We start from the raw sequence: 144,179 nt of genomic DNA, 5'->3' as shown, positions 1-144,179 counted from the left end.
CAAGAGCCAGCATTTTGTCCAGGTTTCTCTGGTAGAGGCTCCAGTCAGCCTTCTCGAAGTTGTCCTTGATGCCCTATTGTTCATTTTCGATTACATCTCCAATGGTGATCAATTCAGGGCTGTGGTCGGATGTCAGTGCTGTTAAAGTCTCCTGCTCCATAGACTAGGAAAGGTTCTTCATGATGATGATATCCAGGATGTCCTGGTTCTGCTGTGTGGTGCCTGGATTGTGTGTTGGATGAGTTGGGCCACCAACTACAAAGTCCTTCTTTCTTGAGTGGGTGAGAACAGTATGCCCTGTGCTGTTTGCAGTCTAAGAGTTCCAGCACTGGTGCTTGGCATTAAGGTCATCGCCAATTAATGTCAGGATGCTTGAGTCCAGTAAACCATCTATGTCACTTGGGCATAGCTGGCTTGATGATGAGTAGAGAAAACAAATGAAGTGTGCCTGCAGATGCCTGCATCTGTATGCTAGTTACTTCAATGCTACCCACTGGTGGTAGTGCAATCTTGTGTTGCTTCACTTTTATGCTGATAAGCACGGCAGTTCCTCCGCCCTTGGCTACAGTCAAGCGGTCTGTGCAGTATACTCTATAATTTGCTAGATTGAGCTTCTGGCTTCCTTGGAGATGGGTCTCAGAGACAAGTGCTACACTCATATCCTTAGATTCTATTGGTGCAGGAGTTTGGCAGTTATCTTTTGCATGCTGTTGGCATTCCACACAAAGAAGACAGAGTTTTTCTCAGTCTTGTCTGCAACTACGGTGGATTTCTTCACAATGGAAAAGTCTGGTGATGAGGTTCTGCAATGTTTCCATCACAGGGTGGATATGTATGTCTTCAACTACCTTTGCGATCTTAACGAGGAGTTCCTGACAGTTGACGACACTGCTTATTTTGCAATACAAAACTGGGGTGGTTGATGTTGGTGGATTGCCTTACTTGGGTCTTGTAATATCTGTGTAAATCCTTCAATCCATGTGTGCATCACTATGGTTGTTTGTTCATGTGTGGCTTGGGATCTGTATGATGTTCCAGATTTCTGAGTGTATGTTTTCCTCTGGCCTTGGTCTGTAGCCAGTGAGTGGCGAGATAGCTTTTGTAGTGGAGGTAGTTTCTTCTGTGGTTCATCCTTCTTTGCCTACTGCAGTTAAGGACAGTCTTGATAGCTTGCAGGGTGATTTCCTTTGCAGTTTGCACATATCGCTGGTTCTGTTTCTCTATTCCTGGTGCATTGATTGGATGTATGTTCTCCTCCACAGCTTACACACCTTGGTTTCTTTTTTTTTAATTAACTTTATACTTTATTGCATATACAATTGTCACACAGCTCTTATAGCCTACAACCTTGGGGCCGGCAGCAGTCCACATCATCATATCACGTTAATTTAAATGTATCTTACACAGCCTATATGCCAGCATCCCTGAGGCCTGGCGGCAAATTGAGTAGTAGAAGGATAAACAGGAATGCAAAGCATGAAGTAGGATCCCATCAAACACTTACTACTGCTTAACTGTGCGCCCAGGAGGAGCAAACTGCCCCCTACCATACTGCTGTTGGAGTTATAGTACGTCGGAGCTCCCAGGATTACAGGCCAAAAATAGTATCCTTTTAGAAACTGTTCGAAATGCCTACCCCTTAAACTACCCTCCCCTTCCCAACAACCACCCCTCAACCCAAAGTGTGCCTGCCATACTATCATGTGCTACAGTTGTATGTGCTGCCCGTGTGCCGTGGTGTCAGTACCCGCTGTCCACCCACCCATAGATATTCAGAGTTGAAACCCGGTCCCCGAGTGCCACCGCCCCCCTCCCGCTATTTATATCTCATGTCACTACAAGGAATAGCCCCCCCTGCGTACCGCCAGGCTCCTGTGCCCAAGACCTACGCCTTTCGCCTGGAGCATCCTTAAGTGCCTGAGTTATCGCACCCCTGATGTCCCGTGGCCTCATCCTGTGCTTCTCCTCCCCCTGCATCCTCCAGGTCAGACCCTGAGTCTGCGCTATCTCTAGCATCCAGATAAGCCCTGTACAGAGCCCAGAAATTCTTGGGACGATTCTTGGGAGGAAGTAATTCGCTGTATGCCTCCGACTGTGTACAGCAATATAGCAGATCCGCCTCCCACCTTTTTTTTGTCGGTAGTGGCCCCCTCATCCAGCACATTGCTACCGTTCGTTTGGCAGTTAGCAGGGCGATGTCTGCCAATCGCCGCAGCGCTACCGGTAGAGGTTTGGAATAACCCAGCAGTGCCAGGGCTGGGTCGGGTAGTACGTCCACTCCTAGAATAAGCCCCAGCTCGGAGAATATCTCCGTCCAAAATCTGTAAATTCCGGGGCAGGACCAAGCCATGTGTATGAAGTCTGCTCTTGGGAGATGGCAGCGTTCACATTCCGGGGATCCTCTCAGGCCATACCTATGGAGCCTCTCCGGGGTGTAATAGACACGCTGCAAGTACTTGAAATGAATCAGCCTATGTCTATTATTCAGAGATATTTTTCTAGTACTGGTGCAACAATAACTCCACATCTCATCGGTGATCTGCGTCCGGAGATCAATCTGGCAAGCCGCCCTTGCCGTAGATTGCGCACCAGCCTTATGACGGTCCCCCATTTTTTAAGTTTGGACACCAGTTTACCAGATGCAGGGTTCTTAATAACATAGGTGAGTTCCGGCACCTCCGGAGGTTGTCAGCTCCGGACCAAGAAGTTCCAGCAGGGCACTGCGGACCCTATGCTAATGGAAGCTATGAAGCAGTGACTTCCCTGTCTGCGACTGCAGGACCTGGTGGAGAGTTTTCATAGTGCCGTCAAGGAACAGATCCCCCATCTTGGTGATACCTAATTCCTGAAGCGCCTTCGTCACTCCTTTCTCTACAAGAGGAGGGATCCACACGGCCCATTCCACCCACATAATTGGAGAGTACAGTCTATCACCGTCTTGCATACTCAACAACTCATGCCACGCATGATTTGTGGCTTTAATGGAATCTAGTATCCCCGTCCTACAGTCAACCGGGTGACATATCGTGGCCGGGAGTGGGACCGGATCCGCAAACAGTCGTTCCAACTTGACATGCGGTATATCAGGATTTCCATGGATCCACGTGTGCAGGTGTGACGCCTGCGAAATTCGATAATACTGTTCGAGATCCGGCGCTCCCAGACCTCCCTGTTTGTAGGGAAGCGTCAAAATCTTCCATTGGACTCTGGGTTGTTTACCTCCCCATGCCAACCTAACAAGGATTTTTTGGAGTCGCCGAAAGAAGGATTTAGACAGGACCACCGGTATGTTATTAAAGAGAAACAGGAACCGAGGAAGGACCACCATTTTCATAATCGCTATCTGCCCCATTAGCGACAGTGGTAGTCTACACCAGACCTCCACATCGTCCATCAGTTTACTGTATGCCCTCCCGTAGTTCTCACGAACCAATAACTCAGGATCAGTATGCAGACGTTTCCCAGATATCTTATGGAGTCCGAGGTTCACTGCAGCGGGTACTCCGCTGTAAACGGGACAGTCACCGGCGTCAGCGGAAAAGCTACCGATTTGTCCCAGTTCATGCGTAGACCAGACAGTGCCCCAAATCTCACCACCTCCCGCAGCACCGATGCAAGATTGACTTCCGGTTCTCTGACGTATAGCAAGGTATCATCCGCATACGCGGATATACCGATCTTATACGCAGGAAAGTTGATCCCTTCGTGTTCGTGATATTCCCGTATCGCACACACCAGGGGTTCTGCCACAAGTGCATACAACAGAGGAGACAAGGGGCAACCCTGCCTAGTGCCTCTGCTTATTTCAATTGGGTCGGTGACCGTGTCACCTATTTTCAGGCGAGCTGAGGGTTTGTAATAAAGTGCACCTAGCATCTGTAGGAAAGGCTCTCCCAGCCCATACTTCCGCAGTACCCGTAGCATGAAGGGCCACTCCACTGAGTCGAAGGTCTTCTCCATGTCTAGAAATATCGCAACTGCCTTATTATCTTGTTTCACGTGTTGCATAGTGCCTAGGACAGTGCGGAGGTTATAAGTCAAGGTCCTTACAGGAACAAACCCTGCCTGTTCCGGAGCAACCATCTCCGGGACGATTATAGCCAACCTCGCAGGCAGAACTTTCGCGTATAACTTGGCATCAACATTCAATAGAGAAAGAGGCCTGTAGGAGCCGCATTCCCTGGGGGATTTCCCTGGTTTAGGGATCATGATAAGAAGGGCTTCTCTCATAGATTTCGACATACTGCCCTGTTGGCATATGTCATCAAAAAGGGACATCAAGTGTGGTATGAGGGTATCTTTGAAGGCCTTATAGAAGGCTACAGTAAGTCCATCTGCACCCGGAGCACTGCCCGATTTCATTCCCTCCAGCGCCTCTAGAATCTCGTCTCGCTGTATAGGCATCATCAGAAATTCTCTCTGGAAATTTTCCAGGAAGGGCATTCTAATGTAACTAAGGTAGTCATCAATTTCCTCCTCTAAATGCTCAGACCTAGACCTATAAAGTTTAGAGTAGTAATCCTTAAATTCTGCGAGGATGTCAGCCTCCTCTGTAACCACCTCTCCCATGGATGTAACTAATTCCTCTACAACGAGTCGGGGCCTGTTATTACGCATCAGTCTGGCCAGCAATGAACCTGGGCGATCCCTCTCCCCATATGTTCGCGCCGTGGCATACTTCCCCATATGTTTGACCTCTTTGTCAGCTTCCTCATTAAATTCTATGATCAGTTGTTTAATCCACTCTTCCGTGTCTTTGTCTGATGTGCGCCTGTGGTGCCTTTCTAAGTCTGCCAATTGTGTTTCAAGGCTTTTGAGTCTTTGTCTTATAGATTTGAGCACCCCAGAATGTTTCGCCATCGACATTCCCCGGATGTACACCTTAAAGGTATCCCACACTGTCTGAAAGCTTTCTACAGACCCCAAGTTAGTGTCAAAGAATGTTTCTATGTCTTCCGCTATCTCCCCCCTGAAAGCCTCATCTAGGAGAGAATATGGCGGGAACCTCCAAGTAAACGGGGGGATTTTCCTAGCAGGAGCAGTGAGGGACAGAAGCAGTGGTGAGTGGTCCGAAAGTGTACGAGGTAGTATTGCACAACCTTTCACCGAGTTCAGGAGAGTGGAAGATATGAACCAATAATCAATCCTCGTATGTATATTATGGTAGGCCGAGTAATGCGTAAACCCTCCCTTCCCAGGCTGTCTGTGCCTCCATATATCCACCATGTCTAACTTGATTAGTTCCGTGTGCATAAGAATGGCAGCAGCTGCGGGGCTTCGGGCCGTCCCAGCTGACCGGTCCAGGTCCGGGTGCATTACAAAGTTAAAATCCCCTCCCCACACCATCCTAGAACCCACATACCCCCATGTGTCTGCTAGGGCGGAGTAAAAAGCAGGGTTATCGTAGTTGGGACCATAAACATTTACCACAATCAAGTCATGGCCTTTACCTATACATCGTGAAATGGCGTATCGACCCTCCGGGTCAACAGACAGGGGCGTCAACATTAGTTGCGAGCGGGGATTTACCCATGTCACCACCCCCCTAGAGTGGGTAGTGAATCCAGCTGCCACACAGTTACCTCCCAAACCTCTCGCAGACAACATCTTACTCATAAGTGGGAGGTGTGATTCTTGCAAGAGGGCTACATCAATACGGTGTCTGTGAAGATAGCTCATTACTTTTCTAAGCTTGCGGTAGTCATTAAGCCCCCGTACATTCCAGGTCAACACCCGTACAAGACCGGGACCATCGTCCATTCTCAGATCTTCATGGTCCTCCATCTAGAATAAATACGTGTGGGCAGTCTCCTGCGGGATTTCTTGAATCTACAAAAGTTATAGATAGGACCACAGTTGCAGCAACAACGTGCACAATACTAGGCATAATACTCCACTCAAACCAGACCTCCCAAATTCCCCAGGCAACAAACCCCAACTTGATCAGAGAGGAATCGCCCTCCACCCACCCACAGCCGACCACCCCCAACCTGGTCAGGCAGAACCCAGTACCACCCCCATCTCCCCTGAGAAACAAACTCAAACAGTCCCTTAACTGGCTCTCACCGGAGCCTGAAGGCTGAAAGCGCAGGGGCAGACGTTGCCAGCCAAAAGCAGTTATCTACCAGTCCGCAACTGCAATGCTGATGCGCCCCAAGGCCATGCGCCTGTCGAGCATTCGGTGCCCACATGAGTCCCATTCCAAGAAGTGCATAGTTATACATTCCCCCCCTTCTTGTAGCCCAGCTCCTCCTCGAGGACCACCCGCGACCCGCTCCACAAACCCAACTAACTAATCTTTGGCGTGTAGCAACAGCCCTGGTTGAGGAGCCCCCCTGGCCCTCCAATGTATAGAGACAAATCAGAAAGATCTCACCCAGCAGGGCATCTTCAGAGTTCTTCCAGGGCTCAATCTATTGGGAGCAGACCTTGCGGAGCGACCTTGCAGCTTACAACACAACATGCAGCTTGAGCAATCCAGGGGGGGGAGCACCAACCACAGCAAAATTATGTCTGAGACAAACAATCACTGAGTGTTCATTCCTGTTCATCCAGTTGCGAGGAGGCATTGATGTCATCTCGGTCGCTCCTCGGGCTATTCCTGCGCTCTCTGGACCATTCCTTCAGAGATTTTTGCAGCTCCCTAGGGTCAGTAAAGAAATGTGAATGCCCTTGTTTGTTTATCCGGAGCTTCGCTGGGTACATCATGGTGTAGTCCAACCCAAGTTCGCGCAGTTGTTTTTTGTATGGAGCAAATTGCCTCCTTTCCTCTTGCACTTTGACGGTGAAGTCCGGATAGAGTGAGACATCCATTCCTTCATATTGTAGCTTGCCTTTGTCCCTGGCTAAACGTAGCGCTGTGTCCCTATCCCGGTAATTCAGCAGTTTCGCTATTATGGGACGCGGGTTCACACCAGGCTTGGGTCTGGGTTCTAGCGTGCGATGGGCCCTCTCCACTATACACATAGGTGAAATAACCTAATCTCCAAGTAACACTTTCAGGAGTTTCTCCACAAAGAGCTCCATCTTGCCAGTTTGTGTAGTCTCCGCCACACCCGTTATGCGAATGTTGGATCTCCGCGATCTCGCCTCCAAATCCTCCGACTTGTCCTGGATCACCTGCAACAGTCTGCCGAACTGCTTACGGTCTTTGTCCCACTCCGACTGTGCCTCCTCCGCTTCAGTCAGTCGTCTTTCCGCCATGTCAAGACGTTCATCGTGCTTGTCAACTCGTTCCGACATGCGATCCATACGATATGTCAGGGCATCGATTTTAGTTCCAATTGACGCTATACTGTCTTGTAGCCCTTTTTCCATCGATACCAGCAGTTCGTGGATGTCGGCACCCACGGATCCATCAGAGGTGGCTCCCCGCTGGGACGCCTCCATAGCCGGCACCTCAGACCCCTTGGTCCGTCGCTGCTCAAAGGTGAGTTTGGATTGCGTTCTGTCATTTTTGCCCATGGCTATCCTGCTGGACATCAAAGCGTTCTATGCCGCAGGCACCTGCACCCAGTCGGAGTAGACCAGAGCCCTATCGCGTTCTCTCGTGTACTTCGAGCTCCAACCACCTGAGCCCAATCCACACGTGTGTGCTTTCAAGCGTGCGCACAGCCGCTCCGATGATCCAGTGAACCACTCGCCTCAATAGCACCAAATAGCAGCAAACTGTGAGTCCCCCCAGCCGGACGTACAGCGCCCAATATATGACACAGCCCTTCTGCGCCAAACGCCTCCTGCAAGGGACCCAGTCCGGCTCCGGGGCAAGCTGATCCCAGGGCCCCCACAGCACCTCGCAACCCAAGGAACAGGGCGTCCTCGTCGAGGCGTATTGTCTCACTCTCTGCAGTCGCCCCTGCGGCTCAGGACCATCCGACCACGTGCATTGGCGCTCCAGGCGCTACACCCAGCTACAACCACAGGCCGCGATCACTGCAGCAAATGGCCGCCACCGAGGGAGACCGGTCTCCAAAATGGCGGCAACCGTGAGGTCCGGAGCGCTGCAACAGGCCACTGCCAGATGCCACCCCTGCACACTCTATTTAGCGTTCCCACCCGTTTTCTCCTGGCAGTGTGGAGGGCTCAATTGCGGCGTCTGCAACAGACGCGATTTCGTTCTTCTACGCCGCGGTGCAGCCGGGCCCCCACAGGTACTCACTAATGTTGCTCCGGTCCACAGTGAAGTCCGCGCCAGGCCCCCCACGATCCGCGTGTGCGCCGCTGTGTCCTAGGTCCCACTCTATCAGCGGGCCCCCGCCGGCAGCGTAGGGCCCCTCACAGCCAGAACAAGTGCTAATGGCGGATCGGGTAGGGGAGATCCGTCAGGGCCAGCCGCCCGGAGTGCTCCAAGGCCCCCAGCGCCACCTTCCCTCAAAGCGTCCAGCAAAGGCTCGCTGAGCCGCAGTGCAACATGTCCGAGTCACAGCCCGCCTCGGAGGGAGATATGAAGGCTGCAGCTCCGGGTCGTCTCTGGTCCACCGTTAGGTCCGCACTGCCGGTTCACTCAGCACCTCTCTGGCCGCACGTCGAGTGACGTCGCTCGGACGGCGATTCAGGCCAGGCCGTGGATGCAGGCCTAGTCCGCAACCGGCAGAGTCTGCCCTCCGGGATGTCCCGTGATTCAGTCGGTCGGAACGCCGAGTCTTCACCACTCACTCCTGGGGGCTGCTGGGGAGTGAACAGCAGCCGTTAGGACCGGTTTAGGCACGTCTTAGGATAATATTGCCGGATTTTAATGGGGCTAAGGCGAGGAGCTCAGCGATCACACATCTACCATGGACGCCAGCAAGCTCTGCCCCCCACACACTTTGGTTTCTGATGGCTCAAGGCAGAAGTGTGCCCCAAGCGCTGACCATTGTAGCATGTGATGGGACCCGTCTTCCCTTAGGTGCGTCTGTGATGATGGGTAGACCGCAAAGTCTTGTGGCTACTGAAAGATCAGTAGGTTTTCTATCTTGGTTTGCAGAGAGAGTTACAATGAACTGGGGAAACCTCTTGTCCGTAGGTGAGGCAATCTGGGTTATGTTCTTTACAGGAATTCCAAGTTCTGATAAATCGTGAGTGATGTGTGCAATAGATTCATATACCAGTAGGCCCTGTATTACAAAGCGTTGGGCTTTTACTGTGGTCAATAAGAAAGTATGGTATTCCAGTTTCTGCTCCGTAAGTATGCTGGTCACACTCCTATACTCTTCAGCTGTTGCAAGCATAATTTTGGCATGGTATTGGCTAAGGGCGGCATAGTAAAAGTGGAGGCGCAGTGTTTCTCCAGTAGTTCCACAAGATTGTTGTGAGTGAACATATTCATCAAAATTATGGGTGGGATCCAGAGTTAATTTTTAGGGCATCAAAGGGTTTCAGTTCTGGTCATTCCATTGTTTTGAAGATCAGTGTCACAATCCTTTGCATTTTGTACGGCTTGAAAGCGATTTGCAGTTTCAATACTTCTGGGTGACACACAGCCAAGCTTCAGTGCCTTTTCTGGTGAGACTGGGCATGAGTTGCGTCCTCTTTGTTTTTCGTGTGCCATTCCATGTCATCCACAACGTCGGTAGAGTATGCATTGGCTTCTCCATTCACCTCCGTTATGTAGCAGTGGTGAGATAATTTGCTGAGATGCTTAGCAGGCTAAGCAATTGTTGTCAATCCTTTGTTGGATCTGGAGTGTGCTCAGAAGAAAAAAGCGAGATAGGAGAGAGGGAAAAAAGTATTTGAGCTCTTAACATATCTTTTAATGTAGATATAATAGCTCATTTGCACTCTCTTCCAGCATCTCTTCAGGTGAGGTGCAAATACGAAATAGCCTTTAACTGCTCGGTTGAGCTAAGCATCTCCGCTCCACCCTAATCATGGAGCCAGCGCAGACTTGTCTGGTTTAGGCATTCTCTGCAGTGAGCACTCGATCTGACTTGAATACACTCTCTTCTCTCAAAATAAGCAGGAAGTGCTTAACATATGTGTCCTCTTAAACAACCTGCCACCAAATTACAGTGGTGCTTGGATATAAAAAATGTAAATCTAAGCAAGGAACCAAGATACCAGACAAGAGGTCAAGCCAATTAAGCAGGAAGCGAACAAGTTAACTGGTGCTGCAAAAGGCAAGTGGATTTGTGCTAACATGTTAACCTATTAGCACATTAAAGCACAAGACATGAAAGACATGAGATGGAGGCAAATTCCTTGGTCTATGAGGTATCAGGAGCAACGCCACTATGACAGAACACAAACAGGACTTAGAGAGCTGTGTGTTTTCTTGCTTTTAATAGTGTCCCTGCTAAACTTTGTGATGGGTGGGGGCATAGTATGTGCTTTCTCTGAAAATGGTCTTGAGCTTGTGCATATCTCCAGTGTTAACATGGGTGTTTTGTAAAATGTGTGTTTAATGCTGTGCACTAATTACCTAATTAGAGACATTTACCCAAGAAATGTAGGTTAATTTAGAAAACCAAAATGTAGATTATATTTAGGAGAATTGATTAACCCTGGGCGGAGAACTACGCTCCGTTCGCGGAGTTTGCGAATTTTCGGCAACTTTGCACTTCGCGGAGAGCGCGAAGCTGTCGACTACTTTTCAATCTACAGCGTAGCGTAGTAGTTTTTCTTCCTCGCGCGCTCAATAGCATTCTTGCGTGCGCGGTAATGACTTACCGTGGTTCTGCGTTCGCTTTCTCGCTTTTCTCTCCTGGTCACGTTCGCTACGATGTTTGGAATCCGGCCGCACAATCCCATGTGACTTTGAGAACGCGATTACGTCATTCGGACGCGCGAACATGTCATGGGACGCGCGATCCTCCTTGCAGCGCCATGTTGGTAAGATCGCGTTTCCGAACACGCAGAAATTGCAATCTGACACAGAATATCTCTTGAGCATGTTAAAATGTTCTGAAAAATGTTCATTTAACCCCTCAGATTGTGATTTGGCTGTATTTTTTTGGGCTAGGAGTCCTCTTTTTGTTTCTACTCTTTTTTTTCAAGAGAAAGGAAGTGCCCCTGAGTCTCCAACTTCCTGTTCCTGTCCACCAGGCTCCTCCCATTGCTTTGTCCATGTGGTGTTCACTTTCATTTGGAATTGGAGCTGGAAGGATCACTCTTTGTGTTTGTCTGCTGCATCATAGCATTTAATTGGATTTATTGAGGAATTTTGAATTTGAACTTTTCTTTCACAAGTAAGTTTGAGAATTGAGAATAGGTGTACTGTAAATGATTTTTTATTTTTTTTAACTACAGTTTTCTGTGCTTCTCAATCTTTCTTAAAAATTATTATTGAGGGAGGCCTGTACTGTTTTGGTAACTTTGCACAGTGCTACAACGCGACCTTACAGTTTTTGTCTTCTTCGCGCGCTCAATGTGCGTGCTCGGGCGCGCGATCACGACGTTTTGTACAGTCCGCGCTGCCGAACACGCCGAATTTGCATTCTCGCGAGCAATATCTCTCGAGTTGCCTAAAACGTTCCCGAAAATGTAGATGCTGTTCATTTTGCTAAAAGAAACTCCTCAGGTTGTCATTTGCTTGTACTTTTTGGAGCATGGACCACTTACTGTTTCTGTCCTCTATGTACTTTGTTGTTTGAGGGTGGCCTGACCATGTGGGCGGCTTGGCGGCCATTTTGTCAAGCCAAGCATTGTCCTTTTGCCATAGGAATGTATTGTCTGGCTTCTCTTTCTTTTCATGTTTTTGGGGGTGGCCAGACCATGTGGGGGCGGCCATTTTAATTCCTGGTACTAGTAGTAGCCTCTGTGTTTTTGCCATAGGCCTCCAAGCTTGTGGCCTACTGTGCCAGTAGGTAGGCCCAAGGGTACTACTAGAGTCCTCATCATGGGTGCATGAAAGTTGTTCAACTGTTATAGGGGTGTTTAAGTTGTAAGTGTAACATCATGTAAGTCATGGATGGCTTTGGATTAATTAGCAAAATGTGTTTTTGGTGTTGAATTGCAGGTTTTGGGTGTGTGTTGAATAATATGGCTTTTTCCTGAGCACCAGGTAACCCTAGAATTCAGCTCGCATAGTTTTGGTAACTTTGCACAGTGCTACAACGCGACCTTACAGTTTTTGTCTTCTTCGCGTGCTCAATGTGCGTGCTCGGGCGCGCGATCACGACGTTTTGTACAGTTCACGCTGCCGAACACGCCGAATTTGCATTCTCGCGAGCAATATCTCTCGAGTTGCCTAAAACGTTCTCGAAAATGTAGATGCTGTTCATTTTGCTAAAAGAAACTCCTCAGGTTGTCATTTGCTTGTACTTTTTGGAGCATGGACCACTTACTGTTTCTGTCCTCTATGTACTTTGTTGTTTGAGGGTGGCCTGACCATGTGGGCGGCTTGGCAGCCATTTTGTCAAGCCAAGCATTGTCCTTTTGCCATAGGAATGTATTGTCTGTCTTTTCTTTCTTTTCATGTTTTTGTGGGTGGCACTGGCCAGGCCATGTGGGGGCGGCCATTTTGTGTGACCTTCCATCCTGGTTTAGTTTTTTTACGCAGGCCTACAAAGTTGTGTGATTTTTTCTGCCAGTAGGCCTAGAGTCCCAGAGATAGTCAGCGGGGATGCTTGATGTAGTGGTTTCCATTTTGTCTGTTGAATTTAACATCATTTAGGGCATGGGTGGCAATGCATTGAATTTTCAAATGTGGTGTTTGGGGTGTAGTTAACTGTTTGGATGAAAACTCCAAATGCCTCTGTTGTTTGTGTTGTTGTGTAACTTTCAAACCTTATAGCCATGGGGATTTTCTTTTTTTCATTAAGCTGTGATGCAGGCATCCTCCTTTTTCTGGCCATATAGGGAGGGATATAGGCCTGCTTGAGTTTATTTTTTTCTGGCCTTTACCCATGTACCTGTGATGAGAGTGCCCATGTGGAGCTGTGGTGGTAGTAGTAGTGTGCTGTTTTGTTTTTGACAAATTGGCCTGTGTCTTGCCATTGTTCCTGTTGGCTTACTACTGTTCACATCCCCATTGCTATCTGCTGCAGGTCACTGATGCTGCATCCATCCAAAATGATGCACAAATTAAGGATAAACAAGTTCCACTTCCACTACATTTGCATTTTAATTCTTTGCTATTCTTACTCTTACTGGTTGTACTAATATTTCTAGTAGTAATTAAAATTAAAGCTAAAAAAAATCCATATTCGACTGATGTTGTTCTGCCTTCTTTGCTTGTAGGTGCACAAAAGACTGAAGAGGAGGTGTCTGTCATCATTTATTGCCTGTTCTACTGCCAGACGGACGTCCTTCTGTACTACGTCACGTGTGGTGTGACTAACCTGACCAGACATCATTCTCAGCAACTTGTGCAACTGAGTGCTGCTGCTGACATCTGAAGAAGATGGGCCCAAAGAAAGCAGGTACCAAGTCCTCCAAGACCAAGAAAGTTGCTGAGAAGAAGGAAGAACAGAAGAAGGAAGTGACACTTAAGTCTGGTGTTGACCCGAAAACCTTTTTTGGGAAAAAAAAGTACGCCTGCAGCAGCAGTGACCGGGGTCCAAGCTGGGGCCAGCACCTCCGCATCAGTGGGCCCAAGCCACCACCCCAGGCCCAAGTAGATGAGTGGGGAAGAGGTAGCCAGCCTAATGGTGGAAAGCAGTGATACTGAGCCTGACCTGAACTTATCGCTATCTCAAAGTAGTACCCATTCCAGCAAGAGGGAACACAGCAGAAAAGTGTTGAACGACAACCAGCGCCCGCAATAGTAGATGTTCAACAACCACCGCCCGCAATAGTAGATGCTCAACGAAAAGAACAACCACCGCCTGTAATAGTAGTTGTTCCACAACCACCGCCCGCAATAGTAGATGTTCAACGAAAACAACTACCACAACCACCGCCTGCAATAGTTGTTGTTCAAGAACCACCACCGGCAATAGTAGTTGTTGTTCCTCCCGAAGTCGGGGCAGTTCAGGAAATTGAGCCTGATGCAGAGCAAGAAGAGGCAGCACCTCATGCAGGAGATCTATTGTTTTCCAAATCCCCACCAAGGAAAAGGAGGGTTAGTCCATCGAGTTCTTCGCCAAGCATCCCTTCTGATGATCTTGACCTCAATTGGGAGCCACAACAATCTGAGCATGAGAGGGAGAGACATCCCAAGAAGACCAGGCTAGGGAAAAGGAAGGTTCCAGGAAGCCTACCACTTATGGAGTGCGATGTTCAGCAGCCGGATAATGATGGTGATGATGAGTCAGACCCAGTCATCACAAGCATTACTCCTGGCCCTGAGGACATGGAGACCAACATTTTAACCCTATCAAGAATGGCTGAGACTAGGGATGTAGCACGCATACCACCAACACAGGCCACACCAAAACTACCTCCAGCTTCCATTTTTACATTTGCACAAAGCCGGCAGCGTCCTACATCCAGCACAAGTTCCACCTCAGCAGAAGTAGGTAGTGGTACTACTGCACAGTCACATAGTGAAGTTCACCAAACAACCTCCAGTTCATCCGGCATTGGAAGTGGCACCTCTAGCAGGAGACAAAAGTTAAGCTCCCCAGTGTGGGACTTCTTTACAGTTAGCGCAAATAAGGAGAACATTGCTATATGCTCCATTTGTCATTCCTCTGTTAGTCGTGGTAAGCTTGGTACAAACTATGGTACCGGAGGCCAAATGATCCATATGAAAAAACACCACGCAATCAAGTGGGAGGACCACCTACGTATCATAAAAGCAGGAACCATTAATGTTGGTGGGGAAGCAGTAGAAGGTCCACGGGTCGGACAGGAAGAAGAGGGAGACATTCTATCTGGTAGTGGTACACTAAGTACCCCTGTCCCACTCCCCAGCACTGCAGTGGTAGATCCCACATCTTCCGCATCAGCAACATCTCTGTGGCACCAGAGTAAGAGTAGTAACCCGGAAACACCAAGGAGTACGGGTGCGAAATCTGTGACACGAAGTACTGCATCGGGCATATCTGAAAGAAATACCAAGCAGCGTACCATTGTTAGCATGTTTAGGCAGGAGGGAAAGTATGAGCGCAACCACCCAATAGCACGTTTGTACAATGCTAAGCTTGCTAAAATGTTAGCTCTGGACCTTCTCCCTTTTTCTTTTGTTGAAGGGATGGGTTTCCTGGAATTTGTGACAACCCTCTGCCCAAAATGGAATGTTCCCAGCCGCTACTATTTTGCCAGAGTTGCTGTTCCAGCACTACACCACGACGTGCTGGAATTGCTTGGAAAAGCCTTGCAGCCGAGTGCTGTGCATAGTATCTACCTGACAACAGACATGTGGAGCAGTTGCCAAGCCAGTGATTACATGTGCATCACTGCACACTGGATCTCATTTTCAGGTGTTAGAGACAAGATATCTACAGGCATTGACACTACTGAGATTTTTAATGATACTCACGGACATGCTACTGTAGCCATGTTTGCTATGGAGAAATTGCATACTGCTGCAAACATTTTGGATGAGTTCAACAGCAAGGTCTTTGAATGGCTGCGACCAAGAGGCCTCAATATTGGTTTTGTTGCCACCGACAATGGCAGTAATGTAGTTAAGGCCATGGAAGATGGTCGCTATTTCAGGTTCCCGTGTTTGGCACACTGCATTAACATTGTGGTTCAAGACTTTCTGAAAAATGAAAGCAAAGTCAGCAACTTACTGACCATTTGCAGAAGAATCTGCACACATTTCAATCATTCTTTTAAAGCCCGGAAGCAGCTACGGGTCATTCAACGTGAGTGTAACATGCCAGTCAAAGCACTCATCCAGGAGGTACCAACACATTGGAACTCTACTTATTACATGCTCGAACGGCTGTTTGAGCAGTACATACCACTTAATGCTTATGTCATGACAAGAAGATCAGGGGATCCTACTGTTAAAGCCATGAACGTTGAGATGTGGCAATGGGACCTCATTAAATGCCTGACGGAGATGCTACTTCCTTTTGAGGTCTTCACACGTGCAGTCAGCAGGGAGGACTGTACTGTGAGCCAAGCTATCCCATTGTTGTACATGCTTGAGCAAGAGCTGAAGGAGGTGTCTGAAACATACGAAGGTGTGGAAGGAAAACGTGAAGCATGTAATTTTGCAAAGTCCTTAGCCGGCCGCTTATCTGAGAATACAAGGATTCAAAATAAGATTGTGTCACATCAACATTACATTACTGCCACAATTTTGGATCCACGGTACAAATTATTTGTGAACAGTAATGCAGTAATTCCTTTTTCAGAAGGGGATGTTTCCAAGTACAAAACTGTAATAGCCAAGGAAGCCACTGATTTAGAAAACGAACCGCTCTCAATTAGAGGCCTGCCAGTGCCAGCCCAGGACAGTGCAAGTACTACTGAGCATCCTACAGAGTAAAGTTCTTCTTCACAGCATGCGAGCAGTGCGTTTGCTTCCCAGCAGTCACCAACACAAACAATAACAACAACCGCACCAACAGGATCTGATTCATCAGACACAAGCAAAAAAATAGCTGCTTGGTTTCTACAGAAAGGGATGGGGAAGTCCGTTGCAGTCGCAAAGCAAAAAGAGGACGAGCAAACCTGAGCACCAATGAACATTGAGCGGATGGTCCAGGCCTATCTGGATGACACAACAGAGGTGTTCATGGAGCAAAGCCCATTGGTGTATTGGTATAGGACAAGAAGCCAATGGCCAGTGCTCAGCAGGCTGGCGATAAAGTATCTAGCTTGCCCTGTTGCAAGTGACTCTTCTGAGCGTGTGTTCAGTGCTGCTGGTGCCATTGTGACTGTGAGAAGGACCAGTCTCTCGCCCAAAAGCGTGGAGAGGTTAACCATGATAAAAATGAATCAGCACTTGATACCACCAGACTACAAAGTCTGTGAATCAGAGCTGGAAGAGGAGAGCGAGTCGGAAGAAATAAGTAGTGGGTTACAGGACCTACATCTGTCAGAAGAACCACCAGGGTTTGAGGACGAGCTCCTCTTCCCTGACAACTAGGCTTGGAAATTGTTACATTCTCCCTTCCTTTATTTCTCCCTTCCTTATTTGTGTGTATCTGTCTTTCTGACTCAAACTTCAAAACCAACACCATCTACCTTTCTCTTTTAATTATCTATTGGAGTTGCACATCTGAGCATTTACTGTGCACTCCACTCATCAGAGCACTGCTCCATCTTCCTGACTCACCCTAAATACATTTCCATCTTGCCATACTTTGGATGGAGATGGACAATAGTGCAATAATGTAGCCTCTAACAGTCCCTCCATAACAAGTGAAACGTACGTGACTACAGCCATCTTCTGTTTTGTTTCCAATCTGAAATGCATTACTGTCTTTAGGCTACACCTCTGTCTGCAGGCATACACAACTCTTCAATGTCAGAACTTGAGCAGGGCTCCAAAATTAAAGTAAACTCATCATCACTTTCAGAAGGCTCTGCTGCATCTGTGATCTGACAGCCACAAAGAAGAGAAAGACAGGTATATGAAATGAATGATGCCATACATTGCATTGGCTGCTTGCTGATTTAGAGCAAATGTGCATGAAGTAGAAGTATACTAGTAGTTTAATATAATTAATAACAAAGTGCTTGTGTCTCAAGTGATGGTCAATGTTTCCATGTTGTTTAATAATATGTATACAATTGTACTCCTACTACTGCAGGTGCAGTCTGGACTTAATCGTAGTCACTCACTACAGACTTAGTTGCTGTTTTTGGTCTGTTGGAGAACACGTACATGTGCCACACCGGATGATGATGATGATGACCACCATACCATCTTTGCACGCTGTCAGTCAGTTTGATCAGAGATGATTGATGGAATATGTTCAGGAAGTGGAATACAAGGTAAACACACAACCAATCAACAAGAAGCACAGCAGACCTAGGCTACATGTGTCGTGTGTACAGTGGTGGAATGGAATAGTGGTATGATTGACTGACATTGGCGCATTGATTTACATTAATCACTTGTTTTGGAAAATGCTAGGTTGATGTATATGCCTTTTGTCTGAAACTCTGAAAAATGTAGGTAAATGGAGTTTGGGCCACAGACTCACGTCCCGGTGTTGTGGTGTGGCCCTGTAACTGTTCTGTGCTGGCTCCTATCTTGTTGTTCTTTTCGATGACTGCTGTGCAACTGGAAGAGTAGAGTTAATCAATGTATCCAAGCAGCCTCAGTCTGAAAATCTTCTCGCTCACGAGTCTTGTCTTTTTTGCACTACACCGTAATTGATTTTTATGTTTTCATTCTGTTAACTTATTTTGTAATACCCCATTTCTTCTTTCATCAACACTTACAGGCCGGCCTTTCACCCAGCGCTATTATACGTGGAGCAACAACTCACACTTACCTTACCAATCCTCCTCATCATCATCCTGCCAGAGACGCCCAAGAATGATATAATCAATCAATCAGTCACAACAGTGTCCATGGAAGGGAGGAAAAAATGAATGACGAGATACAACTACACATTTGGCCCTGGATAATACATTAACTTTAGTATCATTTTCATATTTTTCTTTGATTCCTTTTTCCTCTTCATTTATTTTACGCTTGTGTTTGGTAATTGATTGTTCACTTAAACTATCTCAATTTTCTTTGCTAGCTTTCAGCCCGCTACATCAGGTATTACGGTTTCTCAGAGGGCATACAGCCTAGGCAAAAGTCATATCATATCCTATATAAGAAGTACTTCCTTTGAATTGTGTAGTAGTAGTTAAGTAATTACCACTTATTATTAACCATCAAGTTAATAATAAACCTTCATCATGCATCCATTTCGTTGTTCTTAATTGACTTTACATTTATTGGGGAATTGTGGATCAGCAATCATCGTCTTCATTGTTTTGCTTTTGTTGTCTCCATGCGTACTGTTTTTCTTTGTCAAACCTTTCCCCAAACCCCCGTTCCCATCCATTCATCAAGCCCTAACCCTCTTACCCCGGGCTGTGTGGTTTTATATTGAGGTGTGATGTTACTACATTAAATCTACACCAACAATTGATCACACGCTTGCTGGGGCAGATGTGGTGAAACCAACACTAATGAAATCAAATGTCAACGAGGCAGGGTGAGGATCTTCTTCTGCTTGCCCACCCAAGCTCACTTAATGTAATAGTGTACAAGGCAATTAATTTCCCAAAGTGACCCAACGAATAAATGTAATTCATTGCTGGCATTATTTGAATTTAATTTTAGAGCATTTAAGTTTATGATTTGTATTGTGTTTTAATGACTCCAACGCAACTACAGTTATCTTCTTCTACTTGGCACAGTCCCCGACACCATTGATTTCTTTGAGTTTGTTTAGCAGTTGCAATATTGTTTGTATTTTTTGTCCATATTATGTACTGTAATTTTCTTCTTCTCTCACATTCTTTCTCAGGCAAATGACTGTCTCTTTGTTTTTGTTTGCCAATGCTAGTGCCAGTGTCTAGGAGTCGAGTCTACTACTACTATCACACAACCACGGCATATTCTCCGTTGTCTTGGGAAACCATGCAGCCCTTGTGGTGCCAAACGTAATCATCATCAATCACAGGTAAGAAGAGAAGTTTGCTGGGAGGTATAATGGAGGAAAGGCTGGTAGTACTAATAGGACAAATATAACTGAGTGAGGGGTACAGCATCTATCTGTTTGCATGTTACACATGTGGTCAATTAATAAAGTATTTCAATCAAACACTGGCCGCTGCCCTGCTTCTAGAGTAAACCTTGTGACGTACACAGTAACCCCACCACAAAACAACATCATATCATATGTGTAAGTTGAAAATAAATAACATTTATTCATGTATAAAAAATATCGTCCTATCCCACCCCTATCCCCACCCTAACCCCAACCAATGTACAAGTCCAAAGAATGTCCCACAAAAATAACCCCAACACCCAATTCCCACCCACCAACAAAAGTATTAAAAAAAAGGGCAAATCAACAGGGTCCATTACAATTGGCGGGCTTTGAGGTGTTTGTCCACAATGATCTTTACGTGCTCCTCTAATTGGTCCTCCAGCTTGGCCACCCGGAGGAGAAGTTGTTGCCGAAATGCACGGCACCTACATTTGCATTTGCATCCATGCTGTGTGGGGGTGGCAGATGTTAATTGCCGGCGGTGAGCGGCTGCCTGGCTGCGGCGCCGTACTCCTGCAGGTGGGGCCTTGCTGGGGCCAGACGCATTGGAAGAGGCAGCAGCTGCTGCCGCCGCCTCTTCCTCCTCCTCCTCAGCCTCAGCCACCAGCTTGCGGTACTCCTCCACAATGGCCTGCAGTTTCCTTTGCCGGGCCCTGGCTGCCAACTCCTTCCGCGATGGTTTTGGGGAAGGAGTATGAGTATCTATAAAAAAAGATACAGAATTGTAACTGAAACTCTTCATAATTAATTCAACAGTACATTGTGGCATAGTAGCACTACCAAGCGCAGTACATACAATTGGTGTCAACTTTTAGTATCTATCTAATCTGACCTCCTGCTTCCCCTGCCTGTAGCATTTGTTGAAGTTTTTTCCGGCATTATACTTGCCCTAGTACTGGGTGGCCTTGAGTACACATAAGAACAAAAGTCTTTTTTGTATCTCCTTTTATTTTTTCAAAGTAAGACTCTGCTTCCAGTGGCAGTCTTCACCTATGATAAATACAAATACATTTAGGGGGCATCCACCCATTAAAAGTAAATGTCTATCATTCTTTATTACCGGCTTAGCTGGTTTCACTTTCACCAGCAACCACCCATGCGTCCACTCCTTCCCTGCCTTGGGTTTCATTGACACAAACTCCGCTCATGATTCTTGTTATCCACTGTATCCATGCACCCATATTCTTTAGCCCAACCAGGCCTGCATTTTCTTTGACCTTCCAGTTCTACCCATCCTTCAACAACCCATGCATCCGATTCATATCAGCCATGTGAATGAACCTTCCAAAGTATCCTTCTATGGTAGTTAGTCTTATTATTACATCTCTTTAGTCCTTCCTCCTTCCACCCTAGTTCACTTCTTTCCCTTTTTGTTCAACAGATCCCTCAAGGTCATCTAATTTGACTTTTAGTCTTCTCCATAAGTTTCACAGCTGAGTTGGAGTCTGATGGAAGAGGCCTTGTTTACTCAACTCAAACTGGTAATGCTACAAAGGGTGTCTTCTTCAACCATTGTATATTGTCCAGTACAACTTCAAATTCATACTTTCTTAATAAGTCTCATAGCACAGTGAGGAAAAAAATGTCCCCCTTCTACCTAGTAATGCAAATAAGTAATGAATATAACTTACCACCGCCCACCGCTGAAGTTTCCTCCCCCACTGATGCTCCTGCAGGTGCCGCAGCCTCTGTCCCCTCCTGGATGGCAATCGTATCGCCGCTGGCCTCGTCGGCACTGGTGGTTGGTAGTGATTGTGCACCTATAAAAGCAAGTACACCTTTTTAGATGCCTGCACACCTCCCCCTATTTTACTAGTTGTGCTTTTTTCACCAGGAAGGAAGATTGAAAAAACAGTTACGTACAACATGAATCGTTGTGACAGTGTAACTAGTCCAAATTGCATCCCAATGTACAGCAGTCACATTAGACAGAGTTTAGTTTTAATTTATTAGATGGTCCCTAGGGTCATCTAATCTCTACTCCTACTCTAGTCTTTGGAAAGTTAGCCTGAGCCATATAACCATTTTTAGATCCGGGTCTACTGCTTTTCCCATGTTACCTCGCAGCTTGTTGCACAGTAAGAAAGACACCATTGAGGCCACATGAGTGTTGCATACAATTGACAAACCAGTATTGTTAGTCCCTTTTGCTTATCCATAATGTTGCACTTTTTGCCATGACTGCTAAAAACTGGCATAGTTGTATTCACTGTCTAACATGCAACATTTTTCTCATAGGCAGATGAGAAGAGAAGATTGCCTTCTACGAAACGAGGGATTTGCAGAGCTTTCGAAAGATGCATGTGTAACCACTAACAGTATACGTTCAACGGTGAGAGGTCTCCCACAATTCACACATTTCTCTATCGTGCCATAGATGTACAAAATGTACAGTATTTAATCTTCTTCATTTTGCATGGTGGAGCAGGATGCTTTTCATGGAAATACTTACAAGTTACAACAATACAAAGCTTGTTATTAAAAAAATAACGTTTTTGAACTTGCACATAGACTCTGTGGTATATTTTCAGTGTCTGGGGTGTTGTGGACTGAAACGAGTGAGTGAGCGAAAGGGTCTTCTGTTCTGGCCTGGGTTGCGTAATAAAATCATTGGGTATATATATATCTAACTATCTTCGTGTGGGGGTCGGGAGTGGGACAAATGACTATGACCGAGACACTTAGGTAGGTAGACGAGACGGTCATTGGATTATGGGTTCTTCTGACTGAATTCTGTGACTAGGATGTAAGGTCTAACCTCCCTATCACCAACATCAACATCCTATTTTCTTGTGCATAGTTCTGTATGTGTATGTGCAGAGAATAATAACCACAACAGTAGTAGAAGTATACTAACTGAACAAAAATTAGTAGGCAAACATCTGGTTGTGCATTTTTATTGGTGGGAATTCACAAAGACTAGAGATTACAGAGGACAACGCAAAAGACAGGAGTGGACCCAGTGGCTACAGCTATTTTATCACAGCTTTATTCAAAAGAATACCTTAACTAAAGAGTGGCAACAGGGCAAGCTTAGCTACACACAGTCTAATAGTAGTAGCACAGAGAGTCTTGGGGCAGAGGCAGTTTGAAGGAACTGAAAGTCAGGGATGGCATTGGATAGTTACCCAAAATATGGAAAACAAATTTAAGACCAAAGAAGGTTTTGCTAACATTGAATTAGGAAGGAGGATTAATAGGTTGGAAAAAATAAGGTGCGTTAAAAAGTTAGGGAAATATAATTGTTAATAATATAAGCACTGTAGGACTTACTGGGGCCAGCAGCAGGATCCTCGGTAGAGGAGCTCTCCTCTTGTGGTTGTCCCGCCAACTCGGACACGGTCTTCTTGCCCTTGGGTGGTGCTGATCATGTAAAAAATAATAAAGAAAGAGAAACATTAAGTGCTGTGAAACAAAGACCTCATTCAAAAATCCTCTCAAACATTTTAGGGAACAACAATTCCAATAAAATTGACTTCGAAGTATAAATGACTACTGGCTTGCAAGATCCACAGACCATCTACTTATAGAACACTAATCAAATGCGCCATAAACATTCTGATTGCAGAATATACTAACGAAGCCAGTACCACCTGACCTACACCACCTATTCAAGAATCCAGACGGGCCAATTGTTCAGTAAGTCGGCATTTCAATTTTATTTTTGGCCGCAAACATGCATAGATGATGAGATGGAGGACACATGCATAAATTTGTGCATACACGGAATTGTTGGATGCTTGCGTCAGAACTGCTACTGACTCACCTGACCATGCTATTGCTGTGCTAAGCCTACCACTCAGTAAGCAAACTTCAAACCGGTTCTATGGAGGGGTGGGGTAAATAAGAACTAACTAAGCATTCAGTGACAGAGGAGGCGTCATGCAGACCGTTAAAAAAATATGAACTAATACTATCCATCCACCACTATTTCACTAAAGGACAATGTAAGGACTAGACTCTAGCAATAGCATTAACTAACTTCAGTTCTCTAAAAACTCTAACATCAATAATCAGCAGCCCAAGCTAGCGCTAAGTTACAAACCAGTAAGAGAAGTGGCGAGCAGCCCCTGTGTCATACAATAACAGACGATTTTGAGACGGAATTGATCTGCAATGTAACTAAGCGCACCAGTAACCGTGTTACTTATTCGTCCAAGAATTATACACAATACTTATACTACTATAATATATATTAAATTATTAATATTACTAGCTACTCACCAAGCCCCACGACTTCGACACCTAGCAGGTCCAACAGGTCCTGCTCCCTGTCCAGAATGTCTGCCCACCAGTGGGCCAGCTGCTGGTGGGTGCGCCGGATTTCCGAGCGACGGTAGACTGCCCGGCGCTCCTTCGCCCACCGGCGGTGACGCTCCTCTGGGAGGTAACCGGACCCTGGCCTGCCGCCTGCTGCCAAGGTCAAGGGGAGGTGGCGCTGGATGAAAAAAACCAGGCCGGCCACCTCCGCCTCCCCGAAAAGATTCCGGACCTGCACCCCTGCAGGTCGCATTCTGCCGCAAGGCAGCCGGGCGCAGGCGCCTTGCCCTTCGAGCCGGTTCTGCTGCTCCCCTTTGCCATGGTTCTGGGGTGGAGGTGGAGGTGGAAAAGAAAAATTAGAACAAAAGGAAAAAAAGTTAGGGGGACGAAGTAGGAGCTTAAATAAAGAAGTAAAATAAAACAGTAGAAAAGCTAAAAAAAAAAGGTGGAAAAGTAGAAATAAAATGCAAAATATAAACTTAGGGACAGAGAGAGATAGATGAGAAGTAAAAAAAGTAAGAAAAACTGTGAAAATAGGTAAAGATTGCACAGATATAAGGTGGATAGAAAACTAGGCCCAGAAGCATAGCATAGAGTGTGAAAAACAAGATGGCCGCGCCCATCTCGACCACGTGGGTAAGTTCGCACGAGATTTCACGCGAACACGGACTTTGTCAGCGTGAACAAGTAGTTGTGTTCCTAAACAAGACGTGCACCGCACGAACACGTTATACGCGACCCGGAAGAGGAAATAGGGGACGCGGGCGGGCGGGACAATTGAAAAAACAAGATGGCCGCGCCCATAGCCCACCACATGGGTAAGGTCGCACGCTACAATCCCCCGAACACGCAGACAGCGCCCCGGACACGCACAACGCGCTCCCGAGCAAGAAAAACGGCTCGCGAACGGGACCAGCAAGCTACTACGCAAGCTCACAAAGCTATGCGAAGCTCGCGTAGTGCGAGAACGTCTTCGCGTAGCTTCGCGTAGCGCGACTACGCGTACTACGCCCACCCTTAGAATTGATGTTCTTTTTTAATATTGGGGAATTGGAAATACATGATTACTGTCCAACAAGAGCTTAACCAGCACTGTGTGGGTAGAAAGAGAAAAATTATTTTCACTTTATTAAAACAACCAAATATTGCTTTGGGTTTTACAAATTAATTAAACACCGATAAACTGATATTGTCATAGGTGCATCTTAAGAAACAATTATTATTGAGGGCTCTGCTCGAGATGTCTGAATTATATACATTTGTCACTTATCTCTAAACTGTGTCCTAAAATAATGATACAATTCACATCTGTTAAGTGACTGCAGAGACTACAAAACACCAGAAGCCTGACCATGCAAGATAGTGTTGTGTAGTTCCTACAAATCTATATAGGATCTGTGTGTTCAGACAACATAAACTACGGGATTGGTGTCCAGACTGATTCCAGACACCCCCAACCAATATGTTAGTCTGTAGATCAGCTAGCTCACAGTGCCACTATAAGCTCCACAGTCTTACCAAGGAGCGAATAGTTTCTGGAAACTATCGAACATGACAACCCTGACTTATCAGGGATCGTGGAAACAGTACAATACTTTTCCCTCAGTCACTCGTGCTCACTCGGTCTCCAAGAGATATACAGAATAAACAGAGATGTTTTCAATAGGCATTTATTGAACCAGTGGCATTCTAGTATAAAATACATATGCTGCAACAACCATTAGACAGAAACAGATGTATACGGTTATAAGCACCAACAGAGTAAATAAAAGGTAGAATTCTACCATGGTGCTAATACATGGGTACTCACAAACTTTTTCTCGGGGGCCAAATTTACAGAGTGGTTTGTGGCCGAGGGCCACACCGGTGGGGAGGGGGCGGGGCTAAAGCAAAAAACAATTGACCATAAGGTTGAACACAGGTCCCTGCAGCAGACGCCTTCGTCCACTGAGCCACCAGACCCGGCATACACACATCTCTCTCTCTCTCTCTCTCTCTCTCTCTCTCTCTCGCTCTCTCTCTCGCTCTCTCTCTCTCTCTCTCTCTCTCCCCTCCTCTCTCTCTCCCTCTCTCTCCCTGTCTCTCTCCCTCTCCCTGTCTCCCTCTGTCTGTCTCCCTCCATTGCCCTCCCTCTGTCGCCCTCCTCCCTCTGTCTCCCTCTCCCTTTCTGCCTCCCTCTTTGTCTCCCTCTTTGTCTCCCTCTCTCTGTCTCCCTGTCTCTGTCCCTCTGTCTCCTTCTCTCTGTCTCTGTCCCTCTGTCCCCATCCCTCTGTGTCTCCCTCCCTCTGTGTCTCCCTCCCTTCTGTGTCTCCCTCCCTCTGTGTTACCCTCCCTATGTGTCTCCCTCCCTCTGTGTCTCCCACTATGTGTCCCTCCCTCTATCTCCCTCTCTCTGCCTCCCTCTCTCTGTCTCGCTCTCTCTGTCTCCAACCCTCTGTCTCCATCCCTCTGTCTCCGTCCTTCTGTCTCCCTCCCTCTCTGTCTCCCTCCCTCTCTGTCTCCCTCTCTCTGCCTCCCTCTCTCTGTCTCCTTCTGTCTCTGTCCCCCTCTCCCTCCCTCCCTCTCTGCCTCCCTCTCTGCCTCTCTCTCTGCCACTCTCTGTCTCCCTCACTGTCTCCCTTCCTCTCCCTCCCTCTGTCTCCCTTTCTCTCCCTCCCTCGGTCACCCTCTGTCTCCCTCCCTCCCTCTGTCACCCTCTGTCTCCCCCTGACTGCCTCCCCCTGACTGCCTCCCCCTGACTGCCTCTCTCTGTCTCCCTCTGTCTCGGTCACCCTCTGTCTCGCTCCCCCTGTCTCCCTCCCTCTGTCTCCCTCCCTCCCCCTCCCTCTCTCTTCCTCCCTCTCTCTCTCTCACTCCCTCCCTCTCTGTCTCCCTCCCTCTCTGTCTACCACTCCCTCTGTCTCCCATTCCTTCTGTCTCTCACTCTCTCTGTCTCCCTCTCTGCCTCCCACTCTCTCTCCCTCCCTCTCTCACCATCCCTCTCTCTCTCCCTCCCTCTGTCTCCCATGCTCTCTGCCTCCCTCCCTCTCTCTCCCATGCTCTGTCTCCCTCCCTCTCTGTCTCCCTCCCACTCTCTCTCCCACTCTCCCTCCCTCTCTCTCTGTCTCCCACCCTCTTTGTCTCCCACCTTATCTGTCTCCCACTCTCTGTCTCCCTCCCTCTTTGTCTCCCACTCTCTCTTCCTCCCTGTCTCTCTCCCTGTCTCTCTCTCTCTCCCTCTGTCTCCCTCGTCTTCCTCCCTGTCTCCCTCCCTGTCTCCCTCTCCCTCCCTCCCTCTCTGCCTCTCTCTCTGCCACTCTGTCTCCCTCTCTGTCTCCCTTCCTCTCCCTCCCTCTGTCTCACTTTCTCTCCCTCCCTCTGTCACCCTCTGTCTCCCTCCCTCCCTCTGTCACCCTCTGTCTCCCTCTGACTGCCTCCCCCTGACTGCCTCCCCCTGACTGCCTCTCTCTGTCTCCCTCGCTCTATCTCCCTCTCTCTATCACCCTCCCTCTGTCAACCTCTGTCTCCCTCCCTCTGTCACCTCTGTCATCTCACCCCGTGGGAGTGTCAGCCCTCAGACCGGGCTGAGACAGCTTCCCGGTGCACACACACAGCTGCACCCCAGTACTTCACAGATCTTTAAAAGACCATTTACATGTTAATAAAGCTGTGTTGCTCGTATTTCACCTCTTAACGCCCCTGCATCTCCACTCAGACAATCACTGGAATCTCCGGCCCCCACAGAGCAGAGTCTCTCAGAGACGGGCTACTGCAACCCGCAGTGTTTGCTAACACTATTTAATTTTTTTTTTTAAACACAGGTAGGATGTCTGCGGGCATCCAAAGAAGGCTTGCCGGGCCTCTGGCAGCCCGCGGGCCGTACTACGAGTACCCATGTGCTAAAACAATAAATATATGAAGGCATCGGCCAGGGTGCCTGACTCCAGACCACAGGGTTCACGGTTCGATCCCTGGTGCTGGCGGCAGATTAGCCCAGCACCATGTGACTCTGGGCAATAGCTTGCTTAATCTTCCCGAGGGCCCCCAGCACTAGAACACCTCTCCGGAGGTAGCTGTGCGCTTTACAAATGCTGGTATTTAATTTCATAGATACATGGCAATAATTATGAGTACTCCTAAAATGCAAACCCTTACTAGATGTACCTAGCATGTATGTAGCTGTAAAGCCAAGAATCCCCCTAGGAAAGAGCCAACCCCATTACCTGAAAGGAGAGAATGAAGGACCCTGTCTTGGTTGGACACTCGCGAGGGATGTCAGACCACTGCATGCTGGAGTGTCTGCGTGCAGGTACTTCAGTGTCTCATGCCAGCATGGAAGCTTCTCCTCTGGTTTGCCCAGCAAAGACGTGATACTTATATACCCGAAAGGTACCCTCAGGGGTTCTACCTAGATGTGTCATGGTACTGTGGGCCTTTCAGCCAAGGATGACGATAGTGGTGTCTTTTGTACAGAGTTATTATGCAGAAGATGTCAATCCTGCTGTGATACTAAGAATCCTCATGCACAATAAATGAGGCTAGTTTTCAAAGAAAACTGCACCATGTTTATTCAGCACCTAACTAGGTAAAAGTTCTGCACCACAGCCGTTATATAGAGCAAGGAAGGACAGATGTAGGTAAAAGGTCCTGCAAATATCTAGGCCTAAATGGGGTACATTGGGGCTCATAACACCCTCATCCGACTGGACGACAAAGTTAACAAGTGCTAAAATATGCCTGTTTAAAATAATAAAACACATTGCTAAAATATGAGTATAAAAACATCTAAAAACATAGTATGTGTTAAAAATGATGCAAATGTTAAAAAGGCTCTATAAGTCCTCTAAATAGTCAATATACTGTTAGACCAACTGAGCATGCTGAAAGCCATAGTGCTCAGTGAGAGCAAGAGAGAAAAATAAAACAAAAATGATGTCTAATTCCAATTTGGGTTGTTTTGGAAAAATGCTGAATTGTTACCATAACACGGAGAGCCAAATGTTTATGTGACCTGTGTGGGAGACGCAACATCCCTGCTGCTTTTTTCTCAGATGATGGTCCCTGTAACATCTCTTGGATCAGGTCAATAGAGCAAAGTTTATCTTCTCTATTTCCTCTCGGTCTGAGGTTAAGGCCACATCCTTCTGTAAAAGTATGCCTTTCATTCTGCTCAGAGAATCAAACCGTATAAGGGAAACATTCAATGAAGGCCACAGTGGCACCTCCCTGACTGAGTGGGTTGGTGGAAACAATACTTGCATACAAGTATCCCTGGAACTTACTGTTACTAGATATGTGATGCCTGGCAGCATCCCACAACAATCTCGATCATTCAGTATCAAGTAACTCCCAATCGAGAGCAGTTTGAACACGGGATGAATCATGACAGCTGGTGATCCTTTCAAGTGACATGATAGGATTACAAGCTCCGCAAAGCATAGTATCTTGACAAATTAGAATCCCACTCAACGAATTCTCACAGTCTGAACCTCTGAGAAAGACTTCAGTGTCTCCATTCCTGCATCTTAATCAGTATGGTAATTGCCAAGATTCATGTATGTATTCCTTACCCAACGCTTCATACCTGCCTACTTGGTGATACTGTTGACAATATTGAAATTGGATTGTGTGTGGAGGGTGACTCAGCCATGCTGAAAGGTAATTGGTTACATTTTTCAATGTACGGCATTGTATACTTCACATCTCTTCATGCCATTGTTGTCTGTCTTTCTGTTGGATTATATGCAGAATACACAGACGTACTGTTGATGTACCCCCCAGGGCACGTGACCAGAGTGCAATGAGTGTAGCGTCCAGCTTAATAATAAAATGAACAGCAATTGTGATTGCCCATGCTGAAGAATAGACAAGTCCTGTTCTATTATATCTATTGCTGAAGACACAATGTTGCCCTGTGAATAAATCCTGGATGTTAGTGTGGTCATACCATTGTCGACCACTGCCAAAGCCTTTGCTAGAAGAATTCTGTCAATCTAACGCAATCTCTCGGCAGCTTCCTGTTGAGAGATTTTCTATATTTCTTTATAAATAGCGTTTCTGACGTGGTTTCTGGGGACCGAACAAAAAATCCCTAAGATCCATGTCATCCGATAGTAAGGACAAGTGTTGTTTCACCTGGGACAGTGTTGAGGTTTTTAGCCACTCTAGGCATAACTTCCCAACACTGTAAGATGTCACCACCCTGAGTGTTCTCATTGTACGTAGCGCTGGTCAGGCCTATGGATACTAAACCCTTCGGTGGTACCCTTGAATCTTGCCAGACACCTATTTGTGTCGATAGGCCAAACCAACCAACCTTTCCAATTGGGGTCTAATGAATTCTAAGTATATAAGATGGTACCTAATGTATCCTCACTGCGTGATGTATAATTCTGCCAACCCTTAAAGTGTGTAGGTGAGGGAATCCGAGGTGTGTTCAAGTCCTTAACCTTCGCTAGACCAAGACAGGAAGTCTGTTGCACAGTATCGTTCAGGAAGATAATTTGCTGTGGTATGAGGCATGCTCTAAGTAAGGCTTCAGTTCCCTGAACTTGCCAATCTTTAGTGCCCCAGACAGATGTTGTGTCTATTGTGTCCCTCCAAGAGTCTAAACTCTGTAAAGAAGCTGGGAAATAAGAGAAGCAGAGTATATCTGTTTCGTGTTTGTGAGCATATTTTTCCTTGCGGGTATAGGCGCAACCGTATAATAATAAGAGGTTGGGTCTGAAGTGTTAAACCAAGAAACATAAGCAAACTCCTGTGCAAACATTTGTGAACTACCTTTCGGTGGTGTTGGGCAATGTTCCCATTGATGATAAGTGAAAACATTTTGTGGGATACTTGCTTTGTGCAAGAAATGATGACCATAGTGTTGGTAACAATACATGGTGTTAAAATCTGATGCAGCATCATACAATTAATTACTGGAGAATTCAGCTGATTGTTCTAAATCAGACAGCATAGAATTTACACTTCAAAATGCTAATCATCAGAGAAAGTACTGGAGGTGATATCATTCAAAGAAATTTTCAATAAATGTGGTATTTTCAAAAGTTCAGTGGGACCAAATACATCATATGAAACCCTAGCCGAAACTATTCCTTCGGGAACTGAAACTGCTGTAATGTTCACAAAGGACATTTTGGAACTCCCTCCCGCTATCTTTGCTCAGGCATTCCGACCATCTTTAAAATGGTTTCATTTCCGAGACTTGTATATCAATTCTGAAATTTCCCCTTCATAGTGGGGAAAGGCTTCTTTGCCAGGGCCAATGCACTCATATGTAAGCTCTTGTGCAGTGGAGGAACACCCCGAATTGCCCTAAAAAAATGCTGCAGGCCCACCTTTGAGGTTGTCTATTACAGAGAAATAAGTACACAAAACGGTGATGCTTGAACTGGTTTAGCCCAGAGTGATTATCAGAGGCTAAGATTAATTCAAGGTTTCCATCCATCACTGTTTTGAATATTTGTCATATTATAGAGCAGCACACCTGATGTTCAAAGACTGATGGTTTGAAGGGCTCAAGGACCCAGCCTACGCAGTGGAGGGGTGGTTAAAGGGTCACAACAGCCTCCCACACTTGCTATATGGTGATGATCTAACGCAATCCATACCCTCTTCTCCTCGAGTTGTGCTGACTATTTGGAAAGCAACTACGAAAGCAGCAGGATGGGCAACCCAACTTACATTGGAGACCCCGCTATGGAGGGGGACCATACTTCCTCAGGTATCTGCGCTCCACAGCTTTGCCAAATGGGACACCGTAGGCATAAAGACACCAGGAGACGTGCTTATAAATGGGCTTATTAAGTCTTTTACAGAGCGGCAGGAATAATATCAGTTGCCCCATACCCAGTTTTTTTGATATTTCCAGCTTCGGCACGCACTCCCCCAAACTTGCCATTGAATGCCGAAATCCCAGCCTATTCAGCCCTGGAAGCGAAAGTCTTACTCACAGATACAAAAAAGCATAAACTGTCTGTTCTCTACCAAACACTGCTACACCATCAACCAGACTGTTAGAACTGGGGGTCTCTAGTTGGCACTGGCTGGCGCCACTGTCCAAAGAGGCACCCTTCTTCCTAAATCAGGGCAAGTGGGTCACCCCTTTAGATAACCTCTGCTCAACCCTGTGGTAACGTAGCACAAGGAGTTAGGCCTATCTCAGAGGCAGTGTGTGAAGCGTTTAGGACCAGGTACAATAAGGCAGTAATGACACCACAAAAGGACACAACTCAGGTAGGTATAGAACAATAATATCTTTATCTAACAGTTTAACTCAACTCTCAAAGCAATTCAACAATAACAACTCACGTCAACCCATAGGGACTCAAAGAAATGACAATGTATCGACCAAATCGTAACACTGACTTAGTTCAGGGACGGGGCCTACGTGACCCGTTGCACACCAGGTACCTGTCATTGAAAGGGGGGACAGCACGCAGGTTCTCAAAGAAGCGGAGACGGTGACAGGCGGACTCCAAGCGACCACAATACGGGGCAGCAGAGGTCCGCAGTGTGCCTCCACACTGACTCGGGCACTAGGGGACAGGCAGGCTCTCCGCAGGAGCAGCACGCGGCTGCGGCGGCCCAGATTGGGGGAAGCAAGGACTCTCGTCGTGTTGCTCCGTGGTGGGCGCACAGCAGCTGCAGCTCTCTCCTGGCTGCGGTGGCCCACAGGACAATTCCGGGGGGACTGCAAAGTTGTCAAGGGTGCGGGCGCTCAGTGGCTACAGCTCTCTCTGAGCTGTGACAACCCATGGGACAATTCCAACGGGGGATGCAAAGTAGTCAAAGGTGTGGGTGCTCAGCGGCTACAGCTCTCTTGCAGCTGCGGCAGCCCGCAGGGCAATTCCAAAGGGGGATGCAAAGTAGGCAAAGGTGTCAAGGGTGCGGGCGTTCAGCAGCTACAGCCCTCTCGCAGCTGCTGTGTTGTGAATAGAAGGGTTAGACCCATGTAGTCAGTGGGACCTGGGTAGTTGATTGGGGTATATGAAAAGGGTCCCAGACCAAGAACAAAGAAAATTGTTTTCAATCACATAATTATTTAAATAGAATCAAAAAAGCAAATGATGGTGCTCAGTGTTTTTATTATCACTGCACCAAAGGACATTCAATGTTCGAAAAATCATACATATAGTACACAAATTTGGGTGCGCCCACAGAAGGGGAGGGAGGTGTGTGAGGGAGGGGGTGTATTTCAATTAGTTATACATCACTGATCGAAAAATCCATAAAACAAGAAATTCAGCTTTCAAACCATAATTGTCATAGATCCACAAAGAAGAGGTCAAAAAACACACATGTCCAATAAACCAATTTACAAAAGAAAAGAGACTCCCATAGTGATTATTACTATCAAACTGGGGTTAGGAGTTCTTGATTGTAGAGGATGGTCTACGTTTCGACCCAAAGGTGTAGGACTGTAGATCCTTACTCGCGGGTCTTCATCAGGACGTGAGAGACAGGGGGGTGGGGGTGATGTGGTGCTGGTTCCTAGGCACAAATTTAAAACACTACATTACTTGAAACGGTCTCAAAAGAGTCCCGACATAATCATTCATCAAGACACCCAGAAGGGGTATTATTAAAAATTCAAGGAAGAATAAAGGAGTTTGGAAGAGAGGTTAGCTTATACTGAGGAAGAGCTCTAGAGAACCAAGTTACGCTGTTTGGTTTACCTGACGGTGCAGGTGGAAAAAAACGGCCTGCCCGTTGGGCGTGGTCCGTGTTCAAGCGGTCCCTTGTTCCAGTGTGGTATCGTCTGGAAATCACAATGGAGAAACTGACATTGAAGTGACAGGTACCAATTGATTAAGGCATTTGCTACAAGGTCTGGGGCGTGAACAGGGGCAGCCTACCTTAATTGATAGACACAGTGGTAAAGATCACTCTTGCCGTCGTGCCTAGCGCGATTTAAAAATCTCACAATTCACTTTAGGATCGTGCCATGTCTGAAAAAAACGAAATTGAAAATAAAATTAAATAAAAATAAAAAGCGGAGTTGTAATCATATGAGGGTAGCGGTTTTTACTGGGGGCACACTGTAAAAATAGATCAGGCACTCACCCGATGTAGAAAAAGGCAAAAAATTGCAAGGAGGGACGGTTGGGCGTCTCCGCGCGTCTTCTGACTGAGGAATTACAATGTCCCCGTGTAAGTGCGCTCAATGGGTTAATCAGGCAACACTCGTCATACATCTGTAAGACACCAAGTATCAGATGGTATTAGCGTTGCACCCAAGATTGGATTATGTGGTGGTAAGCTGGGTAACGCAACTTCTGCTATTAGAAGACTCACCCGAGGTGAAACAGAGCCGAACTTAAGGAGCCGGCGTCTCTCCGCATCTGTCGGCACAGCGAGGAAGGGTTGCCCAGGGAACCGGGTTGAATTTGTAAACTCGTAGAGGAAAGACTCTCGTAAGTTGCTAAGAGACCAGGTGGCGTCCTGTGGGAGGTGCGGGGAGGAAAGACTCCCATATCTGTTTAAGCGAGGGGTAGGCCATGTCATTGAATTAAACCATTCCACCAGAAACGTCAGATGCGGACTGCAGTGCACCACATACTGGGACGCACGTGTGTTAGTACCACATCTGTGACTGTCAGATTATTGGAAGCATAAAGAGTTTAGGAGGTAAAAGGCCAGTGTTTCGACCAGTCTTGCATAGTAAAATTATGCCCACCACGCATATTTGCTGATTATAAGGGATTTTTGGGCCGCGAGCCTGCCAAAACGCGGCGATCAGGCGCTCGGTATTCAAAAACAGGAAAGCATCCCTTAATATCACTACTATATCGTGATAAATTTGGGTTACCAATTGAAACCTTGTTGTAAACAATTGGGGGTGATACTCTACTAACGCGGACCTGCCAAGCATGGTAGTCTAGCGTTCATAGGGCATCAAAGGCACTCAGAGAGATGAATGAATAAAGGAAATGATTACAAAAAGATATAAAAACACAAAAAAAAAGCAGACCTGTCATATTTGGCATTCAAGCATACCAAGTTCCGAGTTTTCTTGCAAAATAACATTATGACATTATGTCCAACATGCAAGTTCACTGAATATGGGGGAAACCAGAGTCGCGGACCTGCCAAACCACGGCGGTCAGGCGCTCGGTATTGGAAGAGTATAAACATTCCTTACTAACACTGTATTATCATAATAGTCATACACTCATTTTAGGAAACTTTGGGTACCAATTATACCATGTTAGTTAACCATGGGGGTCGATACTCTACTGGCGCGGACCTGCCAAGCATGGTAGTCTAGCGTTCATAGGGCACCAACAGCACTCAGAGAAATGAATGAATAAAAGAAGTACAGTGGAATGAATACAGGGGAAAGGGGTCATGAGGGGTCCGAGGTACACCTATCAATGTGTGGGTCAAAGATCAAAGTGTTGCCATTTGCGCAAAACTACTCTCAGATTCATTCAGGCCCAGAGTGACAGAATCAAAAAAACGGATCCATTTTATCTCCCTTACATTAAGGACCGGTTCTATACTCCCACCCCTTGGCCCTAGTTTGACCTGTTCCAAAATTGTCCACTTGAGACTCTCAGGGGGGTGATTGTTGGCATTGCAGTGGTCAACCAAAGGGGCACCAGTGACCTTGCACCTGACACGACTGCAGTGCTGCAGGAAGCGTACTTTAACACGTTGTTGTGTCTGTCCCACATATATCAAGTCACAGAGGCATATTATACAATAAACCACATTGGTGGAGTTACAGTTCGTGTGTGACTTGAGAGGAACTTGGTGTTGTTTGTGGCTAAAGATCTTCGTCTGAATCGTATTTGGACATGCTTTGCAGGATCCACATCGGTAGTGTCCCACAATGGGAGGCAAATTCCACATTGTGGCAATCGATGGTACTTCCGGAGTCGTGAGGAAAGAGCGCACCACATGGTCTCTAATGTTCCTTGCCTTTTTGAAGGCGTGCAAGGGCGGGCACTCGGTGTTGAGATCCTCAGATATCAGGTTCCAATACTTATTGATAGTTTTTTTCACCATATTACTTTTTGTGGAGAAGGTTGTTACACAAATGAGGCGTTCCTCCTTATTGTTAGATTTTTCTCCTGATTGTAATAGAGTTTCCCTGGGGTTGAACCATGCTCGTTTCATGGCTTTCTTGACCAAACGCCTTGGATATCCACGTTCAAGCAATCTGCCCATTAATATTTCTGATTGTTCCATGTAGTCATCCTTCCTACTGCAGTTACGGCGGATCCGCAGGAACTGGCCGAATGGGAGGTTATCACGGAGGCCCCTCGGGTGATGGCTAGAGTACAAAAGTAAGGAATTTCTCTCCGTCGGTTTCCTGAAGAGGGTTGTTTGGAGGGTCTCATTATCCACAAAGATTGTTAGGTCCAAAAAGTCAATGGACTTCTTGTCAAATTTGATGGTAAATTGTATATCAGGGGACCTCTCATTGAGCCAGTTGAAGAAGGTGGTGATTTCATCCTCGGTACCTGACCAGACGCAGATGATATCATCTATGTATCTCATCCACATGAGTATTTGAGATCTGAAAGGGTTGGTCTCGGCAAATATGAAGGTATCTTCGTACATGGACATGAAAATTATGGCCAGGTCCGGGGCAAAGGCCGCCCCCATCGCCACGCCCTTGGTCTGAAGATAGAAACAATTCTGGAAGATGAAAAAGTTCCTCATCATAGCTATCTTAAGTAATAGGATGATGAATGATGTGGGTACCCGGACTGGTGCCTCCCGTGTGTCCAGTGCAATTGTCATTGCCACAAGGGCCTCCTCCTGGGGTATACTGGTGTATAGTGACACAATGTCACATGTTGCCAAAAGGTGTCGGCTAGAGTCAAATGGATGTCCATCGATCAGGTTAATAGTGTGGGTGGTGTCTCTCAGATATGTTGTTGTAGCCTCCGCTAGTGGTTTTAGAAAAAATCTATATACCTGCAGAGGGGTTCCAGCAGTGAACCACATCCAGAGACGATAGGCCGTCCAGGAGGCTGTTGAAGATTTTTGTGGACTTTAGGTAGCGTGTAGATGGTGGGGAGTCGAGGGTGCTTCTGGTTCAAGTACTGGAATTCGTGTTCTGTAAGAAATCCTTGTTGTCGACCATCCTGTGTGACCCTCAGGATTTCAGCCATCAGATCTTTGGATGGATCACCGCCCAGCTTTTTGTAGCTGATCCCATCGTTTAATTGTCGCAGAATTTCCCCCGTATAGTTGTCCAAGTCCTGGACTACAATTGCACCGCCCTTGTCAGCGGGTTTGACAATTATCTCCGTATTGTTCCTTAGAGATTTGAGTGCAAACTTCTCAGCTCTGCTGGTGTTGTGTTTGACAAATTTCTTATCTCCCAGGATTGTCTTTACATCGCGTAGAACTAAACTTTCGTAGGCCAAGATTCGCTGGGTCATGGCATACGTGGATGGTACAAATGTAGACGGTATCCTCAAGTTAGTTGTGGACGTGGAAGGTTGATGAGGCTTGTCCTTGAAGAAATATCTAAGTCGTATCTTCCTAAAAAATCTGTGAAGTTCGACCACAGTGTTGAAAGTGTCCGGTGTGGAGGTGGGAACAAAGGACAGACCACGACTTAGCACTTTTGTTTCATCCTCCTTGAGAGTGTACTTTGAGATATTAATCACAGGGGAGGTCTTCTCTACCATCTGTAGTTCTTCCTGCGGGTGGATCTTTCCCCGTGTTCCTCCTGGGGGAAGCTCACCTGCTTCGTGCCTCTTCCTCTCCCGGAGTCCCACTCCTGGCCCGCATTGAATTGGCCTCTGCCAGTTCCCCTGTCCCAGTTGTTGCCTCTGCCACGTGGGGGTCTCCATCCTCCCTGTCCTAAAAAAGGGGACTGATGGGATGGACCGTAGGAATCCTGGTATCCGTATGTGCTACTGCGACCGGCTCGATCAGAGTCCTCACCCGAACTATATGAGGAATCTGAGAAGGTAGTGAAGTTACGCCTTCCCCGGTAGGATCCGCGGCCCCGATTTGTAAATCTCCCTTGGTTATCTTGTCTGTAGTATTCGTCCTGCAGATAGGGATATGTTCTTTTTTTGTCATACGACTTTACGTCGCGGGCTAATTTTTCTAGTTTCTTCTTTATTGTGGTGGTTTCAAAATCCTGTAGAGTGGCTACCAATTTTGTCAATGCCTCTTTGGAATTAGTAAGAGTCGAATCCCCACTTATCTCGGCTTTGAGATCCGCTATTTGTTTGGTCAGAATGGCAATTTGTTCGCTAGCTGTTTCAATGCCGAGGACCATCCAATGTCGCGAACAGTTGTTCGCGACAAAACTGAAACCCTCTCGGAACTTGGGAACGTCAATAAAAATTGCAGGTTCGACTTTCACCTGTAAGCCTACAGGAATTATGTTGGATTGCAGGCACTGTGCTAGGAAATGTCCATGGAGTTTGGTTCTGATGAGTTTTTTCTCTAAACGTTCCAGTTGATTAACTTTATCATTAAGAGAAAAATCAATGGCAGGGGTGGTAGAGGACAGAAAACTGTTCGCTGAGTCTGATAGAAATTGCTTTATATAATCCTCAGTATAAGAAAGGACCTCCTTATCAACCATAGTGGTTGAGTGAAAAATATATTAGAAAAGTTCAGAAAACAGAGGTAAAGTTTGGATTTATAAAAGAAAGAACCTCGCAGACCACCGTCTGCTCGAAGTATGTTGTGAATAGAAGGGTTAGACCCATGTAGTCAGTGGGACCTGGGTAGTTGATTGGGGTATATGAAAAGGGTCCCAGACCAAGAACAAAGAAAATTGTTTTCAATCACATAATTATTTAAATAGAATCAAAAAAGCAAATGATGGTGCTCAGTGTTTTTATTATCACTGCACCAAAGGACATTCAATGTTCGAAAAATCATACATATAGTACACAAATTTGGGTGCGCCCACAGAAGGGGAGGGAGGTGTGTGAGGGAGGGGGTGTATTTCAATTAGTTATACATCACTGATCGAAAAATCCATAAAACAAGAAATTCAGCTTTCAAACCATAATTGTCATAGATCCACAAAGAAGAGGTCAAAAAACACACATGTCCAATAAACCAATTTACAAAAGAAAAGAGACTTCCATAGTGATTATTACTATCAAACTGGGGTTAGGAGTTCCTGATTGTAGAGGATGGTCTACGTTTCGACCCAAAGGTGTAGGACTGTAGATCCTTACTCGCGGGTCTTCATCAGGACGTGAGAGACAGGGGGGTGGGGGTGATGTGGGGCTGGTTCCTAGGCACAAATTTAAAACACTACATTACTTGAAACGGTCTCAAAAGAGTCCCGACATAATCATTCATCAAGACACCCAGAAGGGGTATTATTAAAAATTCAAGGAAGAATAAAGGAGTTTGGAAGAGAGGTTAGCTTATACTGAGGAAGAGCTCTAGAGAACCAAGTTACGCGGTTTGGTTTACCTGACGGTGCAGGTGGAAAAAAACGGCCTGCCCGTTGGGCGTGGTCCGTGTTCAAGCGGTCCCTTGTTCCAGTGTGGTATCGTCTGGAAATCACAATGGAGAAACTGACATTGAAGTGACAGGTACCAATTGATTAAGGCATTTGCTACAAGGTCTGGGGCGTGAACAGGGGCAGCCTACCTTAATTGATAGACACAGTGGTAAAGATCACTCTTGCCGTCGTGCCTAGCGCGATTTAAAAATCTCACAATTCACTTTAGGATCGTGCCATGTCTGAAAAAAACGAAATTGAAAATAAAATTAAATAAAAATAAAAAGCGGAGTTGTAATCATATGAGGGTAGCGGTTTTTACTGGGGGCACACTGTAAAAATAGATCAGGCACTCACCCGATGTAGAAAAAGGCAAAAAATTGCAAGGAGGGACGGTTGGGCGTCTCCGCGCGTCTTCTGACTGAGGAATTACAATGTCCCCGTGTAAGTGCGCTCAATGGGTTAATCAGGCAACACTCGTCATACATCTGTAAGACACCAAGTATCAGATGGTATTAGCGTTGCACCCAAGATTGGATTATGTGGTGGTAAGCTGGGTAACGCAACTTCTGCTATTAGAAGATTCACCCGAGGTGAAACAGAGCCGAACTTAAGGAGCCGGCGTCTCTCCGCATCTGTCGGCACAGCGAGGAAGGGTTGCCCAGGGAACCGGGTTGAATTTGTAAACTCGTAGAGGAAAGACTCTCGTAAGTTGCTAAGAGACCAGGTGGCGTCCTGTGGGAGGTGCGGGGAGGAAAGACTCCCATATCTGTTTAAGCGAGGGGTAGGCCATGTCATTGAATTAAACCATTCCACCAGAAACGTCAGATGCGGACTGCAGTGCACCACATACTGGGACGCACGTGTGTTAGTACCACATCTGTGACTGTCAGATTATTGGAAGCATAAAGAGTTTAGGAGGTAAAAGGCCAGTGTTTCGACCAGTCTTGCATAGTAAAATTATGCCCACCACGCATATTTGCTGATTATAAGGGATTTTTGGGCCGCGAGCCTGCCAAAACGCGGCGATCAGGCGCTCGGTATTCAAAAACAGGAAAGCATCCCTTAATATCACTACTATATCGTGATAAATTTGGGTTACCAATTGAAACCTTGTTGTAAACAATTGGGGGTGATACTCTACTAACGCGGACCTGCCAAGCATGGTAGTCTAGCGTTCATAGGGCATCAAAGGCACTCAGAGAGATGAATGAATAAAGGAAATGATTACAAAAAGATATAAAAACACAAAAAAAAAAGCAGACCTGTCATATTTGGCATTCAAGCATACCAAGTTCCGAGTTTTCTTGCAAAATAACATTATGACATTATGTCCAACATGCAAGTTCACTGAATATGGGGGAAACCAGAGTCGCGGACCTGCCAAACCACGGCGGTCAGGCGCTCGGTATTGGAAGAGTATAAACATTCCTTACTAACACTGTATTATCATAATAGTCATACACTCATTTTAGGAAACTTTGGGTACCAATTATACCATGTTAGTTAGCCATGGGGGTCGATACTCTACTGGCGCGGACCTGCCAAGCATGGTAGTCTAGCGTTCATAGGGCACCAACAGCACTCAGAGAAATGAATGAATAAAAGAAGTACAGTGGAATGAATACAGGGGAAAGGGGTCATGAGGGGTCCGAGGTACACCTATCAATGTGTGGGTCAAAGATCAAAGTGTTGCCATTTGCGCAAAACTACTCTCAGATTCATTCAGGCCCAGAGTGACAGAATCAAAAAAACGGATCCATTTTATCTCCCTTACATTAAGGACCGGTTCTATACTCCCACCCCTTGGGCCTAGTTTGACCTGTTCCAAAATTGTCCAATTGAGACTCTCAGGGGGGTGATTGTTGGCATTGCAGTGGTCAACCAAAGGGGCACCAGTGACCTTGCACCTGACACGACTGCAGTGCTGCAGGAAGCGTACTTTAACACGTTGTTGTGTCTGTCCCACATATATCAAGTCACAGGGGCATATTATACAATAAACCACATTGGTGGAGTTACAGTTCGTGTGTGACTTGAGAGGAACTTGGTGTTGTTTGTGGCTAAAGATCTTCGTCTGAATCGTATTTGGACATGCTTTGCAGGATCCACATCGGTAGTGTCCCACAATGGGAGGCAAATTCCACATTGTGGCAATCGATGGTACTTCCGGAGTCGTGAGGAAAGAGCGCACCACATGGTCTCTAATGTTCCTTGCCTTTTTGAAGGCGTGCAAGGGCGGGCACTCGGTGTTGAGATCCTCAGATATCAGGTTCCAATACTTATTGATAGTTTTTTTCACCATATTACTTTTTGTGGAGAAGGTTGTTACACAAATGAGGCGTTCCTCCTTATTGTTAGATTTTTCTCCTGATTGTAATAGAGTTTCCCTGGGGTTGAACCATGCTCGTTTCATGGCTTTCTTGACCAAACGCCTTGGATATCCACGTTCAAGCAATCTGCCCATTAATATTTCTGATTGTGGCAATGACAATTGCACTGGACACACGGGAGGCACCAGTCCGGGTACCCACATCATTCATCATCCTATTACTTAAGATAGCTATGATGAGGAACTTTTTCATCTTCCAGAATTGTTTCTATCTTCAGACCAAGGGCGTGGCGATGGGGGCGGCCTTTGCCCCGGACCTGGCCATAATTTTCATGTCCATGTACGAAGATACCTTCATATTTGCCGAGACCAACCCTTTCAGATCTCAAATACTCATGTGGATGAGATACATAGATGATATCATCTGCGTCTGGTCAGGTACCGAGGATGAAATCACCACCTTCTTCAACTGGCTCAATGAGAGGTCCCCTGATATACAATTTACCATCAAATTTGACAAGAAGTCCATTGACTTTTTGGACCTAACAATCTTTGTGGATAATGAGACCCTCCAAACAACCCTCTTCAGGAAACCGACGGAGAGAAATTCCTTACTTTTGTACTCTAGCCATCACCCGAGGGGCCTCCGTGATAACCTCCCATTCGGCCAGTTCCTGCGGATCCGCCGTAACTGCAGTAGGAAGGATGACTACATGGAACAATCAGAAATATTAATGGGCAGATTGCTTGAACGTGGATATCCAAGGCGTTTGGTCAAGAAAGCCATGAAACGAGCATGGTTCAACCCCAGGGAAACTCTATTACAATCAGGAGAAAAATCTAACAATAAGGAGGAACGCCTCATTTGTGTAACAACCTTCTCCACAAAAAGTAATATGGTGAAAAAAACTATCAATAAGTATTGGAACCTGATATCTGAGGATCTCAACACCGAGTGCCCACCCTTGCACGCCTTCAAAAAGGCAAGGAACATTAGAGACCATGTGGTGCGCTCTTTCCTCACGACTCCGGAAGTACCATCGATTGCCACAATGTGGAATTTGCCTCCCATTGTGGGACACTACCGATGTGGATCCTGCAAAGCATGTCCAAATACGATTCAGACGAAGATCTTTAGCCACAAACAACACCAAGTTCCTCTCAAGTCACACACGAACTGTAACTCCACCAATGTGGTTTATTGTATAATATGCCTCTGTGACTTGATATATGTGGGACAGACACAACAACGTGTTAAAGTACGCTTCCTGCAGCACTGCAGTCGTGTCAGGTGCAAGGTCACTGGTGCCCCTTTGGTTGACCACTGCAATGCCAACAATCACCCCCCTGAGAGTCTCAAGTGGACAATTTTGGAACAGGTCAAACTAGGGCCAAGGGGTGGGAGTATAGAACCGGTCCTTAATGTAAGGGAGATAAAATGGATCCGTTTTTTTGATTCTGTCACTCTGGGCCTGAATGAATCTGAGAGTAGTTTTGCGCAAATGGCAACACTTTGATCTTTGACCCACACATTGATAGGTGTACCTCGGACCCCTCATGACCCCTTTCCCCTGTATTCATTCCACTGTACTTCTTTTATTCATTCATTTCTCTGAGTGCTGTTGGTGCCCTATGAACGCTAGACTACCATGCTTGGCAGGTCCGCGCCAGTAGAGTATCGACCCCCATGGTTAACTAACATGGTATAATTGGTACCCAAAGTTTCCTAAAATGAGTGTATGACTATTATGATAATACAGTGTTAGTAAGGAATGTTTATACTCTTCCAATACCGAGCGCCTGACCGCCGTGGTTTGGCAGGTCCACGACTCTGGTATCCCCCATATTCAGTGAACTTGCATGTTGGACATAATGTCATAATGTTATTTTGCAAGAAAACTCGGAACTTGGTATGCTTGAATGCCAAATATGACAGGTCTGCTTTTTTTTTGTGTTTTTATATCTTTTTGTAATCATTTCCTTTATTCATTCATCTCTCTGAGTGCCTTTGATGCCCTATGAACGCTAGACTACCATGCTTGGCAGGTCCGCGTTAGTAGAGTATCACCCCCAATTGTTTACAACAAGGTTTCAATTGGTAACCCAAATTTATCACGATATAGTAGTGATATTAAGGGATGCTTTCCTGTTTTTGAATACCGAGCGCCTGATCGCCGCGTTTTGGCAGGCTCGCGGCCCAAAAATCCCTTATAATCAGCAAATATGCGTGGTGGGCATAATTTTACTATGCAAGACTGGTCGAAACACTGGCCTTTTACCTCCTAAACTCTTTATGCTTCCAATAATCTGACAGTCACAGATGTGGTACTAACACACGTGCGTCCCAGTATGTGGTGCACTGCAGTCCGCATCTGACGTTTCTGGTGGAATGGTTTAATTCAATGACATGGCCTACCCCTCGCTTAAACAGATATGGGAGTCTTTCCTCCCCGCACCTCCCACAGGACGCCACCTGGTCTCTTAGCAACTTACGAGAGTCTTTCCTCTACGAGTTTACAAATTCAACCCGGTTCCCTGGGCAACCCTTCCTCGCTGTGCCGACAGATGCGGAGAGACGCCGGCTCCTTAAGTTCGGCTCTGTTTCACCTCGGGTGAGTCTTCTAATAGCAGAAGTTGCGTTACCCAGCTTACCACCACATAATCCAATCTTGGGTGCAACGCTAATACCATCTGATACTTGGTGTCTTACAGATGTATGACGAGTGTTGCCTGATTAACCCATTGAGCGCACTTACACGGGGACATTGTAATTCCTCAGTCGGAAGACGCGCGGAGACGCCCAACCGTCCCTCCTTGCAATTTTTTGCCTTTTTCTACATCGGGTGAGTGCCTGATCTATTTTTACAGTGTGCCCCCAGTAAAAACCGCTACCCTCATATGATTACAACTCCGCTTTTTATTTTTATTTAATTTGATTTTCAATTTCGTTTTTTTCAGACATGGCACGATCCTAAAGTGAATTGTGAGATTTTTAAATCGCGCTAGGCACGACGGCAAGAGTGATCTTTACCACTGTGTCTATCAATTAAGGTAGGCTGCCCCTGTTCACGCCCCAGACCTTGTAGCAAATGCCTTAATCAATTGGTACCTGTCACTTCAATGTCAGTTTCTCCATTGTGATTTCCAGACGATACCACACTGGAACAAGGGACCGCTTGAACACGGACCACGCCCAACGGGCAGGCCGTTTTTTTCCACCTGCACCGTCAGGTAAACCAAACCGCGTAACTTGGTTCTCTAGAGCTCTTCCTCAGTATAAGCTAACCTCTCTTCCAAACTCCTTTATTCTTCCTTGAATTTTTAATAATACCCCTTCTGGGTGTCTTGATGAATGATTATGTCGGGACTCTTTTGAGACCGTTTCAAGTAATGTAGTGTTTTAAATTTGTGCCTAGGAACCAGCCCCACATCACCCCCACCCCCCTGTCTCTCACGTCCTGATGAAGACCCGCGAGTAAGGATCTACAGTCCTACACCTTTGGGTCGAAACGTAGACCATCCTCTACAATCAAGAACTCCTAACCCCAGTTTGATAGTAATAATCACTATGGGAGTCTCTTTTCTTTTGTAAATTGGTTTATTGGACATGTGTGTTTTTTGACCTCTTCTTTGTGGATCTATGACAATTATGGTTTGAAAGCTGAATTTCTTGTTTTATGGATTTTTCGATCAGTGATGTATAACTAATTGAAATACACCCCCTCCCTCACACACCTCCCTCCCCTTCTGTGGGCGCACCCAAATTTGTGTACTATATGTATGATTTTTCGAACATTGAATGTCCTTTGGTGCAGTGATAATAAAAACACTGAGCACCATCATTTGCTTTTTTGATTCTATTTAAATAATTATGTGATTGAAAACAATTTTCTTTGTTCTTGGTCTGGGACCCTTTTCATATACCCCTCTCGCAGCTGCGGCAGCCCTCGGGATAATTCCAAAGGGGGATGCAAAGTAGTCAAAGGTGTCAAGGGTGGTAGGCACTCAGCGGCTACAGCTCTCCTCTGGCTGTGGTGGCCCATGGGACAGCTCACAGGGGGCACAGTTGTCAGGGGTGTGGGCACTCAGCGGCTACAGCTCTCTTCTGGCTGCGGCGGCCCATGGGACCACTCACGATCGTGCACAGAAGCCAAAGCTGTGGGCACTCAGCGGCTACAGCTCGCTCTCAGCTGCGGCAGCCCATGGCACAAATCACGATGGTGCACAGTAGCAAAAGGTGTGGGCACTCAGCGGCTACAGCTCGCTCTCGGCTGCGGCGGCCCTCTGGACAGATCACGATGGTGCACAGTAGCAAAAGGTGTGGGCACTCAGCGGCTACAGCTGGCTCTCGGCTGCGGCGGCCCACGGGACAAATCAAGATGGTGTGCAGTAGCAAAAGGTGTGGGCACTGAGTGGCTACAGCTCGCTTTCGGCTTCGGCGGCCCACTGGACAGATCACGATGGTGCAGGTTCCGGCGGCTCTCAGCGGCGACAGCTCTCCCTCAGCTGCAGCAGTCCACACAGATCCTGCTGAAGGTTGGAGGGTACAGATTTAGGTGAGCTCTCAGCGGTGATGGCTCTCGTCTTAGCTGCCGTGTCCCGCACAGGTTTAGCAAAGAAAGGTTTAGAGTTAGGCAGGCGCTCAACGGGGGCAGGGCCCTCTGAGCTGTAGCGGCCCGCACAGATTCAGCAAAGAAAGGTTCAAAGGTTCAGGGTTAGGCGGGCGCTCAGCAGCGGCAGTTCCCTCTGAGCTGCAGCGGCCCGCACAGGTTCAGCACACGTTTCAGAAGAGGCCCAGTCCGCGGCCCTTACAGTAGACATAGAGGCTCCGGATCACTCAACGGGGGCCTCGCCTGCAAGCGGAACTCCCTGCACGGGAATTCCAACGGCCGACTGGGTGAAGTCTAATGTCTCTGAGACTTGGCAGGAGGCTCCCTCGATTTGGGCCCTCCGGTAGTTTCTTCGGCAAGATGGGTTAAAGTTGCAAAGACCTTTTCTCCTTTCACTCGGACAGAGTTTCGTATTGACATCCAGAAGGAACACACTTGGCCAAAGTTCCAGCGCAGCATTTTATACCTAACAAGTCTTTGTTCTCTAGGGTTGGAAATCACTGACTTCAGTCAGAACAAGATCGGTGGGGTCAGGGAGCACTTGGTTTACGAGGCAACATACTGCCCTTTCAGAATGAGGGGGTCTTCGGCTATCAGACACCCAGTGGGAGGTGGGGCCATTATTCACCTTGCCAGGCGCGACCCTGCTTGGATCAAAAAGTCACCCCTCCCCACGCTTGAAATACCAATCCCTCTCTCCAGCCAGGTCTGATCCAGCTGGCCCTGCTGCTCCAAAACCCGACAGCCAATACATATACTCGCAACATCCAGCAGTAAAGCTTTAAACAAGAAACTACTGCGTTTTCAGGAAAGGCATTTCACAACATATAATACCGAATCGGTCCTCACTAAAAGGTGGCCCTCACCGGCCTGATTATAAACATATTAAACTGGTAGTTCCTATCGGGTTAATAGGCCCAGATAGGGGGATAGACAGTAATCCTTCACAGAACAGTCTATACTAATGTAAGCGTCAGAGTTATCCTAATTCACACAGTCATTTATATACATGGAGCATTCACGCTGTGGCACTGAGTGGCAGTGGCACGGCACCCAGAATATCTATATCCAGTCAACATACAAGACAGGAAGAGTAGCAGGGGAAGGGACACCCACGCCAAAGATGCCAGGTCTAACACGTGTCCCCTCCAGCTGAAATGTGGGGGAGAACTAACCATCCCCTTGGTGGTTCTCCTCTCTGAGGCAGAAAAATCTGGATAGACCGTTGGCATTGGCGTGTTCGGTACCAGGGCTGTGTTCCACCATGAAATCCATACCCTGTAGGGAGATGGACCACCTCAACAACTTGGGATTCTCACCTTTCATCTGCATCAACCATCTAAGGGGCCTGTGGTCTGTCTGAACCCGGAAGTGAGTCCCAAACAGGTAGGCTCTCAGCTTCTTCAGCGCCCAGACTACAGCGAATGGCTCACACTCAATTGCACCCCACTTCTGTTCCCGGGGAAGTAACCTTCTACTTAGGAAGGCTATCGGTTGGTCTAGTCCCTCCTCATTGATCTGTGACAGAACAGCCCCTATACCATGCTCTGAGATATCTGTCTGGACAACAAATTCCTTTGAAACATTGGGTACCTGAAGCACGGGTATGGTGCACATGGCAGTCTTCAGGGTGTCAAAAGCTTTCTGACAGGTGTCAGTCCAGTTAACCTTCTTCGGCTGCTTCTTAGAAGTCAGCTCAGTCAAGGGTGCAACAATGTGGCCATATCCCTTAACAAACCTCCTATAATACCCTTGAGTCCTAGGAAGGCCCTGACCTGCGTCTGAGTCTTGGGGGGTTCCCACGCCAGGATAGTCTAAATTTTGGGCGGAAGGGGTGCCACCTGGCCGCTCCCCACCTGGTGTCCCAAATATACTACCGAACCTTGTCTAATCTGGCACTTACTGGCTTTGATTGTGAGGCCGGCTGTCTCCAGTGCCATCGATACCTCCGAGAGGTGGCACAGGTAGTCCTCCCAAGAGGAGCTAAACACTGCAACGTCATCCAGGTAGGTGGCACTGAAGTCCTCCAGCCCAACCTTTGGAAGGTGGCAGGGGCTTTCTTCATTCCAAATGGCATCACCCAGAACTGATTATGCCCATCGGGGGTGGAGACAACTAACTCTCCTTTGCTCCCTCAGTCAAGGCGATCTGCCAATACCCAGACGTCAGGTGCTGCGGTATTTGGCAGCTCCCAACCGATCTATGAGCCCATCAGCTCGGGGATGGGGTGCGCATCAGTCTTGGTGACTGAGTTGAGGCCCCGATAATCCACACAGAACCGAAGTTCTGGGGTGGCAACAGGTGCGGCAGCTTTCAGGACCAGAACCAATGGGCTGGACCACTGGCTGCTCGAGGACTCAATCACCCCAAGGGCAAACATTTTGGTGACCTCCTCCTTAATATAGGCCCTTACCCGGTCAGTCACTCAGTAAGCCTTATGCTTAATGGGAGGACTGTCCCCGGTGTCCACGTCGTGGACAAACCAATCAGTGACACCAGGCACGAGGGAGAACAGATCACCGAATTGTCCTAAAAGTTGGCAACAATCCCTCTGCTGCTTAGGAGTCAGTGCGGGGAGAGGACCACACCTTCCACTAACCCATCTCGCTCCCCGTCACACAGTAGGTCAGGAAAGGGCTTGCTCTCTTCCTCCATCCCAGCATCGGTGGCCAGAAGTATGCTCACCTCCGACCTCTCAAAGTGGGGCTTCAGGTGGTTAACATGTAGGACCTGTAAGGGGTTCCTAGGAGACTGTAAACCACCAGGTAGGTAACAGGACTTTTGCACTCCACCACCTCAAAAGGGCCGGTCCACTTATCTTGGAGCACACAAGGCTCCACGGGGGCCATGACCCAAACCTTTTTTCCAGGCTGAAACTTGATCCGAGTAGCATTCTGATTGTGCCAGCGTTTCATCTCCTCCTGGCTGGCTTCCTGGTTTGCCTCAGCAAGTTTCCTGAAATGCCGAGTCTGATTTCTGAAGGCAAGCATGTAACTGAACACATCCTGGGGAGGTTTCCTGGGTGATGGCTCCCAGCCGTCTTGACCAGACTCAGAGGCCCTCTTACCGCGTGACCATAGAGCAGCTCAAAGGGACTGAACCCTAAGGATTTCTGTGGCACCTCACGGTAGGCAAACAACAGGCATGACAACAGGCATGGCAAGAGGACATCCCACTTATGCCTCATGGGCTCACTTAGGCCCATAATCATGCCTTTAAGGGTCCGGTTGAATCTCTCAACCAGCCCGTTACCCTGGGGGTGGTAAGGAGTGGTGAACTTATAGGTCACCCCACACTCCTCCCACAGAGACTTCATGTACTTGGAGATTAAATTAGTTCCCCTATCGGACACCACCTCTCTGGGGAATCCCACGCAGGAGAAAAATCCCATGAGTGCCTGTCCCACCACGGGGGCCATCACTGTCCTGAGCGGGATGGCCTCAGGGTACCGGGTGGCATGGTCCACCAAGACCAGTATGAACCTGTTGCCCATGGCTGTTTTGGGATCCAGGGTTCCCACAATATTGATGGCCCACTCTCTCAAATGGGGTGCTGACAACAGGGAAGGGCTGCAGGGGGGCCTTAACCTTCCTCTCTGAGCTCACTGGGGCCAATAGAAGTGGGTGACCAGCCTCTCAAACGTCTTGGTCTGCCCCAGATGTCCGGCCAATGGCACATCATGAGCCAACCTCAGTAGGAAGGTTTGGAAGCGCTGGGGTACCACCAGCACATGGTCTGACCCAGGTTCAGCAACCTTAGGCTCGCTGTAAAGGAGTACATTCTCCCAATAGATCCAATGTGACCATGTCTTATCACCTGCGGCCTGGGCGATGGCCTGTTGCCGCACTCCCTCCAGAGAAGGGCAGGTTCTCTGTTGCTCACAAAATTCCTCCCTGGAGGGTCCCCCTTCCTGCTGCCAATGGGTCAGCTCGGGTAGGTCCCCCAATTCAGCCACCTGTTCCCCTGTAGGTCCTAGGGCATCCTCCTCAGGGTCTGCCCCCTCCGGGACCGTGGGAACCGTGGGGGCTGGTTTCCTGCACCCCTACCCTTTCTCTTTGAGGCCGGAATCTGGGCTATAATTTCGGGCTCCAGAACCTCCTGCCCCACCTTTTGAGCTGTTATGGACTGCGTGGTTGCACTCGCCCATTCAGGCAGGCCCAACATTTCCCAAATGAGACTGTCTCTCCACCGTAGCCCACGGGGAGTTCTCTAGATCATTGCCCAACAGACAGTCTACTAGCATGGCGGGCCTCATAGCCACTTGGAGAGTTCCTGAGACCCCCCCACACTCTATGGGAACCTGAGCCACCTCACACTGGCTCTCTGAGTTGTCGGCTGACATGATGGGACAGAACGCATGGGGCCACTCTGCTCTTTGAACACCAACCTGGATCTGACAGCAGTCACACTAGCTCCTGTGTCCCTGAGAGCCTCCACCCCATGGCCATTGATGGTCACCCGCTGACGGTACTTCTTAGTGTTATGAGGCAATGTGGGGTTAGGGACCTTCTCAAAGTCTCCTACCTAGACAAGGGTCAACTCTACGGGATCCCATATACCTTGGACCTCCATCTCCCCCCCCCCCCCCCCCCCCCCCCCACGGAGCTACGCTGGCAATCTGGCAGAATGGTGCATGGGGTGGTGCACAAGTAGGTGCGTTGTGGTCCCTCTGGGGACACTGGGGATCATAATACCGGTGGCCCTCTTGGCCACACTTGAAACAAGTGAATGGCCCCCTCTGAACAGGCCTACCTGTCGGGGACATTAACTTCTTTTCCGGGGGAGGCTGGGACATCACTGTTTGGTTCCCTGGGGAGTTACTTTGGGGCCCTGTCTGGAACACCCTCGATTTACCCTTGTCCCCCCACTTCTCTGCTGGGGACACTGCCCACTCTTGGTGTAGTCTCCCACAAAACCTTTGCAGACCCGGGTACTCACCTAGCAGTCTGCCTCCTCAGCAAGCTTCCTAGGATTGGTCAGCTTGCTATCAATCAGGTGTTGGCGTAGCTCGGGAAAATAGTTACTAGAGAAATGCTCCCATGCAAACAAATCGTACAACTGCTCAAAAGTTTCCATCTTGCTACCTTTTACCCAGCGATCCATTGCTCTACAGAAATATGACACATATCCGCTCCATGTGGTACCCTCTAACTTCTTACAGGCCCTAAACCTCTGCCTGTACATTTCTGGGGTCAAACCATACCGGGTCATCAAAGCTTCCTTCATATGGGCACGTCCAACAGGGTATCCTTACCATCACTCACAAAGCATCCCCACAACCCCGCTCCCCAATCCTTCTCAGGGACCCGGTGGGACACCATTGCTATCTCATATGCGGCAAACCATTGTCCAATATCCTCACTCTTGTGAAAATCCTTAATAACATCTTCAGGAATATAAACTCTACTCTCAGGAGTTACTAAAAGTATCCTGCCACCAGAGGGGGAGGGACCGGGACACTCCTCAACATTCTTTCATGCTCCATTTTCATCTTCGGAAGTTCAATTGACAATCGGTTCTTTTCAATGTCTAACTTTTTACTCTCCAGGTCCTTCTGACCTTCTAATTTAGCCATCTCCAAACTATGCCTCCTATCTCTCTCCCGGTCCTCCAGCTCTTCTGGGGTCAGGCTTCTTTGGGATACACTAGTGCCTGGATTGGAGGGTGTTCTATCCCCACCCCCCTCTACTGCATCATCCGGCTGCCCCCCAGCGTTCTCCTCCTCATCCCCGGCAGTCTCTCTCGCTTCCCATTAGGCCTTTAGTGCCTTCTGGTACCCCTCCTTCCTAGAGAGGCCTATCACTAGGACTGCGAATTGCCAACAAAGGGACTTCAGCTGTCTGGTAGTATAGGTATCTACTCTTTCTTCCTCAAAGGTGAGATCCTCCGAAGCATTGGACGTTGGCTTTCCTCTACTAGCAGTACTCATGGCTGCTATCAACAAGTCACTACTAAGACAACCAACCAATCAAACACAACAAAAGAAAATTTGTTGCTGTGCTTGTCTACACTCACCAGTAGTGTTTACCAATCATTGTAAGTAGATCACAAAGGCAAGTCCTGATCCCACCGCTGCCACCAATGTTATAAACGGGGGTCTCTAGTTTGCACTGTCTGGCACCACTGCCCAAATAGGGACCCTTCTTCCTAAGTCAGGGCTAGTGGGTCACCCTTTTCGATAACCCCTGCTCAACCCTGTGGTAACGTAGCATGAGCAGTTAGGCCTATCTCAGAGGCGGACTCCCAGCGACCAGCATACGGGCAGCAGAGGTCCACAGCGTGCATCCACACTGACTCAGGCACTTGGGGACAGGCTCTGTAGTAGCAGCATGCGGCGGCCTGGATTGGGGGAGGCAAGGACTCTCGTTGCGTTGCTCCGTGGTGGGTGCACAGCAGCTGCAACTCTCTCCTGGCTGCGGCGGCCAACAGAACAAATCCGGGGGGGAATGCAAAGTTGTCAAGGGTGCGGGCGCTCAGCGGCTACAGCTCTCACAGCTGCGGCGGCCCATGGGATAAAGCACGATGATGCACAGTAACACAGGGTGGTGGGCACTCAGCAGCTACAGCTCTCCTCTGGCTGCGGCGGTCCACGGGACAGCTCATGGGGATGCACAGTGGTCAGGGGTGTGGGCACTCAGAGGCTACAGCTCTCCTCCGGCAGTGGCGGCCCACAGGACAAATCACAATGGTGCACAGTAGCCAAAGGTGTGGGCACTCAGCGGCCACAGCTCGCTCTCAGCTGCAGCGGCCCACGGGACAGATCACAATGGTGCACAGTAGTAAAAGGTGTGGGCACTCAGCCGCTAAGCTCGCTCTTGGCTGCGGCGGCCCACGGGACAGATCACAATGGTGCACAGTAGCAAAAGGTGTGGGCACTCAGCGGCTACAGCTCGCTCTCGGTTGCAGCGGCCACGGGACAGATCACGATGGTGCAGGTTCCGGCGGCTCTCAGCTGCTACAGCTCTCCCTCAGCTGCAGTGGCCCACACGGATCCTGCGGAAGGTTGGAGGGTGCAGATTTAAGTGGACTCTCAGCAGCGGCGGCTCTCATCTTAGCTACCACGTCCTGCACAGGTTTAGCAAAGGAAGATTCAAAGGTTCAGAGTTAGGCTGTAGCTCAGCGGCAGCAGTTCCCTCTGAGCTGCAGCAGCCCACACAGGTTCAGCAAAGAAAGGTTCAAAGGTTCAGGGTTAGGTTGGCGCTCAGCGTTGGCAGTTCCCTCTGAGCTGCAGCGTCCCGCACAGGTTCAGCACACGTTTCAGAAGAGGCCCAGTTCGTGGCCCTTACAGTAGACCTAGAGGCTCCGGATCACTCGACGGGGGCCTCACCTACAAGCGGAACTCCCTGCACGGGAATTCCAACGGCTGACTGGGTGACGTCTAATGTCTTCCTCGATTTGGGCCTTCGGGTAGTTTCTTCGGCAAGATGGGTTAAAGTTGCAAAGTCCTTTTCTCCGTTCACTCGGACAGAGTTTCATCTTGACATCCAGATGGAACACACTTGGTCAAAGTTCCAGCGCAGCATTTTATACCTAACAAGTCTTTTTTCTGTAGGTTTGCAAATCACAGACTCAGAACCAGATTGGTGGGGTCGGGGAGCAATTGGTTTACGAGGCGACATCCTGCCTTTTCAAAATGAGGGGGTCTGCTATCAGACACCAAGTGGGAGGTGGAGCCATCATTCACCTTGCCAGGGGCGACCCTGCTTGGATCAAAGAGTCACCCCTCCCCAGGCTTGGAATACCGATCCCTCTCTCCAGCCAGGTCTGACCCAGCTGGCCCTGCTGCTCCAAAACCAGACGGCCAATACGCATACTCGCAACAGCCCGCAGTAAAGCTTTAAACAAGAGTTTTCAGGAAAGGCATTTCACAACATATAATACCAAAACGGTCCTCACTAAAAGGTGGCCCTCGCCAGCCTGATTATAAACCTATTAAACTCGTAGTTCCTGTCGGGTTCCTAGGCCCAGATAGGGGAATAGACAGTAATCCTTAACTTGACAGGCTAAACTAATGTAAGCGTCAGAGTTATCCTAATTCACACAGTCATTTATATACATGGAACATTCGCCCTGTGGCACTGAGTAGCAGTGGCACGCGCCCAGAACATCTATATCCAGCCAACATACAAGACAGGAAGAGTAGCAGGGGAAGCGAGACCCACGCCAAGGATACCAGGTCTAACACAGACCCTATAGTGAAAGTAAGGGAGGTGTGGTCCCAGGATCTTGGACAGCTAGAGGATGTGAACTAGAGGGAGGCTGTGGCTGCTCCAAGGAAAGCAGTGGTCGCCTTTCGGTTCCACCTTACACAGCTCAAACTATTACATTGCACACATCTTACGAGGACACACCTGTTTAGAATGGGGCAGATTGGTTCTGGGGGCTGCCTGTGATGCAGCGAGATTACTAGGGATTTTCTACACATGTTCTGGAGCTGCCCAGTGCTATCACATGTCTGGTAGGGGGTGCTGGAGACTTTGTAGACAGTGAAGGTTTGGAAGGTCCCCGGAGAGCCAAAACTGACTTTACTGCACATTGCGGATGATGTGGAGGTTAACAGATGCTCTGGCTAGGGCGCTAGTAGCCAAATGAGACATTGAAAAATCATGGAAAGGCATGGAGCACCCCTCCCGGGACACATGGGCAAAGGGTATGGACTATTGTAAAAAGCCATCACTTGACCACCGGTGCCCGGTGAGCTACCGGCCCATTTCCCTTCTACCTAGTGTAGCTAAGGTTTGTGAAAAAGTGGTCACCAGACAGTTGACCGACTTCATTGAAAGCTCAGGCCTTCTCCATCCGGCTCAGTCGGGCTTCAGGGCCTTCTATGGTACTGAATCAGCACTGGTTGAAGTCTCCGAAGCCATTTGTGATTGTCTGATGCTGGCGGGAGGACTGCCTTGGTTTTACTTGACCTCTTGGCGGCATTCGATATGGTTCTCCACTCATTGCTGCTCGTCCCGTCTGGTGGAGATTGGTGTTTCAGGAACTGCTTGGGGTTGGATCAAACCCTTTTTGGAGGATCGGACGCAGCAGGTTTTTCTCCCACCGTTCTCCTCTGCACTAAAGAAAGTGACTACTGGGGTCCCACAGGGCTCCTCCCTGAGCCCTTTTCTTTTTAATATCTATATCAACCCTCTGGTCCAGCTGGCCGAGGACCTGTGTGCAAAAGTTGTCGGATATGCTGATGACACCCAGCTCCTGTTCACATGCAGGAAAAATGAGGGCTCTACCACTGTTGCAAAATATTGCCTGACCACAGTTTTTCAGTGGTTGGCTGCAGCTGAACTCAAATGCAATGAGGAGAAATCGAAAATTCTCCTCTTTGGAAAATTTCCCCCACAATTTCGGGAATCATTCTGGCCTTCTGATTCGGTGCTCCTGGCCTCATCAGGTAAACCTGTCAAGAACTTAGGGGTCTGGTTTTCGGAGAACCTCTCATTTTCGACCCAGATTAAAAAGCAGTCAAGGACCTGCTTTGGGTTTTTTAAAATTCTCAAGAAATTCCTCCCCCTGCTTCCTCGGGTTGCCAAGGAGACAGTTATCGGAGCTCTTATTCTTTCCCGACTGGATTATGCCAACACACTATACATGGGCACCCCGAGTTATCTTCTCAATAAACTACAAGTGGTGCAGAACGCGGCTGCCAGGCTTCTCCTGAACTTCCCTGCCAGAAGCAGTGTTAGATAACATCTTTGTGCTCTACACTGGTTGCCCGTGGCTGAGCAGGTTCAATTTAAGTCCTTAGTTATCGCCCACCAAGCTCTCCATGCCACAGGGCCAGGCCATCTTCAGAAACGCTTTTCCTTTTACACCCCTGGAAGACACTTGGGCTCCGCCTCCCTATTCTTGCCTGGCGTTCCCCGCTTCTGCTTGCAAAGGACAGGCGGCAGCTCTTTGGTGGTGAAAGCAGCTTGTGCTTGGAATACGCTGCCTTGTGCTCTTTGTTGCATTCAGGACCCCGCACATTTTAAAAAGAATCTAAAAGCCTTCCTCTTTATCTAATCTAGCTCTGCTATCCATCTCTCAAGGCTCGCGCCGGGACACTCTTGTAGTATCCGCACGTGTTATAAATGGAAATAACATAACATAACATGAGCCTGGAGCTCCCGATAGGTCATGCCCGGGGGTGCCCACGTAAACATTACACAATTTGGAAGGAATGGGCTGACCACTGAGGGATACATATCTAACCCTGTCCGTCTAGTCCCTGGTCCATGGACAGTGAGATACGTGTTCCTTTGAGGCCATACCAAGCTGTGTTCCAAATGGGGTGAGTGGGGAGTTCAATGCTTAAATGTTTTACATGTACTAATGCTCAACGCTTCAAGTTAGCTCTACAGTGTCTCTGCATGACACAATGGGTGAAATTGTATCATGATGACATGTCAGGGCTCAAGTTTCTGATAGAACTTCAAATGAAAAGTTTCCTCAAAAAAATCCATTTTTTTTGGGGAGATGAGCCATGACTGAATATTGAGTTCATTTTGTTTTATTTGCTCTCTCATGGTGTAGTTGAGTTTCCAAACCCAACCCACCTCTTTAAGTAAATCATGACTATGGGCCAGATGTAGGTGGCCGAAAATAGCCATTTACCGATCGGTAACGGCCGAATTCGGCCGTTACCGACCGGTAAATGGCCATTGACATGTAGGGGCCCTTAAATGTTGCATTTTCGGTAATTTTACCGAATCGGTAATTTTACCGATTCGGTAATTTTACCGAAAATGCAAGATTAAAATGTGGGTAGCCAATTTTCCATTGGCACATGGCTTTCAGAATCGGTATTTTAACATGGAATACAAATCCATGGTAAAATACCGATTCCTGTGTACATGCACATCTGTGCATGTACACATGTGCCATGTGACAGACAGAAGTGCCCTTAGGGCATGTCTGTGTGCCACATTGCACACATGCCCGTTTTGGGGGTGCTAGAGGGTGTCAAAGTGACACCCCCTGCACCCTTGACAAATTCGGTATTTACCGATTCGGTAAATACCAAATCGGTATTTGAATTGAATCCTATGGGCTTCAAGGCCCATAGGATTCAATAGCAAATACCGATTCGGTATTTACCGAATCGGTAAATACCGAATTTTTAAGGAATCGGTAATAAATCCAGATGTTGGTACCTACATCCCATTTACCGATTTTGAAATACCGAATCGGTAAAATTCGGTAATATTCGGTGTTTCAAAATCGGTAAATGTGATTTACCTACATCTGCCCCTATGAGACTTTGCTGCTATGTGAATAGTTACGGGGGTTTGCCCATAGGTTACTCATTTGTGAATCCACATCATTAGTGTTGGTAGAAATGTAATTTTTGTATGACAAGGGGCCCAGATTTGATGACCGAATGTCCACCGTGAGCACTGCCTGCTTGCTGAAGGCCACATAGTTCGCCCTGTGGATGGCTGGTGGGTATTTGGCGCCTTGAGGAGGGGGTCACCAAGTTTATGAGCCTTGAAGTACCAGTGATTAACTGTTAGGGGAGATCGCTAAGGAAAGAGCATGCTAAGGGAGTGTGGGATGTTTTAATGCGGGGTGGTAGATGCAGTTAGTGAAATGGGATTGTGTTAGTGACTGTAGTCGAGGCGCTAGCAACTGGTGCATTGTAAGAGAAACGGACCAGAGGGTCTGAGCTGTTTGGTTAGACTGGGCAAGGGAAAGCGACAGGGGGCCTTATTAGGCATTTTACCATGACGTTTGAAGTGCGATCAGCAGTGGCTGAGAGGGGGTAATTTCAGGGGGTGGATGCAAGTGTTTTTTTCCTGTTCTCTTCCATTGGGGGCAAATGATGAAAAGCACATGCAGTTAGAAGACACGAAGCAGGAAGGAAGTGTGGTGATGCAGCCATGTATGACATAGGAATGGGATGCATAGACTGGATGTAATGTTCAGAAACTTTAGGAGTGATGCAAGGTCAACAGTTGGGAGTGGGCGGGCGCACTGCTGGAGAACGATGCAAAGGCACCACCGGGGAACTCGGGCATGCTGCCAATATGGCCGTTGTGCCGGTCCCCGCGACACTTCCACGGCGGGGGGCGGGGCTGTGCTGGTGACGCGCTTGCTGCCCGCACTCCCCGTGCTCGCCCATTGGTCACAGTAGATTTGCCCCGGAAGCAATCCAACCGCTTCCGGGGCAATGCTGGAAAAACGGGTCCCAGATCTCGCTGGGACCTGTTTACTCCAGTTTTGGGGGCAAAGCGTTCTTTAATAGAGCAGCAGAGCGGAGGCAGAATCTCTTCTTTGCCGCTCTACCCCGGAAGCAGCACCGCCTCGCCAGTCACACACAGAGGACTCCTGGAATCCTCAGTTTTTTCTTTCCCCACCCACCATCCCCTGAGGCAGCGAGGTTTTATGAAATAATTGTGTCAGGCTTGTGTTTAGTGTTTTTTTGCTTTTTAGGGGGCATATTTACAAGCCCCTTGTGCCACATTCATGCCGCCGTTGCATCACTTCTGTGACACAGCAGCGGCGTAAACCATGCACCATGTTGTGCCTTATTTACAACATGACGTATCCAGGTAGATGTGTCGCGTTGTAAAGCCCTGCGCCGCATGAAACCTGTGGGCGCTCCGGCACGGGGAGGGGGCGTTCTGTCGCAGGAACGCCTCGTAAAAGTGACAAGTGAAATCTACAAGATTTCACGGAGTCACTTTTACGACCATACTGCGTCAAAACCCTGCGCCTGCTTGAAGCAGGCATAAGAAGTGATGCAGCATGTTAGGCATAGGGTGCCCCTGAGCCTTGCTGGAGCTGTGTCGCGCTTGCAACACGACTCCAGCAATGCACCGCCCTTACGCCAGTGGATGCGACACGCATCTGCCCATCCGTGCGCCACAGCTCGCTGCATTTATAATGCGGCGCATCAGTGGTGGTGCACAGTGGTTTTGCGTGTCGCAAGTTTTCTGGCGCATCCCTGCTGATTTGCAGAGATGCGCCAGACTTTGTAAATTTGGCCCGCAGTTTTTAAGTTTGTAAGCTGGTTGTCATTTACTGAAGAATGCCATTCATTATGTATTACTTTACAGGTTAATGTCAATTATCTTGTCATATTTTATGTCTTAGTATCCTTGGTCTGCGGTAAGGTAATTATTGCTAGGTCAAATTTTACATCTCTTAGTAGGCATCCCACTGTTTAACGGGGACGCCGGGGGGAGGGGGGGGGGGCAGTGGTCATCACACTTTAAGGGGCGCTTACGGCCGGTAGGCTAAAGGGTGCGGGTAGGAAGTTATGCTTCCGGTAAGGCCGCTTGGGCCAATCCCTGCGCAGGCGCATGGGTCGCCAACATGGCATAACATCAGCCCCTAGGAGGAAGGATGGGAGGGCGTAGGGGGCACCCACGATAAGGAATCTGGTGGGCACACGGGCCTCCTGCTCAAGGTCACGCCGGTAAAGGGGGACCTGGGAAGTAGTTGGGAACAGTCATGACTTTGCACGTAGGCTCATCCAGGATACGCAGAAAAGAAATTGTACATATTACAGTTTTAGGTTAGGTATATTCAAAATGTGATCAAATATGTTTGGGTTTTCTGTGTATATGTAAAAAATGTATTGTGTTATGAATTTTTAATTATGTTTTATTAATTTGTAATACAATATGGCCGGGATTATACGACCCCTGATCCAAAGAGTTGTGTTTGGATGTTTCATAATCGATGCCTCAGGGAAGAGAGGGTTTGGGGGTAAGGGTAAACTGATCCTTTCATGGGAGGCGACTCGTCAATACCAGCCATATAAAGCCCTTAGTCTTTGTCTAAATGCAACGGGAATGATTTGACTGAGCTGCCTGATGACCGATTTGTAGGAAAAGGAACTAGTGTTGTTCCCTGTTACCAGCGTCTCGTCAGAAGCAGTCAGCAACAGCAAGAGAGGGATGTTGAGACAGTTTGATAACAGCTGCGAGAACCACTCGTCTAATCCTTAAGGAAGGCAATGGAAGAATGCGAACATCTACTGAATATTGTGGGCTTAACTGTCAGCCCATCCGTGCAACAGTAAACCGGGAAACCTACACGAAAGCTGGTGACAGACCTGAAGCACACTGTCTTTAACCTTTTTTCATTTGCTTTAAAAGGATTGATTAAATGAACTCTTGCAACAGACGGTTAAAGCTGTCTGTAGCTAGCCCTAAAAATGGAGGTAAGTCAGTTTTAGGTGAAGGGGATAAGAGTGTAGTAATGTAATGTAATGTGTTTGTATTTATATAGCGCCTTCTACCCAGAGGTCTCGTAGCGCTGTATTCATACCGCTGTGGAACCCTTCCCGGCTTTCCTGTGAGATGTCCACTCCTGGGCACCCCCAAGGTGAAGCCAGGCATCCTAGCGCTGCTGGGGCCATAGTTGACAATGGTCAGAATATAGCAGATGGTATTTATTTTAAGGAGGCAGTGTATATCCATGGTGTAATGCATGTCATATGGGAATAGTTGCTGGGTAGATGGCTCCACCACATGTTGGATGGAGTAGGAAACTCCTCTGGATAGGCCTTTTCCGGGCTTGGAGAAGTGTATTGCTAATTTGGGAGGCTTCAGCCAGGGACGATAGGTGCGTCAGCTTGGCTCAAATACAGCCAGTCTGTAAGCCAGTGTTTGTTAAAAAGAATTGTGCATCTAGAAGGGAGAAAGATGGCCTGTAGGAACAGAAAGGGAAGAGGGACTGACAGGTGCAGAAGATGGAAGGTCCAGGGGGTGAAGCAGTCCTTGGAAGTCCAGGACATGTGGTGCAGATAGGTGGATGAAACAGTACTTGCAGGAGATGGGATGGCAAACCAGTGGGTCTACGAAGTGAAGAAGGTCCATTGGTGCAGGATAGCGAAAGCCACACCGTTTGATCAAGGAGAGAGAAGTCATCCCAGCAGGTTCAGGAAGTGAATGATGAAGGGTAGATCCAGGAAATAGAAAATTGGAAGAACAGATCCAGGAAGGAAAGGCAGACTTAGGGCTGGGATGGTTTAGGAGGAGCTGATGGAAGAGGTAAGTGGACGCTAATCCAGCTAACAAGGGGGACAAGTAAGTACGAGAACAGGCCAAAGTGGGTGGTGAATTTAGGGGAAGTCAGAACAGTTTATGTGTTAGTCTACTGCTTAGGGTAGTTTTGTAATGTCCTACACCTTTGCATAGCACTGTTTTGCTTGTGTAGTCCTGTCATATTGGAGTAGCCTCTTACAGATCTCGCTGGTGTCTATTTTTGGTTGTGCTTTGTTGCTAAATAATCATAAGTGTACTTGTCCTTGTGATGGTAGGATTTCTAAATTCATCATTGGCCACACTTTTTCAGCAGTTGCTTTCTATAAATGTATGCATCTGTTAAGGTGATGTGGCACTGTCCTAGCACGACCCTGCCAAAAGGCAATATGGCGGAACATTTTTGGGTCATTTGACTGGGTGTAGTTTTAGGTGCAGCACTAATCAGCCATGAGCTTGTAGACCTAGAACACAGCTATGAATGCACGCTTGTATTTTGCAAGTTTAATGTTTGTAAGGTTACAGACGGAGAGAAGAGTCATTCCAAGATGTAGTGGTGGGTCTTAGAAGCACTTCCTGTGCACAATGGAGGGTCCCGCCTCGTCGTACTCTGGTTTGCTGATCCACATCTGCTGGAAGGTGGAGAGGGAGGCTAGGATAGACCCTCCGATCCATACCGAGTACTTTCTCTCCGGGGGTGCAATTATCTGCAGGGAAGAAGACAAATAAAGGGTTGTGATCTAGGGTGCTATAAATGTATGTTATACATAAATCTTTATGGAATCTATAATGCTAAAGCCTTTATGTAGGTTTCCAATCACTTGTATTACAGTTTACCATCAACAAAGGCAGACAAGCCTTATGGGAAATCTTGAGCTACTTTATAAGCTTCTGGTCTTTCAGAGGTCGTTAGTGCGGGAGCAGAGACAGTAACAAGTCCAGTAGACACCTGTCATTTGGTCCCACCATTGTGTCCAAATGTTGGCCCCTTGTTATCAAATTCGAAGTTTATATTAAGATGGTGTGTTCTAGTGGCAGAGGTATCTTGAAATGGAATTGTGGTCTGTACAGTATCTTCTAGCGATTGGTATGTTGGGTTACGTTGTACCTTCTAGGGTAGGCGAACTATTTTAGAAGGGGTTTTATAGTGCAGGAGGTCTAGGAGCCATTCTCTAGTGCTGTAGGAGTGAAGTGAAAATAATCCTCAAATGCAAGAAGAGTATATACTAGAAAGTGTGAACTACAAGCACAATCTGGATATAACTTCTAAAGCTGGACGTGTGGTACAGAAGGTATTTTCAAGTGCACAAGTTGTGATCTAGGACAGTGATTCTTAACCTTTTGACTTCTGTGGACACCTACAGCCTGATTCATGAAAGACCCGTTTTGCGAGTCTCTAATAGCGATTCATAAGGAATCGCTATTACAGGCTCGCAAAACGGGATTCATGTAGGAATAGCCAAAAAAAAATGCGATTCCTACTTATTCCTTATTTGCCATTAGCAAATTTCTAATCGCAAATAAGGAATAACTCCCCATTCATTCCTATGGGCCAAAAGGCCCATAGGAATGAATGGGGAATATTCCTTATTTGCGATTAGCAATTAGCTAATCGCAAATAAGATAGCGATTTAAAGGGTGCCAGGGGTGTCCAGAGGACACCCTGTAGCACCCCTTAAATGCTAATTTAAACAGGTGTTGCGCACACACATGTCCAAAGGACATGTGTGTGTGCAACATGCAACTCAGAAAAATGCTTTTAAAAGCATTTTTTTGAGTTTTTGCAATTTACCAAGAGGTTTGACCTCGCTGTAAATAGCGGCCCTAAATTGCGATTTCGCAATTTGAAAATGGATGATGAATTGCATTTAAGGAATCTCAAATAGAGATTCCTTAAATGTAATTCCTCGCAAATTTGCGAATTCGCTATTACCGATTTTTGCATTTGGGATGATGAATCCCAAATGCCAAAATCGCACTCGCAAAGGGCCAGATTCTCAGAATCTGGCCCTTTGCAAGCGCAATTACCTTTGATGAATCAGGCTGCTAGTGTATTACTGCTGGAAGCCGGGCATGCCGACTGAGCAATTACTATGGTGTGATCCTCAAAACAATACACAAAAATACAGGAACAAGCATACACCAACATACAAATTATAAAATATTTTATTAACTCACCATTGAAAAAACAATTGAAAATCTAAATTTTAACGCCTGAACCGGTGGGGCGTTCCATTGAGTGGGCGAGGCCGCGTCGGCCAACAGACGTGCACAGCACTACAGAGGTAATGCTCGCGATGGCCGTTGGCGACGGGCGCAACAAATGGGTTAATGGGAAGGTTGGAGCTTTTCAAAATGTAGGTTTTATTTCTAAAAGACAAAGCAATATGGTAGACTCTAGCATATCACTTTGTCTTCTTTGCGCCTAAAGCATGCTCTCTTTTCGTTCATTCTAAATTCAGTTTGCTGTACTTGTACTGCTCCCATGAGTCAAGATATAGATACCATTTTAGGTTTTATCATCCAAGTTCAAATTCCTGCACATTTACAGAGCGTTTAATGTTTCTTTTTTATACATCTGTACCTGATTAATCTGCTAATAATATTGAATTTTATAAACATTTGCATATCACTTAAGTAGGTGTTTTGGACCCCAGTGTCCATAGACCACAAGTTAAGAGCCGCTGGTCTAGCAAAATGTCTTGTGAAGGGAATGTCTTATAACAAAAGAGGTGCAGTCTAGGAGGTTTATTATTCTATACAAACTGTGATCTAGAGGTATCTTCCTTAACAAGATGTGTGGCCTAGGAGGTATCTTTGACTGCAGGATGTGTGGTCTAGTAGTCATTTGTTAACACAGGAAGTATGGCCAAAAAAGATCTTATAATACAATAGGTTAAGTCCAGGAGAGGAGATGTGGTAAGGATAAGCAATCCGAAGTCAAAGATGTGTAGAAGAAGTATCTTCTACTAGAGCAAGAGTGGTCTAGAAGGGGTGATCTATATGGTATCTTCTGCAAGAGCAGTGGTAGTGTATACGCTATCTTTTAGTACAAGGGTTGTCGACTAAATGCACATGTATGCTCCTAGGATATAACATCTAGATTATTTGATATGGTCTATATTATCTAATGCATGGTGCTTGCATTAGAGTAATTCTATTAAAGTATTAGATAATGTCTAGGCAGTATTGCCTCAAAATCGAGGTGTAATCTATGGCACGATTGTAGATAGTCATTTCCAATGCATATACTTGAACTATTCATTCAATCTTGACACCCCTCTCTTCTAACATTTGACACCACGTACGTGTGTGTACACACATGCACACACACACACATACACAAACAAACACCCTCCCCGCCTACTCCAGTTGAAGGACATTAACTAACTTCACTTTTCTCCTGTATCCAGGGCAACCAGTATGATTGTGTTTTAGAGGGGTGGCAGGTTGCCAGGTATAGGAAGTGTTCCCAGAGGCCTATCTTTTTCTGTGTAGAAATCTCTGCATGTGTAACTATACGATTCAGTAGTAAATGTGGGAGAGATAAGGGGGAGTGGCTGGGGAATACTTACTTATAAATGGGAGAGATAGACTACTTCAAACACCCATCCACAAAAGATTAAGGGTATTGCTATAAATAAACTACACTTCTAAATTGACAGCAAAAATGGTCACAAAACAGTAATAAATCTACTTTAGCCAGACTTTGAACAAGCCATGTACCATGCAAGGCTACTTTGAGGTACTGTGAACCCCTCCCACAGAACACTATGGAGACTGGGAGAATGCATACCAGAAAAGAAGAAAAAAAGTGTGTTTGTGTAAATATATATATGTTATGTTATGTTATTTATTATTTGTTAAGCGCGCATACGCCCTGGGGCTTCTTGGCGCTGGTGAGAGAATCAAACATAACAGTGCATAAAAGAAATACAATTATTTTTTGCAGTAGGCCTGGGAAAAAAGAAGAGTTTTAAATGCCTTCCTAAAAGCAAGGAGATCCTTGCTATGTCGCAGGGTCAAGGGGAGGGAATTCCACAATGAGGAGGCTAAAAATTGAAAACTGCTGCCTCCTTGACGTTTCTTTTTGAAACGAGGGACCTCGAGTAGATCTTTGTGGATTGATCTCAGACTGCGCGAAGGTGTATATTTGCGCAGTAGTGATCTAAGGAACATAGGGCCCTTGCCCTTCAGAGCCTTGAACACAATGCAACCCACCTTGAAAGTGGCTCTCTGTTCCACAGGCAGCCAGTGCAAGGTCTCTAGTCCATGTCTGATTGATTCCCACTTAGGTACTTTGCAGATAAGTCTCGCAGCTTGATTTTGCAAGTACTGCAATCTTTTAAGTTGGCCAATAGGCGCCCCCAAGTAGAGGCCATTGGAGAAATCAATATGGGACAGGACTAGAGCACTGACTGTCTGAATTAAAGCCAGGCCTGTAAGAAGATGTGCTATTTTTCTAATCTTCCTCAATTGAAAAAACCCCGAGGAGACCACAGTTCCGACTTGGCTCACCAAGGTAAGGTCCTCACTAAGAGTCACTCCCAAACTTTTCACTGTACGGGATTTTTTTGGGGGCGAGCCCATGTCCGATGGCCAGAAACTAGGACTCCAGCTGATCTCACTCTTCCCAGGTAGAATGAGCTCCGTTTTTCCCGGATTTAACTTAAGGTGGTTTAGAGACATCCACCTCTGGATAAAAGACATGGTGGCTCGAAATTCCTCGGCAGCATTGTGGGAGTTTAGCACAAAAACCAACTGCAGGTCGTCTGCATAGTTATAGACATCGACCTTGAACTCTCGTAGAGAGAATAACAGTGGGCGCATGTACAAATTAAATAATAAAGGGGACAAGGAAGATCCTTGAGGGACCCCACAGAAGGAGATTTTTTTAGGGGCTGTGAAGGAACCTAGTCGAACCGATTGAGTACGTCCAGAAATAAAAGACTTGAGCCAGGCCAAGGCCGAGTCTCGAAGACCGGCCTGTTCGACACGGTTGACCAAGATGGTGTAGTCAACCGTGTCGAACGCCGCAGACAGGTCCAGTAACACCAAAGCCTGGTGTAAGTCCCTGTCTGCATTAGACCTTAGAGTATTCTGAACGGCCAATATCACTGCCTCAGTGGAGTGACCAGGCCGGAAGCCTGCCTGGTTGGGTTGTAAATACCCGGAAGCCTCCACAAAACTTGATAGGCAGTTGGTTACATGCGCCTCCAATATTTTGGATAAGTAAGGCAGTAACGATATTGGTCTGTAATTAGAGAGGTCTGAGGAATCAATGCCAGGTTTTTTTTTCAAAGGAATCAATAAGGCCTGTTTAAAACTATTAGGGACACTTCCTGACACGAGGGAGTTATTGAGCAGTGGAATCAGGCTATTTGGGAGCGCCCGACCAATTTCTCTCATTACTTGGGGAGGGCAGGCATCCTGAGGAGATCCTGATTTAACTCTAGTGAGTAAGTCTTGAAGGGTTTGGTGAGTGATTAAGGGAAAGGAATGCAGGGTAAGAGGGTTTAAAAAAGTGTCGTCTATCGGGGCACAAACTGGAAGTTTGGATAAAGTGTCCTTAATCAGCACTATTTTGTCATTAAAATAGTCATTCAGCGAATTGCAGAGCAATTGTGAAGGGACAACCGGGGGAGAGGTTCTCTCATCATTGCACAACTCCGTCACAATCCTGAAAATTTCTTTCGACTTGTTGGTGGCATTAAGTATCTTTCGTCTTTCGTCATTTTGATTCCAGGACTGAGGCGGCTGCTTCAGTTTTTTGTGGCGAATTTGCGTGCATATATATATATATATATATATATATACATATATATATATACACATATATATATACACTTTCACAGTCCTTTGTTGCTTGTCATTTCGAAGTTGCACCAATGGTATCATCTTTAAAGTTATTTAAACATGTGTCAGTTTAAAAGCAGTTTGAATGAGCACTGAAGAATGCGAAGGTCCGAAATGCATTTGCTCAGAATAAAAACAATAAATGTCCCGTGAGTGCTCTGTGCCGGTTTTTGAGCTTCAATATATATATATATATATATATATATATATATATATATATATATATATATATATATATATATATATATATATATATATATATATATATATATATATGTGTCCAAAAACGTAGCTCAGTGCTTTGAAGCCGCACACCGCTGAAAGTTTGGTCACAAACCTTTATTTGCAAGCACATTGTATCCCCTCCAGTTATTGTATCCTTCGGCCTGACGCGTTTCGATGCCTTTGTGCATCTCTTCAGAGGCCAGCACAGGGAAAGATTCTTTCGCCGCTCCACTCCCACTGCAATGCTGCATTTATTAGCCTCCGGTGTGCTGTGATTGTCACGTTCTTTTCACAACTGCATGCTGGGAAGTGGAGTCTTTGTAGGCAGTATTAACCCTCCAATGGGTCCCGATCCTGTGCCTCAATTTCAGATTATTTGATTAGCCCTCCAATGGGCCCCAGACGGTGTACAGTGTGCTTAAATCCTGCTACTTCCAGCGCCAATACAGACGGGACGTTACCCCCCTGCTGGTCCTTTCTTCAGTTCTCAGAGGTGCGTCGCTTCCGAAATTGAGAATTGTGAAAAGAACGTGACAATCACAGCACATCGGAGGCTAATCAATGCAGCATCACGCGTCAGGCCGAAGGATACAATAACTGGAGGGGATACAATGTGCTTGCGCAAACTTTCAGCGGTGTGCGGCTTCAAAGCCCTGAGCTACGTTTTTGGACATGTTTACACGGCTGCTCCGACCGTGGAAGCGACGCACCTCTGAGAACCGAAGAAAGGACCAGCAGGGGGGGTAACGTCCCGTCTGTATTGGCGCTGGAAGTAGCAGGATTTAAGCACACTGTACACCGTCTCGGGCCCATTGGAGGGCTAATCAAATAATCCGAAATTGAGGCACAGGGTCGGGACCCATTGGAGGGTTAATACTGCCTACAAAGACTCCACTTCCCAGCATGCAGTTGTGAAAAGAACATGACAATCACAGCACACCGGAGGCTAATACATGCAGCATTGCAGTGGGAGTGGAGCGGCGAAAGAATCTTTCCCTGTGCTGGCCTCTGAAGAGATGCACAAAGGCATCGAAACGCGTCAGGCCGAAGGATACAATAACTGGAGGGGATACAATGTGCTTGCAAATAAAGGTTTGTGACCAAACTTTCAGCGGTGTGCGGCTTCAAAGCCCTGAGCTACGTTTTTGGACATATATATATATATATATACACACACACACATATATATAAATATACACACACTGAAAAAATTGAATTTGAATGAAAGTTACTATCTTAATATTTTTTTAAAAATGAAATAACACAAAACATAAATTAAATGTGATGACTATCAGCTAAATATTGTTAGAAAATTAGAATGTTGGGAGCTCCACTGAAGACAATATAGTGGCTCAGGGCTAACAATGACTGGTATAAGCCTTCTGCTCCGCCATGCCAATGCTTGTCTATCTGTTTCCGCCTTTTTAATTTAGAACATTTTACCCTCAGTGGATGGAATTTTCTAGTGGTCTTCTAGCTCTTTTGCCTTGGGCTATACTGGTTGTTAAAGAACCTCTCCCCCGTTATAGGCCCTCATCTGTGGCTTGGGCCTATAACTCGGATTCAGGGCCTTTGACAACTGGTATACCTTTGGCTGTGGGCTAGAAGGCTGTAAAATGAAAGGCAGGTTTAAAACATTTTTTTTTATTAAAGACATTTATAAATCCTATTTTAGGTTTAAAGCATTTTTATTAAGACAAAAAAAAAACATGGGGGAGGGGAATAGGAGGTTAAGGTTACATACAGCACAATAAAGGAAGAAGTGCATCTCAGGAGCGTTGGCGAAAAGTAGTCCAGTAGTCCAGAAGAAAAATACAGCAAATGTGAGGCAAATAAGCAATCTATGTGACCCTCGCGTGCACCTCAACATCCCAGCTAAAGCCGATCGCGGATAGCCATCAGCGACTCATCAAGGCACAGCCCAGTCCCTCCGATCCCCCCCCCCAATAGAAAGAAGAAAGAAAACAACACCCCAACTCCCCCGTCCAATGGCCCCGTACTAGGATAACCCGCCCCAATCAGCCCACACCCCATCCCCCAAGAACATGTCCCCCGTGCAGTCTAATCCACCGGGGTCGCCGGTGGCGTCAGCCTAAGAAGTCGAAGGTACCTCGGGCAGGTGAGCTACCGGAATTCTGTGGACAGTAGTGCTAGGAAGGGTTGCCATATCTCCTCAAATTGATCTACATCCCCAGCCACCGTAAGCGACATCTTCTCCATTCCCAACACCTGCCAGAGCCTGTGCAGCCAACCCGTAATGGAGGGGACAGTGGTGGTGCGCCAGTGGATAAGAATGTTCTGGACCGCTGAGCCCAGCGCAATTGCAATCTGTCTACCCCTGCGGGACTTCAACGGATACATTAGATCATTGGGAAGGCCTAACAAAACATACGCTGGGAAGCGCGGCAGCTCAATCTCAAAGTGCTTATCCACCTCATCCAAAACCTCCTTCCAATAAGCGGTCAGCACTGGGCAGGCCCAAAGAATGTGTGAGAGGGTACCTTCCTGTCCGCATCCCCGCCAGCACCCCTTGTCAGTGTGTCTACGCATTTCATACAGTCTCTCCGGGGTATAGTACCAATAAGTAGACACCTTAGTAAAGGTCTCCGTAAGTCCCGTGTGATATGCGGAATGCCGCGCTCTATATGCAATTTTGTCCCACTCCTTATGGCTGAGTGTCCTACCCAGTTCTCTGTGCCAGCGCTCCCTCCCCGGGTTATGATAGTGGAACGTCGGGGGCTGAAGGAATTTATACAAATCGGTAATCAGCTTGGCATCCGAGGTCCGAGTCACCAACCACCGCTCATACGGTGTGATTTGGCGAGCAGCGGTGTCGCGCACCTGGGGTTGGAGGGCCCAGTGTCGGACCTGCATATAGCGCAGCCTGTCCATCTCCGCCAGGCCAAATTCCTGCCGAAGTTGTTGAAAAGGAATCACGCCTTCCGGCCCGTAGATCTGGAAAGCGCCCTACAGCCCGCTCTCACCCAATGGGAGAAGGCTCCCGGCTCCATCCCTGGGGAGAAGTCCGGGTTACCCACTATGGGTGTGAACGGCGAGGGGAAGGTGGTCAGGTCATGAGCCCCGCAAACCGCATCCCACACCCTCAGGGGGACCCGCGTAACAAAAGAGGCGTAGAGATTAGCAGGGCGATGCGCGCGGCGTAAGAACGGAACCTCTTGGAGGGTGCGGCCCGCCACCGCCTGGTCTTGAAAAAGCCAGTGTTTGTCGGACTCCCACCTGCTCCACTCCACCAAGTATCGCAGCTGCGCCGCCTGAAAATATTTACGGAGGTCCGGGATACCAAGACCCCCCGCCTCCGGAGCAAGCGTGGAGAGGACCCTCTTCATCCGCGGCTTACGGCCTTGCCAGACGAAGCGGGAGATGTCAGCCTGCGTTTGTCTTAACCAACCCACGGGGGGCTGGAGAGGCAGAGCGCGAAAGAGGTATAGAATCTGGGGCAGCACCGTCATCTTAACCGCCGCGATGCGACCCAGCCAAGACAAAAGGCCCTTGCTCCAGCGGCCAAGTTCCTCCTTGATCTTCCTGCCGAGGGAAGAGTAATTGGCCGCCACCATCTCAGGCAGTGTGGGCGCCAGCAGGATCCCCAGGTATGGCACCGTAGACGAGGACCACTGCATGGGGAAAAGGCGCTGAAGGTCCCTCCTGGTATCCGCCGCCAGGGACACATCCAACGCCACCGACTTGCTCATATTCATTTTGAAGCCGGCCACACGCGCAAAGGCGTCCAGTTCCTGGACGCAAGCAGGGAGCGACCTCCTGGGGTCATCTAGGGTTAGCAGGACATCGTCCGCGTAGAGGCTGACCGTGTGGACATACTGGCCCATCCTGACCCCAATAGCGTCCGGGTTGTTGCGAATCCTCTGAGCAAACGGCTCCATGTAGAGGGCAAACAGAAGCGGCGAGAGGGGGCAGCCCTGCCTCGTACCGCGTTCGATGGCAAAACTACCGGAGCTACACCCATTGACCCGCACCGACGCCGAAGGACGTTTGTAACAGTTGAAGACCATGGTGCGGAACTTCTCACCGATACCCAGTTTCCTGAGAACCAGCTCAAGGTACGGCCAATGAACTCTGTTGAAGGCCTTCTCCGCATCAACTGATAGCAGCATCCGCTCCCCCGGGATCCGCGAGGCCTTCTCTAGGACATGCGTCACCCTCTTGGTGTTGTCAACCGTCTGTCTACCGGGTACGAAGCCAGCCTGGTCCGCCTCCACCAGTCCTGGTAGGTGTAGACCAAGCCTGGACGCTAGAATCCCCGTATATAACTTGAGGTCGACATTTAAGAGCGAGATGGGCCTGTACGAACCACACAAGGCCCGGTCTTTCCCGGGTTTCGGGATGACCGACACCGTTGCGTTCAGGAGGTCCGGTGGGATGGCGCCAGGCTCGGAGAATGAATTAAACAGTCGAGCCAGAATTGGGGCCACAGCGGTGCAAAAGGTCTTATAAAACAAGGATGTGTAGCCATCCGGGCCCGGGGCCTTACCGTGCTTCAGTCGCGCTATGGCGGAGATCACTTCTTCAACATGGATGTCCCTCTCCAGATGGTCCGCCTGGGCGGGATCCAGCACCGGGAGGGCCACTGACTCCAAATAGTCCTCGGCGTCTCGCAGAGAGGAGGGCTCCCCAGCATACAGCGCATCGTAGAAGCTGCGAAAGGATTCCGCCACCTCTGCGTCACCAGAAACAACAACCCCGTCCGTGCCCACCAGTTCCTTCACGACACTCCGCTGCTGTGCGACCCGGAGCCGGTGGGCTAGGAGCTTACCGCACCTGTCCCCCCCTGAGTAGAAGGCATGCTTCAGGCGTAAAGCGGCATACTCCGCCCTATCAAGATCCAGCGCCGACAGGAGCTTCCTCGCCGCTTTCAGTTGCCTCCAAACTCTCGGAGCCCCTGTGCGGCGATGGACCTGCTCAAGCTCCCGGACCTGCGCAGTCAGTTCGTCCCTCTTACGTTGCTGTTCCTTATTTTCGGCTGAGGAGATGGAAATAAATTCCCCCAGGAGGACTGCCTTCAAAGCCGCCCACTGCGTTGCTTGGGACGTGTCGGAGTTGCCATTGTGAATCAGATAATCCTGTATGACCTCCCCAATGCGCTTCACAACAGGCTTTTTATGTAAAAGGGTATCGCGACGGCGCCATGTCCCCCGAGAGGGGGAGGCCACCGGCCACTTGAAAACGCCAGAAACTGGCGCATGGTCGGACAGAGACAGGACCCCAATGTCTGCCGCCATGGTGGCAGTGCACATTGGCCCTCTCACCAGGAGGTAATCTAGCCGCGAGTAGGTGCGGTGCGCATGGGAAAAGTAAGAGTAGTCCCTATCAGTGGGGTGCATAGAGCGCCAGAGGTCGTGCAAATCCATCTCCACAATCCGATCCTTCACCGCGCGGGAAAGTTCCCCCGTCTGCGGGGAGCGTTGCGCCGACCTGTCCATAGCAGAGTCGAAAACAATGTTAAGGTCACCCCCCAGGATAACATGGCGGTCGGGAGAGGCAGTGATGTCTACCAACACTGAGTCCAAAAAACGATCCTGGTGATCATTCGGGCTATAAACTGAGCCAACCGTAAAAGCTATTCCTCCTAGGCGCATGCGATATGCAAGGAGCCTCCCCTTCTGTTCAGCATACTTGTACAGAACCTCTCCTCTAAAGGAGCTCGCTAAAAGAATGGCTACTCCCGCAGTCTTGTTCGCCGCCGAGGAGAAGAACTGAGTGGGGAACTTGGCAGAGCGCAGCCTATGGCAATCCCGGGACAGCAAATGAGTCTCCTGCAGGAGGCATATATCCGCCTGCGTCCCCTCCAGCAATGATAGGATCGCCCTTCGCTTCACGGGGTTATTCAGACCCTTAACATTAAGGGTCACTACCTTTAAGGACGGCATTCCACCCGGGGATCAGAAACGCTATGCAGCAAGCAAGGGATCAGCGGGCGGGGCGCATGGGGCAGGCGCGCGGGAAAGGCCAGGGCCGGCCAAGCGTGGGCATGGACAACATCGGACGGGGCCCCCCCAACAACAAAACAACCTGTACACCCTCCCAAAACACACCCATGGCAACTAGCCAAATACAGACTTAAACAACCCATTGTCTCAGGCAAGCCCCAAAACGGGCAAGTCCGTAGAAAACAGCAAAGTGGACGTTCAGCCACTCACCTCCATCCGCTCCCCCCCGGCCCCCGGCCCCAAACCCAGCATCGTGAAAGCTAAGAACATCTCCCCCCGGAGTGAAGTTAGGCCGTCATGGCCACGCCGTTGGAGTCGGCCAAGTCCCTGGCCGCCGCCCTCAAAGCATCAGCCATGACCGCCCTGATAGTAGGGGAATCAGGACGCCCTGCACTCGCTGGCGACTGTCTCCTCGTAGATCTCCGTCGGCTCCATCTCTCCGGGCGCCTCCACGACGGTGTAGCTCCGTCCTCCTCTGTAGCCGTGAGTCCCAGGACCCCACAGATATCTTGCAGGGAGCGCAGCTGGTGCAGCACCCCGTTCCACCTAAAGATCAGACGGAAAGGGTGTCCCCAGGAGTAAGGCGTCTCGTGCTCGCGCAGAAAGTCAGTGGCAATCCTGCAGGACCTGCGCTTCTGCAGCGTGATGGCGGACAGGTCTTGGTAGAGCGCTACAGACCGCTCCCTGAAAGTTAGAGGCTGCTTCTTTCGGGCCTCCGCCATGCTGCGTTCTTTCAGCGGGAAGTCGGGCAAGAATGCCAAAATGTCCGGGGGGGGCGTCGATGACTGGCGCTGCCGACCGACCCTATGCGCTCTGTCAATGCGGACAGGGAAGTCTGCATCTTCCCCCAGGATCTCTCGGAACAGGTACTGCAGATAGGCCACCAAGTCGGTCCCCTCGTCCGCGGATGGGACACCATGCACCGGATGTTGTTCCGCCGGGACCTGTTCTCAAGGTCCTCAGAGTGGGCCTGGAGCTCAACACATTGCTCCCGGAGGCGGAGAACGTCCTGTTGAAGATGGACTATCTCTTCATCCCGGCGCTGGGCCGCCGTCTCAACTGTTTCAACTCGCTCGCCGAGGCCCTCCACCTCTCTGCGTACTTCACGGACCTCACTGGCCACTTCCTTCTTCAGCGTTTGAAAGTCTTCCTTGAGGGAGCTAAACAGTTCCTCCATAAAGGACCTCGTGACCGGCGGCTCGCCCCCAGTCGCATCCGCCGAGGCCCGGGAGGAACCCGGTGACGGCTGTGTTCTGTCCCGCAGCTGCTGGGCCCTGCCAAGCATATCCGGCAGGGTACGGTCCCCCTTTTTTGAGCCGCCCCTCCCAGTCACCGTAGTCGCTGCAGTGGACTAGTGGGTTCAGGTCCGGCCGCCTCAGGGTTGCCCAGTCGTCGGGGAGCGCCAGATGTGGGGACCGCTCTGCAAGCAGGGGCGCTGCGTCACAAGCGACAAAATGGCGGACCAGTCCGGGCACAGCCAGTCGCGGCGGCAATCGGGAGCCAAAGCCGGGGTCCCCCTTCAGCACGTCCCGCAGGAAGTTAGTATAGTAGCGGAGGCGACTGCAAGCACCCGCCAGCCAAGGGCAACAATGGAGGCTACCAACCCCAGTCCTTCGGGGACAAGATGGCGGCAGGGCGGGGCCGGGTAGAGCGGCCCGGACTGGCGACACCGCCGGTGCCCCCCGGAACACAGCAATCAGAGAAGTTCCACAGCCAATGTCACACAGTGTCACAGAAGGGCCCGAGTGGGCCGATCCCAGCGGTGAGGCCCCCGATTGTCATTCACGGGGCCGGGGCCTGCACAGCGCAGTGTGTCGCCGTCGCTAGTCGGGGGGCCAAAGGGCAGATCTCAACTCCAAAGTCTTCCGTGCCGTCAGGATCCAGCCCGAAGGGCCCCGCAATTCTCCGGCACGCGGCGGGTCCGATCTCCTCCGGTCCGTCAGCTTTCAGCACCAGGCCCAGCCGAGGCGTATGGACAGCACCGCAGGTCGCGCCACCTCCCAGGCTCTCCTCCGCTCCACGATCTTTGAACAAACTTTTGAAGTGCTTCCTCCGAGGCGATTAGGGCCAAAGTAACATCAATGTGTGCGCCAAGAACTCCGCCACACTCCTCTCACTCGCTGAGCATCAGCGGGGGGAGAGAAGCGCAAGAAAGGGGCTCGAGCTGAGACGGGCCGGAGGAGCTACGGGAGGAAGCGTCCGCTCACCCCGCCATCTTGGCCACGCCCCCATAAATCCTATTTTAATTATTTCTGTTACTGCTGCAACATGTTACTTTATTAGTTCTAGTTTCACTATAATTCTAAATTAATTTCGTTTTTAATTTACATTAAAATATTTGTATTTTTTTAAAGAGTTCATAAACATCATTACTTTTACCTATTCTTTACCATAGGGCAGTGATCTTCAAACTTTTGGAGCCCGTGCCCCCACTCATGTAAACAAAATGTCACAGCTCCCCACACCCTCAGAATAACATACATATTTTTTTCACAACTATTCTCTACTAGCAACTCTAAACCTATGTAATAGCTAAAACATTGCAGTTATCACTTTAGAAAATGCAAATAAATACATGACTGCCAACATGCTAGGGCAAGCTTGGTCTCCCTAAAATGTAAAAGTATAGACAAAGTGATCCTTTATCAGACATGGAAGTAGGGACTTTGAAGGTTATTTGGACAGCCCCACCTCTGACACCTTCTCCCAAGCTAGAACATGAGCGACAAAGGATGTTATTATGTTCCACCTTGGAGGTGCTCCCTGCACTGTTTATTTCCACTAGAAAAACAACAGTTTACTGCATAATGGCCATCCCAGCTGTCATATCTCACTCGTTTTAAATAAATGCACTGAGACGGAGGCTGGACATGAACTTGTTACTTTATTCCCTGCCAGCCTCGCACTGGCTTACAACTAAACCCCTTCCTGTATCCCACTTCCTGTTCCTTCTTCCTGCTCGCCTGTCCTGTCCTAAAGTCAGGTCAGGCGAGACGACGTGACATCTCCCCTGTTTCACAAAGTCTTGCTTCTACTACATTTCTTCAACCAGTCGTCGAGGTTTCCTTTTTAGACGTTGAGGACGCTTCTCTCGCCCCGACGTTTGGCTCTGGTGACTTGTGACTTCGCTGGTTCGTGCAGGACTGTGAGGATGTTGGTCACTGCTGTCACTTTGGTTGTGGGACTCACTTGAGGTTTGACTTGGCGACGTCTCACGCTGGGTGTTCCGATTGCATCTCTTGAAGTGCGAGATATTCCTCGTTATCTGTTTGTGATCGGCCTTGGCTGTGATCATGGTTCCTTTCTTTTTGATAACTTGGAAGGGAATGTCGAGATATCGACTGTCTGCCTTGGCGCACCGATCACCTCGGACAATCACCCAATCTCCTTCTTGGATGTTAGTGTCTTTGGCGTGCCTACGCTGATCCGCGTATGTCTTCATTTTGTGTTTATTTTTGCGGTCTATCTCAACTAGTGTCTCATGGTCGACGGTGACATGTCGTTGTTGAGGTATCGAGTCCATCATGGGTAATCGGGTTCGAGGTGTCCTTCCTAGCATCACAGTGGCTGGGCACTGGTTGGTGTTGCTGTGTGGTGTGTTTCGGTATGCTCTTAGCACTTCGTTTAGTGTCTGTTGAACATCTCTGTGAGTCAGTTCCGTCTGTTAAATCGCCTTTTTGAGTGTTCCCATAAATCTTTCCACCATGCCATTTGCCTGTGGCCATAATGGAGTGATTTTCTTATGTTTGAAGTTGAGATGGGTTGCAAAGTTTGCGACTTCATGGCCATTGAATGGCGGTCCATTGTCTGTTTTTACTCGCAGAGGAATGCCCCATGCTGCGAAGATTTCATCAAGCACCGGAATCACTGTCGTTGCTCGAGTGGATGTTATTAGGTGTGCAAAGGGGAATCGTGAGTATTCATCCATGATGACGATGATATATTGTCCTGATTGCAGTGGTCCGAAGAAATCAACTGCTACTTGCTGCCATACTCCTTCCGGTAGGTCTGACATTTGTAATGGTGCTGGGGGCTCTTCCCGACTGACCATCTGGCATGTCATACAGTCTTTCAGGGTTGTTTCTACCATGTGATCAAGTGTGGGGAACCACACACGTTCTCTCAAAGCTTTCTTGGTTGCGTTGATGCCTCTGTGGCCCTCATGTGCCAAGTTGATGACTCCTTGGCGCAATTTGAGTGGGATCACAATCCTCCCTCCTCGCAAAAGAAGGCCATGGTCACTGATGGAGAGTTCGTCACGCACGCGTTGGAACGTGGCGATATCTTGATGCAAGTGGTCAGAGTCTTGCGGTGAATGTTTCACGTCCCTCCAGGAGTTTGTGCGGATGCGAGTCATTACCGCTTGTATGAGTGGGTCAAGCTTGGATGCTTCTCGTATGGCTTCAACAGGAACCGTGGGTGGACAAGCCGTGTCAACGACAAAGTGAAGGTATTCGTCAGCCACAGATAGTGCAGTCCGAGCCCCGGCTAGTGGATGGCGTGACATGAAGTCAGCTGGATTTTCAGCTTTTCCGGGTTTGTGGATGATTGTAAAGATATAGTCTTGCAGGCGCAGGCCCCACCGTTCGATGCGCGGCGGCATCTTTGCGTTGGGGTTTCCGAAGATAGTGATGAGGGCTTGATGGTCCGTGATGATCGTGAAGTGCTTGCCGTAAACAAAAAGGTGGAAGTGTTCGCACGCCCACACCACAGCCAGGCTTTCTTTCTCCGGTTGGGAATATGCTTTTTCGGTGTCCGTGAGGCTGCGGCTTGCATACGCGATGATGTGGCGTTGATCCGAGTTTTCACGATATTGGGCCAGAATGGCGCCTAGGCCCACCGGGCTGGCGTCGACTGTGATTTCTGTCTTTTTCTTCATGTCAAAGTATGCCAGGTTTATGGCAGACCCAACAGCTTGTTTGATGGTGGTAAATGCTTGTTGGCACGATTCAGTCCATTCGAATGGTTGGCCCTGGCGGGTGAGTTCACGTAGAGGGTGGCTGATAGTGGGGTAGTCGCGAATGTAACGCGCGCAATAACTTGCCATTCCGAGGAAAGAGCGAAGGTCACTCACATCTCGGGGTGTTGGGGTGTCCGCAAGTGCCACTACTTTCTCAGGGTCTGGTCTCATCCACTCTTTGGAAAAGATATGTCCATAGAACTTCAGGGTGTCCTTGTGGAATTCACATTTGCTGGCGTTGAGGGTCAGGTTTGCGGTCAACAACGCGTGGCAGACCCTGTCCAGTGCCGTGTCATGTTCAGTTTGATCTTTGCCGAACACTAGCAGGTCGTCACTATAATTGAAGGCGTTGGGAATACCTTGTATGACCCGTCTGATGGCCTCCTGGAAGATCTCGGCGGCCGAGGAGATGCCGAAATTCAGGCGTTTATAACGGAATAGGCCTTGGTGTGTGGTGAACGTTGTGATGTATCTCGATTTGTCATGAAGCTCCAACTGATGGTAACCTTTATTAAGGTCGAGTTTGGAGAAGACAGTAGCACCATTCAGCTTCGTGATCATATCACTGATGTGCGGCCCAGGATGGCGCTCCCGCTCTATGGCGGTGTTGGGCGCGCGCATGTCGACGCACAGTCGGACTTTGTTGTCTTGTCCTTTCTTAGGAACCACCACAACTGGAGATACCCATGGAGTGGGTCCTGACGTGCGTTCAATGATGTCTGTCTGGAGTAGGTCTTGTAATTCATCATCAACAGCTTGTTGGAGGTGGAATGGCACCTTCCTGTGGTGTTGAGCGATGGGTGTCACTTTCTCATTGATGTGGAGTTTTACTTTGAAGTGGTTTAGTTTCCCGAGGCCTTTGAAGAGGTTTGGGAATTTCGCTACGATGTCAGGAGCATCCTCGGTCATGTAGAGGAGTTCTACCAACTTGAGTCTTTCTGCCGTGGGTAGGCTGAGTAGGCAGTCTGCTACATCTGGTCCTTCTACCACATGGATGTACGCATCCACCGTCCGGTCCTTGAATGTGAGGGTGGTGTGAAAACGGCCTAGGCATGGTAGGGGTTTGCGTGACTTCCACGTAAAAATGCGGACAGCAGCAGGTTCTAGTTTGGGTCTTTGCTTCATGTTATAGTATTCAAGTGCGCAGATGTAGTTTAGCGAAGCTCCTGAGTCCAGAACAAATTTCGCAGGATGTTTTCCTATCAGGATGTCCAGCTTCGGGTATCTTTTAAGGCGGTCAGGATCCGATACCATGCAGGTGTACTCATTGCTGTCCTGAGACGTTGGGGTGCGTGATGAGGATGACTCACTCGATGTGTCTCTGCGTGACCGGTAGGATTCTGTTTGGTGCCTGGTTCGGTGAATGCTCTCAGAACGACTTCTTGACTGACTAGAGTATGCTGACTGAGCGCTGGAGTTTGATGAGCTGGAGGAACGTCCTTCCCTCCCCTTTATGGCTCTCGCGTGGTGACGTGTGTCACGGCCCTTGGTCGATGATCTGTGTGTTGACTGCTTGGCTTGACATGCTATCTCGAAGTGATTGTCTCTCCCGCAGCGATGGCACCGCTGACCAATTGCTGGACATTGTCCTGAGTGTGGGTATTCTTGACCACATCTGTAGCAGGTGGGCGCTGATTTGGCAGACCTGGAGTGTCGTGAGCTTCCTTTGGAGGACGTCTTTCGGGAGCTATGAGACTTGCGGGATCTAGATGTTGGTTTGGTCGATTTAGATGATCTGTGTGTCTGGACTCGCAGGGCATGGTCTTTCTGGTCAGATTTGTGTGTTCCCATTCGTTTGGCATAATCTTCCGCTTGATCATTTATCCGGGTGAGCTCCTCGATTTCTTCTAAGGTGTAGGGTTTCTTTAGAAGCCTCCGACGGAGAGTCTCGGAATGACATCCATCAATGATGCGGAGCCTCAGTGCATCTTCCGTCTTGAAGTTGTCAAAGTCACAGTATCGTGCTAGCCTCCTTATACGCATGATGAAGTCACTCATGCATTCATCCTTTTCTTGAGTTGCTAGATTAAATGTGTGTCTTTCGTAATCCACGTTGCGTTTGTGGAGAAATCGTCGATCCAGCGCGGTTTTTACTTCATCATAGATGACGGTCGCTGCGTTGGGTAGTTCTTTGATGATTTGCGCAATGTCTGGACTTATTAGGTTCCTCAGCGCCACTAGTTTTTGCTTGGGGTCCTGCACCAGGGAGCCTATCATATAGTCTTCGAAATCCTCACTCCAACTCTTCCACGTTGGACCCATGCTGTTGCCTGGCGTCAGTGGTAGTGGCTGTGGTGTGGAAAATCGTTACGATTTGGTGAACATCGGCTGCGCCATCTTGCCCTTTGCCCCGATGCCACACTCCTTGTCGCACATACTCACCACTTAAGCTACCTTGATCAGAACCACCCTCTGCACACCCCTGGCCCCCAGCACGGCTCTTCGCCCTCACAAGCACCCCCACGCACTAATCACTCCCGCTTTCACATGCCTTGCGCGTAAGCGGCAGCCATTTCGCGCACCATGGCCCCTCTGCCCCTCGCTGATAGCCAGCGCGTCTCTCACTCTCTTTCTTAGCCTCGCAGGCATCCCCCGCACACTGACAACCCCCTCGCTCTCCTTGGGTCATAAACCCCTCTTCAGCGCAAATCTGCCTCAGAATCCCATCCTGTTCCCAGCGCGACACCTCCCTTCATTCCTTTCATAGTCTCAGGCCCTTTGATGCAAACCCCCTCTTTCCTGTGTGCCCGTCTGTCTTCCTTGTTCCCAAGCCACCACCTGGCCCTGCGGATACTGTTTATTACCCCGTACAGTAGGAAGCCTCCCCTTATCAAAGGACCCTCAAGTCGATCGAACACCCTTCACCCCATGAGATCCGATCAACCCCACACATTCCGTGAATCGGCGGAATGTCCAGCTGCACGATAATCATCACCTGTTGTGACCGGGGGGGGGCCTTAAACTGTAAATGTGTGGGAACGGGCTTGAAGCGGGGATTCCTAGGATGCTTTTCCAAACATCAAAGTATTGACGAATATGTGTTTCATGTAATAAAGCAATAAACCTGCGTATAAGAGGCCAGGCCTCAGAGATGTGGTTAGAGCACCTCGTGACGATACTTGCTGTCCGAATTGATGTGTTCTCCTCCGGAGAGATTAAAACCCTCGTTTCCTGCCTTTCAGTCTCCAGCGCCTGCTTCTTCATTTGATTAATATTGGTGGGTCATTGAGGCGACATCGCCGGGCAACACTAAAGGGTCTTTGGTCACTGGTTGTCTAGTTACCCCTTTTACAATTGGCGTCCCAAGCGTGGGGCCCATCAGCGACTCGTGGATCCAGTGGGAGAGGTCCTGACGACAGAGTGAACGACTGCAACGATCGGAAGGTACCCTGTCCGATAGACCCTCGTCTGACAGCCGATCATCCGAACTTCACTGGTTCCGAACGGACCTCTCTCGAGTGATCTACGGTCCTGACTGGGAACCATCAGGAGTGCCACGAGGAGTACGAAGGGAAGAGGACGATCGGGCGCTGGATTCGGAAGACAAGAAACTGTCCATACGGTCCGGGTAAGGTCGTGTAAACACGACGAATTGCGGAATGATTGATGATTGATGAAAATACTAGTATTTATTCTTTGTTAATTTATTTGGAGTTTCGCTGTCGGCAAACGGAGAAACAACCGGCTCTCTCTCTTTGCAAGCAGTGAAGGATAGGTAACGCACCCGTCGTGCCTATCTTTCTCCCCCACTGATCAATTGCCCCTCCCCATTGATTAACTGTTACGGATTGTTTTCTGGAGATTCTCTGTCTGCAAACAGGAAAGAATAGGTCCCCCTCTTTGCAGATAGTGAAAGGGTAGGTGACGCAGACCTTTGCGGGCCTACTTATTCTCCCCATTGACCATTTTTTATTTTTTATTTATTGACAAAACACTGATTGCCCGATATTGGTTCTTGAGGTATTCACTGCCTGCAAACAACGTAGAATAGAAATATTCTGTCTAGTCTTTGCACGCAGTGATAAGATAGGTAGTGCTGACTATTATCCCCATTGTGATCCGTCATGCCTGTCTTCTCCCCACTGATGGATAGCTGGTTCAGCCCGGACCGTTTATTAGAGGTGGACCATCTAGCTCCGCTGGAAGGCACCCCTAATAAAGAAATGTTCACAAAGTATGGATTAATTACCATAGCCTATAGTAAGCTATGGCACAAGTATACCAAAGCAAACCAAGAGAAACAATGGCCACTGATAGGATCCTTCGATTTAGACAAAATAGAAACGGTAGAAATAGCCCTTTGTAATAATAAGACAACGCCTATTATGCTCGATAGTCTCGGAATGTGGCGCAAAGAAGCTACGCAACGAAAGGAAAGAGACGAAGTCAGAGTAGGTAAAGAAACACGGCAGACAACCCTCCAAACGTCCGGTAGGCAAAAGGAAAGGCCAACGACGACACAGTGCCGAGGTTTAGACACAAAAAGAGAACGGTGTAAAGGGATGTGCCGACAGGACAACCCCGAGACACAACGACCCAAAAGTAATCCCCCGACACTATGCACAGGACGAACAGATTTAAGGCAAAACCAATGTGCTTTTTGTAAATGTCTCGGGCACTGGAAAGCCCAATGCCCGACTCTACAGAACATAGGTAAGAGCGGAGGGTCGACAGAAATAACAGGTCGGCAGAAAGGGAGAAGGCGCGAGATAAAAACAAATCAGACTAACACGGACAGGACGGATAGAACCACCACGTTTGATTATGCTCGATGGCACAGATTTCGTCAGACCAATTTCAACGACATGTCTGAGTTCTGGGACTGATTGCTCCCTGTTGCCCCCCCCCCCACTCTGAAAAACAAAAGCAATTACAGGCCTGCGTAGACAATCCCCCGTTAGAAAAAGGACTCAAGGAAGCCAAGCATCTGTTATATAATTTAGGATTTAATTACGCTAAAGATAACACACAACCAACGATAAATAGAAAAACTAGTAAAACATTCTTTAAAGTAAACTGTACTAATAGGAACAATACAAAACATATTACGTTCACTCCGGAAGTTCTCAAAATGTAACAAGTCAACGGTCCCGCCCATCCGGAAGGCGAAACACACAGCACGTGTGGGGCGGGACCAGCCATCAGCCATAGACCAAAAGAAATCGCCGACGAGAAGGTACAGGAGGCTCCATGGGCCGACATGAAAACGGTCTTCCCATACTCTCCTTCCTGGGGTGACGTCCCCTGGGCCACGAGTAGGGAGGGGGCGGATGCAGATGACCCCCTCCCTCGTATCTCCTGGTCCGGCCATCACGAATTCCTCCATCGAACTGGCGCAGGGGGACTGGGAGGGAGAGGCGACGCGGACGAGCCTCTCCCACCTCCACAGGTAGGAGGTTTCCCAGCCCCGGCCCGGCGCCGAAATCCTCCAGCCGGGCCACGGATCTATTTGCGTAGCACAGGACGTACAATGCCCGACGGATCTATTTCCGCAGCACAGAACGTACAATGTTCAACGGGCCTATTTTCGCAGCACAGAACGTACAATGTTCAACGGGCCTATTTTCGCAGCACAGAACATACAATGTCCGACGGGCATACTTGTGCAGCACCGGACATACAATGGTCCCCCAAGAGTCGGAGTCAGGGGTGTAGGGTGGTCATCATGTGCACCCCTGATTCGAAGGGACGGCGTGGGATGCGCCGGGAGAGGGAGGCGGCGCGAACGAGCCTCCCTCACCTCCCCAGGTAAAGGCTCCACAGCTGCACCCTGGCGCCCCGAACCAAATGTCCTGCTCCAACAGCATGATGTTCTGTCTTTGTCGCCACAAGAAGTTTCTTCCACTCCTGAAAGACACGACGAAGGGCGGCGGCTGCAGGGTCTCAAAATGGCGTCTGGGCCCTCTGGAAGGCGGGTCTAGGCCGCTGGAGTAACTTTGTCCGGAATTGCAACTCGGGCACTTGCCCACCTGGGCACGAGCCCCCACCTCCGACAACATCCCCACAGCTTTGAAGATTCTACCAGAGTCCCAGAAGCCCTCGGCCCCTACAGGCTTCCGGTAGGGAACAACTGCCTTGATCACAAATGGAACGACCACGACATAGCCACAAGATGGTGGTGCTCTCGTGTCTGCACCAGCTTCAGTCTGAACCACCCAGGAACATTATGGGCTAACGAACTCGAGTAAGTTCCGGCTGAGCATCAACGTGACCCGGTAAGAAAGATTCTACCTCCCTCCCCCTTTTTGATTGACGGTCCACACCACCAGCCCCTCTGTTAGCACAGGTTTTTGAACTGCCGAAAGGGACTCTGGTCCAACCGCCAATCGTCGGAGACATTTTGCCCCTGATGCTACTTCCGGACTAAACCGGCCTCGCCCAAAATGGCGCCGGTATCAAATAGGAACTAACGGACACCTCGTGGTGTTCTTTAGCTAATGAGACTTGATGTACTAAGATATATATGTGAACCTTTGCACACTTGACGAAAAGGAGAGGAGGGTTCGCTTGGCGAACATTTGAAAGGGGTCCCGTCAAAATTTTGATTTCAATGAACGATTTATTTTGATATTTATTGTAACTGGTACATAATGTCGCTTATGATGCACACCCACGGTATACATCTAGGAAATGTGATTACAATGAGCTTGACTGTGTTCCCATTTATGAACTAAAATGCCCCTGATCCCTCATCACTTAATGAGACGTTTTTAGTTACTTGCAAATAATTAATTAGGCCTTTTTAACATGTTCTTATGCGACAAACCCCCCTACTGTATGCGCTTCCACCGTCGCCATGTCCAGCCAAAATATGATTGCACTCTCACATTTTACGTACTGAACGATTATGCAAATAAAGGTTTTCCAAACTATGAATGGGTATCACATACTTTTGTAAATGTGGGAATCGGCGGGAGGGCTATTTTGTGCACAACCATTTTTCTCTCTTTTTAAGGTTATTAGAAAAATGGCTGTTCGGCCCCGGATTGATGATCGAATCTAAGGTATGATACGCTGCCTCCAAATATGCGACTAAGCTCAGGAAACTAACGCATGAAGAAGGACCTCGACTTCGGAGAATGGGTAAAAGCAAAACGGTATGAATGTTAGAATGTCATAAGGGTATGATGATCGAAGGTACTAAGGGACAGGGTTAGCCGAAGAACTGATATGCCCTAGAACATCACAGCGTTGGGAGTGATTTAAGGATCCCCAATAGCTGGATACATTTACAAACCAGACACCTCGCGCTAGGCACCTCTGATTTCTTTTTAGCGTTCTCCCCACACACGATCTATAATGCCACCCTCGGACCGTCTCCCCCATGAACAACCTATCGCTCGCCACCCTTGCCACACTGCCCACCCCTTTGACTTCGGAAACCGAGACCCCAGGGATTATATCCTGAGGGGATAAGACGGGTATGTGATAAGTAAAGGACTTTCGTGCCCGTACATTTGATATGCTCGAATGTTGTTCCCCCTCCCTTTCCCTCTTTTTCTCCCTCTGCAGGTTACAATGGAATCACGATTAGGGTATCGTAACAGATCTGGAGCCACGTCACGTCCGATACATGAAACGGACTAACGCTGCAAGATGACACCAAAAGGCGCCCAACTCAATGCACGTCCTCCTTGTACCTGACCTAATGCTCTTCCGTCCCCAAACTGCATGCTTTCTACGTCCTAACACAGACCCGAAACGTCTCATATTGGGTAATGCACTGAATAGCCTAAATGGTACACAGTCACTCCCCAGGACACTTGTGTATCATTTAGCCTATCGTTGCACATCTCTCTCTCTCTCTCTCTCTCTCTCTCTCTCTCTCGCTCTCTCTCTATCTCTATCTCTCTATCTCTCTCTCTCTATCTCTCTCTCTCTCTCTCTCTCTCTGTCTCTCCCTAACGACTGGCACCTAATTGGCGAACCTGGTGTACCACCCAATTGGCTCCAAACACCACAAGTATTTGCACAAATTTGTCTCAAATAAAAAAAAATTTAAAAAAATTACATCGATACCACGTTACTACCTCTCCCTTTCTGCTAAATATTGATGAAACCTAGATTGACCGAAAAGAAAGGGACAGGTAAGACGACTAAGGTTCTCTAATCTGACCCATTTTGAGGGAACTACTTGTCAGTGGCATCCATGATAAAATGTTTCTGGTAAACGCGACCTCCCCCCGTCCCGAAGTTATCTCAATACCCAAACAGAAAAAGTGATCGAGACATCCCCGTTTTTCCAGAATGCCCCCGGTTTTGTATCAGCTACCCTGAACAGGAGTTTGGAAAATGTCCCTTGCCCCAGTTCGCTATATTCCTAGTTGTTTTCCGCTAGACCCCGCTCACCCCAAGGATAAGTTGAATAGTCATTGCAAGCCCCGAGTTTTTTTTTAATAAAGTAGCCAGGTTGTAAGGGACTATGTAGAATTTCGAATAATGTTTGCGATGTTAGAATTAAGTAAAAAAAAAACAAAAAAACAACTTGTTGCAAGTAAACCCTGTTGAAAGTAAACTGTTTAGCCGAAAGATAGGATGCACTGATATAATGAAAAATCGTTTTGCCTATGTTCATTCCTCAGAAAGATACCTATTAGACCATGGTGAATAGCACGTTGCACTTTTTCGTACAATACAAAACCCTGAAGAACGACATAAGACTCGAACTATGAAAGTGGGTCTCTGCCAGAAGAATTGAAAATGCAACGAATAAGTATCAGACTTCGTTCCGCGACAATGAATGTAGTATAGCAACGAAGGAAAGCTGTAGGGAACCCAGCAAACCTATCATCAAATATTTATACATTGGCTGCAAAACCTCCATGTAACGGATGCTTACCCAGCTGCTTAAGGTTGGGAGAGAAATAGATTTATGTGATTACCTTCCTCTGCAAAACCTCTAAAGACTGTCTTTTCAAACTCATTTAAGGGTACCACTGTCGGAGGAGAAAGAGACCGGATGTGGGAGCACGCGGCCTGACTGCAGATCGTGGAACCTCAGCGACGGAGGCCAGGGCGAGACCACAACAGTAAGGAGTCGCAGGACGAGGCACTGTTTCTGACAGAGTGAAAGGAAAGGGCTGACCTGAGGCCCCTGCTTTATGATCGACATGTGCCGAAAGGTCCCCGCTCTCTGAACCTGGTTATGGACCTGCCTGTCTAAAATTCTCCGTCTCCCTGGTCTGTTCCCGATCTGGCCCTGCTCCATCCCCTCCTCCTCCGACCTACCATAAGGACTATTCATACACCCCCCTCCCTCCACCTGAACTTCCAAAATCCTCTAAATACTACTGTACCATCCAGAGAAGGGTATTTTCTGCGCCAAAAGGAAGGGAGCTCCGACTAAGTAGACCACGAACTGTGTTAAATCTCATAACAAGTGACCTAAAACACCACCAAGGGTCACCCCAAAGAGAAGCTAAACGAAGTATGTGGTTCTGCCCGGTACCGAGCACCTTGAAGATGATGGAAGCAACAGGAAATACCCACTACAGAGACCTAAGGACAGACAGACTCCACAGCTCAAAGACAATTGCACTCTTCATCACAACCTTTTTTTCTGTCCCCTCCTAATGACCATACTCTGGATTATGGAAGAAAATGCACCTGCTCCAAAACCGTAACGCATTTCTCCCATGAGGTCTGGCGAAACAAAACAAAGACACTCTCCTGCCCGCAGACCTCCAACGGCTCAACCCACATGGACATTCCTACTAAAGAATGAATTATAATTCAGGTGCTCAACAGTGCCACCAGAAGACGACAAAGAATGCTGAGAGCTCACTAATAATGGTCCACGACCATAAGACACTAGGAACCCTGATTATTGTTTTTACTATGTCTCATTTCTCTCCCAACCACCATTGAATTGACTATGCTCCAACTGAATACAAAAAGAACTTACTTATATGATAACTTACCAGTTCCTATTCCGGATGATTATAAGCATCTATGATCTGTACCCAACGCCCTCGCTACATAATTCTAGTCTGACATTGCATTACTATGGCTTTTTTTTGCAACAAGCTTAACGATGAACCCGCCTACCAGATGACCAGATTTTCAAATGTGATATTTATAATGCGATATTTATGTACAGTTCCTTTGCCTAGGTCTCCATCCCCTTACTTATAACCACCGCAGTAGAGATAGATAGGAAATAGGCCAGCAAGATGTCTTGGAAATGTTAAAGGGAGGACTGTGGAAAATCGTTACGATTTGGTGAACATCGTCTGCGCCATCTTGCCCTTTGCCCCGATGCCACACTCCTTGTCGCACATACTCACCACTTTAGCTACCTTGATCAGAACCACCCTCTGCACACCCCTGGCCCCCAGCACGGCTCTTCGCCCTCACAAGCACCCCCACGCACTAATCACTCCCGCTCTCACATGCCTTGCGCGTAAGCGGCAGCCATTTCGAGCACCATGGCCCCTCTGCCCCTCGCTGATAGCCAGCGCGTCTCTCACTCTCTTTCTTAGCCTCGCAGGCATCCCCCGCACGCTGACAACCCCCTCGCTCTCCTTGGGTCATAAACCCCTCTTCAGCGCAAATCTGCCTCAGAATCCCATCCTGTTCCCAGCGCGACACCTCCCTTCATTCCTTTCATAGTCTCAGGCCCTTTGATGCAAACCCCCTCTTTCCTGTGTGCCCGTCTGTCTTCCTTGTTCCCAAGCCACCACCTGGCCCTGCGGATACTGTTTATTACCCCGTACAGTAGGAAGCCTCCCCTTATCAAAGGACCCTCAAGTCGATCGAACACCCTTCACCCCATGAGATCCAATCAACCCCACACATTCCGTGAATCGGCGGAATGTCCAGCTGCACAATAATCATCACCTGTTGTGACCGGGGGGGGGGCTTCAACTGTAAATGTGTGGGAACGGGCTTGAAGCGGGGATTCCTAGGATGCTTTTCCAAACATCAAAGTATTGACGAATATGTGTTTCATGTAATAAAGCAATAAACCTGCGTATAAGAGGCCAGGCCTCAGAGATGTGGTTAGAGCACCTCGTGACGATACTTGCTGTCCGAATTGATGTGTTCTCCTCCGGAGAGATTAAAACCCTCGTTTCCTGCCTTTCAGTCTCCAGCGCCTGCTTCTTCATTTGATTAATATTGGTGGGTCATTGAGGCGACATCGCCGGGCAACACTAAAGGGTCTTTGGTCACTGGTTGTCTAGTTACCCCTTTTACAGTGGTTGGCGCATGAACGAGGCTCCAATGGGGTTGTTGGCCATGGTGGGTGCGTCGCCTGGGCTGGATGGCCCTCCTGTATTCGCTTGTGGGGCTGGACCTGTTGTGTAGCTCCCTCCGGATGAGCTATCAGGAGATGTGTTGGACATCTGTAGCAACTTCTTCGAGGAGCAGGCAGGTTTATTCTGCTTTCAGTGGTTTCAAGCTTCCGGGAAAGGATTCAGGCTTTCCTGCGTCTTTGCGCATGTTCTCTGCTGCAAATTGAGGTGTTTGGGAAAGAATCCAGGCTTTCCATGTGTTTCTTGCGTCTTTGCGCGTGTTTCCCGCTATTTTCACTTTGCTGGGACTTTCCTTATTGATTGGCGCTTGACTTTAAAATGGCCGCCATTGTAGGTTCGTGGGTTATGTATGCGCTGGCACCTGACTTTAAAATGGCCGCCGCGCGGGACGTCTCGGCTTTGCCGCTTTTGTTGCCGTGTCTATTTGGACCTCTGCCTGGGTCTGGCGTCGCGGGGGAAGGCTGCCGGGTATGACTCACCCTCACCTCACTGTCGGATGCGGGCAGTTTCTTCCTCGCTCTGCACGGCGGCGCCTTGTATTTCCAGCCATTACCTTTGGTCAGTTTAGGCCCCCAGTCTGAAGACCTCTGCCAGATCGAGACCTTCGCGATGTGTGAAAAGTTACTAGCAGCAACTTCACTCGTAAATCCTGTCTTAGGTGTTTCCACCCGCTGACTCGAGGGGGTGGAGACATGTAAATCTATACCTAAGTAAAATTCTACACCATGAAAAAGGGAATAGCAAAAAAGGTGTGTAGACTTTCATCTAAGTGCAGTATAGGTTTATACGCAAGTAAATGTACACAGTGTAAATTTACCTTTGTAAATCAGGCTATTTGTTCCTGGCCTTGCACTTTTGCTGCCAAAATAAATCCACTTCTGGTAGTTGTAGACTTTGTAACTTTCAATCGAATGACCACAATTGACAATAATACATTGCTAAAGGAAGTAAAGGACTGATTAATTGGTGCCCCTGTGACATGCAGTCACATGGCAGCCCAAGGAATGACTGTAGGTAGACAGCAGGGGTAAATATAAACTGCAAATTTAGCAATCAGTGTTGCAATGTCATCTGAAAATGGTAATTTTTAATACACATAACATGACCTAGCATGGAAAGGTTTTATGTTCCTCATCCTATCCTCCCCATACCTTTATTTTCATGGTGCTGGGCGCCAGGGCGGTTATTTCCTTCTGCATTCTGTCGGCGATGCCTGGGTACATGGTGGACCCTCCGGACAGGACATTGTTGGCGTACAAATCCTTCCTGATATCAATGTCGCACTTCATGATGGAATTATATGTAGTCTCGTGAATGCCAGCAGACTCCATGCCTGTGGAGGATAGGACAGAAAGAGGAAATGAGTCTGTTGCAACAGATTTGACTTTGCAATAGAAAAAAAACATATTTGAAGGATATTTTTGGGAAAATTTGAATGCAGTTTCAGCTGGACAAAATACATCTTTCCAAGCCTAATTGATTATTTAAAAAGTATTTTAGGTACCGCCACAAAACAGAGCACTGAATTGAGCCCTGTTTTATCAGAGAGACTGTTAGCATTTTTTCAACAGAAGGTCCAAAAGGGTGTATATTAATCTGGGATGGATAGCTGGAAGCCGTGCGATAAATGATCCTTTTAAAAATCCACTTTTTGTAATATATAAGCATATTCTCTCTCTGTCTAAAATATTAATTCCTCTAATTTGGATCGCTCTACATTGTTTAGGTAAGAAATATATTTATAATTCTTAACTTCACAGTCTTAATTACATATACTTTGCGATGCTGGTGTTTGGTGGAGGCCATGTTTTAGTCATGCAGGACAACATAAGCAATACAGTGGGATCTACCTTTATCAGCAGGTCCATGCCCCAGCACTCACCAATAAAGGAGGGCTGGAAAACCGTCTCAGGGCAGCGGAAGCGCTCATTCCCAATTGTGATCACCTGACCATCAGGAAGCTCATAGCTCTTCTCCAGGGTCGATGATGCGGCTGCTGTTGTCATTTCGTTCTCAAAGTCCAGGGCCACATAGCATAACTTCTCCTTGATATCGCGCACAATTTCTCGCTCAGCTACCAGGAAGAGAGGACAATCACTGAGTGTATTCAAAAGGTGCATGGTGCACTTACTCTGTAAGTGTGAGGTTATGACGGCGGGAGGCAGCTAGGTACATTTAGCGACAGTTACGGTAGTAGCAGACGTAGTAGGAACACAGGATCGGCAGGTCAGATACAAGGATTATTGCCCCAACAGCAGCTAGATGTTACTTGGTCAGTCCAGAGGCAGCTTATGTCAGATCCCAAATCACAGCCATGGAACAAAGGACTAAAACCTGTATGGCCGCACTGGCATTTTAAAGTCTGACTATAGAAACAGGACTATAGCCACGCTTATCGGATGTAACATTACACAGACTAAAACAAGCTACAGCAACAAACACAAGTTGACAACAGCCAAGGCACAACAGTTTTCTTGTAAGCCCATCACTGAAACTTTCCCAAAATGCTAAGAAGGCTGTGAAAGATCAGGCAAGGCTAGTTTTTAATTCCATTAAGCATTTGTGACATCTTGTACACAATGAGCCTTACCCTCATTTACAAGCAAGGTGAAACAGAGCGCACAGTTCCTTTGTAAATAAAGCACAAAGCGGAGACAAATTCACAAAAATATTTTCCCAGAATGCCAGTAATTCTGCAACATAAGGGGGCATATAAAGAAGAGACTATTCTCCTTCTACGATACGGGTCTCAGTCGTAGGGCAGTGTGGGAAGGGTGTGGAGGGGACTGAGCCAACTTCTTGGAGAAGTGACTCAGGAAATGATTTTCATGTGCGATGGAACGTGGGAAGGAAGCAACACCTACGACAAGAGCAGGGTGCAATTTCCTTGACAAGCCTAGCCCTACAATATTGACATATCACACTGCAGTGACAAAGAGAGATCTGCCGCAGACACAGTAGGACAGTGGTTTTCCAAACTTTTTAGAACCCGAACCCAATTTTTAGAATTACTATCTTTCGCAATCCATCCAGCTTTAATGGACAAGAGGGGGTGATTTTTAGGTCTCGGCTCTAGAGAGCGCATGCGCTGTCATGAAGAGACTTGTTGTATATACTTTGTAGGTTCAGCCCGCCCATAGGCTTTCCATTTGCTGGGTCCATTGTCACTCTCATATTCTTTCTCCACATTTGTCCATTGCATGCATGTGTCATGCCTCTCCTTGTGTTTAGCCCTTCCCAAGAGCAGGGACCAAGAGATATATCAATTCACTGGTTGCCATTTTAGCATCTATTTTACAAAGTACTCTTTTTGTTTCTTTTGAGCACTTAACACGAGCGCTCATGTCTTCAGTTGCTCCAAGTGCCTGTTTTCTTTCTCAGACTTCAAAGTGAGAGTGTTTTCTTTCAGCTCCCCTCCTGCTGCCCATTGCCTTGCTTGCCCTACCCTTTCCTCGTATTTCTCATTTTATCTGCAGGGGGTTTAGATGCAGCATCTGTCCTGCTATGTCTGACCGGCTTATCTTAATATGGTTGGCAGCTTGGAGTATTGATCTAAACATTCTCGCTAAGTAGTAGCATGCTAATCTAACAGTCGCACTCCCATTGCATATTTTAATTTGTTATTCAAAAGTCACTTTGCTTTGTGGGATATGCTGAATTACAATGCCCACTGCTGTTATGTTTTTAGCTGTGCTCGCACTGCACGGAAGCACGTGCTATTGAGTAGTCATTTCTGCATGTGTGGTATTGTTATTTAATATGTTTATCATCCTTAATGTGGCATTACGCTATCATCCACATTTAGTTTTACTTTTCACTATGGTCATGCTCTTAGCCGTGCTTATATTGCATGGATGTATATGTTTTTTAGCAGGTATTCCTGCTTGTGTGATAAGTTTTCTTAATAGGTTTACTTATTTGCAATATGGCATCATGAACACTTCATTTAGCAGTGACATTTGCTCGTGTGACATGGCTTTTCAAAGTGTGAGGTTTTTTTCAGTCGCCCTCCTGCTGCCCATTGTCTTGCTTGCCATCTACGTCCCTCGTGTTTCTTGCCTCATTGGCAGGTGATTTACATACAGCGTCTTTCCTGCCATGCCCGACCGACTTAGCTTAATATGGATGGCGGCTTTGGGTATTAATCTAAACATCTTGGGTAAGTAGCAGCATATCAATCTAACAGTCACACTTACATTGTATATATTCATTTGTTATTCAGCTGTCACTTTGGTTTTTACCGATGTAGTTAAACATCGTCAAAAAGGGATGTCAAAGTCTCATGTTGTAATTGCCCAATGATTTATTTTCACATAATTCATGTTTTGCATTTAGCTTGATTCAACATTCTTCATAGAAACGTGGAGCACATAACAGATGTTTTAACCAATTAAATAAACTAGGGATAAATTCCGTTGACATTGTCAAAGGCAATAGCTCTTGATTTGCCGAGACCGATTAGCTTTGCCAATGCTTGTTTAGTATAAGTAAAGCATTGTGTGGGAGCGCACTGTCATTTACAGACAGCACATTTTCCATTGAAATACCCAGTAATTTTGCACGGGCGTACAGTCTTAGTGCCAAAACAATGTTGCACATAAATGATAATGATAATGTTTGGAAATCGGGTCTCAATTAATATTTATCATTTGTGCACCACCAAGTAGTCTCTTGATTTGTTTTGAAAGTAATAAAATCTTTGTTTCCATCAGAAACTTCCGAATTACTGCAGAATGAGCACAGGTCCTTTCAGGTACTTTCACTTTCTTGTGTGTTACAAAAAATGACATCCATTCACACACCTGTACCCCAGCAAGATTGCCACATAATTCACTTTTCTTTTATCTGACAGCAAAGTGAGAAGAGTTTGCAAACATAAATAACCATGTTGAAGAAACAGCAATTCATCAGAATAAATAGCCTGACATGTGACCTCTGTCTTGAAGCACAGCAAATGTGACAAAATAAATACATAATTTAAAGGCATTTTTATTAATTACTTGGACTATGTGACCCATCAACAATTAATTTCTCGCCCGCCAGTGGGTTGTGACCCAGAGTCTGAGAAACGCTGCAGTAGGATGAGAAATCAGGGGCATAGCTTGGTCAGTAAGGTTAGGGGAGTGTGCGATTCAGAATTCCCAACCATCATGCTGGCACATCTTGTTTAAATATATGACAAGCAGGGTGCGGAAAGAGAGAAATGAGGATTGGCAGAGGTGATAAGTGAGAGAAAGCACATTATTTTGTGAAATAACCAACATTTTTTAAGTCTTTCCAACCAGAGAGAGATGATAGAGTGTGTGTGTGTGTGTGTGTAAAAATTCCTGGTGAAATCGGCAGCCCCCTCACCATACCCGACCAAAAGTCCTTGCACCCAACTATTTATCACAAAATACATTTATTAGGAGGTTGTAACACCCCAAACACCACCACCTGACAGCGGCGGTGCGTCCATTGGGGCGTTAGGGCGTTGCCCTCCCAATGCGCACTGCCGCCATCCCGGGACCGCCACACTCTGTGCTCAGCACAAATTCAGCATGTAGTTTCTGGCCGGCCGGTCACCGGGCCGGACCAGAAACCATCGGGAACAGGGGGGGTGGGGCTGTGCAGACGCGCGGACCAGAAACCATCGGGAACAGGGGGGGTGGGGCTGTGCAGACGCGCGGCGCAAGTGCGCCGAGGACAGGCCATTTTCCTGCCCAGCTGGATCATGCGCACTAGCCCTCCCCCTTGGAAAACCGGGGGTTGCCTCATGCCGCAGCCCCCGGCCTCCTAATGGGGCGGGGAATTTGGCTGCTCCAACCAATCCTGAGCTGGAGTAAGTCAGTCCGACCTGCCTGCCTGATGACGTCTGGCATGACGTGGGTCATGTGACGTCACTTCCTTAGTCACTCTCACCCCGGACCCCGCACCCGCAGCCATTGCCACACACAGTGAGTGCTGGCTGCCCGCTTCAAACGTCGTGTTCCGTGTTCGTGTCCTGATGGTGGTGCCGTGGTCTGGTGGTAACTCTTCTGAAACCCGCCTCCGCCTCGTCGTGGAGCTGACTACGACCGTTACCTTACTGCAACTAGGGACATCGACGAGAACTACTGAGGTGATGAGGTGAGCCGTGATGGTGATCACAATGGTGATTACCGCCCTTTTGCATTGTTTTTCAAACTCCCACCACCCGACCCGTTACGTTTTACCCATCCCCCACATGCAAGACTTGTTTAGATAGGTGACGGTGTCGTTGCTTGTACTCCTCTTGCTCTTGGACTTGTCACTCCGCCCTGCCGCTCCCTGCCTCCACCATTCATTAGGAAAATTAACATTCAACATCTCACGTGCACAAGCCGCCTTGTGCTTCGGCACCAACAGCAGCTTGTCCATATTTCGCACCATTCCATCATGCACTCTCATCTCTCCCCGTATGCCTCCAATCTGTATGCCGAGCTCCCATCTACCTCATCTATCAGTTCTGTAAAATGAATGTCCTCATTGAAATCGCTACCGGCAACATTACCTCATCGTCTGCATTTCTTTGCGTTATTGACTATCATGCAGCATCACAGCCATTCGCACCAGTTTTAAACCACATTCACATCTACATGTGCCCAATCACTCTACGTGCTCCCAACTCCGTGACTCATTACCCCTCTGCTATACCTTGGTAGCCCATTTTCAAACCTGGTGATTATTGCAGGGTCCGTGACCCTCCTCGCATGGGGATAAAATGGTGGGCAGAGCAGGCAAAATGTGTGTGGCAAGATTGTACACCTTGTATACCCACGCGATATTTCGAGCTTTTAAAAGTCTGATTACAATAGCTGCCATCTTGTGAGGACTGCATTTCAACAATAGTGATTTTACCTGCCTGTCCTTTTAAATCAGCACAAACCATCCGAGACGTGGAAGCCCTGAGCAATGTTCCTTTCATTTAGAGGAGAAGGCGAGATTTGGTGGAATAAATACTAGAACGTTACAGTAGAGCAATGAAATACAAGTTAACCATCATAGGCTTTCAGTCTGCAAAGGTGAGGCAACTTGAGCCTCATTTAAAAACAGCACATGAATGCACTCTGTGAGGTAGTCAGAAATGTATTGTATCTCAAAGTCTGTTATGAAGCCACATATTGCTAAGCAAGTAGCTACCTATGTTGTTTGACATCTCTTTATTACTGTCATAACTGCACTTTCACAATTTCTTTATTAACCAACCTTCCTTCCTTCTCAAATGCACCATTTGTTGTTCGGGCACGCCGCCGCGTGCCGCGCTCGCGACCTGCAGTGCGGAAATAATTTTCCGCCTCACCAGGTTCAAATGTCACCAGCCGCCACTGCCACCTGAAGCTACGCCCCTGAGAGAAATACTAGACAAACACGCAGAAACACCTGTGCTGAGGCATTTCGAAGACGTGGATGAAATATTATATTGATTGAGTTCCTGCAAAGATCTTGCTCTCTGCCGGTAGCGTTCGTTGCAGGAGTTGGACTGAACTAACAGACACAATGACATTGGGATGAATTGGAATGTTGTGCAGACTAACATCCTGAGGGCAACAGATCCATTCCACTTTGATAATGGCATCTGGGACTTGCCACACTGCAGCACCAATAGAAGTTCTAGAGCAAACTTGCAGTTTGATTTTCGTCCACTGGAGGGCATTGCTACAAGGGTGGTCCAGCTTGATGGCGGCTGTATAAAGCCTATCCATGGAACTTGAGTTTGTGCTTGTAAAATCTGGCAGTAAAGCAAACAGACTAGTAGGTCTATGTGTGGGTTGTGATCTTAGTGGCTACCCATTAACATCTCATCACCTACCTGTAGTGACAAAGGAGTAGCCCCTCTCCGTGAGGATCTTCATCAAGTAGTCTGTAAGGTCACGACCTGCAAGGTCAAGGCGCATAATGGCATGTGGGAGGGCATATCCTTCGTAGATGGGCACATTGTGTGTCACTCCGTCGCCAGAGTCCAGCACGATACCTGCGTAGGAGAGAATGGTGTGAGTAAACTTGCGCACAGTGGGTGCTGTTCATATGTGCTGGATACATGTCAATGGGTCAATGGCTCCCAACTACAGTCTGTTTTCCTTTTCTTAATCTTCTGATCCACTGAAAAGTGTTGGTTCTAAATATAGTTACTATGTCTTGACTCACCTGTAGTGCGGCCGGAAGCGTAGAGGGACAGCACAGCTTGGATTGCAACATACATGGCAGGAACGTTAAAGGTTTCAAACATTATCTACAAATTAAATTGAGACAAATTACGTCATTGATGAGACTTCATCAGTATAGATATAGACACCTTCGATCACCATGATCTTGTCTCATTGTGTCACTGAAGAGGTGTTTAGTCGTCTACAAAGGAGCAAAAGGCTTTTCGTGTATTCTTTCTAGTTGCAGAATTTTAACTTTCATTTTCCCCCGAAATAAATTTAAACGGGAAATCAGCCAATGTTTTTAGTCGTTAAGAATAAATTACAAAATATCAAGAAAAGCAATTACACCGTCTGCCATTTGGTTGTTGTGTTCCCCGCTTAGTGTTTTTGATACTAAAAATGTTTTTTTATCAAACCGTTTTCTTTTTTTACTTTGTTCAAATTGCCAACTTTCCAGAATCAGTTAACCAAACCGTTAGCAGGAGGAGGCAGTGTGGATTCTTTTCTAACCAGTGCCGACATCTAATGGGCGCTATACCGCCCTTCTAGCGTTTTAATGAAAGAGATTTGCTGGAAAAGATCCCCGGGTCAGTGAATAGGATTTCATCCCGAATTGTAAAACAAATTCACAGCTGTACCGAGGCCGGCTACTGACTGTTAGGGCTGGATGTTTTACTCCTTCACTGGTCCACGTTATGAGGCACAATTTCACTTTCGGTGAAATTTCGCCCCTCGCAGCTCCAAGTGTGTCTGGGCCTGGAATGATGAGGTCGGTCATCTCTAACCCTGCTCATTCCAGGCCCGGGATACCAGACCTCTCTTTCTGCAGGGGCTGGGGTAGTAACTCAGTTTGGCCCCTGCCTGAGCCTCTGTAGCAGCTTGGGGGAGCAGACAATGCTGCCCAGGACAGAAAGAACTCTGTCCTGACCCCCTGCTCTCAGCAAGTGGGAAATGTCAACCTGTAGGCTTCTGCGAGCAATCGGTAAAACATGCATGGAAAAGAACCCCTTATTACTGAGTCAGTCTAGTTATTCCAATTCCTGGGACAAAACTTGTAATTGCAGGAAATTGTTGTGGGAATAAGGCCGGAATCAGAGAGTACGGTTTCCCTGCACCAAATCCTTGATTATTCGTATTGAGGGCCTATGCACAGTATATGAGTGAAACTATTAGAACACGCAATAAACTTGGTTTAAAAACTAGCAAGTGAGAGAGAGAGAGAGAGAAGAGAGGGAGACAACAACCTATTCATGGTTTGTATCAATATCCTTCTGGATTTGAGGGATATCATCTTCCATCCACACAGGGAGACCAGAGAAAAACGATGTATGTATATTGTGTATGTATTTGTAATTATGAATCGTGAACCTAACTGAAAAACACCAAAACACTAAACAGAGGACGTAAAGCTCAGAGATGCAATTGAATATAGTTTAAGGTGTCGCAGAATAATCTTAGATGGTCAGTCTCCACCATGCATCCTGGAGAAACTGATTTCCAGCAGACCAGCGAACGTGGCCCCAGAAGTACTTTGGGCCTCTTTTATGCCGCTGGTGCGTCACTTTTTGTGACGCACCAGCAGCGTAAAAAATGTGCCTTGTTGCACCATATTTACAAAGTGACGCATCTATGTAGATGCGTCACTTTGTAAACCCCTGCGCCACATTATACCGGCGCCAGGTATAATGTATGCAGGGGGGCGTTCTGGCGCAAGAAAGGATTGTAGAAGTGACGCAGTGAAATCTATGAGATTTCACTGCGTCACTTCTAGGACACAAATGCGTCAATATCTTACGCCTGCCTCACAGCAGGCGTAAGACTGACGCAGACCCTTTCACATGGGGCTTGCCCATGTGAAAGGTCACATTGCTGGAGTTGCTTCACTTTTGTGACCCACTCCAACAATGCGTCACTTTTGCGCCATACAGATACGTCAGAAATACTGACCTATCTGTAATCCCTTGCGACATGATGCGTCATACAATAGATATGACGCATCAATCATGTCACAAGGAGGGCGCACGGAGAAGTGACGCATCGCTGCTTTCAAGCAGCGATGCGTCACTTCTCATAAATGAGGCCCTTTGTGTGGTGTCAATTCTGGTCAGGACATAAACTACCTTCCTTTCATTCTCAACAACGTTATCCACTCTGGGCAACTCTGAGTCCGCTTCTGGATGTGGGCCATTGCTGGAACAGCGGTGGACTAGTTCAGTTTCATGCATAGGCTGGTTGCGATCACGCCCTGCTGGATAACTCTCCACGAATCCTGGATGTTCAGAGAAAGCCCCATGGTGGGAACATGCTGTCTTGTCCAGTAGGGATGCTGTGCCCCACACTTTCAACATTACCCCCCTTGCTATTGACTCACCTGAGTCATTTTCTCCCGGTTCGCCTTTGGGTTCAGGGGCGCCTCTGTGAGCAGTGTGGGGTGCTCCTCGGGGGCCACTCGTAGTTCATTGTAGAAGGAATGGTGCCAGATCTAAAGCAAGGAAACATAAGCGGAATCTTTACTCCTGGGGTTAGATATTAAACAGCAAATCTCACAGGATCATGAATCATTTATGGGCTGACTTGGAGTCCACATTTAAGGTAGGATATACCTGTTCAGCTCAAACATATAGTGCTCTGAAAATAAAAAGTGGGGAGAGCAATATTCCCTAAAAAGGACAGACTTTGGTAACATTTTCTGCCCTAAACACCTGGCCCAGAGTGACACTGCCCGTGTTCTGCACAGAGCCACTTTCAGTTAAACAGCGGGTGTCGTGGGCAGCCTGGGGGCATGAGGCTACATCTAATTTACCATACAATCGTAGTTACATTCCGAGGCATCAGGTCCTCGTTGATTGGTGATTTTACAATCCAGGCTCAGTCAGACCTTGGCTTCTGACTGGGTCCTTGAGCCCATTTCTACTCAATGGCATCCAGCCCATGCGACCCTTCACACTTCTCTTTCAACCTTCAGCGTGCCACCCCTGCCTTACAGCATAGAACATAGAGCTAGGTGATGGGGCAACAATTTCATTATCTGTGTAGAGTAGTCCTTCATGTCTAACCCCAAAGGTGGCCTTCACAACATGGTTCAAGCTACAGTATCGAAGTTCAAGGAATCTAACCCCGTTAAGAGTTTTAATGATGTTCACAGCTGCAATAAAAATATGTATTTGATGCCAATAATAACTTTCATCAATACACTCACAAAAAATTAACCACAAGCCATAAGGATAGTATAGGACATTCCTGGATCTGCTCACATCTCATGATGCTCAAACCATTGTATTTAACCCAAGTATGAGTCTATACTATCGTTCCTCTAATGGCTTATGTCATGGTATTGAAACTATGTAGCAGTCTGTACAACCTACCACAGTGACATAACACAAAGTGGTGAGGCCCCTGCAAATGTGGAGAAGTGCCCATTAGTCTTCTGTGTTTCACAGATATGCATTGCTCTTGGGATAAATAGGGGCACCCTGGATGATTAGGAGGGGCCCTGAAAAGTTGCCCCCCTCCCCCATCCTGCAGGGGTACAGGGGCTACTGTTACAACATGCGTACCGCATACCTGCGCAGAGCTCCTAGTATCCGGCCCCCCAAAAAAATCTAACATTTCCATCATATATCTATGCAGCGCAAGGTATTTACCAAAGAGTGTCTATATAACCCGTGCTATAGTCACACATCCATCGTCCTATCCTCACACACCTTGTGCTATTGACCTCTCTTTATTAGTGTTGTACAGCGCCCAAACGTCTTCAAAGGCTACTTACAGCCTATGGACTCTAACCCAAGACAGGCCTCCACACTGCTCCTCCTTGGCGTGTTGTGCCTCATTAGGAACAATCACATTCTCACAACTCAAGGTACTGAGTTGTATCAGCGGGTTTCGAAGATATATTCACAACACCCCAAGCTCGTGGCATCAGGATCATTAGAGGGGTCTGTATATCTCCTCACAACTCACAGCATCCGGTGAGTAGGATTGGGTCTTTATATCCAATTGCAACTTGGGGCATTATAATATCCACCCACATCTGATGTTATCGGGCTGTGGGGGGTCTTAACATCCATCAACATCTCATGGGATCGGTCTCAGTAGGGGGTCTTTACATCCACCCACACCTCATGGTACATCAGCGTAGGTGGGGCTTCACAGTTCTCTCCACATCCACCCATGCTCATGCCATCTAACCATGGCAGCTTTCCACCCATGTCTGAGGCGCCTCCTTACCTTCTCCATGTCGTCCCAGTTGGTGATGATGCCATGCTCGATGGGGTACTTGAGAGTGAGGATACCCCTCTTGCTCTGGGCTTCGTCTCCCACGTAGCTGTCCTTCTGCCCCATGCCCACCATGACTCCCTGTGAAATGGAACAAGAGGCCTGTTACCACCACTCCTGCTTGACAGGAAGGTCAAGCTACCGCTTCCGGTCTGTAGGGTCCTGCACCCGGAAACTCAATCAGAGTCCGTGAGACATTAAAATAACTTAGTGGAACGTTTGCTCCATACAAAAACATCTTAACATTAAAAGTGGCTGAAGAAAAAGAATAATTCATAGATCAAGCAAAGGAGTTCCGGCCTAGGGAAGCAGTAACAGGACCCAGTGGCCTATCACATTATAGCACTGGCTGAAGACCGAGGGTCCTATTTACAAGGACTTTGCGCCAAACGGAACATCACTTTTTGCGATGCTCCGGTGGTGCTGTGCCCTGCTCCATATTTACGAGGCAGCGCTAAGCCACTTTGTATGGCAAAACGCCACCTTGTAAATATGGTCATCCTAGGTGCAGTTTTCTGCGGCAAAGGGGCATGCAGTGGGTGTTACTGTGTGCGTTCCCACGCAGCACCCATTGCTTTTTTTTTAACCTACTCCATATTTACAAAGATTAGTAAATCCGAGGCAGCGCCCAAAACTCTCGCTTCCCCAGGGGAGGAGGAAGAGTGGCACAACGAGGAGAAATACTTTTATGTAGCCTCGTTTTTTGCTCTTTCTGAAGAAGGAGCAAAATGCCATAGAGTAGAGGTCTTCAATCTGTGGGGCGCGACCCCCAGGGGGGGCGTGGGGCATGGGAAGGAGGTCGCGCTCTTCATTTGATAAAAGAAAACATCCCAGACGGTTAATTTCGGGGATCTTAGTCAGCTGAAGACACCTTTCTAATAGTGGCCTGTGAAAAAAATGCAAATGTGTGCAATGAGTTAATCTGCGAATGTAAGAAAGGTGTGTTCAGATGTCTGCCTGGCTTTGATTGCTCAGGAGAGTGCGATGTCATTCAATTGATCAAATCACTTGACGTTTTTGAGTGGTAGTGTACAGAGTTACATGAGTTGTGAAGTGCTTGCTTTTCATTTTTATTTATTTTACAGAGTTTTATATAGCGCAAACTTGACCAGAATTGGGTAGCAGAGCGCTTTACATAGCACCAGTTGCGTTACATGAGGACACATTCAACATTTTTTTATTGTTGGGCAAAGGAAGATTAAGTGATTGTCGTATTTCCACAGCTCTTACTATCCTTAAGAATGTGTTGGAGTGACAGTTATGTAAAAAAATACATTACATAGGTTCTGAATATTATTAAAAACTATGGGCCTCATTTACAATGAAATGGTGTAGGGCAGCTGCGCAAGTATTTTTTGCTGCACTGCCCTACACCAATTCGAAAGAGCAGGAATAGATGTATTTATAAGTACTGTGCACTCCTGTCCTTTCTGCTGACACACAACTTAGTGCCTAGCACCAACGCAGACGGTTGTAGGACATGACAACGCGTGGTATTACCACGCGTGCCAATATAACGCAGGAATTACCACGAAAATCGTTATGACGACTTTCGCTGGAGGGCGCTGGATAGTGGAATAGTTTAATTTTCTATTCCAACTCCAGCCCACGCTGACAGTAGGGAAGGAGTTGGATAGAAAATTAAACTATTCCCTATCCAAGAGCGCCCTCCAGCGAAAGTCGTAACGACTTTCGTTGTAATTCCTGCGTTGTAATGGCAGTGCGGGGTGATCCCCGCGTTGTCATGGCTGTTCACCTCGCAGACACCCTTGCACCCTGGTGCAAGGGTGTCTTCATTATTGGTAGGATATTTTATTGCAAGAAGGCACGCCTTCCTGCACATAAACAACCCATGGAGGCTTTTGGAAACAATTAAGGAGAAAGAAAGATAGTTCTAATTTCTACTTGTTACGCGTCCCCTGGGGCAGCGTTCAGCTTTGGGGCATCCTCAGCTTTACAGATTTGTTGTAAATCTGGGAATGTGTCAAAACCCTTGGAACCCCCCTCCCCTTTCCCCTTACGCAGTGTAAGGCAACGCTTCGACCTTGCGCTACGTTGCTTTACACCATATCTAGGAGGCCTTGAAAAGCCACGCAAAGTGACTTTGCGTGGCCTCGTAGATATGAGTCTGCACTCTGCGCAACCAGAGCGTCATAAAAAATGACGCACCGGCAGCGCAAGGGGCTTATAAATAGGCCCCCATATTTTGGAAGCAGCATTTTATCATAAAACATTTTGCTCATTTTGTAGGGGTCTCTCTTGTACTGTGTGTAATGCAAGAATAAAATAAAGACTTGCACATTCACAGTGCTTTCTGTCACAGGCAGTTGCTTTACAGCACTACAAATACACAAGTCACTATTCTCCACTGCACCAACTACAAAATAATTCTGTGGCTCTCTGGTTTCACACAGGCTTTTGCATGGAGGTTTTATAATTTATTATTGTGCATGTATTTGTTATTCACTAAAGCAGCCCGATATTATATATAAAGCTACCTAACGGTGAGAGACCTGAAAACGTACATATGTTTTAATTATGATGAATGATCTTCAGCTACCTCCAGTTCCATGCAGCTGTAAATCCCAAGCTATCAGCATCCCATGAAATATAGAATGGTTTTCCTCTAACGCCGTGCAATAAAGTTGCAGCCAATGCATTATAGCTATTATACCAAGGTTCACTGGAATTATATGATTGTGGGGACACAGCGATTTTAGCATAATAATAGATTTGCCGCATTTGCCACATAATCCATCATCTGCAGCTTAATCTGCTAATTTTAACAAAAAAAGTATTTACTTGAAAGGTTCAAAAGTTACTAAAAAGCAGCAGCAGGTGTTGCCGCTCGTAGAAGGCCCTTTGTAAAGCTGTATCTGTTACCTTTTTGTTGCTTATTGCTATATTTGGGTGTTAAACTGGTACTAATGAGGTGCAAACACAGATTGACCGTTTCTCTGGAGAACATGTATGGTTGTCAATGATAAGGAATACTAGGTTCTAAAAATGTTTGTCAAGAGGGGGTCTTTATGCCTAAAATATTTTGATGCGGGGGTCCCAGCATCAAAAAGTTTGAAGACCACTGCCATAGAGGATTGTTTTGTACAGGAAGCTGTACCTTCCTGGACAACAACAATTATCCCAGCAATGCAGGCACTCTTGCACCATGGTGCAAGGGTGCCTGCGCTGGCACAAGGCTGCTTTTTTGCGTTTGTGCAGGGGTGAGTACACTGATGCACTGTATTGTTGTAAATAATGGCTCATTCCCGCTGTCACAGGGATTCGGTGCAAAGGTAAAATGGCGTTTAAACTCCTAAAAAGCTCATGCTAACTTAACACCTGTAATGAGGTTGCAGGATGCCTTCTGGCCCTCAGCCAATGCTTTAAATGGAAATATAGAAGTGCTGGTACTCACTAACCTCAGTACTTGGTTGCTCTTGGGAAGTGCATGGACTCCCCGTTTCAAATTTACGAAGTGTAGATATATCTATATATCACCGCACTTAGAAAATGACACAGCACGGTGCAGAAAAATTGCATACGGCAGCGATCTGCACTATTTTCTTGAACATAGGCCCCCCAAGAGTCAGCGGGCGCCCACCAATGCAGTGGCTAAACAGTTGTCAGTCATAGCACATGACTGTAAATAAAGCCTGGGAAGCATTGAGTAAGGCCTCATGCAGACACTGTTGCTCCACTGTCACCCAGTGGCTAATGATGAATTTAAAATAGGAGCGAGGTGTTCTGAGCTCACATTCCATTACGCTGTGCCATATTTCACGGATTCGAGGATAAAATATTGAATCAGCTGTGGCAGGTATAAATGTGAGCACATTATTACTTCGTAATGCCGTTTCTGGTGGTTGATTTAGAGCAGACCCATTCTGATCTCTGGTGTACAACGGGTCCCATCGCAGAAGCAGCACCGCTAGAAAGAATCTGACCCTGACCGTGAACTTGAGGACTCAACAGACAAAGGTGCGGCAGTGACACCTAGTGGCAAGTAAGAATATGGCATTGACTTGTGTCTGAAAGACCCATCAGCTATATAGTGCAGCAGAGGCATTTATTGGCAAGAATATGGCTTTGACCATAAACTAGAACACCCAACACACAATGGTGCAGTAGAGGCACAGTGGCGGTGGCACGTCATTGGTTGAGGGCTTGGCCTGAACAGACGGACTTCAGGGCTGCAGCACTGCAGAGTAGAAAATATTGCAATGGATGGGCAGCCATTCGGGTAAGGCATTGGCTGAGGGCATTGCTTAAAATGGGCAGGTAGTGTCTGGTACTGAGCACCTGCACTTCGTAAATATGAAACTGGGAGTCCATGCACTTCCCAAGAGCAACCATGTACTGAGGTTAGTGAGTACCAGCACTTCTATATTTCCATTTAAAGCATTGGCTGAGGGCCAGAAGGCAGCCTGCAGCCTTCCGCTTGGACATGGATTGTTGGCGTCATTCATTTTCCTGTAGGAGGGAGGCTCTTCAATTTTGTCCTAGTTGATAACTCCAAGACCTTTGTTTTATGAAGGCATGTAATGGCCTGAACTGTTCATCCTCTCCTGAAATCTCCTTGTTGAATCAGGGAAGCATGAAATATGAGAATTCAATATAGTGACCTGAATTCCATATGCTTTAAGTTTGGATTTTTTTTTTTAAACTTCATTTTGTAGTACATACCACAGGGGTACCTTTGTCCCCTGAAATGGTGAGTAGCAAAAAAGTGTAAAGTTAGGCGCCAGTGAAGACTTACCTACGAGTACATCTACACATAAAAACACATAAAAACCTAATTTATTTGTGTATCAAATGATTTTTATGCTCCTTTTTAAACGTTGAATATGTTTGTACAAATAATGATTTTTTTAGGAGGCAGTGTGATATTAATAAATATACATTACATTTTCTATAGAAAAAAATAGCTGGTTCTGTGTACATAAATATACATAATTATATTTGTATTGTTGTTTTGGTGATGTTGGTTGATCCCTGGTTTGGATGCGTAATAGTTGAACTGTTAAGTTGCCCCAAGGGGGCGTTGCTTTTTGACTCTTATGGATGCCCAACCGTTTTGATACGAAAGGCCCCCTCTCCTTTTGTTGGGATCTAATTTCTTTATTACAGGTGACTTATGACGTTGCTGTAACAATGAAATGACGTGGCTGCAAAACTGTAATAAGTTATTACAGTTGAGTTGTGAAGTTACAATGCCCCCGGAGAGAAACCATCAGCAAAGGCGATAGGCAGGTCACATAGAGTAATTATAACTGTCATATAAGCAAAGACATTGAGAACTGCTTTTTTATTCTTGTGATTGATTAGCAGAAAGGAGATATTTATGGAAACAGGTTTTTTCTTTGCATACTAAAGGTCATTACAAGGAAAATTGAATCTCTGTGCCTTTTCAACACAGTCTGAGCCTCAGAACTTTTTTGATCTAACTTATGGTAACCTAATATTACTATATTTTTACAACAAATTGCTAACTGCCTTTTGATGGGTTTAATTTCACACTAGTTTATGTTTTTAATCCCCATGTCTAGAACCATACTACTTCTTTCACATGAAAGGGCAAAAACCCACGGCCCACATTTAACAATCCTTCATGCAACACAGCAAGACAACTTGCTGTATTGTATGAAAGGGAGAAGGCAGGAATGTGGCATGTTTACCAATATATGGTGCATTCCTGCTCTGGCGCACAATCTCCTGCCTAGCACCACTGCAGGCCCCTTGGCTTCATGGTGCAAAGGTGCCTGTGTTGCAAAGAGAATTGATTTTGTGCAGGAAGGGACACCTTGGATCACTAAAACAATCCTCTTGGGCTTTTCCTTTCCAAATGTGCTGGAGAGTGCAGCACACTTAGAAAGGAGAAACATGGAGGAGAACAAATATATTCATTCTTGTCGTGCCTCCCCTGGGAAGGCTTAGCTTTATGACACATTACCAGGTTTACCAGTCTTGGTAAATCTGTTAATGGGCTAAAATCCATGGATGGTTTGTGGGAAAACCCACGCTCCCCCCATGGAACGCCTTCCCATGGCAGAGTAACACCAGGCAACGACCGGCTTTGCTTGGTAAATCTGACTTTAGTATTGTGTTGCCCATGCAACACCATGTGTGACACAAGGGCAATGCAACACTATGATACATTTGCTCCCAAGGATTTAAGTATTTTGTGGAAAGGGTGATAGTGTAGCCATGCAATATAAGGGAGAAATACTATCTGCTCTACATACTAAAAATATTGCAAGTCACCTCAGAGTTCTATAACCCTATGTAGGATCACAGCTATCCTCAGTGACGTGCAATAGCTGTATAATGTATAACAGGGGGTACTTTATCCCATATATAATGTTGGACCCTATATAACAATAAAGGGTATGGATAGGGGTCAATGACAACTGACGTGCATGTTGAGTCGGTATGGCATCTCCTGTCTGGGTGGCTGGGTTGGGAGGTTATTACTGTTTCTAAGTTCATGTTTATAAGCTTTCAGTTCTAATAAATACACTCGTTCAATGTAGTGATATAATGTAATGTATTAAAGGGAACACTTCCAAGTGCTAAAAGAATGCACTTGTTCAGTTTTGAAGAGTCTTTATCGTATGATGTCTTCTCTTTAATTTATATGCTGAATGTTTTAATGGCAAGGCTCGGCTCATGCATTGGCTCTTAGAGCCACGTCAGACCCCCTGGCTCTACTCTATCTATGGATTTGCTGGTTAGTCCACCTCTAGGGAGAACACAGTAGGATGTCACAGAAGGTCACGTACCTGGTGGCGAGGGCGGCCTACAATGGAGGGGAACACGGCCCGGGGTGCGTCGTCCCCTGCGAAGCCCGACTTGCAAAGGCCGGAGCCATTGTCGCACACCAAGGCGGTGGTCTCCTCGTCACACATGGTGGATCTGAGAGCGAAGGGGATTCAAGAGGACCTGCGGAAGAAGAGGGGAAACGTTAGACACCTTGAGATGGGCTAGATGTTGCCACCCCCGTGTGGGGTAAGGAAAGCACTTCACCTCAAATGATTAGCGAGCCACATTATCACAGCCGCCAGTGGCTGTTACTTACCAGTCAGTCACATTACCACGAGCAATACACAACCACCAGTCAGTGCTTACCATGGGTAACACAATAACCCATAGGGGCATATTTACAAGCCTTTATCGCTACCCCAACGTCACTTTTGCAGACGTTGTGGTGGCAATGGGGGCTTCACCTTATTTACAAGGCAGCCTTGAGCCACTTACACCAGGGAAAACCGAATGTGTGGGGGGGGGGTGCTGGATGTTGGAATAGTATAATTTACTATTCCACCTCCAGTCAGTGCGGACACTAGGGAAGGTGTTGGATTTTAAATCCAACACCTTCTCCCCCTCTGCAAGTCGTTGTTCCGACTTTCGGAGTAATGGTAGGCGGAATCACAACGCGGTCGTTGTAACGACCGCATTGTGATTCCCTGCGGGAGAAAAATTTGTGGTAAACGTTTACCTGGAAAACCTGGTCTTAAACAGGTGAAATGAGGAGAAATGCTTTATTTCTCCTCGTTTTTGCTGTTTCCATGTGGGCTTTGTTGTGCAAAACACATAAAAATAGCAAACCGCCAATAATTGTTTATGTGCAGGATATGTGTCCCGTCCTGCTCATAAACTATCATTTCAAAAGATGACAATTTTCAACTTCTATGTGTGCTGCATTAAGCAGCACACAAAGAAGTTAGAAAACGCCATTTCAAGACTGTTTATGTGCAGGAAATGATACCTTCCTGCACTTAAGCAATCTTCCCCTTAATGCAGGCACCCTTGCACTATGGTGCAAGGGTGCCTGCATTGGCGCTGGGGAGCTAAATTTAGAACCAGTGCAGGGGGAAACGCAGGGCTGCACCATATTCTTGTAAATATGGTGCAGCCCTGCATTTCTAAAGTGATGGAGCGTGTCGTTAGCCTTCTTGGCTTAACGACACGCTTCGCCACTTTCTTTGCAAATATGCCCCAAAGTTTGTAACTTGAGCTATGTAACGCACACACATACTACTATGAATAATAAACAGTCAAGAAACAATATACACTGTCTGCACAGTAGCATCTATAACACAACCATCGGCCAATTATAGAGAGGCGGTATTGTTACTCCTCAATCACTGACCCACACAACTACCCACGACATTCACAGTACCGTTGTGCCTCCTGTGTTTGTCGAACATCTCTACCACCTACTTGTGCACCTGAATGACTCTGCTTCACTTAAATCCCTAGTGCAGCACATGCTCTACATCTATGAAACGTAACATAACGTGTATTTCTAAAGCGCATGTTCACCAGTAGGTGTCTTGGCGCTGAAAAACAAAAGTTTATTGTTACCCAACTCAATGGTGCTAATTTTATCGACCTCAGATGGATGAAAGGCTGAGTGGACCCACTGGGATTCGAACCTGAGACCATGAGGTCGAACACAGCCCCCTGCAGTGGATGCATTAGTCCACGGAGCCACCAGACCTGAACACCCCATCTCACCTCACACAGTGATAAGTAAAGGACACTTTCACTAGTGCAAGGCATGCTCTGCCCCGTTAACAATCCCTCTCATACTGTAAGAAGCGGAGAGCACTCTCACTAGTGTAGCAGATGTGATGTGCCCGTGTGCATTTCATTGCATACTGAGGGTAGGTGAAGACTAAAGAGCCCACTCAGTCGTGCAAAGCATGCTCCGCACAAGTGCACACTCCCTCTCACACACTGAGGAATGCCAGAGTACCGTCACATACTGAGGGTAGAAGAGAAGAGCTGCCTCACCAGTGCAAAATAGGCTCTATGCTCCTGAACATGCATGGCCACAATAGAGGCCTGAAAAGCGTCCTTACTAGAAAATGCTCTGCCCCTATGCACACTCCCTCTCACACAATGATAAGTGAAAAGCACCTCCACAGGCTTCCCTAGTGCTGTGTGCCACACATGTTCTGCCCCGTGCACAATCTCTCTCGCACAACGATAAATGAAGAGTACCCTCATTAGTGAGCACATTCTCTGCAGCTGTGTGCAGCCTCTCTTTATAACCCCAAAATCCCCTCGCTTTCTTTTTTCTCTGTTACATGTTTTTATAGCCTACTGCATGTCTATCAGGATCTCTCTTCTCTCTCTAATGTCTCTCTCGCTTTTGTCTCCATTGTCTCGCCTGTGCTCACATTCAGCTACTTTGCTCACCTTTCTCTTTGTAACCTTTTTTTTTGCAGAGTTTTATATAGCACGAACTTGACCCGAATCGGGTATCAGAGCGCTTTACATAGCACCAGTTGCATTGCATGAGGACACATTCATTTTTGTTAGGCAGAGGGAAATTAGGTGATTTGCCCAGAATCACAGGCTGTTCAGCGTCATTGCCGAGACTCGAACCCAGTTCCCCAGATTCAAGATCGACCGCCCTAGCCGTTAGGCCAGCTTTTCTCCTCTCCTTACTTTGCTTTCTCTCTCTCCCCATCTCTTTCTCACTTAAGTCTCTATAGTTTGTGTCTCTCTTTCTCTGGACTCTTCATAGCTTCGTCCCTCCTCATCATTTGTCTTTCCCTGATGATTCATTCTCTCTGGGTCAATGTCCACATTAGGCAGAGTAAAAATAATCACATGGGTTCCTTTTACCTGTGATCACTATAGTGAAACAATAAATCAATAAAAATGGCAACTATTTCTTTCAGCAAGTTGCCCATGGCTCTGTCTGCTATGGGTGCCATGTTGCCACCACTGGGAGCCAGTTCTCTCAAACTTTGGGTTTTCACAAGATGTAACTGCAGTCTCCAAGCACTGGGTAGAAATGGATCACAAGATACAAGCCGTTAGCATAGCCCATGATCTGTATGTCAGAAGGAAGTCACCGAATATAGTCCATAGTTGCTGTGTGAGAACTCTTCATTGATGATGTCATGCTATGTGAGTGCTTAATTTGTAAAAGAATAAAATAAAATAAAAAGTTCCGGAGTCCTCAGGAACCTACTGCAACTTGCACCACCCATTGCCCCTTGCCAGCATTGCCCATTGCCAATGACAGTACCGACACAACTACAAAGCATTACACTCCTACAAGTGTGACAATGCAGACTATTCCAGGCCCCCAAAGCTGTAAGAATTGCATAGACGGCAGGTATTAGCCATTTTTTTTATTGTACATTGAAATAAGTTACAACTTTTGTTGTGCTCACCTGTAAATTAGCCAGACAGCGCCACCACATGGCACACTGTCATAAGCACTGGTGTTGACAATAAAGTGCTGGCTGGTGCAGAGTACCGGAAAACCACTGGCTCAAATTAAATACTGGTAGTAACCTTTGCAATGTTAGACCAGATGGAAAGGCCTTACATATACCCAGTGAGTGGAACGGTCTTCGGCACTAGTCCAAAGAAGAGCGGAGTAGGACGGTCTTGTTGTCTAATTCAGATTCAAATGACATCAGGCTCAGTGAGAAAATATGAGTTTTCAGATTTTTGTTTTCAGAGTCTTAGGAAATTCTATTTGAGTCTTGAGGTAGCGAGTGCCAGAGAACAGAGCTTCGCACAGGGATGTTCTTTCACCAAATCTTTTGAGATTCTCTGGATGAACAGAGAACAGATTTGTGGAGGAAGTCTCAAGCACCTGTGAGGCTGTAATGGATAACAGACTCTTTTCGGGTTTGATGGGGAATGGCCATAAATAAATCTGTAGAGTGAGCGCGGTGTTCTGAAATGTTATACATGGCTTCCATGGGAAGTCTTTATTGATTACATCAGAGTCTAAATCTGGTAATTGACTGCTATGATGCAGCAATAGGTGATAAGAAAGTTGCACCACAAAGACCTTCTACGCCAGGCTGACAGGACTCAGAGTCTGCCACTGCTGCACTGCTTGTCTGTTTTGACTGAAAGCAGAAAGCACAGTTGAAGGAGAGGAGAAGAAGGCAGGGGAAGCGGTGGGGGTTGGTTTGGACGGCAGGTAAGGTATATTTTTTTCAAATTTGGGTCAAAGAGGAGAGGCCATATTATGCATGGCTTCCATTACTCCTCTACCCCTGCATAGCAGTTGAAAGCAGGGGCAGATGAATTTGGGAACGATAAATAGCATAAAAATATAGATGGGTTAAAAGTGAATTACAGGGATGTTTTTTACCCTGGGGTTCTGAGTGACATCATGGACAACTTGAGCTTCCCTTTTATTGTCTAATTATTGTCATTCAGAGCCCCTAAATGAAACATATCCCCGAAATTCACTGTTACTCATCTATAATTCTATATGTTGTAAGGGCTGTGTGCCACCACACGCCTCCAGCACTGAGAGATATTCGAGGGTGGGGGCTGTTTTAAAGTTCGGACAATTTCTGCCGATGAGTATATGATTTTGGGGCCGTATATAACATGAAACATAGATGGGTAAGAAAAAGCGAATTAAGGGCATGTTTTTCACTTTTGGGTTCTCAGTGACCTCATAGACAACTCAAGCTTCACTGTTGTCCATTTGATGTCACTCAGAACCCCTCTGTGAAAATCATATCCATAATTCACTATTACCCATTTATAATTCAATGTGTTGTAAGGTCTCTGTGCCAGTAGACGGGAAGCATTCAACACTGACAGATATCAACACTGACAGTTGTCTGGACATTCTCACAAGTTCTTCAGATGACTAAGTAAAAACCTTCACCCCCAGGCAACTGGACAGAGGTTCTCCGTGTTCCGTTGAGTGACTGCCCCCACCTTCTCATTTTGAATCGAGATCTTCATTTCTAGATTTACATTTCAGACAATGGTAATCAGCTATTCCCTACTTCAAGATAAACAAGCATTTACAATGCAACGGTTTCGCCTTTGCAAAAGTTAGAGCTATTGGCATTGTAAATGACAAAATTTGTATTTATGTGTTGGTTTTGAAAACAGATAAATGGCATTGTCATTTACATTGCCAACAGCTTAATCTCTCGCAAATGTAATACCTATTGTACTCTACTGGACGAGCTCATCAGACAGCAATTACTACCACACACACACACCCAGAGCCACACACACACACACACCCAGAGCCACACACACCCCCACACACCCAGAGCCCCACACACCCAGAGCCACACACACCCACACACCCAGAGCCACACACACACCCACACACCCAGAGCCACACACACACCCAGAGCCACACCCACACCCACACAGCTTTAAGAGGTCACTCAGAGGTCGCCAGTGAAAATTACCTGGGGCAGCCTCTGTTTTTACCTTTGCGATCCCACCTCTGATAACACTGTTAAAGGACACTTGAAGTAAGCCGTAATGCATTAATTAGTAGAACATACCCAGAAAAGCCGGTGATGTAGCCTGGTTGATTAATGCACCCATCAGGGAGCTCTATGTGTAACCTGGAGCTACTGTATCGACATAACCTTTGGTTGAGTTCTTCCATAGTATTTAAAGAAAATGGTAGCTTTAATAACGCTACTGAGGATTTGATAGTTCCACATAGATCGTCATGTTATATTACCATTAGGACTCCCCCCCCTCCTCAAGGAAGACTGGAATGCATGACTGTTTACTTATTGCTTTGCTCTCCCAATAGTTCAGAAATCAGTTTCCTCAATGCACTTTACTTGGGGATTGAAATTCACTTTCTAACGTTCTATGAGGAGGATGGCACAATATGCATGAAAAGTTCTCTCAGCAATACACATTTCACACTTACTTTGTACTAAACTACAGAGACTTTAATGTTGCTACTTTTATAGCTTTTAAAATAACTTTCTTAATTTTGTTTACCTTAACATGTGCATTAAAAGCATATTGCAGCTTTAAATACGTCAGACACTTTAAGAGCAACAGACCCAAGGCCGAGCAGCAGTTTAAAACTCTGAGAAACCAATGTAAAGTTTTGTGATTTTTAACAGAAAGTCCAGCAATACAGCTCGTTCTCAAAGTGTAAGAATCTAGAAAAAACAAAGTACATAGGAGTTAAACCCGACTGCCCCACTTTAGACTGACATAAAGGGATTTCATGGCTATCCAAATCTCACTAAGAAGGAACATGGGGCACAGCGAAAGCTGGAGGGCTCGCGTGGAAGCAGAGTGGTCAGTTCTCGTCCTATGAGCTTTAAAGGGCATTGTGAACGAGTACATTTCCAAGGACTGCTCAGAGCGAGGCGGCCCACGCAGCAGCTACTAGGAGGCCTCACCCTGCCTACCAAGAGACGGAGCGCGCAGGAAGAGAGGCCATCTGCTCATACTATAAGCGGCTGGCAACTCCCCCTCACCTAGCCGGGCCTCTCTGCCCAACGGCTGGGCCAGACCGCGGACTCCTCCACAGAGCGCACCCTCCTGCCTCACACCGGCGCACGCCAGCTCTTTTTTTTATGAATGGAAAACGCTGTATGCAAATGAAGACGACTCTAGGAAAAAAATGGCCAACGCTTGCGCTTCCATTTAACGCGGGGGGGGGGGGATGTCCCGAGCCTCGGCCGCCGCAGGCTCGACAATGCAGGGGGGGCGGGGAAGGCTCAGAAACGCCAAAGTGTAAGGGAACGCTGTTGACACCTAAAATCTAAAGCACCCCCCCAAATGGTCCGTGCCAGGGGAGGGTGTCCCTGCCGAGACCGGGGCAACCCCGTTAAGTCCTGGGTAGCAACTGACGTGTGGCCGCCAGCGCGAGCCCTGCAGAAGTAAACACGGCTGCAGGGGGGCGTGCAGCAGCTCGCGTGAGCCCCTCAGGCTGAAATCCCATGCACCAACCACCTACCCCCACCCATAACACACAACCCATTCCTGCCTGAGCCCCCAACTCACTCGTCCGGTTGTTCTTCCTCGTTCATTTTCCTCCTCAGTGGCGGCCCGCAGCAGCGCCCTGCGGCTCCGCGCTCCACATCTTCTTGGTCACATTCTCGGACCTTCCTCAACTTTTTATTATGTTTCAATAGTTATCCGCGATAAGTCGAGGGGGGGTTGTCTCAAAGTAAACGAAAACCAAGGTGTAACTGCAAAAGAAGGGCCGTCCCAGAGAGAGCTGCGCAGCTCGGCCGTGTCAGAGCGCCTCTGCGGCAAGCTCCCGCTTACAGGCCTCAGTCCATGTTGGATTCTCACCGCCGAGGAGAGGAAGTGGGGCGGAAGCGATGACGTCATCCTAGCAACCAGCTGCCAAGCTGCAGCACTGGAGGGAGGGGAGAAACCAGACACCGACAGCCGAACGCCCGAGAGCCGAACGCCCGCCCGCCCCTGTCACAGCTCACAGCGCTGCCAGACCAGTCACTAGACGAACGGCGGACGCACAGTTACTACAATAGCATAGACATACTCCAGCACAGGCATTCAGCCGCCGTACCCCACCGTCTCCAAGCGACTCTAGCGGTTCATAGCCCCCGTTAGACTTCTCAAGTTAGGGATCCGTGGCAACATACCAGTGCTGCATGTGTGAGGTGAAGACGCCCCAAGTGTTATCTAACATTTTGATATTTCGTTACTTTATCACCTTATTTTAAAACCCATAATTCAATCGCGAGGCAATTTAAAAACAAGTCAGGTCCCGGGCCGGCCAGCCAATCAGAGCGCGGCCCGGGAATGACGTCACGGGGGTGTCCCGGGCCGGCAGCCAATGGCAGCGCGGCCCGGGACAAAGGGGCGGGGCTTAAAAAAAGCACCAGAAACGCCCCCGAATCGCGTTTTCGAGAGAAAGCGCGATTGACAGCCTCTGCCTCCCAATGGCTAGCCTCCTTTTATGGAGCTAGCCAATGATAGGCAGAGGCGGGTCATCACCCCAGATAGAAATCAAGAGGTTTTGCTAGCGCATGCGTACTTCGTACGCATGGCTAAGGCAAAACCTAAAAATAGTGCTACCAAACAACACGCCCTTGCAACACACAGGGGAACATCTCTAATCAATTCTGCCACAAGAATAATACCGCCACTGGCCGTGATGTAACCAGTCAATGCCTCCTGTGATAGGCATCACATGGATTTCTAATCAATATCTGCAGGGGCAGGTGCAGCATCGGCAAATCAGGGCATTTGTAAATAAACCTCTCATCGGTCAATACACTCTCCCCCAACCACCACCAAAAACTTATTAGACTGCCCAAAGGAGGCATTAAAAACTGGCACTAAAATGCACCAAGAAATTGGAGAAAAGTCAATAAAAATAGATTGACACAAGCTCTCTTTCATTACACCCAAACAAAAGTTTTGAAAATCAAATAGAATTCAAAAATCCATTTACAAAAAGGGAGACACTTAAGACAAGAAGACCGGCTTCTTTCTCCTTTGTTTCCACCCTTTGGAATAAACTCTCCCCACCTGCTGAGACTGTCCTCACTCACTCTCCTTACCCAGAAGAAAGAAATCTACACTCTGTTGCCAGCTCCCTTCACCCACCCATTTCTCCTGAACCCCACGGCCTCAGTCATTTAAATGGGCAGGTACTGTCGAGTACTGAGTATCTGCACTTCTGAAATTTGAAAGTGAGAGCACTAGCACTTCTCAGCACTGCTGCAATACCGTTAATGGTAGAGTACCAGCAAATGGGTACTTTCGGGACAGACACCTGAATAGATGTTGTCCTGCACAGTGTCTATTCCCTCTTTGTTTGCAGTGCTCACTCACTTTCCCATTACTCCCACGTGTAATGTATTACCCACCACTCACACCATTCACTTTTGTAAAGGTCTGTTGGTGAATCTGTAGCCAGAATGTAAAGGCATATAGCCTATTTACTTGGTTAAGGGGGTGCACCACCCTCTGAGGTTAGATATGCCCTAAATAAATACCTCTTAAACAAGCTCTAGCAAAGCCAGTAGGGCTGGCTTGCATTTTGAATCATGCCTAAAATGTTTTTTTTCTAAAGAATGCTGCATTGAAAAAATACAAAACACGATTTCATTTTTATACAATGCATCTGTGAGACAAAGAATTTACTTTGAGTTGTAAAATAGTCCCTTATGAATTGGAATGCAAGCATGCCACGGGAGGTGTAATGCTATACCGTATAGGAAATAATACAAGGTGTGGGGGTAATATGCCTGTGGGGTGGAGCCAAAGCCCATACTATGCATGTGTTAAGGAATTTGTATCAATTGATCTTGCAGTCAGTTCCACCATCAAGCCAGATCTAAAAAGGTTGAACTTTTCCATCAGACCTTTATTTTATTTGTTCCCCTGTGTACTGTTAGAGTTGGGGTCCTATATGGTTGTAGGTAAGCACGGAATACATCCTACCAGTCACACCACAGTTTTATTATAAAACTATACCATTGATTCATCAGTATACAGAGGTTTACAGGCAGCAGTTGCTACCCGTTACATCAGCTGGCATGAAGTGTCGGTCATTCAACAGATTTCATGTAACAGCTAAGCCAACAAGCTAGCTGTGTTCCACCACAATGCTCAAAACAAACTTTAAAACATGTCAAATAAGTATTATTGGAACACTTAAAAATGCAGGACAACCAATCATTCAGCAATTGGAGAAAAAAAAAAAGTTAAGAAAATAAAAGCAATACGCTTTCCCAAAAAAAAAAAAAAAAAATTCCCTCGTGCAGGGATAAGCTAGAAGTCTTTAGCCAATGGAGAGTGTGGTCCAGCGAGGGGCTACACAAGCAGTCTCTCAATGGCCTGCTGTACAGACTGAATTTGAGGTTTGAGCTGGGAGCCCTCCTTAATTGTGACAGAGCAAGCGATGACAGGCCGTGACACACCACAGGCTCTGCCTAGCGCCTGCTTGGAGCGCACAAAGACGTACGGCACATTCTTGTCTTCACACAACAACGGTAGATGCAAAATGATCTCCAAGGGCTCTGCATCAGCTGCCATCACAATGAATTCAACAACGCCGCGGTTCAGGGTTTTCGTGGCTTCGTTGGCGCCCTTGCGCAACTGCTTGTAGTTGGCAGCCTGTTGTACCAGGTCCAGCAGCGTCTTGGTGAGCTGGGCATCTCCTAAAGGATAGGCCTTGGGGTTCACTTCAGGTTCAGTCATGACTGCAGCACGTCCCTCTCGGCCCGACTGGAGCTTCACAGAGATCCTACCAGTCACATGGAATTAGTTAAATGGTGACATGAAAGTGTCATGACCTTGTGATTCCAAAGCAAAGGAAATAAATGCAGGTGTTGCTCACCTCTGGAAAAGCTGTGATTCTGTATATATCTGCACTCTGTGCCATCAGAAACACTCATGTTCCATTTAGGGTACAGCTGCTCTTTTCTGACATTTCTGCACTTCACCAATAAAAGTACAGCTACCCTGCTGATATATGCTGGCACAGTCCCAGCTATACTTGTCCATTAACTGTGTAGCAATCCCACTAGGAGGTAATATACTACAAGAAACAAGACTGCAGAAGCGTTGTTACAGTCATTAAAAGTACAGCAACCCTGTTGAGAAATACTGGTGCTGTCCCTTTAAAAATGTATTGGCCCTACTGAGACCTACTTCCACATTAACATTAAAAGTACAGTTATTTCGCCGTGGAATGCTGGCACTACTCCAAGTCTAGCTGCAGCAGTGCAGAGGAATACCAGCCCTGCTGAAAAATCAGGTACTGTCCCTTTCAAAATATGTTAGCCTACTTAAAAGTGATGGTACTATCCCAAAACATTTGTTACCGCACCATTCAAAGAATACGTGCTTTGCACAAAAGTGTGGAAACTGCCACTTTAACAATAAGATCCTTTCTAAAAAGTGAGTAATGTCAGAAAATGCACGGGTTCTGCCTCATTAAAAGCGTAAAAGCCCTGATGAAAAGGAGGCCTTAAATAGGATGAAAAAGGTGGAGGGGGTCCTCAAAAGAGGTGTGGCTAAAGAAGGGTAACAAGGATTGCTTTCCAAGAGTCATGGTCTATGTAAAGAAGGGTGTGGATTAAAATGTACAAACCAAAATCCCATGCTTTACATAGTGTGCCACCAGGACAGTCTTGGGGTGTCTCTCTGAGTTTTCTGTTGTTACATCAGACATGTAGCACAACGGGCATGCACATTCCACAAACCACACCTATTGCTTTGCCAATGATTGTTAGCAGTGTCAAATGATTGAGTAACAAAGATGTTGTGGTCTATGATTATAAATGAAAATGTTTCAATTATGAAAATAGGAGACTGAATTCAAGTTTGCTATGGTATGTCGGAGAAGTAGTGGTCTTCGGAAAGTCTCCGTCACTCCTCTGCAGTCTTTCACTTTGTTAGACACATCTGCCCTTTTTGTCCCCAAATATTTCTGAAAACCTCCTTCTGAATATCTCAGATCTGATCACTGATCTTCAACACCCTCTGTTGACTGTCTCATTCTGCTGGTACTTCCTTTCATTTCCTCCACTTCCCCTCACGGCCCACACACAACAGTCCCATTCACTTGTATGCACTGCACGCTCTTTTCGTTTTGTGTTGTCCATATTTCGACGGCTGTGGGCTTCCTTCACACACTGCTTCAGAATTACAATCTGCACAAATGCGGCCATCGCTCTGTGCGCATTGCAGACAGGCCATGAGTTGGATGTGCTTGCAGTCTATCCAACTTTTCTGACCAATGATGGGCCCTGTGAGAATCTCGCGGTTCCACCAGCCTTAACTCCAGAACTCTCAATTGGGCGCCATCAAACACTCATGCTGAGCTCACCCAGACACCTGAAGGTGACTCAGTTCAAGGCATCAGGGGCATAGCTTGGTCAGTAAGATTGGAAGGGTGAGAGCTTCAGATTTCCCCGACAATCACGCTGGCATATAATGTTAAAATGCATTATAGGACAAACAGGGTGCATGAGAGGGGCTTAAAGGCAGTGGAAAGAGAGAGGAATGCAGATTGGTACGAGTACTAATTGAGAGAAACACAATATTTTGTTAAATAATCAACATTTTTCAGGGCTTTCAAACAGAAGTGAGAGAGTGTGTATGTGTGTGTTTTTGTCAGTGTGAGCATGCAAAAATCTCAGGTGAAATCTGACAGACACCTCACCAAACCCGATTGAAAGCACCTGTACCCAACTATTCATCAGAAAATACATTTATTTGGGGGGTTGTAACACCCCAAACACCCCCCACCCCCCCTGAAGCTACACCCCTGCACTTTACAAGAGTCATGTGTTGCTTGAAATAAAGCTACAGTAACACAACTTCTGGAAAAAGGAAATAACCTTGGGAATAAAAGATAAAGTAAAACATGTGAAAAGCAACTGGGAGTGCATTTTACTGACTCATTAACTTAAGGTCGTTTAGAGTCACTGTTGAGAAATCAATGTGTTTTTGCATGTACATTTAAAGACATGACGGTTTGGCCTAGGAACTAGTTTCAAAGTCAGTTTTAAATGACTGTCGGGTCTGAGACCCCAGTAGGACCTGGCCCTCTTAAAGCCCTGGTTGCTGAGGTCAAGGATACTGCTAGGCGCAGTGAGCAGAACACTTGTCACTGATATGTGATCTGAAGGTCACAAGTCCGAATCCTGGCGAGATAGACTCAGTCTTTCATCATTCCAAAGTGGATCAACTGAGTACCATAAATTGGCAAATGCCAACGTTTGTTATTAACTGCGTTTAGAAAGAGAAGAAGGGCTCGATTTAGTGCTACGTATAACATGTCATTATTAAGGTAATCCCGTGAAAGTATATCAGCCCTACTAACAGCGCGGGTACTGCACCCAGAGGTAGAATTGGGTGGGGTATACTGGGAACGACATTTCTAAGATTTTCAGATTTTTCCCAAATTTGTTCCCATACTTTCTGTTAAAAAAACGTAACCGCTCCTGAACCACTAATTCTGAGCTTGATTTGCTTCGGGCGTAAAGGAAAGGAGGGGTCTCTTCTACTGAGAGGATGAAAAGAGACAGACAGCCAAAGAAAGAAGCAAGCCTTCCCTCCAGTCCAAGTGTGTTAATCAACAAAACAAAAGGCTGATTGGGGTCCAGTATAGGCTGTGATTGACATACTCATTCGAGGCATCACGGTGACGTTATTCATGTTAAGAGCTACTGTAAAGGTGTTACCAGTTCTGGAATGCGTTCCATAAATGGAAACTTTTAAACAAGGTTTGCATGCACCAAGTGCAGTCATAACTTCTGAAAGCATGTAAGCGCTCAATTAATAACTTACAATGCTTACTGTCACACCCTGGGACCTCATATCACCAACAGTACACATGCCACTGTCTCCCATTGTAACAAGCAGGATTTAAATCAGCGACACTGTTTACACAGAGACACCCTGAGTGATTATGATAACCCCCTGAGTTTTTCAACCAGATCAGTGCATTTCCCACAGATTCGTTTAAATTGCATGTATTTATCATTTAGTGTGTGTGCATAGTTTATGTGCAGTTGCCTGTAACTGAAAGACCAACAAAATAGTTACAAATATTTTGTTATTTTTAGCTACATCTCTCTGACTCCCCCCGCCACCCACACACACACTCACTCTCATTTAACCCATTCCCATTTCGCCCAGGATCACACTTTCCAAACAGTTTGAATGCACTTCGTCTGGTGACTACGCCAAGAGCTATTATTACTACCTCATTTAAAGTATGACACCTCGTCTGAGAAATATGGTGACGCATAAAGGCGACGGTGGCACCAGAGCCAGACAGAGTATTACAGCCATGGCAGAAGCATCATTTTTACAAGAATAGGTTAAATGTATGACAGAGCCGCCAGTAGACATTTATTTTCAACAGGACCCATGAGTTGAATCCAGGTCTCGAAGTATTCAGCAGGATGCGAGGGAGTCTCTTTAAAGTATGATATATATGTGTATATATATATATATATATATATATATATATATATATATATATATATATATATATATATACACACACACACATATACACGCATTCTTATGATATACACACATATATACACACACATATATACACACACGTGTGTGTGTGTGTGTGTATGTATATATATATATATATATATATATATATATATATATATATATATATATATATATATATATATATATATATATATATATATATATACACACACACACCTATATACATGAAGTAGTTCCCATTTACCCTGTCAAAACATGAACTGTCCCTGGTTCTCGCCCACAGCGTCCTTTACTTCTGTAGTGCCTGGTACTCACCAGCAGTGCCTGCCACCCAGGACTCCCTCACAGTGCTCAGCAGTGGCCGATAGTTCCCGCTACTCACCGTAGTGCGCGTGCTGTACTCCACTGGGACGGTTCTCTCCGTCTGCACCGGGTTTAAATACCAGGGCGAATATTAGGCCGCGCTTACCCAAACATACGCCCCAAAATGGCCTTCCGTGGACCAACGGGGCGCGTTACCATAAAAGGGGCTTTATTTCATCACTTCGAGTGGCTGCAGGGAGAGCCCAGAGGCCGGGGCGCGAGCGCCGAGCAGGCCTCATACTATTCTGCTCTTTTTCGTAAACAAATCCGAAGCGCCGGCCTTATACGACGTAGGAGCAGAGGGGCCTCCAGCAACAGTGCCAAGGTGGGAAGAGGGGCTGTGGGAAGTTGAGGGGGGACATGCCACCAACTATACGATAATGTATGGAACTATACCATATTATTAGAATATACCTTATAATATTGTATATTTCTTTCATGATCTAGATGTATGCATCATAAAAAAAGAAAGAACTCTTGCTGACTTTTTATTTCATATTATTCATTCATTGTGTTCCGGATAGCGCTCACATGCCACCATTCTTTCTCTGGAGCGATTTATAGACCGTATAAAAAGAACATAATTTTAAAACTTATGGATTCCAGAACAGTCTTCTCGCTACGGGCGTTGCAACAATAACACCAGATATGAAAAGAACACTCACAACTACTACAGACACAACGTGTAAGTCGGGGCACGCCCTGATTTCTAGTTTCACCTGACAACAATCAAAATGCGGTCCAGTTGTATGTGTGTGTGTGTGTATGTGTGTGTGTGTGTGTGTGTGTGTGTGTGTGTGTGTGTGTGTGTGTGTGTGTGTGTGTATATATATGTGTATATATATATATATATATATATATATATATATATATATATATATATATATATAATATATATATATATATATATATATATATCTCCACAATACTTGGCTGCCACAATCACCTGGCAGGTCAAAGGCAGACCCAGGTATCGGGGCAAAAAGATTTTATTAACAGATGCCCTGCACCACCGCCATTACGCGTTTCAGCCTCACAGAGGCCTTGATCACATGATACGCCAATGGAGAGTTTTTTCAACTATTTAAAGTACTAATGCTCAGAACAGTGATAACACACCCATAGGTAATCATGGACATAGAGAACCAATTCAAAACATTGTTGTCGGCATGAACTACTGCAATGTAATATGTGTCAAAATGCATTACAGTACTGTGATGAATATAATAGTGCAAATAACGCAAGGTCAATAAATATTTATAAATAAATATTTAGAGAACAACTATAGCATAAATGAAATGTGATATAAATGCTAACAACAGAGGTAAGAATTCATATTAAAAAACTCTGTAAATGACCTATAAGTTAGCAGCAAAATCACGATTCTAAACTTTCCGTCTGCAATAAAATTGGCCACTATATGAAGCTCTATTGCACGTAACTAAAATCAAGGTAAAATACTGATTCATACTAGTTAAAGTAAAATGGTTATGACTAAAATATTGCATAGCAAAAATATAAACAAACGTCCTGCCCAAGTGGGCCTTGAGATTTACCTGTGGAAGAGAAAGTGCAAAGTGTTAGTGCATAGACTGCAAGTGCTTACACTCTTCCAAATCACAGCCGTGATTGGATGTGCAATACTAAAAAAAGAAATCCTAATAGAATGTTATGTTAAAAACATATTGGGAGGCGGCAGTACAACTGTTCTAAACAGTGTGATGCGGGCGGATTTGAATATGCTAGAGGCGGGTGAAAAAATCCTTGCTTGAATTTAGCCCCTGGGGTGTTTTGCTGTCCAAATCTAAGATGTATCTAGCTTCCATTTGTCTTAGTAGTGTTTTTTGATTCCCACCCCTTCTCAATGGCGATACCGCATCAATGACAAAGTACTTCAAATGTAGAAGTTATTGTCATGTTTCTCCTTGAAGTGTCTTGCCACCAGGTATGCGGCATCATTGTTGATGATGGCTCTGATGTTCTGGAGCACTCGCTTGTGAACCTACAGTTTCGTGCTAGCCACGTACTGTAGGCCACACGAGCACTCCAGCACGTACACCGCATATTCAGTCTTACAAATGAGAGATTTCGTGATTTTAACTGGTTTGGGCTGAAATGGCATATGGTAGCAGGACGTACTTTTACCGTATTTGCATGCTTTACAAGTTGCACATTTCAAGAACCTCGTCCTACTGTTGAGCCAGTTTTGGTTTGTCAAACTTCAGGGCTGCTTCTGACAAGAGAGTTACTCATAGAGTGGGCTTTTCTGAAGGTAATGCTGGGGGATTTGACCAGTTGGCTCCCCAGGACAAGGTCCTTGCACACTAAGGGCCAGCTTGTATTAATGATCCTGCATAAGATTTTATGCTGCTTGCTAAACGTCAGTATAAGGCGCGTGGATTGATCCTGATGTGACTGGCTGTCTTTTATAGCTACTCTATTAGTGAGTGCCGCAGATCTCTGTATCTTGTTTGCTTTGTTCATGGTGGTGTTGAGTATATCTTCAGAATAACCCCTCTCCAGGAAACTCTTTCTACACTCATATTGCGCCTGTCTGCATTCCCTGTCAGAACTACATATCCTGCGTATCCACAGCATCTCCCCAAAGGGGATGCTCTTGATTAAGTGTGGCGGATGGTGGCTATGGGTCTGTAGGACTGTATTTATTTTTCTGAAAACCTTTTTATTGAAGAAAATTCTCATTCCAACACAGCCTCTCGCCTACAACCCTGGGGACCAGCAGCATGTCATTGTACAATAGTATACACAGCTAGTAAGACAAAAACTCAGGGGGCAGGCAGCATTCAGGAACCACAGACATCAATAGATCATATGTTCATAGTGGTTTTGGTGCACCATGAAGCATCAAATGAAAAATCATACATAACTTACTGTGATCCATGAATAACAAAACCCACGGAAAGCTTTCAAAGGTCAGTATCAAATACAGGATTCGATACGGTGGGATACCCTATTTGCCGATTGATACAAAACCAAACTACCCTCCTGTCCATCCTACCCTACGTTCCGGGAGTTTGGGCCTCTCATTGGCAAGGCACCCAGGGAAGCATCGCACAGTGTAACCTGTAAACGGAAAGTCAAGTGACAGAGGTTATTGTCCTCAGTAGTGGTGGGGGCTACCCCAGTAGGGTATGCGTCTCTGGTAAGCAAATATGTGGTATATAACCCCCAGAAATTCTTGGGTCTGTTCCTGGGGGGGAAGTAATTCAGTGAAATTCTCGGTTTGTGTGCTGCAGTAAAGCATGTTGTGTGACCATTGTGTCAATGTAGGTGTGGGACCCATCAACCAGCACATTGCAACCCATCGTTTTGCCATTAGGAGACCCATGTCAACCAGTCTACAGACTGCCTTAGGCAGCTTTTTTGAATACCCCAGAAGGGCCAGTGCCGGGTCCGGTGTTAGCTCTGTGTCTACAATTTTCCTCAGTTACAGAAAGATCGATTCCCAATATTTATACACCTCCGGACAGTGCCACGCTAGGTGGATAAAATCTGCGGTGTGTGCATGGCATCTATCACAAGCGGGGCTTTCCCTCAAACCATACCTATATAATCTCTCTGGGGTGTAATACACTCTATTCAAATAATTGAAGTGGATCAGCCTGTGTCTGCCATGTAATGATATACGTTGTGTACTAATACAACAATAGTTCCACGTAGAGTCATCTATAGTGAGTTGTAAATCTCATTGCCAGGCCAGCCTTGCCTTTGTATAATGATTCGCTCTGTGAGACATTGCCAATTTGTATATGTTAGGGACCATCTTGCGAGGGGACTTGGCTTTTAATGATGTAAGACAATTCCGGCAACTCAGGTGGTTCCTGTGGGTCATCGCCCAAAACGTCCCGCAGAGCTCTTCTTACTCTGTGAAACTGTAATCTTTGTGTGAGAAGGTGGCCTGATATGCAGTGCTCACTATTCTAGTGAACACTATGTATCAGTCCAGCAACCCTTATTGATGATTGGTTGTAAGTCAACCTTATAGACCAGCTATCCTAGTAGCGTGGATACGAGCAGTCTAAGGCTAAAGACTCGAGAGGGCGTGTTAAGCCAGCTGTTATACCACACATATACCCCTTGAACACCAAGTGAAAGGACACCACACAAGTGTTATGAAAATAAACAGTGTATTTATTAAGAATCACAACAGCCCTGTACTCTTTATGAGGACAGGGTACTAAGCACAAAACAAAACTCTTACGAAAATACTTAAGTTAGCACAGTATATACAAATGCCCGAGGGGCACGGAAAACCATATACTCTGAAAGTGGAATGCGAAATTACTAGCAGGTAAGTACAGTACTAATAGGCTTAGGAATCGCTAGGACTTGACTATAGAATCTTCAGATTACTTCTAGGAGGCCTAGGGGACTCGGGTGCAGAGTGTGCACTCTCACGCGTGATGCGGGACAAAGTCTATGGTAGCTAGTAATGACAAAGTTAGTGTTCTCGGGCGAACCCGACCTGGTAGGAGGAAAACGAAAGTGGATTCTGACCCTTGGATAGTGAGGCTATGCTGGGGCACCGAAATGCCGAAGTTACCTAGCCCAGGGGCTGCAGCTGCATAGGTCTCAAAAGACGTCGGGAATCCTCGTAGACGGACCAGGAGCCTGGAAGAAAGAAGTTGCTGGCAGGCGACCAGTGAAGAAAGTTCGACGGATCCAAGCCTGGATCGAAGGAAGATGACACCTGAAAGCAGAGGGGACCAAGTTCGAGACTACTAGCCAGTAGTCAGTGGACACCAGGAGGGCACCGGATGGTAGCCACCTCGACTAGGTGAGTGGGTGATGCTGTGCTTGCAGATCTCACGGACCAGGAGGCGTTGTCGGCGACCAGGATGGAGGAGCGAGCTGTACCACGATGGATGAAGCTGTCGGCGTCGCTGGACCCAGGATTGGGCAACAAAGCCTTGGCAAATTCAAGCCCACGCGGTGGACTCAAAATGGCGTCTGGAGTGGACCAGGAGGGTCCAGGGTGCCTCTCTTGAAGAAGGAAGCAAGGGCCAGTCTGGAGCAACCAGACCAGCAGCAGTGATGTCGTCGGGCGTCGTGAAGAAGGCCACAAGCCAGCCGGCTAGTAGCCACACAGCGCGGTGAGCACGCAAAAGCAGAAGGGCCCCACGCAGATCGTGGAGATGCTGGAGGGCTGATCTTCGGTGCTGGAGCTGCTCAGGGTTGGGGCTTCTCGGACTCCAAAGCACTCACCAGTGGAAGACTCGGTGGGCTTGTTGCAAAGAAGTCGTGCAGTCTTGGCGATCGTCGGTCCCTCGAGGTCTCGTCGCACTCACAGTTCTCAGCTTTGCTGTAGAGGTGAGTAGAGGTCAGAGGTGCCAGGGAAGCCGGGTCTCATCGAGCTGGGTCGTCGGATTCGTGAAGAAGGACTTGCAGCGGACCGCAGTGTTCTTAGGATGGTGCCCGCTTGATGCAGGGTGACTACTCCTTAGCCACAAGGGAGAATCTTGAAGAAGGAAATCTTGATGTCTTTCGCAGAAAGTCGTGTCTTGATTCCAAAGATGATCTAATTTGAACAGGGGGCCCGCTCCTATCATTATACTAAGAAAAGGGGCTGACCCGGTGACTAGGTCCTGCCTATGGGTGGGACTAGGAGGGGGGTGGTTACACCCCTCTCCCATGCCGGACTTCCCCAGGCCAGGGGCGGTGTGCCCCTGGAACTGGTTTAGACTGGCCTATGCGTAGTGAGCACCGGGGTGCCACTCAGCAGTCACCTTCCTGAAAAGCCCTGCCTACCCAGGATACACAAAACCATGTCTGGGACGGTGCTAGCACCGCCCCTGACAGGAAACCCTTTGTCCAGGCTCCCCTCGCTGGAAGGACTCCCAGCTGCAGGGGGTCAGACTCGTGTCTGTGGTGGCAGCATCCATTTTGTGGAGCTGAGGCTTCGTTTAACTTTAACCGGGGTTCACAGTTACATACATGTAGTGTCCCTCTAGAAGGGTGGAATGCTAACCCCGTTGCCAGAATTGGCGAGGGGTTAGTATTCCAATTCGTATGACACCTTACTCGACATGTTTTGATAAAGCAATACCAAAGATAGCATTTAACCGCAAGGATTATAATGCACTTAAGAGTATATGGTATGCGATATCATGGAACAGCTATTAGGACTTGGTTCCGCAAGCTGCAGACAGGCTCAGCTCATGCCAGAGCACCATCTCACACGATTCCAAGCACTCTGCCTTCAGGATTGTCAAGGCCTGCCATAGGAGTGACTGATAGGAATCTGTGTGTCCATTTTAGGGTTAGATATAGGTATACTATATCTACAGCAAAGGGTAATTACACGACTTTGCCCCAGCTGTCATGCAGCCAGTTGTGTCAAATTTAAGAGGCCAGCCAGGGGTGGCATAATACATGCTTCAGCCCCTGGTAGGCCCTGGGTACACCTATGCCCTGAGTTACAGGGTCTGATAAGGTGGCCCAGTACCAATTGGAAATGTACCTAAGGTACATGGAATCCATTTTACAGAGAGAGCAGTAGGCCTGGGGTCCTGATTGGCAGGATCCCAGGTCGACTATGTCAAAAACCAGCTAAAACACAGGGCAAAAAGTTGGGGGCAACCATAGTCAGGAGGTACCTTCCTACACAACCCCCCCCCCCCAAACGAAAGGAGATAAGGCTATCCTTGTCCAGGTAAGCCTCTATTACCTAAGTGGCCATATAAGGAAGGACCAGCTCTGGCTTGGTTTCCCCCTGTGTCATGGTCCACTAGGCAACCCCTCACCCTAAGGGTATCTGAGGGTCTCCACCATAGGGAATCTCTGCCTTTGGTGTGTCTTGGGAAAGAAGAAGGCTGATGCTGGGATGGAGAACTGAAGTGAGGCTCCTCTACCTTTGGGCTCAACTTCCTCCAATCACCATTCATCATTTGTGCCTTTCTTTCTTTAGCTGAGATGCACTGAGCTCTCAGGGTCAGCCTCTGGCTACCTAAAGCTGGAGGCTGAGTCCCTCTGTTTGGCTTACTGGAGGGACAGGTCAGGTCTGGGGTTTTTAGGCCCCATGTTTGGCTGTGCCCAACAGTGTCCAGCTGTGGGAGGTCCCTAACTACTTTTAAGGGGGATCCCTCAGGAGTCTGACTTATTTTCACTTGGCTAGGTTTACCAGCTTCAGTGATCCTAATCTGCTGATTAAGGGGTTCTTTTGGACAGGGGGCCCTTTGGGGTCCACCACTGGCCTCCCTGACCTCTTCAGCCCTGGGCTGACGGAGGCAGGGTAGAGAGGGGCAGGTTACCTGCTCCAGACAGGGTCCCACCTTGGAAGGGTCCACTGACATCAGGGGCTCTGCCAGATTAGGCCTGACTACCTCTGGGGCAGTTCCTTCACAAGGGGTCAGATCAGTTCCCTGAGGAGGCTGATCCTTTCCTAGAGTCTGGGAGGGGGAAGACTCTTCTTCCTCCTCAATGCTCTCTGTTTGAGTGGAGTGATCCATTGTTTCAGGCTTCACAACCTCACTATCTGTTTGAGTAGAGGCTGAGACCATTTCAACCTTGCCAACCTTTTCAGGAGGGCACTCAGTTTGTGTTTGGGCTGTGACTGTCACAGCCCTCCTATCCTGTTCTGGAAAGTCTGTCTGAGCCTGGGCAGTGGCTACCACTGCCCTTCCAACCTTTTCAGGGAGGGATGGTGCTGGGACTGGGGCTGTAGCTAATACTGCCCCACTAACCTGTCTGGATAGGCCTATCATTTTGGAGTGAGTTTCTTGCTCCACCTCAGCCCATGCTGAGATTTCTAGGTCATTCCCCAGTAAGCAATCTACAGGTAGGGTGTCTGTCACTGCCACCCTCATGGGCCCTGTGACATTACCCCAGCTGAGCTTGACTACTGCCATGGGATGCCTTCTCTTCACTCCATGAATGTCTGTCACCTGATAAGTAAAACCAGGGGTCAGTTGAGCAGAGGGGACCAGATGGTCAATCACCATGGTGATGCTGGCCCCTGTGTCTCTGAATGCCTCAACTTTCTGACCATTCACTATGACCTCTTGTCTATACTTTCCCAAAATGTGGGGTCCAGTAGTGAAGTTGGCAAACCCCCTGCCAGTCTCACAGACAAGAGTGTGGTCAGGGGACCTGGCTAGGCCATAGTCCTCCTGATTGCCCAAAGTAATGCCCACCACATTCTTGGGGGCACTACCACCACCTGGGGGATTACCACTAGTGGTAACAGGAGGTTTCGGAGTATTACCTGGGGGTACATTTCCCTTATTGCTATTTTTAGGGCAACTGGCATCACTTTTGTAATGGCCCACCTGTTTACAGGTATGGCAATAAGGTTTCTTTTGTTCTGAAGGAGTGTTCTGGGACCCACCACCCTTGTTGGAGTTTTGGGGCCCTTGGGAAGTCTTCTCTGTGGATTTATCCCCACCCTTCTCTTGAGGCTTGGTTGATTCCTTCTTTTGGTCACCACCCTGGTTTTTAGGCCTGACCCTGGTTCTGACCCATTTGTCTGCCCTCTTACCCAATTCCTGTGGAGAGGTCAGATCAGAGTCTACCAGGTGCTGGTGTAATAACTGGTTCTGACAATTACTTAAGATTTGCTCCCTCATAATTAGATTGTACAATCCTTTAAAATCAGTAACCTTACTACCCAGTAGCTAGCCTTCAAAAGCCTTAGTGGCACAATCAACAAAGTCAGTCCAATCCTGAGACTGAGTTTTCTGGGTGTCTCTGAACAACATCCTGTATTGTTCAGTGGTTAAACCAAACCCATCAACCAGTGTATTCTTCAGGATTTGGTAATTGTTAGCATCCTCCACTCTAGTAGTGAGGAGCTTATCTCTACCTTTACCTTCAAAGGAGAGCCACAAGATAGCTGCCCACTGACTTTGGGGAACACCCTGCACAGTGCAGGCCCTCTCCAAAGCAGTAATCCATTTGTGGATGTCATCCCCTTGTTTAAAGGGGGGCACTATCTTATTCAGGTGCTTTGTATCAAAACTCCTTTCCCTATTGCTAGGTATATTGCTGCCACCAGTGGGGACTACCTCACTTAACTGTTGCTCTCTAGCAAAGGCAAGCCTCTCTTTGGCCAGGGCAAGTTCTTCCCTTTCAATCCTCAGATTGGCTGCCCTTTCCTTAGCTTCATACACCCTCCTCTGAGGGGAAGTCATCCCTCTTTGAGAAGAGTTGTGAGAGCCATTGGTTTGAAGGGATCTGCCAGAGCCTCTTGATAGAGATCTGGCTCGTCCATTCCCAATGTTAAGCTGACCTGAGAGTGGTCCCAGGGGTCCCCCAGTACCCATCTCATGTCTGCTTAAGTTGAACCTGGTTAGTCTGCTGACTTCTACCTGTCCCTTGTCTGCCTCATCCCCAGAGGGATCCTCATCCTCCTCCCCCTCTTCAGTCTCAGCTGAGAGGTGGATTAGGTCAGGGTCTCCTCTGGTTCCCTCAAGGGGAGGCATGCTTCCATCTGGATTAGAAGAGCTAAGAAGTTTCTCAGCTTTTCTGGCATCATAAGTCTCTAAGAGACCAATCAGAAAGGAAGTTGTGGGGTTAGACCCCTGTCTTATCTTCCTGGAGGTACACACCTGTCTCAACTCCTGGAAGCTAAGAACAGTATATCTGGAAGTGGGGACCTGTGGAGGGTCCATTGACACAAGGGGAGACTCAGAGTTTCCTCCTTTGTCTGACATACTGTTTCTAGTGTGGTGTAAGTGATGCACCTACCTACACTATGTGTTTGCCTACTGATCCCTTGCTAAGAGTTGCAGCCAAGGTGTGCTAAGCCTTGAGGAGCTGCAACAGCTGGTTCAGTAGAACTCAGAGTATTCTAAGCTAAATTATATGTACCTAACAGTACTTATGTGATCTTTCAACAAGATATTCTTAGGATACGTGTGGTAGAACAACAGCAAGCTCAAATCCCAACCGCTGCTCACCAATGTGAGAAGGTGGCCTGATATGCAGTGCTCACTATTCTAGTGAACACTATGTATCAGTCCAGCAACCCTTATTGATGATTGGTTGTAAGTCAACCTTATAGACCAGCTATCCTAGTAGCGTGGATACCAGCAGTCTAAGGCTAAAGACTCGAGAGGGCGTGTTAAGCCAGCTGTTATACCACACATATACCCCTTGAACACCAAGTGAAAGGACACCACACAAGTGTTATGAAAATAAACAGTGTATTTATTAAGAATCACAACAGCCCTGTACTCTTTATGAGGACAGGGTACTAAGCACAAAACAAAACTCTTACGAAAATACTTAAGTTAGCACAGTATATACAAATGCCCGAGGGGCACGGAAAACCATATACTCTGAAAGTGGAATGCGAAATTACTAGCAGGTAAGTACAGTACTAATAGGCTTAGGAATCGCTAGGACTTGACTATAGAATCTTCAGATTACTTCTAGGAGGCCTAGGGGACTCGGGTGCAGAGTGTGCACTCTCACGCGTGATGCGGGACAAAGTCTATGGTAGCTAGTAATGACAAAGTTAGTGTTCTCGGGCGAACCCGACCTGGTAGGAGGAAAACGAAAGTGGATTCTGACCCTTGGATAGTGAGGCTATGCTGGGGCACCGAAATGCCGAAGTTACCTAGCCCAGGGGCTGCAGCTGCATAGGTCTCAAAAGACGTCGGGAATCCTCGTAGACGGACCAGGAGCCTGGAAGAAAGAAGTTGCTGGCAGGCGACCAGTGAAGAAAGTTCGACGGATCCAAGCCTGGATCGAAGGAAGATGACACCTGAAAGCAGAGGGGACCAAGTTCGAGACTACTAGCCAGTAGTCAGTGGACACCAGGAGGGCACCGGATGGTAGCCACCTCGACTAGGTGAGTGGGTGATGCTGTGCTTGCAGATCTCACGGACCAGGAGGCGTTGTCGGCGACCAGGATGGAGGAGCGAGCTGTACCACGATGGATGAAGCTGTCGGCGTCGCTGGACCCAGGATTGGGCAACAAAGCCTTGGCAAATTCAAGCCCACGCGGTGGACTCAAAATGGCGTCTGGAGTGGACCAGGAGGGTCCGGGGTGCCTCTCTTGAAGAAGGAAGCAAGGGCCAGTCTGGAGCAACCAGACCAGCAGCAGTGATGTCGTCGGGCGTCGTGAAGAAGGCCACAAGCCAGCCGGCTAGTAGCCACACAGCGCGGTGAGCACGCAAAAGCAGAAGGGCCCCACGCAGATCGTGGAGATGCTGGAGGGCTGATCTCCGGTGCTGGAGCTGCTCAGGGTTGGGGCTTCTCGGACCCCAAAGCACTCACCAGTGGAAGACTCGGTGGGCTTGTTGCAAAGAAGTCGTGCAGTCTTGGCGATCGTCGGTCCCTCGAGGTCTCGTCGCACTCACAGTTCTCAGCTTTGCTGTAGAGGTGAGTAGAGGTCAGAGGTGCCAGGGAAGCCGGGTCTCATCGAGCTGGGTCGTCGGATTCGTGAAGAAGAACTTGCAGCGGACCGCAGTGTTCTTAGGATGGTGCCCGCTTGATGCAGGGTGACTACTCCTTAGCCACAAGGGAGAATCTTGAAGAAGGAAATCTTGATGTCTTTCGCAGAAAGTCGTGTCTTGATTCCAAAGATGATCTAATTTGAACAGGGGGCCCGCTCCTATCATTATACTAAGAAAAGGGGCTGACCCGGTGACTAGGTCCTGCCTATGGGTGGGACTAGGAGGGGGGTGGTTACACCCCTCTCCCATGCCGGACTTCCCCAGGCCAGGGGCGGTGTGCCCCTGGAACTGGTTTAGACTGGCCTATGCGTAGTGAGCACCGGGGTGCCACTCAGCAGTCACCTTCCTGAAAAGCCCTGCCTACCCAGGATACACAAAACCATGTCTGGGACGGTGCTAGCACCGCCCCTGACAGGAAACCCTTTGTCCAGGCTCCCCTCGCTGGAAGGACTCCCAGCTGCAGGGGGTCAGACTCGTGTCTGTGGTGGCAGCATCCATTTTGTGGAGCTGAGGCTTCGTTTAACTTTAACCGGGGTTCACAGTTACATACATGTCGTGTCCCTCTAGAAGGGTGGAATGCTAACCCCGTCGCCAGAATTGGCGAGGGGTTAGTATTCCAATTCGTATGACACCTTACTCGACATGTTTTGATAAAGCAATACCAAAGATAGCATTTAACCGCGAGGATTATAATGCACTTAAGAGTATATGGTATGCGATATCATGGAACAGCTATTAGGACTTGGTTCCGCAAGCTGCAGACAGGCTCAGCTCATGCCAGAGCACCATCTCACACGATTCCAAGCACTCTGCCTTCAGGATTGTCAAGGCCTGCCATAGGAGTGACTGATAGGAATCTGTGTGTCCATTTTAGGGTTAGATATAGGTATACTATATCTACAGCAAAGGGTAATTACACGACTTTGCCCCAGCTGTCATGCAGCCAGTTGTGTCAAATTTAAGAGGCCAGCCAGGGGTGGCATAATACATGCTTCAGCCCCTGGTAGGCCCTGGGTACACCTATGCCCTGAGTTACAGGGTCTGATAAGGTGGCCCAGTACCAATTGGAAATGTACCTAAGGTACATGGAATCCATTTTACAGAGAGAGTAGTAGGCCTGGGGTCCTGATTGGCAGGATCCCAGGTCGACTATGTCAAAAGCCAGCTAAAACACAGGGCAAAAAGTTGGGGGCAACCATAGTCAGGAGGTACCTTCCTACACAACCCCCCCCCCCCCAAACGAAAGGAGATAAGGCTATCCTTGTCCAGGTAAGCCTCTATTACCTAAGTGGCCATATAAGGAAGGACCAGCTCTGGCTTGGTTTCCCCCTGTGTCATGGTCCACTAGGCAACCCCTCACCCCTAAGGGTATCTGAGGGTCTCCACCATAGGGAATCTCTGCCTTTGGTGTGTCTTGGGAAAGAAGAAGGCTGATGCTGGGATGGAGAACTGAAGTGAGGCTCCTCTACCTTTGGGCTCAACTTCCTCCAATCACCATTCATCATTTGTGCCTTTCTTTCTTTAGCTGAGATGCACTGAGCTCTCAGGGTCAGCCTCTGGCTACCTAAAGCTGGAGGCTGAGTCCCTCTGTTTGGCTTACTGGAGGGACAGGTCAGGTCTGGGGTTTTTAGGCCCCATGTTTGGCTGTGCCCAACAGTGTCCAGCTGTGGGAGGTCCCTAACTACTTTTAAGGGGGATCCCTCAGGAGTCTGACTTATTTTCACTTGGCTAGGTTTACCAGCTTCAGTGATCCTAATCTGCTGATTAAGGGGTTCTTTTGGACAGGGGGCCCTTTGGGGTCCACCACTGGCCTCCCTGACCTCTTCAGCCCTGGGCTGACGGAGGCAGGGTAGAGAGGGGCAGGTTACCTGCTCCAGACAGGGTCCCACCTTGGAAGGGTCCACTGACATCAGGGGCTCTGCCAGATTAGGCCTGACTACCTCTGGGGCAGTTCCTTCACAAGGGGTCAGATCAGTTCCCTGAGGAGGCTGATCCTTTCCTAGAGTCTGGGAGGGGGAAGACTCTTCTTCCTCCTCAATGCTCTCTGTTTGAGTGGAGTGATCCATTGTTTCAGGCTTCACAACCTCACTATCTGTTTGAGTAGAGGCTGAGACCATTTCAACCTTGCCAACCTTTTCAGGAGGGCACTCAGTTTGTGTTTGGGCTGTGACTGTCACAGCCCTCCTATCCTGTTCTGGAAAGTCTGTCTGAGCCTGGGCAGTGGCTACCACTGCCCTTCCAACCTTTTCAGGGAGGGATGGTGCTGGGACTGGGGCTGTAGCTAATACTGCCCCACTAACCTGTCTGGATAGGCCTATCATTTTGGAGTGAGTTTCTTGCTCCACCTCAGCCCATGCTGAGATTTCTAGGTCATTCCCCAGTAAGCAATCTACAGGTAGGGTGTCTGTCACTGCCACCCTCATGGGCCCTGTGACATTACCCCAGCTGAGCTTGACTACTGCCATGGGATGCCTTCTCTTCACTCCATGAATGTCTGTCACCTGATAAGTAAAACCAGGGGTCAGTTGAGCAGAGGGGACCAGATGGTCAATCACCATGGTGATGCTGGCCCCTGTGTCTCTGAATGCCTCAACTTTCTGACCATTCACTATGACCTCTTGTCTATACTTTCCCAAAATGTGGGGTCCAGTAGTGAAGTTGGCAAACCCCCTGCCAGTCTCACAGACAAGAGTGTGGTCAGGGGACCTGGCTAGGCCATAGTCCTCCTGATTGCCCAAAGTAATGCCCACCACATTCTTGGGGGCACTACCACCACCTGGGGGATTACCACTAGTGGTAACAGGAGGTTTAGGAGTATTACCTGGGGGTACATTTCCCTTATTGCTATTTTTAGGGCAACTGGCATCACTTTTGTAATGGCCCACCTGTTTACAGGTATGGCAATAAGGTTTCTTTTGTTCTGAAGGAGTGTTTGGGACCCACCACCCTTGTTGGAGTTTTGGGGCCCTTGGGAAGTCTTCTCTGTGGATTTATCCCCACCCTTCTCTTGAGGCTTGGTTGATTCCTTCTTTTGGTCACCACCCTGGTTTTTAGGCCTGACCCTGGTTCTGACCCATTTGTCTGCCCTCTTACCCAATTCCTGTGGAGAGGTCAGATCAGAGTCTACCAGGTGCTGGTGTAATAACTGGTTCTGACAATTACTTAAGATTTGCTCCCTCATAATTAGATTGTACAATCCTTTAAAATCAGTAACCTTACTACCCAGTAGCTAGCCTTCAAAAGCCTTAGTGGCACAATCAACAAAGTCAGTCCAATCCTGAGACTGAGTTTTCTGGGTGTCTCTGAACAGCATCCTGTATTGTTCAGTGGTTAAACCAAACCCATCAACCAGTGTATTCTTCAGGATTTGGTAATTGTTAGCATCCTCCACTCTAGTAGTGAGGAGCTTATCTCTACCTTTACCTTCAAAGGAGAGCCACAAGATAGCTGCCCACTGACTTTGGGGAACACCCTGCACAGTGCAGGCCCTCTCCAAAGCAGTAATCCATTTGTGGATGTCATCCCCTTGTTTAAAGGGGGGCACTATCTTATTCAGGTGCTTTGTATCAAAACTCCTTTCCCTATTGCTAGGTATATTGCTGCCACCAGTGGGGACTACCTCACCTAACTGTTGCTCTCTAGCAAAGGCAAGCCTCTCTTTGGCCAGGGCAAGTTCTTCCCTTTCAATCCTCAGATTGGCTGCCCTTTCCTTAGCTTCATACACCCTCCTCTGAGGGGAAGTCATCCCTCTTTGAGAAGAGTTGTGAGAGCCATTGGTTTGAAGGGATCTGCCAGAGCCTCTTGATAGAGATCTGGCTCGTCCATTCCCAATGTTAAGCTGACCTGAGAGTGGTCCCAGGGGTCCCCCAGTACCCATCTCATGTCTGCTTAAGTTGGACCTGGTTAGTCTGCTGACTTCTACCTGTCCCTTGTCTGCCTCATCCCCAGAGGGATCCTCATCCTCCTCCCCCTCTTCAGTCTCAGCTGAGAGGTGGATTAGGTCAGGGTCTCCTCTGGTTCCCTCAAGGGGAGGCATGCTTCCATCTGGATTAGAAGAGCTAAGAAGTTTCTCAGCTTTTCTGGCATAATAAGTCTCTAAGAGACCAATCAGAAAGGAAGTTGTGGGGTTAGACCCCTGTCTTATCTTCCTGGAGGTACACACCTGTCTCAACTCCTGGAAGCTAAGAACAGTATATCTGGAAGTGGGGACCTGTGGAGGGTCCATTGACACAAGGGGAGACTCAGAGTTTCCTCCTTTGTCTGACATACTGTTTCTAGTGTGGTGTAAGTGATGCACCTACCTACACTATGTGTTTGCCTACTGATCCCTTGCTAAGAGTTGCAGCCAAGGTGTGCTAAGCCTTGAGGAGCTGCAACAGCTGGTTCAGTAGAACTCAGAGTATTCTAAGCTAAATTATATGTACCTAACAGTACTTATGTGATCTTTCAACAAGATATTCTTAGGATACGTGTGGTAGAACAACAGCAAGCTCAAATCCCAACCGCTGCTCACCAATGTGAGAAGGTGGCCTGATATGCAGTGCTCACTATTCTAGTGAACACTATGTATCAGTCCAGCAACCCTTATTGATGATTGGTTGTAAGTCAACCTTATAGACCAGCTATCCTAGTAGCGTGGATACGAGCAGTCTAAGGCTAAAGACTCGAGAGGGCGTGTTAAGCCAGCTGTTATACCACACATATACCCCTTGAACACCAAGTGAAAGGACACCACACAAGTGTTATGAAAATAAACAGTGTATTTATTAAGAATCACAACAGCCCTGTACTCTTTATGAGGACAGGGTACTAAGCACAAAACAAAACTCTTACGAAAATACTTAAGTTAGCACAGTATATACAAATGCCCGAGGGGCACGGAAAACCATATACTCTGAAAGTGGAATGCGAAATTACTAGCAGGTAAGTACAGTACTAATAGGCTTAGGAATCGCTAGGACTTGACTATAGAATCTTCAGATTACTTCTAGGAGGCCTAGGGGACTCGGGTGCAGAGTGTGCACTCTCACGCGTGTTGCGGGACAAAGTCTATGGTAGCTAGTAATGACAAAGTTAGTGTTCTCGGGCGAACCCGACCTGGTAGGAGGAAAACGAAAGTGGATTCTGACCCTTGGATAGTGAGGCTATGCTGGGGCACCAAAATGCCGAAGATACCTAGCCCAGGGGCTGCAGCTGCATAGGTCTCAAAAGACGTCGGGAATCCTCGTAGACGGACCAGGAGCCTGGAAGAAAGAAGTTGCTGGCAGGCGACCAGTGAAGAAAGTTCGACGGATCCAAGCCTAGATCGAAGGAAGATGACACCTGAAAGCAGAGGGGACCAAGTTCGAGACTACTAGCCAGTAGTCAGTGGGCACCAGGAGGGCACCGGATGGTAGCCACCTCGACTAGGTGAGTGGGTGACGCTGTGCTCGCAGATCTCACGGACCAGGAGGCGTTGTCGGCGACCAGGATGGAGGAGCGAGCTGTCCTACGATGGATGAAGCTGTCGGCGTCGCTGGACCCAGGATTGGGCAACAAAGCCTTGGCAAATTCAAGCCCACGCGGTGGACTCAAAATGGCGTCTGGAGTGGACCAGGAGGGTCCGGGGTGCCTCTCTTGAAGAAGGAAGCAAGGGCCAGTCTGGAGCAACCAGACCAGCAGCAGTGATGTCATCGGGCGTCGTGAAGAAGGCCACAAGCCAGCCGGCTAGTAGCCACACAGCGCGGTGAGCACGCAAAAGCAGAAGGGCCCCACGCAGATCGTGGAGATGCTGGAGGGCTGATCTTCGGTGCTGGAGCTGCTCAGGGTTGGGGCTTCTCGGACCCCAAAGCACTCACCAGTGGAAGACTCGGTGGGCTTGTTGCAAAGAAGTCGTGCAGTCTTGGCGATCGTCGGTCCCTCGAGGTCTCGTCGCACTCACAGTTCTCAGCTTTGCTGTAGAGGTGAGTAGAGGTCAGAGGTGCCAGGGAAGCCGGGTCTCGTCGAGCTGGGTCGTCGGATTCGTGAAGAAGGACTTGCAGCAGACCGCAGTGTTCTTAGGATGGTGCCCGCTTGATGCAGGGTGACTACTCCTTAGCCACAAGGGAGAATCTTGAAGAAGGAAATCTTGATGTCTTTCGCAGAAAGTCGTGTCTTGATTCCAAAGATGATCTAATTTGAACAGGGGGCCCGCTCCTATCTTTATACTAAGAAAAGGGGCTGACCCGGTGACTAGGTCCTGCCTATGGGTGGGACTAGGACGGGGGTGGTTACACCCCTCTCCCATGCCGGACTTCCCCAGGCCAGGGGCTGGTGTGCCCCTGGAACTGGTTCAGACTGGCCTATGCGTAGTGAGCACCGGGGTGCCACTCAGCAGTCGCCTTCCTGAAAAGCCCTGCCTACCCAGGATACACAAAACCATGTCTGGGACGGTGCTAGCACCGCCCCTGACAGGAAACCCTTTGTCCAGGCTCCCCTCGCTGGAAGGACTCCCAGCTGCAGGGGGTCAGACTCGTGTCTGTGGTGGCAGCATCCATTTTGTGGAGCTGAGGCTTCGTTTAACTTTAACCGGGGTTCACAGTTACATACATGTCGTGTCCCTCTAGAAGGGTGGAATGCTAACCCCGTCACCAGAATTGGCGAGGGGTTAGTATTCCAATTCGTATGACACCTTACTCGACATGTTTTGATAAAGCAATACCAAAGATAGCATTTAACCGCGAGGATTATATTGCACTTAAGAGTATATGGTATGCGATATCATGGAACAGCTATTAGGACTTGGTTCCGCAAGCTGCAGACAGGCTCAGCTCATGCCAGAGCACCATCTCACACGATTCCAAGCACTCTGCCTTCAGGATTGTCAAGGCCTGCCATAGGAGTGACTGATAGGAATCTGTGTGTCCATTTTAGGGTTAGATATAGGTATACTATATCTACAGCAAAGGGTGATTACACGACTTTGCCCCAGCTGTCATGCAGCCAGTTGTGTCAAATTTAAGAGGCCAGCCAGGGGTGGCATAATACATGCTTCAGCCCCTGGTAGGCCCTGGGTACACCTATGCCCTGAGTTACAGGGTCTGATAAGGTGGCCCAGTACCAATTGGAAATGTACCTAAGGTACATGGAATCCATTTTACAGAGAGAGCAGTAGGCCTGGGGTCCTGATTGGCAGGATCCCAGGTCGACTATGTCAAAAACCAGCTAAAACACAGGGCAAAAAGTTGGGGGCAACCATAGTCAGGAGGTACCTTCCTACACTTTGCAGCTGAGTGCTAATTACTGCTGGGCCCTCAACGTCTTCCCAAGTTCTGACCGCACCATCTTTAAATAGATCTCCCGCGGTTATTACATTTAATGTTTGTAATGCAAAAATAACCCCTTTATCCCTACAAGGGGCCAACCAAAGAGTCCACTCTATAGGCATAACTGGAGAGTACAGCAGTGCCCCCGCCTGTAGTTGCAATAAATTATGCCAAGCGTGGCATGTCAAATTAATAGAGTCCAGGATCCCCGTTCTGCGGGTTCAAATGTCGTGGCCGGAAGGAGGAGCGGATCTATAAAGAGTTTTTCCATACGGAGAAACAGATTGTCTGGCGACCCATGCATACAATAATAAGCTTGAGCGCCTTGTGCCGCTCTATAGTACAAGTTTAAATCTGGTGCGCCCAACCCCCCCATATGATATGGTAGAGTAAGTATCTGCCATAGCTCCCTCGATTGTTTGCCTGCCCAGGCCAATTTTATTAATATTTTGTTGACTGTGAAAAAATGAAACAGGTAAAACAATGGGGATATTTGTGAATAGGAACAGAAATTGGGGCAGAATCACCATCTTCATGATAGAAACTCTACCAAGTAATGAGAACGGTAACCTGATCCAGGCTTCTACGTCATCCTCCAGTCTGTTGATTGCGGTGCCGTAGTTTTCCCTAACCGCAATCTCCGAATCAGTATGTATGCGTATGCCCAAGTAGTGAATCGCATCAGTGGACCAGTGTAGTGGGAAATCCGGTTCTAAACGTTACGTAACCATGGTAAGTGGGAAGATTATGGACTTGGACCAATTGACTCGCAAGCCCGACAGTGCCCCAAAGTGCACAACCTCCCTGAGGACAGAGGAGAGATTATTTTCTGGATTTCGAACGTACAACAATGTGTCATCCGCGTAGGTGGACACTATAATCTTATTATTCGGAAAACAGATACCTTTATCACTATGATATTCCCTTAATGGGCACGCCAGCGGCTCTGCGACCAGAGCGTATAAAATGGGGGACACCGGGCAGCCCTGTCTCGTCCCTCTGGATAAAGTAATGGAATCCGTCACCAAGTTACCAATTTTTATTCGCGCCAAGGGTGAATCATACAGAATCCCAATCAATTGGAGAAAGACTGAGCCCAGTCCCATCCTAGACAAAACTTGACGTATGAAGGGCCATTCAACGGAATCAAAGGCCTTCTCCATGTCAAGGAAGACCGCAACAGCTTTAGAGTCCTGCCTAACATGTTGGATGGTACCAAACACAGTGCGGAGGTTATATGTAAGGTTCCTATCTGGAATGAACCCCGCCTGCTCAGGAGCCGCTAATACCGGTGCCAGGGGGTGAAAACGATTAGCTAGTATCTTTGCAAATAACTTGGTGTCCACATTAAGCAAAGAGAGTGGGCGATAAGACCCACACATCCAGCAGCTTGCCTGGTTTGGATGGCGACGATCACTGCCTCTCTCATCGTTGGCGGCATTGTGCCAGATACGACATGTCGTCAAAAAGTGTTGAGAGGTGTGGGAGTTGTAAGTCCAAGAAGGCCTTATAGAAGCCGATGGTTAGGCCATCCGCTCCTGGGGCTCTAGATGCTCTCATTCCTGAGAGGGCCAGTGAAATTCCCTCTTTTTCTATGGGTCGCATAAGAAACTCAAGGTGGGTATTTGTAAGAAATGGCCATTTAAATCATTGAGTAACTGTGTAGGTGCATGCGATCATGGGAATTGGGTAAATGTCACGAGAAGGGAAAGGATTGGGGATGAAGATACTGAGCTGGAATGTTAATGGGTTAGGCGACAGGATCAAGCGGGGGATGGTGAATCAGTTCATACGAAGGCACTCCCCGGACGTGGTATTGTTGCAAGAAACACACCTGATTGGCAATAGATGTATGGCACTGCATAAAGGAGGATAAAAGTTAGTGGCACACGCGGGGTTCACCACTGGTTCGAGGGGGGTTGGAATATTGTTAAAAAACTTCTATGCCTTTGAGATCCGATCAACGTGGGCGGATCAGAGAGGCAGATATGTGGGTGTTTCCGGTCAGTTGGAGGGTAAGACAGTTACATTCTTGTCAGCGTTTGTTCCGCCCGGCTTGCAATCTAACACCTTCCGAGACCTAGGCACTGTCTTTCTCACGCTGCCCCTGGGCCCTCTAGTCATGGGGGGTGACTTCAATGCAGTGTTGGATGGAGAGCTTGATAGACACCCAGGGAGGGTTCTTCGTCAGTCCCAGCGGTGGCTCCCAGAATTTTTAGAAACATTTGGTCTGGTAGATAGCTGGAGGACACGGAACCCCACGCATAAGCAGTTCACTCACGTCTCTGCCGCACATAGTAGCATGTCACGGTTAGACTATATTCTTATACCAGCGGCGGAAGCAGTGACCATTAGGGAAACCGGGTTTATGAGCAGAGGTATATCTGATCATTCCCCCGTGTGGTTGCGATTAGACAACGGTAGTCTGTCGGCGGGTAGAATTGCCCCCATTAACGCGTGGTATCTCAGAGACCCGTGCGTGAAGAAAGAGGTTGTACGCCTCTCAGACCAGTATTTTAATGAA

At 47.5% G+C, this 144,179-nt stretch overlaps 1 protein-coding gene and 1 pseudogene across 3 annotated transcripts; both read right to left on the bottom strand.

Annotated features, from left to right (window-relative positions):
• Nucleotides 1-61,646: 61,646 nt before the first annotated feature.
• Nucleotides 61,647-123,001, bottom strand: LOC147679898 (actin, gamma-enteric smooth muscle-like). 3 transcript variants are annotated; one of them, XM_086943465.1, is made up of 9 exons: nt 122,905-123,001; nt 108,621-108,780; nt 101,794-101,922; nt 99,935-100,045; nt 97,562-97,646; nt 97,227-97,388; nt 91,299-91,490; nt 90,568-90,749; nt 61,647-61,864 (listed from the first exon to the last, which is right to left on the bottom strand). In XM_086943465.1, the coding sequence occupies exons 2-9, from the start codon at nt 108,744-108,746 to the stop codon at nt 61,721-61,723; spliced, it is 1,131 nt and encodes a 376-aa protein (XP_086799591.1). In that variant the 5' UTR covers nt 108,747-108,780; nt 122,905-123,001; the 3' UTR covers nt 61,647-61,720. The 3 variants fall into 3 exon arrangements, with proteins under 3 accessions (XP_086799591.1, XP_086799590.1, XP_086799589.1); XM_086943464.1 differs by having other exon boundaries at nt 122,952-123,001; XM_086943463.1 differs by having other exon boundaries at nt 122,972-123,001.
• On the bottom strand, nt 118,273-118,840 carry LOC147679899 (NHP2-like protein 1 pseudogene; annotated as a pseudogene).
• Nucleotides 123,002-144,179: the final 21,178 nt, after the last annotated feature.

This window comes from Lissotriton vulgaris, chromosome 11, assembly GCF_964263255.1.
Source record: "Lissotriton vulgaris chromosome 11, aLisVul1.2, whole genome shotgun sequence".
Taxonomy (NCBI): Eukaryota; Metazoa; Chordata; class Amphibia; order Caudata; family Salamandridae; genus Lissotriton; species Lissotriton vulgaris.
Note: the sequence above shows the minus strand (reverse complement) of the source record. Positions and strands in the feature narration are given on the sequence as shown.

What these genes read in the sequence shown, in the direction of transcription:
- LOC147679898 (XM_086943465.1), bottom strand. Translation starts at nt 108,746, where the DNA reads ATGTGTGACGAGGAGACCACCGCCTTGGTGTGCGACAATGGCTCCGGC. An exon ending in ACCGGGAGAAAATGACTCAG is followed by an intron (nt 97,647 to 99,934) that starts GTGAGTCAATAG and finishes TTTAATTTGTAG; the next exon opens with ATAATGTTTGAAACCTTTAA. An exon ending in CGCTTCCGGCCGCACTACAG is followed by an intron (nt 97,389 to 97,561) that starts GTGAGTCAAGAC and finishes TCTCCTACGCAG; the next exon opens with GTATCGTGCTGGACTCTGGC.